General features: G+C 33.2%; 1 protein-coding gene across 3 annotated transcripts; it reads right to left on the minus strand.

Moving 5' to 3' along the window:
- Nucleotides 1–10189: 10189 nt before the first annotated feature.
- IBTK (inhibitor of Bruton tyrosine kinase) lies at nt 10190–105546 on the minus strand. 3 transcript variants are annotated; one of them, XM_051997322.1, is made up of 30 exons: nt 103049–105545; nt 87912–88616; nt 83222–83318; nt 82038–82162; nt 79011–79121; nt 77653–77823; nt 76478–76595; nt 76199–76379; nt 71306–71429; nt 65521–65698; nt 60004–60178; nt 56504–57109; nt 54423–54509; nt 52235–52317; nt 52110–52147; nt 51232–51328; nt 47179–47280; nt 42405–42522; nt 40853–40913; nt 40136–40257; nt 38750–38862; nt 38488–38547; nt 37793–37941; nt 35184–35350; nt 31628–31720; nt 30382–30537; nt 20089–20238; nt 12996–13067; nt 11986–12118; nt 10190–11536 (listed from the first exon to the last, which is right to left on the minus strand). In XM_051997322.1, exons 2-30 carry the CDS (start codon nt 88233–88235, stop codon nt 11405–11407), a joined length of 4143 nt encoding a protein of 1380 aa, XP_051853282.1. In that variant the 5' UTR covers nt 88236–88616; nt 103049–105545; the 3' UTR covers nt 10190–11404. The 3 variants fall into 3 exon arrangements, with proteins under 3 accessions (XP_051853282.1, XP_051853281.1, XP_051853283.1); XM_051997321.1 differs by lacking the exon at nt 35184–35350 and adding an exon at nt 36462–36628; XM_051997323.1 differs by lacking the exons at nt 12996–13067; nt 35184–35350 and adding an exon at nt 36462–36628 and having other exon boundaries at nt 103049–105546.
- Between the last annotated feature and the right edge of the window lie 38633 nt (nt 105547–144179).

Raw genomic sequence — 144179 nt, forward strand, 5'->3', positions numbered from 1 at the left:
AAAACAGCATTTAGCAGTGCTGAATTTCAAACTATATTATGAAAGCAGCAATTATCTGGTACTAAGAAGCAGTGGTGGATTAGTGCAATATATTAGGTACATAATACACAGTAGCAAATCCAGAGAATTGAAATTTGAAGTAAGAAATCATCATTGACAAAAATTTCTGGAAAAACTGGAAAGGTGTTTGGCAGAAACTAAGCTTGGATGAACATCTTGCACTATATACAAAGATGAGGTCAAAATGGACAAACTATTTAGACTTAAAAGGTGATTTCATAAGCAAATTGAGAAGCATGGAAAATTATATCAAAGAAGAATTTGTTACCAACAAGAGATAAAGAGTATCACAAAATGTTTAATGCATTATTTTGATTATATTTAATTTAAAAGATTTTGCACAAAATTGTGAGGGATGTAGAAGACCCTTACCCAAAATGACTACTCAGAGATCATTCAGTAAAAAAGCAGAAAAGTTGTATATTGAAAACCTCTGGAGGATGAGCCGTCCCATCACGAGATCAGAAAGAGAAAGCTTGTGGTAGGAGGGCTAAAGAAGTAGTAAAGATACATAGCTTTTATTCAAGAGATTACATCACAAGTGAGAGCATTGAGAAGGGGAGGGGGAGGCATCTAATTGGTTGTTGCTATTCGGAGAGATTGGAATGGAAGGTTTCAGACTTCCGGCCAAGATGGCGGAGAGGAAATACACTTCTGTGTAATCTCCGTGTTTTTCTCTCACTATTCATTTCATTTCATGCCTCTGAATTAATGCTCGACTGAAAAAAAACCATACAATTACTTACCAAGAGAAACCATCCTTGAGACTCGTCAAGAAAGGTCTGTTTTTGCGCGAGGGCGGGGACGGTATTTGGAAGCAGTCTGCGGGCAGCAGCGGCAACCAAAGCACAGATAGCAGCTCAGAACCGGGTGGAGCGGAGAGGTGGTAGGACGCGATCGCAGCCGTCTCTGCGGTGAGAGCTTTGCTATAGGAGCAAGTCAGCAGCCCAGCAGAGAAGCTAAAAACACCGGGGGTGAAGAATACAATCCCGGACAGCTGGAGTTTCTCGGGTCCTGGCCACCCCTCCCCCACAGTGTCTTAACCCGCTCGGATCTCAGAGCGCTCGGATCTCAGTGCGCAGGCGCCATAGCACAGTAGGACCTGTGCCTCACAAATACCCTGCCCCTCCCCCAAAGAAAGCAGCCTCCATTCAAGGGGTTTTTTTTTTCCTTCTGTTTCTTTGATAGTTTGTCTTTGATAAATAGACAGAATGAGCAAGAAACTGAAAAAGAATTTAACCCTGGACAGCTTTTATACAGATAAAGAGCAGACTCCAAACCCTGAGGAGACTAAAAACAAACAGTCCCCAGGTGAATCCCCGAAGGAAGAGACCTTATGTCCCTCAGCACAGATGAATCTCATGGAGGAAATTAAAAAGGCTCTCACAAGGGAGCTAGAAGAAAAATGGGAAAAGGAGAGGGAGGCTCTGAAAAAGGAGAGGGAGGCTTGGCAAAAGAGCCTGGAGAAGTCAGTTAAAGAGAGAGTGGATAAAGAAACCAAATCCTTGAAAAATAGGATTAGTGAACTGGAAACAGAAAACAGCTCTCTAAAAAACAAAATTGGCGAAATGGAAAAAAATTCCACAGAACAAAAGAACTCAATTGGACAATTAGAAAAAGATCTTAAAAAAGTGAGTGAAGAAAATACCTCACTGAAAATCAGGGTCGAACAATTGGAATTGAATGACTCGAGGAGACAAGAAGAATCAGTCAAGCAAATCCAAAAAAATCAAACAATGGAAAAGGATGTGAAATACCTTCTGGGGAAGACAACAGACCTGGAAAACAGATCCAGGAGAGACAACCTGAGAATCATCGGACTTCCAGAAAAGTATGATGAAAAAAAAAGCCTGAACACTATCTTCCAGGAAATTATCAAAGAGAACTGCCCAGAAGTCATAGAAACAGAAGGTAAAATAGACATTGAAAGAATTCATCGATCCCCTACTGAAAGGGATCCTAAAATCAAAACACCAAGGAATATAGTGGCCAAATGCCAGAACCCTCAGGCAAAGGAAAAAATACTGCAAGCGGCTAGAAAAACCCAATTCAAGTATCAAGGAGCCACAATAAGGATCACCCAGGATCTGGCAGCATCCACATTAAAGGATCGAAGGGCCTGGAATATGATATTCCGAAAGGCTAAGGAACTTGGTATGCAACCAAAAATAACTTACCCAGCGAGAATGAGCATCTTTTTCCAGGGAAGAAGATGGACATTCAACGAAATAAGCGAATTTCATCTATTTCTGATGAAAAAGCCAGAACTTAACAAAAAATTTGATCTACAAGCACAGAACTCAAGAGAAATCTAAAAAGGTAAAGATTAATCTTGGGAACTATATTTCGGCTGTAAAGATGTATAAAGAATACATGTATACCTTGTTCTAGAAACTAGTTGTGGAAAGGACATTGTACTAGAAAAAAGGGAAAGTGGGGGTACTACATTTCATGAAGAGGCAAAGAAAACCTAGTAAATCTGAGAGAAAGAATGGAGAGGAATGAAAATAGTGAGTATTTTACTGCTTTCAGAATTGGCAGTAAGAGAAGAATTTTAGACATATTCATTCTATGGTGAAACTTCTCCCACCTCATTGAAAAGTGAGAAGGGAGAAGTGAAAAAGGAAGGAATAAGCTAAGTGGAAGGGAATACGGTAACTGGGAGGGAAAGGGGTAAGTTGGGGGGGGGAACTCTAAGGGGGGGGAGGGATACTGAAAAAGGGAGGGCTGTGAGAAGCAAGGGGAGCTCACAAGCTTAATACTGGGAAGGGGGGTAAGGGAGGGGGTAAGGGAGTAAGAAGGGAGAAAAGCATAAACCGGGGTTAACAAGATGGCAAGTAATACAGAATTGGTCATTTTAACCATAAATGTGAACGGGGTAAACTCCTCTATAAAGAGGAAGCGGTTAGCAGAATGGATTAAAAGCCAGAATCCTACAATATGTTGTATACAGGAAACACACCTGAAGCGGGGTGATACATGCAGGTTAAAGGTAAAAGGTTGGAGCAAAATCTACTATGCTTCAGGTGAAGCCAAAAAAGCAGGGGTAGCCATCCTGATCTCAGATCAAGCTAAAGCAAAAATTGATCTAATCAAAAGAGATAAGGAAGGGCACTATATCTTGCTAAAGGGTAGAATGAATAATGAAGAAGTATCTATATTAAATATATATGCACCAAGTAGTGTAGCATCTAAATTCCTAAAAGAGAAATTAAGAGAGCTGCAAGAAGAAATAGACAGTAAAACTTTAATAGTGGGAGATCTCAACCTTGCACTCTCAGAATTAGATAAATCAAACCACAAAATAAATAAGAAAGAAGTCAAAGAGATAAATAGAATACTAGAAAAATTAGATATGATAGATCTCTGGAGAAAATGTAATGGGGACAGAAAGGAGTACACCTTCTTTTCAGCAGTTCATGGAACTTATACAAAAATTGATCATATATTAGGACATAAAAACCTCAAACTCAAATGCAGTAAGGCAGAAATAGTGAATGCATCCTTTTCAGACCATGATGCATTGAAAATTACATTCAATAAAAAGCCACAGGAAAGTAGACCAAAAAATAATTGGAAACTAAATAATCTCATACTAAAGAATGATTGGGTGAAACAGCAAATTATAGACATAATTAATAACTTCATCCAAGAAAATGATAATAATGAGACATCATACCAAAATGTATGGGATGCAGCCAAAGCGGTAATAAGGGGAAATCTCATATCTCTAGAGGCCTATTTGTATAAAATAGAGAAAGAGAAGGTCAATGAATTGGGCTTGCAACTAAAAATGCTAGAAAAGGAACAAATTAAAAACCCCCAATCAAACACTAAACTTGAAATTCAAAAAATAAAAGGAGAGATCAATAAAATTGAAAGTAAAAAAACTATTGAATTGATTAATAAAACTAAGAGTTGGTTCTATGAAAAAACCAACAAAATAGACAAACCCTTAGTAAATCTGATTAAAAAAAGGAAAGAGGAAAATCAAATTGTTAGTCTTAAAAATGAAAAGGGAGAACTCACCACTAACGAAGAGGAAATTAGAGCAATAATTAGGAGTTACTTTGCCCAACTTTACGCCAATAAATTCGACAACTTAAATGAAATAGAAGAATACCTCCAAAAATATAGCTTACCTAAACTAACAGAGGAAGAAGTAAATATCCTAAACACTCCTATCTCAGAAAAAGAAATAGAACAAACTATCAATCAACTCCCTAAGAAAAAAACCCCAGGACCAGATGGATTTACATCTGAATTCTATCAAACATTTAAAGATCAATTAACTCCAATGCTAAATAAACTATTTGAAGAAGTAGGGATTGAAGGAGTCCTACCAAACTCCTTTTATGACACAGATATGGTACTGATACCTAAACCAGGTAGGCTGAAAACAGAGAAAGAAAATTATAGACCAATCTCCCTAATGAATATTGATGCTAAAATCTTAAATAAAATATTAGCAAAAAGATTACAGAAAATCATCCCCAGGATAATACACTATGACCAAGTAGGATTTATACCAGGAATGCAGGGCTGGTTCAATATTAGGAAAACTATTAACATAATTGACTATATCAACAACCAACCAAACAAAAACCATATGATCATTTCAATAGATGCAGAAAAAGCATTTGATAAAATCCAACAGCCATTCCTAATAAAAACACTTGAGAGCATAGGAATAAAAGGACTTTTCCTTAAAATAGTTAGGAGCATATATTTTAAACCTTCAGTAAGCATCATATGCAATGGGGAAAAACTGGAACCTTTCCCGGTAAGATCTGGAGTGAAGCAAGGTTGCCCACTATCACCATTATTATTCAATATTGTATTAGAAACACTGGCCTCTGCAATAAGAGTCGAGAAAGAGATTAAAGGAATTAGAGTAGGCAATGAGGAAACCAAACTATCACTCTTTGCAGATGATATGATGGTATACCTAGAAAACCCCAGAGATTCTACTAAAAAGCTATTAGAAATAATTCATAATTTTAGCAAAGTAGCAGGATACAAAATAAATCCCCATAAATCCTCAGCATTCTTATACACCACCAACAAAATCCAAGAGCAAGAGATACAAAGAGAAATTCCATTCAAAATAACTGTTGATAGCATAAAATATTTGGGAATCTACCTACCAAAGGAAAGTCAGGAATTATATGAGCAAAATTACAAAAAAGTTTTCACACAAATAAAGTCAGACTTAAATAATTGGAAAAATATTAAGTGCTCTTGGATAGGCCGAGCAAATATAATAAAGATGACAATACTCCCTAAACTAATCTATTTATTTAGTGCTATACCAATCAGACTTCCAAGAAAATATTTTAATGATTTAGAAAAAATAACAACAAAATTCATATGGAACAATAAAAAGTCGAGAATCTCAAGGGAATTAATGAAAAAAAAATCAAATGAAGGTGGTCTAGCTGTACCTGATCTAAAATTATATTATAAAGCAGCAGTCACCAAAACCATCTGGTATTGGCTTAGAAATAGATTAGTTGATCAGTGGAAAAGGTTAGGTTCACAAGACAGAATAGTCAACTATAGCAATCTAGTGTTTGACAAACCCAAAGATTCTAAATTTTGGGATAAGATTTCATTATTTGATAAAAACTGCTGGGATAACTGGAAATTAGTATGGCAGAAATTAGGCAAGGACCCACACTTAACACCACATACCAAGATAAGATCTAAATGGGTCCATGACCTAGGCATAAAGAACGAGACTATAAATAAATTAGAGGAACATAGGATAGTTTATCTCTCAGACCTGTGGAGGAGAAAGAAATTTGTGACCAAAGATGAACTAGAGACCATTACCAATCACAAAATAGAAAATTTTGATTATATCAAATTAAAAAGCCTTTGTACAAACAGAACGAATGCAAACAAGATTAGTAGGGAAGTAACTAACTGGGAAAACATCTTTACAATTAAAGGTTCTGATAAAGGCCTCATTTCCAAAATATATAGAGAACTGACTCAAATTTATAAAAAATCAAGCCATTCTCCAATTGATAAATGGTCAAAGGATATGAACAGACAATTTTCAGATGAAGAAATTGAAACTATTACCACTCACATGAAAGAGTGTTCCAAATCACTATTGATCAGAGAAATGCAAATTAAGACAACTCTGAGATATCACTACACTCCTGTCAGATTGGCTAAGATGACAGGAAAAAACAATGATGAATGTTGGAGGGGATGCGGGAAAACGGGGACATTGATGCATTGTTGGTGGAGTTGTGAACGAATCCAGCCATTCTGGAGAGCGATCTGGAATTATGCCCAAAAAGTTATCAAACTGTGCATACCCTTTGATCCAACAGTGTTTCTATTGGGCTTATACCCCAAAGAGATACTAAAAAAGGGAAGGGGACCTGTATGTGCCAAAATGTTTGTAGCAGCCCTGTTTGTAGTGGCTAGAAACTGGAAAATGAATGGATGCCCATCAATTGGAGAATGGCTGGGTAAATTGTGGTATATGAATGTTATGGAATATTATTGCTCTGTAAGGAATGACCAGCAGGATGAATACAGAGAGGCTTGGAGAGACCTACATGGACTGATGCTAAGTGAGATGAGCAGAACAAGGAGATCATTATACACTTCGACAACGATATTGTATGAAGATGTATTCTGATGGAAGTGGATTTCTCTGACAAAGAGACTTAACTGAGTTTCATTGGAGAAATGATGGACAGAAACAGCTACACCCAAAGAAGGAATACTGGGAAATGAATGTGAACTATTTGCATTTTTGATTTTCTTCCCGAGTTATTTTTACCTTCTGAATCCAATTCTCCCTGTGCAACAAGAGAACTGTTTGGTTCTGCAAATATGTATTGTATCTAGGATATACTGCAACATGTTTAGCATATATAGGACTGCTTGCCATCCTGGGGGGGGGGAGGAGGGAGGGAGGGGAAAAAACGAAACATAAGTGATTGCAAGGGATAATGTCGTGTAGAAATTATCCTGGCATGGATTCTGTCAATGCGAAGTTATTATTAAATAAAATAAAATTTATTATTAAAAAAAAAAAAAAAAAAAAAAAAAAAAAAAAAAAAAAAAAGGAATGGAAGGTTTCTGTTTCCCTGAAATCTCCTGATTTCTAGGAAACAGAAAATAAGGCCTTCAGGCTTAATCAAGCACATAGTTGTCCAGCTAATAGACTAATATCGATAAATGTCAAATATTGATAAATCTCATCAGCTCAGGTTAAGTAAATATGTTTATAGCTGGTTTGTTATATATGTTATATGTTATAGCCAAGGCTCAAGTAAATATGAGCCTGCACATATTATACAGGTCTTAGGGGAAACACAGAAATAATGAAAATAAAATACAGAAAAAGAATTCATACATTCCTGTAAGTTCTTCACATTATCTCTCCCTATTCTATACAAAACCAATGCAATCAAGATTAGAAGTAAAAGCAGGAAATTGAGGGAGAGGGAAATTTTATAGCAAATTTCTTTGAAAAAGGCCTTATTTATTAAATATATAATGAATTGAATGCAATGTATTAAAATGAGTCATTCCCCAGTTGATAAACGGTCAAAGGATATGAAGTTTTCTGATAAAAAATGATCTCTAGAGTGATATAAAATACTCTTAAATTATTATTGACAGAAGAAATGCAAATTAAAACACCTAATACTATCATATTTATCAGATCATCATTTGACAGAAAAGGAAAATGACAAATGTTGAAGGCAATGTGCAAAAATTAAGACAATGTTGCATTGCTGGTGAAATTGTGAATTGGTCCAACCATTCTGGAGAACAATTTGGTATGCCCAAACAGCAATAAAACTGTATATATTTTTTGATCCATGAATATCCTTATTAGGTCTTTATCCCAAAAAGATCAAAGGAAAAGTACCTATAAGTATAAAAATATGAATAACAGCTTTTTTTTTTTTAATACTGGCAAAGAGGTGGAAATTGAAGGGATACCTCTCAATAGGAAAATGGCTGAACAGATTGTGTTATATGATTGTGATGGGATTTTGTTGTTAATAATTTTTCAGGTGTCTCTGAATCCTCTTGGCCTCCTTTGGGACTTTATTAACAAGACAGTAGAGTAGTTTTCCATTTCTTTCTCTAGCTCATTTTAAAGATGAGGAAATTGGGGCAAATTTGGTAAGAGACTTGCCTAAGGTAACATAGCTAATAGTCTGAGTCCAGATTTGAACTCTTGAAGGGCCCAAGATTCGAATTTAATGCAGGTCTGGCACTCTCTACCTTGTGCCACCTACCGGCTCTTGTGATGAAATACTCTTGTGGTTTTTTTTTCCTTTTAAGTATCTTTTCTATTTGTTTATCCCTTCTGCTCTAAATTCTTAATAGAATCCCTTTCCTTCAAGGTCTCTATAGGCCTACTTACTCAACTATCTCCCAGAAATCTCCATTCGTCAGTTCTTTAATTGGGTTGCATACGTTCTACTGTTTTCCATAGGTTTTGGGGTATTCTCAGTAAAGTTTCTACCACCTTGGGATTCCTTGATATGAGAGTATTATAGGCCAGGCAAAGCTACCCATCTGAGGCACAAAGTGGTTCTACCCTTTATTTTCCTTCTCCATAGGTGGATGGGCAGAATTAAGGTCTGTTGTTTATTGCAAAACAATGCTGGGGGTAAAGGTATGAGTGGTATATGCAAGCAAAGATTGTAGCAATTGGAAAAGAGCTGAGTGGGTCTCAGATCCCAAGCTAATGAATAAGGTTATGTTCCTTGACAGATCAGGATGGTCGGTTTCTCTCCCAGCTTTACTCCTGACTCTGGAGTCCTTCACTATACCAAAGCAGCCTTTTCATCCTGGAAGAATCCTCTATCCCTGAAGGGGATCCCTTTGTTCTGACTAATGAATTCATCTCTGGAATTTCCATTTGGGTGAATGCCCAAGTTAGTCATTTTTAGTCTTTCAGAACTTTCCTAGGTCCACCCCTGATTCATGTCTTCACCTGTTTCTCAAACATTCCCCCTGCCTTTAAATTTCTCTTTTAGGTAGTATCTTCCTCTATTTGAATATAATCTCCCTGAAGGAAGAAAAAGTCTTGAATCTTTGATCTATGATTTATCACAGAACCTGGTATGTGGCAAATACTTCATAAAATATCTATCAATCTATTGCCACTGTAGAGACTTCCTTAATCAATGCAATCTTTCCACAATTTATAATCTTAGATAATTTTCTGAATCACTGATTGGCCCAGAGATTTAAGGTCTTAAAAATCGGCTTGTGTCATAGCTGGGACTCAAACTTAGGTCTTCCAGACTCCACTGCTGGCTTCCTATCTACTGTACTATACTGCTTCTCATAAACTGTATTAATTTCTATTCCAAGATGAATAAGGACTCTTAACAAGATAGAGGATATAAAATTTTGTTAAACTCATTTCATCTCCTTTAGCTGGAAGGAAATTCTGCATTTTACAACACAAGTGGCAACTAGGTTTGACATACAACATGCTTTTCAAAGCTCATATTATTCTCTACAAGATGAACTAGTTTTAACATTCTTCTCACTACAACCCCCAAATCTCCCATTTTACATAAAGAAAATCTCCCATTTTACAATACCTCTGTTGGTGCTTTCTGCTATGGGGAAGTGCTGCTTTAACTTAACCCTGTCCTCCTATATCTGCTCATCTGCCAAAAACTTATGAAGTTTTGTAATAGAAATGTTGACAATCTCTTTCACACTGGCACATATGGCAACCCCAAATCTCCAACCTTTTCACACAGGAAAGAAGCAATAATTTGTTTATCTACTTCTATACTTAAGCTGCTTACTTCCTTTTATCTGTGTGTTCATGTTAACTCATCAAGCTTTCACGGACTCCTGATTCTACCACATAATGAACAAATGTGTGTTCACACTAAAATATATTCAAACTTTTTAGGTTTCAAATATATATTTTACTAGGATAAATTCCACTGAGAGGAAATAGAATTTATTTTATCCTTTATAATTTATCTCTAAACATAGAAAATGATAGTTTAAATAGGTAATTAACTGTAAAACTATCTTATCATTCGTAATACATTGTGGATTATAAAATTTCCCAGAGAACAAACTTAATAAAAAATACTCATCACATTGGTGTGAATCAAGATTTAACTTTTTATTGAACTTCTGCTTTACATATTTGCTGTGTATTCTGTGTTTTTGAGGGTAGATTTTTTTTTTTTTTTTGGTTTTGGTATAGCAGAACATGAAATCATTAGTGAGTTGCAGCCACATTTCTTTCCAAAACAAGTTAATTCCATCAAAGTGTGTTATTTAGTCCATTCTTCCACATATGTGTAAGACTTTTGTATTTTTTCCTTTTTACTCCACCCAGAATCTCAACTAAGATGGCAAAACTTTTAAAATTAAATCTATTCAAATGCAGACAAAGAAACCTGTCTAATGTAAGGCTAATGCCTTTTTTTTTTTTTTAATATAAATTTGTTCAGATGAACCAGGCACAGAAATAGTTTGTATGCACAATACTGCAAAGCCATTTATCAATCCTCTTCCAAACTAGTCATTTTATACATTCATAATTCAAACATTCATTCTGGAAATTTTCAGCACACAGAGAAACTGATTTCTTTCAATTAGTCTTCAAAAAGATCTAAAAGTTAGCGGGCCTCTCAACTGCAATGCGGAACTGTAATTATTTTAACTTCAACTATACGATATTATTTTTCCTTCTTCCTTTCCTCTATATTCAAAGGCTGAGATCATATTGAAGAATAAACTACTTCAGTGGAATCTAGAACACTCTCAACTACACAGAAAACGAGTGCTATGATGAAGCATTAGTATCTAAAACCTCAGATTCATTACTTAATATATCCCTTTAGGTGTCTATCATCAAACTATCATCAATAGTAAATTGAGAAAGCAATAGTTAGGGTCCCTGTTTCAATCATATCAATTTTGTTGTAACCATAAGCATACCAAGAAACATTTGGCAAATTTTTCTAAACTATTAACCACAAATTCTCAAATTATCTTTTTTAATCTGTCACTTTTTATATTTTCATCACTTATCCTTCTCCTTACTTGCATATTTAACTTAAAGTAAATAATTCTACTTAAACTTAATGTGGTTAAATGTTTATCATACCTTTTTTTTTTTAATTACTAAAAACACAATTCTGAAATCTCCTTTTGATTATACATTATACTTAAAATCACTGCTATGGACAAATGAAATTCTTCTTTTATTCCAGAATGAGCTGTTGATGTTATGAAAATTCTTTCCCTCAGCCTATTTTCCACTATAAAGATTAAGAATATGAAATAGACATATCTAATCTGTAGTAGATTAGTAACCATGCTTGTTCCACATAGGTACAGCAATAGGTCCCTGAGGTGCCCTTTCAACAATGACAAACTCATCAGGATTGCCATATGCCTCATAGTGGATCAACAAGTCTTGTATTGCACGTTCCTCAACCTAAAGAGGGGAAAAAAGGAGAAAAAAATTAAATTCTTAAGTTAAAAATTGTAGAGATCGAGTAGAAAGAGCTATTGCCAATTCTGTAATGATCATTCTTTTAAACAATGGAATCAGAATAAAGAAAAAATTTTAAGGGTATAGACTTTTTGAAGACAGGCTATATCTAGTTTCTTTTCTATACATTTCCTTGCATATAATAACCATTTGGTGAATTAAGTTGAAAGTATTTTCATTAGAGAAAAAGAAAAAACTTATTATTTAAAGTTTCTAAGTGATATATATATATCTCAAATGTCCTTCCATTAATATTAATATTAGGGGATACAGTTTTGTTTTTAATGTGTTTTTAACACTTTAATTTGGCATTCAAATCTGAGGGATTGCTTCTACCTACAAAATAATAATTTCCTGAAGAATTAATGGAAAGCTTTGATTTGTTCCATTACCTGGATCAGGGCCAATGGTTTTTCTCGAATTCTGTTAAGAGCTGCCTCTTGCTGCAGCTCTTCCTCCACAATAGCTGCAAAAGTAACAGGAGCATTCACAGGAGGGGCAGTCAGTGATGAAGACAGCCAAGGACTGCAAGAGAAAAACTGTTGTGAATTTTCATTTACCATATCAAAATATGTTCTTCGGGGACAGGCAACTTCATCCAAGTCTTAGAGTCAGAGATCTAACTGTAAGTCTTCTATCTGACATATATTGGTTGTGTGACCCTGGAGTATTCACTTCACCACATAGTACCTTTGAGCATTCTAAGACTATTTGCTACCAAAAACGTATTAGTAAATTTAAACTGGAAGAGGGAGCTCCATATCCAGCATTCCCCAATACCAATGAAATTACTGGTCATAATGTTACTACAAACTACTACTAATAATAATAGTAATGATAATAAATACAATAGCAGCTAACATTTATATCTAAAGTTTTATAGAGCTGGGCCGAAGTCCATTTAATAAGTTCAAATCTGGCCTCAGACACTTATGAGTTGTATGATCCTGGGCAAGTCACTTAAACCTGTTTACTTCAGTTTCTTATTTGTAAGATAAGTTGAAGAAGGAAATGACAAATTACTCCAGTATCTTTTCCAATAAAATTCCAAATGCAGTCATAAAGACTTAGACACAACTGAAAAACAATTGAACCAATCCAATCTTTAACCTCATGTAATATACTGCTCTTTACCAGTGTTTTATTAATACTAATACTTTTAAATATTTTCACAAAATAAACAAGCTGGAAAAAAAATTTTAACTGCTTCAAAAGTGATGAGGTAGGAGACAGGAAAGACTAAGGGGCAATTATCATTCTACTCATGAATAAAGAGGAATGGATTATAAGGCTATCAACCAGGAAAGAAAACTTGGAGAATATTAAATCATAATTTGTCCTTGCTATGGTTAGTTAGCATCATAAGTTTGGAGGATCTAAGAAACAGTTAACTCAACCTTACTTGGAACTCTCTATCAGAGGCAAATCTGAAGTATGGTCACCTTCGGGTCCTGAGTTATTTCGTGTTGAATATCTACAAAACAAATACCAAAAGCAGTAATAAAATATATATATATGGGTCCTGAGTTATTTCGTGTTGAATATCTACAAAACAAATACCAAAAGCAGTAATAAAATATATATATATATGTAGATATATATATATATATATATATATCAGAAATTCTAAGTCAATGAGAAAGGGAACAAATCACTAAAATAACCTCCAGAAAATCAAACATTTATAAAATCAGAAGATTATATAATGCCACCCTCTCATTTTATAAAGAAACTAAGGCCCCAAAATTCATATGAAATGACATGTCTAATATATATAAATAAAGTTAGTGGTGGCAGAGCTTTGACAACTATCAGTGAAATGTGCTTTATATTATACAACTTTGCCTTCTCATTGAAATTTGATTGAGAAAGACAACAAAAGAAAACATACTTTCTTATTACCTTTATATGTAAAGATATCACTGAAGGTTCTACAAAAAAACAATTATTAAATTCTTAAAGCACTGAAAGAAATTGATAATCATAATTTTTTTTGCTAGTACTTCTTATATGCATAGTAATGTGATACATTTTCTATTTTGTTGTCTCATCGTGTCATGAAGATGACACTAAATTCTTAGCTTCATAGATAACAGTCCTGGAAGAGACTCTGGAGGTCATTTGGTCCAACTCCTTCATTTTGCAGATGAGAAAATTAAGATGCCAAAAGGTTAGATAACTTGTTTATGGCCACATAGGGAGTAAGTGATAGAGAGTCTTGTCTCCCAATGTAATGTTTTTTTTTTTTAATTGCAGCAAACTGCTTCCAAGATAATAACCAAAGAAAGGAAAGAAATGGCAGATCTTTTAATAATGATAATGATGCTAATAAAATTAATGGAGAGTATTTATATAGCACTTTAAGGTTTGCAAAGCTCTTTACATAAATTATTTCATTTCATCCTCAAAATGATCTTGCGAAGTAGGAGTTATCTTCCTTTTGCAGAGGAAACTGAACCAGATAATGTTTAAGTTACATGCTCAAGGATATAATTACTAAATGTCTGGGACTGGATTTGAGTCTTCGCAACTTTAAGTCCAGTCCTCCATTCACTGTGGTTTTGTTCATGTTTCTTAAGTTCTCCATATAGTATGGTTCTGATAGTATTCAATTTCCTATATATTATTGTTGTTTAGTTGAGTCCAATTCTTTCTGATCCCATTTGGTATTTTCTTGTCAAAGATACTAGGATGTGTTTGTAGTGGCTAGAAACTGGAAAATGAATGGATGCCCATCAATTAGAGAATGGCTAGGTAAATTGTGGTATATGAATGTGATGGAATATTATTGTTCTGTAAGAAATGACCAGCAGGATGAATACAGAGAGGACTGGCGAGACTTACATGAACTGATGCTAAGTGAAATGAGCAGAACCAGGAGATCATTATACACTTCGACAACGATATTGTATGACGACATATTTTGATGGAAGTGGATTTCTTTGACAAAGAGACCTGAGTTTCAATTGATAAATGACAGACAAAAGCAGCTACACCCAAAGAAAGAACACTGGGAAACGAATGTGAACTATCTGCATTTTTGTTTTTCTTCCCGGGTTATTTATACCTTCTGAATCCAATTCTCCCTATGCAACAAGAGAACTGTTCGGTTCTGCAAACATATATTGTATCTAGGATATACTGCAACATATCTAACATATAAAGGACTGCTTGCCGTCTAGGGGAGGGGGTGGAGGGAGGGAGGGAAAAAAAAAAAATCGGAACAGAAACGAGTGTCAATATAAAGTAATTATTAAATAAAAATTAAATTAAAAAAAAAAGATACTAGGATGATTTGCCGCTGTATAGATGGGGAAACTGAGGCAAACAGAGTTAAGTGACTTGCCCAGGCTCACATAAGTGGTAAGTGTCTGAAGCCAGATTTTAAGTCAAGAAGATAAGTCTTTCTAAGTCCAGGCCTGGTACCCTATTGACTGTACCACCTAGTTGAACCATTCAATATAGCTTGGTCTAAATTAGGATAGCCCCCCTAATACTATTTACTTTTTAGGCATGCTCTGGCTTGTCCATGTCCCTAGTGAGATACAGTGAATCAAAATTATTCCATTCTCCAGAAATGATATGACCAATGGAAAGGTATAAGGGATTGCAACTTCCCTTGCTCTCAATACTATATTTCTATTAATGTAGTATATATACACATATGCATGTAGCTAGATCACATTCTGGACCTAGTGAACAGTCAACTAAAACTTGAAGTCATTTTTTGTTTTTAAAATAAAATACTGTTGGGTCACTTTCCCACCATATTGGCAACTATTGCCACTGGTGATCAGTTAATCTGCTAAAATGGTCTGTCACTCTCTAAGGGATACCAGAATGTTACCAAACCAATTATAATTACCAAAAAAGGCAATACAAACAATTACAAATTAACCAATAGAATGTGTACTACTGCGAAAGCCATTTGGTTAATTGACATACTTTCAACAACATATGGAAGAGATGAACAACAAGGAAATCACAAATAATTTTCTAAGACACAAACCTATCATAAGCTATAAAGTATTTTTAATAATCTAAAATTTATTCATGAATATTAAAGGTTCTCAATCTACAATTACATAAATTTTCAAATGCACTTTCAACCAAAACTCAAGTAACAATAAATATTATTCTTCCACTAAACTTCTATGTCGCCTTACAGAAATGCCCCAGTGTTCTTAAAGGCTAATACAAGTGGAATATAAGCTCTACTTTATAGGAACAAGTCCTATTAAATCAAAAGGACAAGTCTTGAAGAATTTTTTTTCCAACTATGGAAACTTTGGAAATTGTCCATTCCTGCACAGTTTGAAATCAACATTTATTAAATCTTGAATTTTTTTAAAAAGTTGAAGTAATTTATTATTACTTTATTATTATTATAATTGAAGTATTTATTAATCATTACATTTAGAGAAGCTAATGCTAACAAAAACAGTTTTCACAAACACTGATAATCAATCTCCTTAAAGTTCTAGTCTTTTAAAAATAAAAGTAAAAAAAAAAAGTTAATAGTCAAAATTTTAAAGTATATAACCTGCTTTTTCTTCAAATTGATTCACACTATAATAAAACTTGTGGCCCAGATTTTTAGGAATGATTAACTATACACAAACAAATTATAAGTGGAATAATCAAATAATTTTTTCCCCCTTTTCCTCATTAGTGGTTTCCATCGCTAATTAGAAATTCAAAAACTATTTTTCCCAAAAGACTAAAAAGAAATGTCAAGAGAAGGGAGGAAAAGCCCACTTAAATTAACAATTAGTTTGAGGCAGACATGTACAACTGTTTTTACTAAAAGTTTAAGCTTGACTCCACATATTATATTTATTAAAAAATTAAGATCCATACCACATCTACCAAGTAATATAAATGTCAGATAGAAAAATTTGTGCAAAAGAGAATGCTGAAGTTTTAAAATATTTATCTACTAAAAATTTGTAAGAATAAATGAAAGTTGCAGATTCCTCTATAAGAACACTATGATATTCTTAAAACTATTTACTAGTATTGAAAAATCATGTTTTCTACAATAAGATCAGAAATTCAGGTCATTTGTGGAATTTCCTGATTTTTTTTTTCTAAAATGGAAAAAAAAAAAGAATTATTATTATTTATTATGTTACCTCATCTCCAACTAATAATCCACTATTTCCCTACTTAAACCTTTTATATTTCAGCTTGAATGATTTACTCATTGTCAACCAAATATGCTATAAACATATAAACAGATTTATCCATGCTTTTGCTTTTTTGCTGACCTGGAATACTTTCCAGTCTCTTTTCCATTTCTCGAAGTCCTTCCCTTTCTTTTTAGGTCAAATGAACTAATTACCTACAAACTACTCATCTGGCAGCACTTATCACATGATCTTTGTGCTGTCTTTTGTACTACTGTCATATAATGTAAGATCTGTAATCATTTTTTTAATTTATGTTTTTAAGTATTATATTGATACCTAACTTGTTAAATTTGTTTTCCTTGGGCAGCTAGGTGGCGCAGTGGATAGAGCACCAGCCCTGAAATCAGGAGGACCTGAGTTCAAATCTGGTCTCAGACACTGTCTAGCTGTGTGACCCTGGGCAAGTCACTTAACCCCAATTGCCTAAAATAAATAAATAAATTTGTTTTCCTTCCCTAAATAGACAAAGTGCTTTTAGAGCAGGGATCCCTGATTATACTTTTTGGTATCCTTTAAAAGGTTCTGGCACAATATTCTACATAGGGCAATTCTTCAAAAAATAAAATTCTTCAATAAATCAGTTTTCTATTTCACAAATTAAGGTTATGATGCTAAATTTTAATTAGACCCATTTATGCCAATATGTTGTATCTCAGTCACATCTGACTCTTCATGATTCAATATGGAGTTTTCTTGGCAGAGATATTTGAGTTATTTATCACTTCCTTCTCCAGCTCATTTTATAGATGAGAAAACTGAGGCAAAGTGAATTAAATGACTTGCCTAGGGTCATACAACTAGTGTCAAAGGCCAGATGTGAACTTAGAAAAAAGAGTCTTCCTAACTCTAATCCTGGCACTCTTATCTATCCTCAATCACCTCCCTGCCACTTATGTCACTATATTTGACAAGATAAAATAAAACAAAATAACTCAACCTGTATGTTCCTCCTACTACTCCTGCATCTGTGTATACCATGTAATTTATTTAAAACAGCTCAATTATTGAATATCCAATAGATATATAATATTGTATTAGGTTTACTACAATAGCACAGAGTACAAACTTATTTTCTAATAACACAGAATACAAATGTATTTTCTAAAGTTAAAAAAGCTATCAAATAAGTATTCACATAAAAGTAACAATAATTAATAGTCTTAATGCTATAGTATACTCTAGTAATGAATTTTAGAAGTATTTTGTTCCAATACCATTTAAACTAAAATTCTTAGATGTAATGCTATTTATTCAATTAAGAAAACTTCCAATGATAGTACTTAAAACTATATAATAGTTAAATCAAAGTAAAATATAAATAGTAATTTATATACATTAAAATCTGTTCTGAGAAATCCAAGTATTCACTATATTTTTTTAAAAACATAAGAAAACTTATTTCTTATAGCAGCAGTATAATTCTAACATTTTTAATGCTTTTTAGCATTAAACAATTTTCCTTGCACTGGAGGGGCACAAGACTATTCAGTTTTCAAATGCAACATGATGGATGTAAAAAAACTTGTGGTAAAGCATGAGGAAGGATGGGAGAGGTGAGGAGATCCAAAAGAAATTAACCCATAATATTGAAAATCTTAAAGAATTAAAGGGTTTTTTTTTATTTTGTTTTGTTTTTTTGACTAAAGGAGAGGGAAACTAGGAGCACTTTTCACAGAGTAGTCATGTATTTATTCATTTGATTGTACTATGACAACTAAATAGTTATTTTATTCATTTATAACTCTAAGAGTTCTCCATTTAAAAAAAATCTCATATGTAAGAAAGTAATCTGTGAAATTTATATTACAGAGGAAGAAAAATTTTGCTTCCCGAGAAATCTTTTAAAAAGTAAAATCGAATTCTGGTGGTATGAGTGAAGTCCTTCTTGATGCAGGAGACAGCAGACAAGACTTCAAATCCCACCTTTGACATCTATCTAATCTTCAAATCACTTGACTTCTTTGGGCCTCAATTTTCTCATTTATAAAGATCTAGTTGGACTCTAAGGTCAAATGAGCACTAATTCACTAATTATGACTTAAGATATTTTAGTGAATCCTATCAGCAATCAGGCACTAGGGATACAAAGACAAAAATGAAACAGTCTCTATCTCTCAAAGGCAATGAAGAGACAACATCCACAACATATACACAGAAGTATATACAAAATAAATTCAAATAAATTGTTTTAAAGGAAATCTGGAATTTCTAAGGATAAGGATGAAATTCCTTCGAAGCACTGCAGACACCTTCATGAAAGCCCTTATGTGCATAGTGAATAAATATGTCCATCTCATGATGTTGAGAAACTTTTTTTAAACAGCAACTTGAACTTAATAAAATGTGGGCATTTATTAGATTCTAGATCTAGGGACCTTAGAGTCCAAGTAGACCTTTTTTTTTTTTTTTGCTTAAATAATTGGGGGTGACTTGCCCAGGATCACACAGCCAGGAAGTGTTAAGTGTCTGAGACCAGATTTGAACTCGGGTCCTCCTGACTTCAGAACTGGTACTCTATCCACTGTACCACTTAGCTAACCCCTAAGTAGAGCTTAATAAATGAGAAAACTGAGGCTCAGAGAAGTCATGTGATTTGATTAAGGTTATATAGATGTCAGAGATGGGAAATGATGTCTGGATAAGAAAAAGCAAGATCAGTTTAATTGAAAAACAAGGTAAGTAAGAGGGAGTGATGCACAACAAGGCTGAAAAGGTCATGTTAGACCCACATTTTAAATGTCAAATGGAGGAGTTTGCATTTTGTTTGTTAGATAACCAATAAAACTAAGTTTTGTTGTAATCAGGCAGGTGTGTTCTGACTAATCACTTCTCTAAGATTTCATTTTCTCATCTGTAAAATGAATAGGTTGGAAGAGATGTTGCCTAAAGTCCTTTCTTCTAGTTTGAAATATTATAAATATGATTAACAATGGCTTACTAAAATATCTTTCATTTATTATCAATCTTACTTACATGTCAGAACAAAGCTGTGTTCTATTGTATTCTAATATGGAAAAACTTTTCTAACAAGACTATATATATTTGACTATAGTAAATTATCCCTTTGCACGTGAAACTTCATCCATGAAATATCAGGAAATGAAATTCAACAGTGAGAATGAAGTGAAGAAAGAAAACACTCAAGGACTGATAAAATTTTCTTAAAAATGAACATGAAAATGGCTCCTCTTCCTCCTAAATATGACATTTTCAAAACACAAAGACATGAAAGCTCTTGAAAACATTGCAGAACACAGGCAAATAGAATTCTGGAATGAAAATTATAAATCATTATTCTATTACCTTACAGATTTTAAAGCTTGAGAATCTTCAATTCTTTTAAAGCAAACTTTTTTGACATGATTTGTTGGAGTGTGATTTGTAACAGATTTTTTTTCTTCCAGTAAAAGATCCCGGAATGACTTGGATGAAGCAGAATTGAGAGAAGATGTCCTACGAGAGAAGGCATATCAACACGCTGAGTTATTTTTTTTAAACTACTTCAATTAAAACACAGAAGAATATGTTTCAACAATATGTAGAATGTGAAAATTCATAATGGTAATGTTTACCTTTCATAGTTATGTGCTTTTAAAAAGTGTTTCAGTGATCACCCCCTCCCCGCCCAAGGCAATTAAGGTTAAGTGACTTGCCCAGAGTCACACAGAAGGGTTAAATGTCTAAGATCAGATGTGAACTCAGGTCCTTTTGACTTCAGGGCTGGTGCTCTATCCACTGTGCCATCTAGCTGTCCGTGATTCAGTGATTTTTGTATTAAATGATGAATTCAAAGGAATATCATAACTTCTAAAAAGTCAGCTGGCAAGTCAATAAGTATTAAACATCTACTATATTCTAGGTATTGTGCTAAGCACTGGGGTCACAAAGAAATGGAAAAAAAAATTCAGATATCATCTTTAGGGATAGAAAAAGATTAGGAGACTAAATGTAAAGAAACTTTAAAGCAATGGGAAAATCTCCAGCAACACTGGATTCAAAATTCCAGTACAATTCTGTGTTTGGAAGAAGGAGAAAAAAAGGTTTTTATGACTAAAGACAGGAACAAATGGTTTAAGCAAAAAGAACCTAAGAATAAAGCAGATGTATTTTGATAAATTAATTTACCACAGTGAAGATATGAAGATACATGTGTATGTGTGTATATATATATATATATATATATACACACACATATATATAGACACATATATATGTATATATGTATATATAACATATAATATAAAATATATACACACACACACACATGAGTATATTAATATATTATAAACAAATACACATATCCTATATCTCCTTTCATTATTTCCTTTGATTCCCCTGGGTTTTTTTGTTTCTCAAAATATATATTTATTAACAAATTTCTATAAAGTACCCATTGGTATATCATTAAAATTGTAAATTGAGTTTGGTAGTATAATCTTCCAAAGTTTTTAAAGCAACAGTATTCCATGGTGAAGATATGATAATGAGCATAATTTAAGAGTCTGGGTGCTGACCCCTACATAGATTGCTGACTAAGTGATGTTTACAATGATGACTTTAAGTCATCAAGAGTCAATTTATATTCAGTATGAAGAAATCAGCTATATATACCTTAGAAAATGTTTATCAGAAACAATTATAATTTAGAAAACTCTATTAAAAAAAACTCTACTATATTAAAAAATTCTACTATAAAAAAAAAGAATTCCACATAGCCAGTTTTATTGTAGCTGCCAGCATTTATCAAATAACAACAAAAAAAATCAGCTTTTATTTATCTAATGAGTATTTTATTTTGTCAACAAGTTTTTGAAAAATTTTGAATTCACAAACACACAGTATTTAAACAAAAAAAGCTTATTCTACCCAAAAAGAAAGTGACCGTATATTTATAAGAAAATCTGAAGTAATGGAACAAACTATTTACAACCAATTTATCCTCTCATTCCCCCAGACCTAAATTATGGAAGTTCTGTACTGTTCTGAATATATGTTGGGTTGATTTTTTATTAGTATCCACCTTCTCTACTCCTTATATTTGTTAACACCACCTATCTTATTGTTCTTACTGAAAAAACCCTTGCAACAAAGGATGTTCCTAAAATCACAGTGCAGTTTTCTGTAAGCTTAAAGAGACAGTAAGAGTTTAGGGACATTTCATATAGTCAAAAATACAAATGCAAAATTATTCTATTTTACTGATTTCCGCTTTTTTTTTTAAACTAGAATTTTTCTCTAGAAAACAGAATAAAAAGTTAACTAAATAAAGGACATCAATGTTAACCACATAAATCATCAAAATGTGAAATCCATATTCTGAAGAAATCAGCCAGTGTGGATTAAAGGTAAACTCATAAATTACTTGGAGAACCTGGCATAAGATGTTCTCTGTAGTACCAATTCCTCTTTGATTAGTTTTATGATAAGTGAAAGTGAGGCATGAATTTTCACTTAATTACAACAATCACCAAACCACAGTCCCACCTAAGAGACAATATAAAAGATGTAAAGGTAAGAAAAATAGTAAAAAGTATATCTATGGTTGTCTTGACTACATTATCTTAATTTAAGTCCAAACAATTAATAAATAAAGTCTTTTTAAAAATATATGGGATTTTAGGTCTTTGAAGGAAAAATAAACAGTTCCATAACAAGTAGTAGTAAGTAGGTTTTCCTAAATATAGAGAATAAAACCGAGGAAAATTCATTGTTTAAACAATGAAAAACTGATTTGTCTGAAAGGCTTAAAATTAAATTTGTCAACTGATACAAAACTGTATTTAGTTCTTTAAGATATTCATCATTTCAAATCTTTCTTTTGTAATCTGGGACAGACTGATCAATAGCTCTAAAGCTAAGAATTTAGATAATAGCTCACAGTTTTCAAAATCTTTAAGGTATATATTACATATATTATCTAACTTGATTCTCAAAACAACTCTGGTAGGTAGGCAGTATTATTGGTATTATTTATAGATAAGACATGAAGTATTTTGAAGAGCCTATATAGATGACATTTTTTGAGTAGCATGTAAGGGAGGGAAGAGGATATTTAGTGATTGTTTAAGACTGATAAGACATTGTTTAAGTGAAAGCAAAATGATTAATGAAAAAGAGAATGCTGTACCTGAAATAAAATGGAGGATGACATGCAGTTTGTAAAAACTTCTCTATCACACTTTTAAAATCTTTTTTTCTACTATCAAAAAAAAAAAAAATAATAAGCCAACAAACCTTACAAAATTATTTCTCACCTGAGATATCTAAAATCTGTTCTGGCTTTTTATTAATGAGTTGAAGGGTATAAGAGCATATAGGAGACTAAGTAGGCAACCAGATATCCTAGCTTTGGAGGTAGGGGGAGTTCTTAGCTCTCAAAAAAAAAAAAACAAAAAAAAAAAAAAAAAAAAAAAAAAAAAAAAAACGGAAGGGTGGCCAAAAAGCCAAGTCTGACTTGATCACAGACAGAAGCATGTGTACCAATTCTGGCAATCACCTAGGTCGGACCTTCAAAATTATAGGTACGTAGGACCATATATTTCCAATTTGTTCCTTTAAATACTATAGTGCTAATTCTTGCTACTGTTTCAACTACCTTTTTCTTTGCTATTAAAAACAAGGAAGCAACTGCTAACCAGTCTGTGAATCAGGAAATTTTATTTTTGAACATGTAAGTCTTCCTCTGTCTTTCTTTTTCTACTGTGAAATATGGGTATTTTAGTTAATAATGTGAAATTATTATTTGTCTTAAAGCCTCTGTATTAAAAACAAACTAAAAACTCCAAAGAAAATGTAGAACATCATTCCAATGAACATGTTGGGGGCAAAAGGATCAATGAAAAGTTCATCTGATACAAATTTTATCTGCTTTCAAAGAACCTAGCTTTATTTTTTTTGTTATCCTTAGATCTTTAACAGACAAAAAACAAACAAACAAACAAACAAACAAAAACAAAAAACTGGAGGTTTCTTTTGGCAGAAAAAACTAAGTATGGCATAAACTATACTGTGTCTTTCGTTAACCAGAAATAAGTGCCAGTAGTTTCCACCCTTTTGGCAGATATCAATGCCAGTAAAGCTGCTGAATTTCCAAGACAAGTATCTCATTTCCATGAAATACAAAAACTTCATAGTTGTGTGCATAAAAACATTCTATAGCCAAATTTCTTCTAAACAATATTTTGGGGACTTGTGCTCAATGATCATATTGCGCTTTATACCAAACTACTCTGAGCAATCTCAATTGTATAAGAGCACACAATACATGTTTGCTAATACTCACAAAATGCCTCAAACCTCACTAGTAGTCTACAAAGGATTATCTATAAATTATCTTAGTCTTCCTATTTTAGGTACTTCTTCCCTCAACTTGCCTAAGGTATCTTCCTAAAAGGACAGGTCTAATAACTATAATATCTTCTTAATTCAATACATTACCTCTGGGATTAAATATCCTATGTGACTTTTTAAAGCCCTTCAATAACCTGGTCCTCTCCTATTTTTCAGACTTCTCGTGTTTAATTGCTCAGTATGCACTCTGCAATCCAGTAACACTGATAGCACTGCTCTTCACACAAGACACTCCATCTACTAATGTTCCTTATGTCTAAAATTCTTTCTCTCCTCACTTCCTTGATCTTTCACATCTCAGCTAGAAAATCCCACTTTCTTTAAGTTGCTCCTGATCTCTCTTCTTCTGAGATATCTCCAATTTATCATGTATGTAGTGGTGTGTGTGTGTGTGTGTGTGCACACACGTGCTCCTGTGCATACATGTCTTTTATTTGTGTATTTATTTACATGCTGTTTTCTCCATTAGATTGTAAACTCTTTGAAAGCAAGGTTTGTTCTGGTCTTTCTTTGTAATCCTAGCACTTGTTGGCACAGTGGCTGATACAGGAGCTTAGTAATTACTATTGTCTTGACTTAAGAAATAAGTGTTGAATTAGTTCAATTTTTCTTTAATTAATCTTGAAAGCATTTTCACTGATATTTTATTTTCCTAACTTTGGGGCTATTTTCCATCTTAGCAGCCAAAGGAACTTTATGGAAGAACATTTATAAGCATCTGTATCCACATAAAAATTAAAAAGAATTCTATTGCCCAGCAAAAGTGGCAATGGAATTTTCATTTCATTTACAGAAATAAAAAAAAAAAAAAAAAGACAAATTCCACAATGAGAGATAAAATGGAAGAACATTTTGAAAGAAAACAGTTTTTCTCTTTTGAAAAAAGGTATTAAATCTTAAGTATCAACTTGTAAGAAAAGTTTACTGCTCCTAGTGCTACTCTATTAGATTAAAAATGAGAGGGGAAGATTTCCAGGGATGGAGCCAAGATGGTGGAGTAAATCAGGAAGCTGTTTAAGCTCTCCCTCTTTTCCTTAAAAACCACATGAATGAAACCAAGCCTCTGAACAGAGTCTGATAAAATGAAACCACTTTCACTACCTCAAAGACAGATTAAAAGGACTTAAAAGGTGAGTTTCACTGGAGTGAAACAGTATTTAATCCAGGTCAGATAAACTCTGGGAAAGCCTGTGAGAGGGTCTTAATCATAGCAAATCAGCAACTAAGACCCTCAGTCCTAGGTCTTACACAAGGGGACAGTTTGCAGTCCCTGCTCAGAAGGCAAACTCTGGGAAACCAGGCTGTTACCTGAACAGAGCAGGCAAAGCTACCCCTGCAAACCTAAAGGACCCCTGTGCTCAAAGCCAAGGCTCAGAGCTGCACACAAAGCTTGAGACAGCACCCCCTCTCCATAAGCTCAACCATAAAAGTAAAAAAAAAAAGAGGAAATACCCAAAGAAAAGGAAAGAAAGTGAGCAAAAAACAGGAAAGAACCTTGACCATAGCTACTATGGTAACAGGGCAGACAAATCAGATACGGACAGAATGTTAACAGAAAAAATCTCAAAGTATGATATGAATTGGTCTGAAGCCCCAAGAGGCTTCTCAGAAATGCTCATAAAAGACTTCAAAAGGAAACTAAAACAGAAGAAAAAAATTAGACTGGAGAGATATGAGTGAAAGAGCCAACAATCTGAAAAAGGAAGGAAAAAAATTGTCTGAAGAAAACTACTCCTAAAATAGTTAAATAAACCAAATGGAAAAAAAGACATACAACAGATAACTGAAGAAAATCACACATTAAAAACTAGACCAGAGCAAATAGAAGTTAATGATTTTGTGGGACAGCGAGAATCAGTCAAACAAACTGAAAAGAATGGAAAAATGGAAGAAAATGTAAAATATCTCACTGGAAAAACAGCCAACTGGGAAAACAGATCCAGAAGAGACAATTTAAAAATTATTGGTCTAAAAACAGCCAATAATTTTAATAATCTAGTGTTTGACAAACCCAAAGACTCCAGTTTTTGGGATAAGAATGCATTATTTGACAAAAATTGCTGGGAAAATTGGAAATTAGTATGGCAGAAACTAGGCATTGCCCCACACTTAACACTGTACACCAAGATAAGGTCAAAATGGGTTCATGACCTAGGCATAAAGAATGAAATTATAAATAAATTGGAAGAGCATAGGATAGTTTACCTCTCAGACCTGTGGAAGAAGAAGGAATTTATGACCAAAGAAGAACTAGAGATCACTATTGACCACAAAATAGAAAATTTTGATTATATCAAATTGAAAAGTTTTTGTACAAACAAAACTAATGCAGACAAGATTAGAAGGTAAACAATAAACTGGGAAAACATTTTTACAGTCAAAGATTCTGATAAAGGCCTCATTTCCAAAATATATAGAGAATTGACTCTAATTTATAAGAAATCAATCCATTCTCCAATTGATAAATGGTCAAAGGATATGAACAGACAATTCTCAGACGAAGAAATTAAAACTATTATAGCCATATGAAAATATGCTCCAAATCATTATTAATCAGAGAAATGCAAATGAAGACAACTTTGAGATACCACTACATACCTGTCAGATTGGCTAGAATGACAGGGAAAGATAATGCGGAATGTTGGAGGGGATGTGGGAAAACAGGGACATTGTTGGTGGAATTGTGAACACATCCAGTCATTCTGGAGAACAATTTGGAACTATGCTCAAAAAGTTATCAAAGTGTGCATACCCTTTGATCCAGCAGTGTTTCTATTGGGCTTATACTCCAAAGAGATACTAAAGAAGGGAAAGGGACCTGTATGTGCTAAAATGTTTGTGGCAGCCCTGTTTGTAATGGCTAGAAACTGGAAAATGAATGGATGCCCATCAATTGGAGAATGGTTGAGTAAATTGTGGTATATGAACGTTATGGAATATTATTGTTCTCTAAGGAATGACTAGCAGGACGAATACAGAGAGGCTTGGAGAGACTTACATGAACTGATGCTAAGTGAAATGAGCAGAACTAGGAGATCATTATATACCTCAACAACGATACTGTATGAGGATGTATTCTGATGGAAGTGGATCTCTTCAACAAAGAGATCTAATTCAATTTCAATTGATCAAGGATGGACAGAAGCAGCTACATCCAAAGAAAGAACACTGGGAAATGAATATAAACTGTTTGCATTTTTGTTTTTCTTCCCAGGTTATTTTTACTTTCTGAAACCAATTCTTCCTGTGCAACAAGATAATTAATTGTTCGGTTCTACACACATATATTGTATCTAGGATACACTGTAACTTATTTAACATATATAGGATTGCTTGCCATCTGGGGGAAGGAGTGGAGGGAGGGAGGGGAAAAATCAGAACAGAATTGAGTGCAAGGGATAATGTTGTAAAAAATTACCCTGGCATGGGTTCTGTCAATAAAAAGTTATTTAAAAAAAAAATTTATTGGTCTAAGCCATGATCAAAAAAAGACTACATAGCAGTGTACATAAGACATCAATAGGGAAAACTGCCCCAATATTCTGGAAACAGAGAAGGAAATACTCATTGAAAGAATCCATTGATCATTTCTACAAATAGATCCCACAAGGAAAACCCTAAGGATCATTGTTGTAAAACTTCAAAACTTATTCTCCAGGAAAAAATACTGCAAGCTACCAAATAAAAACAATTCAAATAAGAGCAATAGTCAGGATTACCCAGGATCTGGCAGCTTCAACAATACAGGATAGGAGGGCCTGGAATACCATATTCTGGAAGGTAAAGGACCAGGGGTCACAACTAAGAACTAACTACCCAGTAAAATTCAGCATCATCTTTCAGGGAAGGAGATGGAGCTTCAATGAAGTAAGAGTACTAAAACAGAACTAAACAGAAAAATTAATCTATAAACACAAGATTCAAGAGAAGCATAGAAAGGTAAACAGGGGGAAAATATATGTTATTTAGAGGTTAAAATGTTTACATCTCTAGACAGGAAAACAAATGTGTAATTTTTGAGAACTGTATCTGTCACTGGGGCAGACAGAGGGGGGCATCATACGGATTGAAGACATGGTTGTGAATGTTCCCTGATGTCATAACATCAAAGAAAAATGCATGAAGGGGTAGAAAAAGAGGAAAGGGAAGGTATAAGGGGAGAATTACTTCACATGAAGAGGTGCAAAAGACCTATTACAATCTAGGGAAAGAAGGGTGGGGGATGAGCATTGTCTGAAGCTTGACCTCATCAGTTTTGGCTCTAAGAGGGAATAAACTTAATCAGTTAGGTCTAGAAATTTTATCTAACCATATAAAGAAGGAGGAGGAAAAAGGAAAAAAAAAAAAAAAAGGAGGAACAGGATAGAAAGAAAAGTAGAAACACTAGGAGAAAAGGTAAGAAAAGGGAGGAGGGATAATAAAAGGTAAGATCAGTGGTTCTCGAACTTTTGTTCTCAGTATCTTGTTAAAAACTATCGAGGATCTGTTCAAAAAGTTTTTGTTCACATGGGTTATATTTATAGCTATTTACTATATTAGAAATAAAAAATAATTTTGAATTTGTAGACCCTCTGAAAGGGTTCAGAGACCCCAGCAATTCTTTGGACTACACTTTGAAGACCACTGGATAAGACAGTGGGTGAAGTAAGTTTTTAAAAATCACTATTAAGAGAAGGGAGAAGGGTGACAGGAGATAAAGTAGTAAATGGGGTGAGTAAAAAAAAAAAAAAACACATGACTAAGGATTAGGTGGAAAAGGAGAACAAAAGTATATATAGGGCAGAAAATAGGATGGAGGGAAATACAGAACTAGTAATCATAACTGTGAATGGGAATGGGAATGGGATGAATTATCCCATAAAATGGAAGCAAACAGCAGAGTAGATTAAAAAACAGAATTACAGAATTGTACAATATATTTTTTACAAGAACCACATTTGACAAAGAGAGACTTACAGAGTAAAGGTAAAAGGCTGGAATAGAACGGAGTCTGTATCCCAAGGAAATATTGAGGGAAAAGGACCCAAATGTGCAAAAATGTTTATAGCAGCATGGGTTCTGTCAATAAAAAGTTATTAAATTTTTAAAAAACCCCAAATACATGAGAAATAATTATTAATAACCAACATCTTAGCGGAGATTCAGAACTCCCCCATTCTTCCAAAATCCAGATTTTAAGTCAAGTTTTTGCAAGGAACTTAATGGGAGTATTTTAATCATTTTATTTGCAAAATCCAATCATGTTAACCAATTAGACTTAACTGCTGTTTGACAGACCACCTATTTTGAAGAATACATGAACTGTGAGACCTCTAACATGACTTTCTTTGGTATAAGAGAGATGGCCAAATGACCATCTTTTTATTAATAACCTGATGTCCTTATTAATATGATAATGAAATGATTAAATTATCTAGCAATTATGTCTCTTGATTCCTTTTAAACTTCTTAGACAAAAACACAGTAGTATATTAAATTTATACATCCTTCTGAATCTGATAAAACTACTAACATTAAGGTAATTCAATCCCATTGTTGGATGTTAATGCAACTTGCCCCAAACCACTTTTTTAGTTTATTATAAATTATTCCTTTTCGGAAACCCTTTAGTTCAATCTAACTGGGCTTTTTGCTATGCTTCACCCATGACATATCATCTCCCATATCTGAAACTTTTTACAGGCTGTCCCCCATTCCAGATCTGGAATGCCTCTTCTTCTCCAACTCTTAGAATCTCTCATTTTTTTCAAAGGCTAGCTCAAATAATTGCTTGAGGGCCTTCTTAATCCTTTCAGTCAGTTACAGTTCCCTTCATCTCTATTACTCTAAAATCTATTTGATTTATGCTTAAAATATGTGCATGCTGTCTCTTCCTTTGGAATAAAGGAACTGTTTCTTTTTGTCTTAATTTCCCTAGTGCCAAGCACAATGGTTACTACACAGTAGGTTCTTACTAAGTGTTTACTAATCGGAGTCCAGCTCCTATCTTAAAACTAGTAGTTTTCAAATCTCTTTTGGCAAAATTTTAAAAAATAAACATAAAATTACTAATCTTCTTTATTTATTTTTTGAAAATATCAAATATAGAGGATGAATTTCAATCGGAGTGAACACATTAACAAATGAAACAACTAAAGTATATAACTTTAAAAAATACTATTTATATAAATGGAATGAAAAAACTACCTTGGAAAAAGATACATAGACATGTTTATTTTAATGAAAATGTAATGTTCTTTTACATACCAGGCATTTCCTGGTTTTGTGGCTTTTGCAGATATAGAAGGAGTGGTCATGACTGTAGTTTCCACACTATTCATTCCTGGGTTGTTCTCCTTGGCAGCCATGGCAATCAGTTTTCTTTGCTTTTGAGAAAGTTTAATCCCATGAGAAGTGGTTTTGCTACAAATTAAATCAAACACCATGAAAAAAATGTTATTTCTGATATTTAAAAGAGACTGGCCACGATCACTATTATTCTAATCTACTTGGGCAATATTTTACTGATACAAAATTAAAATGTTGAAAATATAAATATTTCATAGGATTAAAAATAACTATAGAGGATCTTTATTATTAATGCTTCTATACCTTTAAATATGAAAGTGATTTGCAATTCACAAATCAATGAATCTTTCATATCTCTAAACAAATCAAAATGCCATTTTAAAGTAAAAGCATGTTATATTTATTAGAAAACTATTACCTTAACTCTCTTATGACATATGAAAACAGCTATCGGTAAGTCATTTTATTTATGCAACAAATTAAAATGAACTATAAAATACAGATCAGGAAAAGGAAAATTAGTTTTTTTGTTTCTCACTAACTTTTTTCCTTCAAGCAGAACTGTATTTTGATATAAATCATTTAAAATTTCATTTTCTACACTCTCAAGCATATTAAAGAAAATGACTTGTTAGTGAACCAAATGACTAATAAAAAAGGCTAAATATCATAGAATAACTAGATGTAGATTAATATCATGACCACATTAAAAAAAAAAACTCTGATTTTCTTTAAGAGACAGCTTTAAAAAGTGAATAAAGTTCTGGGCTTACACAGTCAGGAAAGTCTGGTTTTAAATTCTGCCTGACCCATGCTTAATGAAACCAGAAAAGTCACTTGACCTCTTTGGGCTTCAGCAAAGAATTTATCATTTAAGTCACAGATCTGCCCTAATTAATAAGTTTCCATATCTTACATGAATGAAATAAGAGATCACATATAATTGAATTACAGTTAAATGAGACATGAAAACTATCTAGTCCAATTCTTTTTTTGTGCTTTGGCACAATAGTGATTAATCAATGATATTAAACATTTCATAATACCATTTTCTCCTTACAGAATAAAAGATTTTAAAAATTCAAAATACCTCTACTTATAAAATATATATAAATTATAAAAATTTATTTATCACTAAGTAAATGTAAAACATTGTCTTTACCATGACATTTTTTTCCCTTTCTTACATTGTTTCCCAACTGACCTTGAATTTGTCTTTGGTGTAGTTCCACACTTTTGCATATTTTCTTCAATTTCCATGATAGTTCTAAGATCCATGGCAGGAGGGCTGACCGGGCTGAATGATATGAAAAAGGTTACCTTTCAAGACATTCATTTTCACTTACATTCCAGTTTCTAACCTTCACAGAAATTGTCTAAATCATATATAAGATTGGTAATCAGATATATAATTTATGTCTACTTCCTCAATTATGGGAAACCTCAAATAGAATGTTTCAGATAAAAACCTTTCTTTATATATGTATATATAAATAACACAAGAAAAATACTTTTCAAAGTCATTACCATGTTAAATGACATAATTAAAATGTAACTCTTATTTTTTAAATAGTAGTTAAGGAAAGGAAAGATTGCTAAGTTTTCTTGGTCAAATGGCATGCCACACAGGAATTCACATTAAATTTTTATTGGTTAAGATAAAAGAGAACCTTGAAGAACATTTCTTTTCTTTTTCATTTAAAGTTTTAATAAGCAGAAATTATTCGTATTAATGCAAAACTGAACTCTTAAAAAAAGAAATTAGAATATTCTCTCAATGGTAGTCAAAATGTTAAAGAGGGGTTGCTAGATAATAGAAAACTACTTGAATTCTTCAGAATTTGGGACCTAACAGAAAATCCCATAAATATATATGTGCACATCCCATATATATATATAGAGAAAGAGAGACAGAAACAGAGACAGATTTCTAGCATTGTAACTTAAAAATGTAATGTTTAAGTTTTTTTTTTAATTTAGCTTTCCCTCTTATTTAAAAAAAAAAAGCCTAATTGTTGGTATCAACTAATAGTCCTATAAGAACCATACAAAAGCTACATGTATCAGGAGAGCAGTGTGACATAGGAGAAAGTGTCCTAGACTTAGAATGAGAAGAACTGGGTTCAAATCTGAACAACTGGATCCAAAACTCCAAGTATATCATACAGAAAAATTCATTTAACTTCTTTGTGCCTATTTCCTCATCTGCAAAATGGGGATAATAATACTTGTAGTACCTAACATACAAAATTGGAAGGAATCTACTTTGTAAACTTTCAAATATTTCATAAATGTAAGTAAGGAGGAATGATTATTATTTCTCTTTAGAAAAACATCTACATTTAATTCCAATAAATATTTATTTCACAGATAAGAAATATTGTTATCTAGGACACAGAGAATTTCAAGGTTTGAATCCTTGAAACAGAAAGAATTCCTGTCTCAATCTTGCTTGGCTTAGAAATTTGAAGACAAACTATTACGAAGATTTTCTTAAATTCTGGCATTAAATTGTTTCTGGAATTAAAATGTTTCTAAATATTGTCCATATAGTGTGCATAACCTATTAATTTCTCAAAACTATAAAAGTATTTTAAGAGTTACTCAACAGCCTAACTTTGTGCTTATACCAAAGCTCCTTTATTCTGTCATTATGTTCTTTTTTTCACAAATACGGCTGAAATCACAATTATTTTACAAGGACACCACAGAAAAAATGTGCAATCAGATTCTCAAAAGCTTCATTAATTTGGTGAATAAGGACAAGTAGGCTTTACAAATACTACAAAATCTGATAGAGAAACATTTTTAATCTTTAGACCCCAACTTCTAATTCCAAAATTAAAATGAAATAATCAAAACCCATATATAAATGATGATGCCAAATTCCAATTTATTTGAATAAACTAATCACTTAATAAAGTGACAATTTTTATTGATTTTTGTAAGATTTCAAAACATATTTCTGCATTACTTTTCATTTTTAAAGATTTAATTTTTATTAATATTATATTACCTGTGTGTGCTTCAAAGACAATAATATTCATATGCTATATACAGACACTATAACAAATGTATGATTATTATTATTAGAGCAAGAATCCTTAACCTGGAATTAGTGAATTTAATATTTTTAGAACTATATTCTAATATGCTTGGTTCCCTTTGCAAACCTATGTATTTTATGCATTTAAAAACATAATTTTGAGAAGGGGAAAGTAGGGCTTACAAAAAACTATCAAAGGTTTCCAAGACACAAAAAAAGTTCAAAAACTATTTAGAAAACTATGAATGAAAATACAAAAGCTACTTTTTTTTTGTTTTATGTAACTGTAACAAAACATTACTGTGCTATAAGAAATGACAAGCATGATGAAAACAGAGAATCCCAGAAATACTCAACAGAACTTAGTAAAAGGAAAAATGAAAAGAAAGAACAATTACAACAACAAAATCAAAATACATTTTAAAAATTATAAAGAAAAAGCTTTGTCCCAAAGAAAATATATGAGAAGTGTAAAAGTGAGGGTCTATAGGTATGAACATTGAATACACTGCTAAATTTTTAAATGTATTGACTAGTTTTGTATATTTTTTCTTTTTCTATTTTTCATTTTTCTTTCAAAATTTTTTTTTGCTATAATGGTTTCTCTCTGGGAAGAAAAATTCTCATGGAAAAAATCAAAATGATGTAAAAATAAAATCAACAAAATAATACAAGCTTGTATGTGTATTCATGTAGGTCTATTTCTTTATATATGATGGGTAAAGTACACAAATTGTAAGTGGAGATAACACAAAATCTAACAATGCACTTAGTGATTTAAGGTATATTGTGAAGGCTGTTCCTCTGTGCCCTCTCTAAACTTTCCTTCTTTAGGAGGAATTATGGCTACATTCTAAAGACTGATGATGACAGCTAATCTGGGAAATAGTACACTTAGAAAAGGGGAGAATAAAAGAAAAAAAGAAAAGAAAAAGAGGAAAAAAATAATTAAAGAAGAATTTTAAGTACTGCCAACAGGCAAATGGCCAATAGTACCTAAAGGTGAATTCAAAGATAAAAAGGATTTATATAAAGTTGTCTTAGTCTAAGGGCTAGGAAGACAGACTTTACTAAGTGCATAAAGAAGGCAAAAAACACTTATAAAGTGGAACATTAAGGACTAATAACTGAATGATAGTGAGAGAGAGGTAGTAGGGTACCTGTAAGAATCACAGGAATGAAAGAAAGGAAAATGTGTTAAAAATTACATCATTAAGCAAATGTTTAAAACCATAAGTTAATGCACAAGGACCATTCTATAATTCTTTATCAGGATTTAACCTACATAGGTGAATTCACAGTTTCATTATATGTTATAAATAGATTAAGTGAAATACATATATATGAAAGCTTGTATAATACACACCTATATGCATGTGTCTATATTACACACACACATACACACACACACACACACACACACACAGCCTGTGTGTTTATAAAATGTATTTGGATGTTAAGCTGAACTCACTCACTAGCATTATATAGTGTCAATAAATACCAAAAGATACTTAACTACTTTCACTCTGTGGCTGGACCTCCACAGTACATAATGAAGTCATAATGTGAAAAAGTCTCAGAGATAACCATACAAATCTATTCCAGAGACTTATGTACATAAGGGAATAAACAATCTTAGAGACTGACAACGCTAGAAAAATTCCTATTAACTTGCAGCTGCCAAATAATTAAACACATATCAAAAGCATCCTACCTGAAAGAACTGGCAACCCAATTAGAAGAGCTTGCACAGTTGATTTGATTACTGGGAATAGACTGTGGAACAGACATTTTAAGTGCTGGTAATTCTTCATATGGTTTTACATATTCACTAGCATGCACAGGGTATGCACCATTAACATAGGTTTTAATTTTCATCACCTAAATTAAAAAAAAAAAATTAACAAGTAAAATCTCTTTAAAATGTTCATCATATCTTCTAGAAAATAGTTAATTTAACCTGTTTAAGACATTCAACTATATCTCAAATCTAGTTAGCACATTATTTCTCAACATTATTCCATACCGATAGGTATGCTTGCATGTAAAATTCCTTTCAATCTAAGCACTAAATATGAAACTGATTATATGAAGACTATTAAGATAAATTCTGGAAACACGCATAGAACTAAATATGGATGATTTTAGCATTAAGAGAATACAAACTGCTATGTGTAAATTTGCTAATAATATTTACTTATTAAGAATCTATTATATAACACTCATACTCCAACATAATCCTATATACCTGCACATCAAATTCGCTGACTTTGAAGGAATTTTAATTTATATGACAATCTTATGATGCTTTCAACTGCTTCCCTGCCACACCCTGAGGCAATTGTGATTAAGTGACTTGCCAAGGGTCACAAAGTTAGGACATGTCTGAGGCCAGATTTGACCTCAGGTACTCCTGACTTTAAGACTGGTGCTCTATCACTGTACCACCTAGCTGCTCCTCAACTTGCTTATTAAAGCTCAGAAGTATTCCTACCTCTGTAGGAGATTCAAGACCATTCCAGAAATGAATCATGGAGACAATTATAATCCAGAGCTACCCTACATAGGTGAATTCACAGTTTCATTATATGTTATAAATAGATTAAGTGAAATACATATATATGAAAGCTTGTATAATACACACCTATATGCATGTGTCTATATTACACACACACATACACACACACACACACACACACACACAGCCTGTGTGTTTATAAAATGTATTTGGATGTTAAGCTGAACTCACTCACTAGCATTATATAGTGTCAATAAATACCAAAAGATACTTAACTGCTTTCACTCTGTGGCTGGACCTGCACGGTACATAATGAAGTCATAATGTGAAAAAGTCTCAGAGATAACCATACAAATCTATTCCAGAGACTTATGTACATAAGGGAATAAACAATCTTAGAGACTGACAACACTAGAAAAATTCCTATTAACTTGCACCTGCCAAATAATTAAACACATATCAAAAGCATCCTACCTGAAAGAACTGGCAACCCAATTAGAAGAGCTTGCACAGTTGATTTGATTACTGGGAATAGACTGTGGAACAGACATTTTAAGTGCTGGTAATTCTTCATATGGTTTTACATATTCACTAGCATGCACAGGGTATGCACCATTAACATAGGTTTTAATTTTCATCACCTAAATTAAAAAAAAAATTAACAAGTAAAATCTCTTTAAAATGTTCATCATATCTTCTAGAAAATAGTTAATTTAACCTGTTTAAGACATTCAACTATATCTCAAATCTAGTTAGCACATTATTTCTCAACATTATTCCATACCGATAGGTATGCTTGCATGTAAAATTCCTTTCAATCTAAGCACTAAATATGAAACTGATTATATGAAGACTATTAAGATAAATTCTGGAAACACGCATAGAACTAAATATGGATGATTTTAGCATTAAGAGAATACAAACTGCTATGTGTAAATTTGCTAATAATATTTACTTATTAAGAATCTATTATATAACACTCATACTCCAACATAATCCTATATACCTGCACATCAAATTCGCTGACTTTGAAGGAATTTTAATTTATATGACAATCTTATGATGCTTTCAACTGCTTCCCTGCCACACCCTGAGGCAATTGTGATTAAGTGACTTGCCAAGGGTCACAAAGTTAGGACATGTCTGAGGCCAGATTTGACCTCAGGTACTCCTGACTTTAAGACTGGTGCTCTATCACTGTACCACCTAGCTGCTCCTCAACTTGCTTATTAAAGCTCAGAAGTATTCCTACCTCTGTAGGAGATTCAAGACCATTCCAGAAATGAATCATGGAGACAATTATAATCCAGAGCTACCCTAAGAGCTCAGTTTTGTGCCCAAAGTCTCTTTGTGTTGAATTTTGCTTCTATATCCTTATTTTTGTAACAAATGTGCCACTTGGAAAAATGTCTAAATCTGGTTAATTTTTCTTAAAGTAAAATGTTAACTGAGTTATGAATTATTTTTTCTTCCAAAACAGTTTAAAAAATTGCTAGTTACTTAGTATAAAAATTTAAATCAATGTTTTATTTTGAAATATGGAGTGAATTTTATATAGTAGATGACATAGCCTAAAAACAATTAATTGAAAACAATGTAAAAAGAGTAATCGTTTAAAAGTTTAAGGAAAATACTGTATACATAAAAACATATAAACCATTCTTTCTATCAGTTACAATTGTAGTTAAGAGTTGGTTTTAAAACTATTAGGATAACGAATAACTAAAAGACAGCTAAGTTCACTTTATAGCAATATAATACAAAACCAAAAGAATCTCCAAATCTATAGACAATTAAAAACAAACCTCAATCTTATCTGGATGAATTCCTGTTGTGAAATCAGGAGACTGCAAGTCTCTAGGACTACCTATTCCAGCATAGCTACCTTCAGAGTCTGATGTCAGTAATTCTGGAAGAGATTCTGCAGAGTTGGTTTTATCCAATTTTACCAAGCCTGTGGTATAAAATTTAAAAACACATTTTTAAAAAGGTAAAAATGCATAAAATTATGTTACAAATAAAGAATTTAAATGGGAATTTCTATTTGACACACAATTAACAATCTTTAACCCAAATGAGTTATAATAAAATTCATACACTTCCCTGAATTTTAGTGATACATGAAATTTAGACCCCAGGACTTGAAATGCCTTGCTTTGAAATCATATAAGAAAAATCAACTTTTTTAAATCAGTTACTATTTTCCTTAGAAACATCTTATTTTATGTAACTTTCTTGCTGGTTCAGAAAAAATGTTATGACAATATTCAGGGAAGTTTATCTATCATTGAGTTGACATGGGCAGAATTACTCTCGAATACTGTCTACAAAGTCACTGAGGGGTTATGATAGAGTTAGGAGAAGGAATATTAACAATTACAAAATCACAGATATGTAAAATATTAAAGAAGCAAAACTTAATATTATTACACTAAATAATACACTCATCACATTGATAGGGAATAATGAAATCTTCTATCTACAATAGCTTAAGACTCACCCATGGCATCCTTAAAAGCATCACTGCTATAATTTGAACCATGTTGCAACATCTCTGCTCCTATATGTCCAAAAATCACATAATAAAAGCATTATCATTTTTAAATCTATTGAATTTTTAAAATAATTTTTTCAACAATTTTGAAAGTTGCTCTACAGAAAAGGCACTACATTTTATTAAAAACATTTTATTCCACAATAATTATCAGAATTTAAAAGGAATGTGGTTTAAAAAAAAAAAAAAAAAAAGATTTGGCACTCACCTGTGGAAGGTGAGCTCTGAATAATGTCTGAAAGGTTATAACCCCCAGAGCTGTCTGAACGTTTTCGTGGCTTCTTTTTGGCTTTTGTCTTGGCCTTTTTGAAGAAAGCTTCTCTATGAAAAAAACAAGCATCAAATGTCTTCTAAATTAAGAAATCTAGAGTAGGCATGATCATTATGATTCCAAAGATAATCTTTTACAAAGATAATGTATTTAATTTAGGCAAATGCGAAATATACACAATTTAGGCCAAAAAATTTAGCTAAATGAGAAATGCACATATGATTCTGGGCTAATTATTTTGTATTATAGTTACCGTATTTGCAAAATTACAAAAATAATAGACATTTAGTACAAACCTGAGAAAATACATATAAAAACTTTTAGCAAAACTAAAAACACAACACAGATGCAAGATGTATTCCCGCACTTTTATATGGAAAGTTAAATAATGCTATTTAGAATAACTGTATCATGAATACAACAAATAATTAATCATTAATCCTTCAATGCAAGATTAGACAGTAATGCCATCTCTGGTCCAACCCTAATAAAAAAGGGCAAAGATATTGATAGGCTATTTTTTATTTGTTACAAAATGACATGACATGAAAAGGTGAAAAAATAATTGGTTAAAAAATAGAGGAAAACATGAAAAGACAAACTGATGTAAAACAAAGCAAAACGGGGGGCTGGGAAAGAAACATATATACTACAAAAAAAGAAATGAAAAGTACATCAAGGCAACTGCTGGAAGACCAATAACCATAAAACTGGAATGAAGCAACTGATCGTTAGAAATATATACCGTAGAAATCTGTACTAGAAGGAATACAAAGGGAAAAGTCTAAAAAAAATGGACAAAACCAAAAACAACCTCTTCGTAATCCCCAAAAGATACCTGAAAAAAACATCAGCAACTATTTTTTCTCATATCTATTTTCTAATATTTATGCATTGAAAATATCCTAGAAAATAGGCTTTCACAAATTATTCTCTATGTCAGTTTCTATATCAGACTACATATTTACATTAACACAAAGAAATACAGAAAATAGAAAATACTGCAGTTAATTTACTAAGTATTGATTTTTAAAAGTTGATTCTAATTGTTAAATATAAAGTGAAGCATAAAATCATATGTATAATTCATCTAATAGTTAAACAAGCTTTTATTTAGCACAAACTATATGCCAGCGCTAAGTCTCAGACATACAAAGGTAGGCAAAAATGCAAAAACAGCCATACCCTTATGGAGCTCATATGATAATGGGAGAGAACACTTACAAATAAATAGGAACATGTATGACAGATCTAGAAAACAGATCACAAAAGAAATCAAGTTCTATAGAAGGAAAAAAAAAAAGCAAAAATAATAAAACTCACTGGTAATTGTGTTCCATGTTCATTTCTCCTTTCAAAAAAACATCAGCATCTTCTGCCTCCAAGTAGCTGATATCTGGACCATCTTGATATGGTGTTATTACCCTTCTATCCATTGCTGGTATCTGTAGCATAACAGAAATATTACAGAACTCTTTTAAGAAGATCGTTTATCTTTCTAGAGACTGATCTTTAAGTCTTATCAAATTATACTTATTTATTATATGAACTGAAATTAATAGGGAAATTCTGGAATGACACAGTCTGTTTTTAATCATAATTTAACTAATCGTGCTATAAATTCGTAGACCTAACATTTTAAGATAAAAGAATGAAACTTCAACTTTCCTGATATATTTATTCTCTAGTCTGTGTAAAATAATGTTTTTAGCTAATGCTTAGGATTTAATCGAATCTTAATCTTTTCACTTGATTTTTATAACAAAAGACTCTGAAATTTTTGAAGTCCACTCATTTAAAAATCAGAGTACAATTTATTTTTAATTCTTTAATATTATGTCTTTACTATTTCTTTAGATATAGTCAGATGAGGACCTAGTGGGAGGGTACTGTCAATGAAAAATCCTTTACTTCTTCATATAAAAATGTCCTAAGTATGGGGATTATTTAGAAAAATAATCCATTTGAAAACTCACTGATAAGTTTGTTTTAGTTATTGATATTTTTGCTCATCTTCATTACAACATAAACCTTACTTACCATTTTTCTGTAGAATACAGAAAGATCCTTCAAAACATCATCACTTAAAACATCGAGTGTCCTAGAAAATAAAATGGACAATTTATCTTAGGACTCATTTAATATGACATCCTTCTGGTCATGCCAAAAAAAAAAAAAAAATCTAAGGAATTTATTCTTATGGAGGCAATGATCCTGAATCAAAAATAAGATAGCTCATACTGCATAGTTGAAAACTACTTTATCTGCTGTAATTGATTTGAAAGTTAAGAACTAGAAAGTTATCAAATATGACTTTAATATAATCATATACTTTAATGTCATTTTTAAAATTCATTCACATCTAGGTGAAACTCAATATGATAATGAAATATTAAAGAAACAGAGGCTAAATATTAAAGAAATAAACAGAACCATATGACTACACAGAACCAGGAACAAAAATTCTGCCTATTCTTTTTTTTTTTTCTGATGCCACTTTACACAAGTACAGTTATGGTGCCTCTCAGTTTTTACCTCCCAGTTGAAGTTAATTGATCAGTATTCTATAAAATGGAACCAATACATCTGAGGATCCAGTGCTATTGTCATGAACTCATGCAAAATTTCATTTAAAAATTAATAATAAAACATAGAGGGGGACCAGTTTAAAGATAATTATCATAAAGATAAAATATCAATAATAATTATAACTATATTTTAAAATGCAATGCAGAGAAATGCTATTCAACATGGTAATGATTATAAAATTTAAGTGCCTAAACAAGTAAAGCATAAGAATGCATGTGTACATGCGCAAACACACACACACATCAAACTCTAGGATATTTGGATTAAAATATCATAGGTAACACAGGTAAAAATTGGGATGGATTCAAGGAATGGCTTTGATACCAAGGGATCATTGACTACAAATTTAGAAAAGTTACTTAATTTCTCTCAATTTTGTTATTTATAAAATTAGGATGATGGGGAAAAAAGTCATCCCAAAATTCCATAGTCACTCCTTTCCTTCCACCTCCCCCTTAACACACAAATACTGCTGGGTTCCACCTGATATTAACTTCCATTTACACTGTATATATCTCACGTGTATAGTTTTTTGAATTTTGTCTCCTCTATTGCATTTTGAAAGACAGAGTTTGTGTCTTCCCTTATAATACTCAGCTTTTAACACAGTCCCTAGCACATATTAAGCTCTCAATAAATTTTTGTTGATGTTGATTTTCTCAGTGTTATCTCATGAAGAATATATGTTGTAAATGATTTTTCTAATCTGTACCAGTAGAAGTGTCCATTCCAGAAATCCCACATGCTAATGAAATCAAATTTAGACTCAAGGGGGAAAAAAAAAAAGGCTAACTGCAACTTGTACTATAAACTTTATCAGGTGGTTGTGATGCTCTAGTATGATAAATCATATGAAAAGCCTTTCTATAGCATCTTAAACATCAATTATTATTGTTACTTTTAACGCCCAATTTAACTGTCAATTTTTTAAATTTCTCTATTAATATTTTTGTCATTTTATAAAATATTTATGTGACAAATTACAGAATTCATTTAAACCCACCTTGCTTCAAGTAAAGCTGCCATATTTAGTCCTATAAACTGTAAACAAGACAATTTCAACTGTTCAGCATTATACATTGCTGCAAACTCCAATGTCATAGCAGCATTCTTTAGAGTAACTGCAAAGGAAGATAGTTATTAAAATTAGATAAACTGTCATTTCAGAGAACAAAATGTATTTAATTCAAAGGATTTCAGATGCTGAGTTCTGAATTATTAAGAAATAGGTCAAGTTTCTTTTCAAAGACAATAAGTAGTTTTCACCTAAATTTGCCACAGATTCAAAAAAACATATAAACTAAGATATTTAATTATAAGGGGAAAATGAATAAATAAGAAAACTATTATAAGATAAGAAAAATAATCAGAACATTAACAAGACATTTCAAGGAAAGTACAGAAAAATTTTGAAAATATTTTTGCTACCTAATATATCAGGATAATTTTAAGCTTCAATTAGAAAACTTTAATTTTCTACCCTTTGATCCAGCAGTGTTTCTATTGGGCTTATATCCCAAAGAAATACTAAAGAAGGGAAAGGGACCTGTATGTGCCAAAATGTTTGTGGCAGCCCTGTTTGTAGTGGCTAGAAACTGGAAATTGAATGGATGCCCATCAGTTGGAGAATGGCTGGGTAAACTGTGGTATATGAATGTTATGAAATATTATTGTTCTGTAAGGAATGACTAGCAGGATGAATACAGAGAGGCTTGGAGAGACTTACATGAACTGATGCTAAGTGAAATGAGCAGAACCAGGAGATCATTATACACTTCGACAACGATATTGTATGAGGATGTATTCTGATGGAAGTGGATTTGTTTGACAAAGAGACCTAACTCAGTTTCAATTGATAAATGATAGACAGAAGCAGCTACACCCAAAGAAAGAACACTGGGAAACGAATGTGAACTATTTGCATTTTTGCTTTTCTTCCTGGGTTATTTTTACCTTCTGAATCCAATTTTCCCTGTGCAACAAGAGAACTGTTCAGTTCTGCAAACATATTGTATCTAGGATATACTGCAACATATCTAACATATATAGGACTGCTTGCCATCTAGGGGAGGGGGTGAAGGGAAGGAGGGGAAAAATTGGAACAGAAGCGAGTGCAAGGGATAATGTTGTAAAAAAAATTACCCTGGCAGGGATTCTGTCAATATAAAGTTATTATAAAATAAAATAAAATATTTTTTTTTAAATTAAAAAAAAAAGAAAACTTTAATTTTCACATAAATGTTAATAGTAATGTTGCTTAATGTCAGATACATGGTTTCCTAAAATCCGCCAAAACATTTCTAAGTAAAAAAAAATTAAAGGAATCATTCTGCATTTAAAGGTATGATGTTTTTAACAAATAGTTTTAAATGAATTAATTTCATAAGATCACATGAAAATTAGTCTTAAACTAATAAGGTCTATTCCTACTCACAATAAGGATGAATATTAAAACAAAAGCATTCCTCTTTCCTCTCCACAATTAGTCAATGAATGGATCATGGGTCTCAATAGAGAAAAAGATTCAATGGAGAAGGATAATCTTGGAAATCTTTAAATTGGCTACATTCACAATCTAGTTCTAACAGTTTTTAATATAGTTCAAAGCTGAATTATGCTTAAGAGGCAACATATGTAACCTCAAAGGGAATGCAGACTTAAGAGTATTACTACAAATTTAAAGTATTATCTATTTCTCCGACTTGACCTCATTCTCCCCATTTCACCCAAAGTAATCTTACAATTGTTTTTTCTGTTGTTGTTCTACACACAAAAACACGCGTGTGCGCGCGCACACACATACACACACACACACACTTTTTAGGTAAGAAGAATAATAGTGTCTTACAACTAGAAAACAGCATAATTAGCTGCATAAAACAGCTTTATATGGAATAGTAAGTCAACAAATGGGAAGTATACTTAAATATTTGTAACTTTTTTTTCAAACTTATTTTAATAAGAAACAAGAGTCTTCTGCTGTAAGCAGTTCATGATAGGAAAATACATTGGATCTGTGATGACTTTTTAGCAAGGTATGTACATTGTATTAGGATAAAGCTTATTTTTTACATTATTGTATATTTTGTTAATAAACTTAATACACATACACACACACACACATATAAATAAATATTTGACTGTTGTCCTAGAAAAGATTTTTTTTTTTTGTTACCAGCTATTTTCCTTAAGGATCTTTCCATGGAATCACTGATTATGGTCATACCAATTCATAGAATTTGAAAAAATGTTGCTAGGGTATCTTGACCCAATCTTTTTAAATAATAAATATGACTAGAACTATCCCAGTAGCCAATTCTATAATGTAATATAGTATATGTGTAAAATTTATACATCATATGTATATATACACAAAAATGCATATGCATAAACATAAAAATACATAATCATATTTCATGGGTTTATTTTAAATTTAGAATTGGAAAGGTCGTTGGAAGTAATCTAGTTGAATGCTTTCTTTTACTGGATGAAGTAACTGAAGTCCTGCCACACAGTAAGCATTTGATAAAAGGTTATCAATTGTTACTTCCTCAAGTTCATAAAAGAGTCAACATGCTAAGCAAAATGTAGTAGTTCTTCATGTAAGGACAAAATCAACATTTGGTACAATTCTGAACAGACCAATCAATAATTCCCTCAAATTCAGACCACAGCAGGTCCAGGTTTCAATTACGAAAAACCTTTTTGTCAAATATTTGATAAACTTCTGAAATTCAAGTTATATAGAAAATAAATATAAAGAGGATCAGATGGCATTTTCTCAATAGATAAATGATCAAAAGATGTGAATAAAGGTCTCAAAAAATTGGAACTAACAATTAGATGAAATATTGTTTCAAATCATTAAGAGAACTACAAATTTTAAGTTTCAAAAACTATTAAGATAAAAAACAGAAATAGTCAATGCTGAATTAGCTGTATAATAAAATACTTTCCACATTCTGTAAACTGTCCTAACCATTTTAAAAAATTATTTTAATGTAAGTAAATCTGAGAGTTTATAAACATAACATAAGTAAATTATAGAGATTAAAAATTTGCTGGAAGCTAATACATTCTGTGTCTTAAAATATAAACTCCTAGAGGATAGAGACTACACAGATACACACACACATCCATATGCAATTAACTATTTAAATTTTTTCTCAATTTTAAATTCTGGCTAAATGACTTTAATTATAAATATATATTATGAAAATTTCAATAATATATTCATCTAAATCCAATAGTATATAATGGATAATATAGCACGATAATTTTAAATTTTACAATTGGAAGAACTTAAATTACCTCTTTGTGTGTGTGTGTGTGTGTGTCTGTGTGTGTGTGTGTCTGTGTGTGTGTGTGTGTGTGTCTGTATGTGCACATTCATACATGCTCATGTATACTCTTGTAAGCTTATGGATTTACTAGAATTTAATAACATGACCATGAAAATAATGAGATTCCATTTCTACAAGACAATGAAACAATTGTTATTTTCTAAATATATCAGTTAAAAACTATGTTTAGTTTCAAAAAATGACCTAAAAATAAAGCAAAAAATTAAAAATAAAATATTTATACCCTTTAGACATATATCCCAGGGAAAGTGAAGACAGAAAGTTCCTATAAATGCTAAAATAGTCAAGCAGCATTTTTTGTGATAACAACTATCAACAGTATGTGGAAGGAGAGAGAGGATACTAATTAAGAAATCCTTTAAAAAAATTTTGTTTTTATTTTCTAATTAGGAAATCCTTAAATAAATTGTGGCACACTGATATAAACAAAACATTTAATGCCTACTACATAAATGGAAAGAATCAAACTAGACACTGTATTATTATCATAGCCAAGCATGTACCTTTCTCCTTTTGTTTAAGATGGAGGACTATGAAGAAGCAGTGTTAAATATGCTCTCAGATATTATATATATAGATCCTTTCATTTTATTAATGGGTTTTATTTGTTTTGTTTTAATCTGTTATATAAGGAAAGATTCATCAAGTAGGAGATATGGAGGTATATTAGACTGATTTAAAAGCAAAAGGAAACAATAAAACAAAAAAGAAATTCATACATGGATTCAGATACAACATTTTTAAAAAGATGATATAGAAGATACAAAGTTTTAGCTTATCAGCTTTCAAATATGTCAAAAGGCATTGTCTGGAAATATACAGAGAGGTTTTTCTAACATTGGAAAGCATAAAATTGACTTGCTAAAGAAATCAGTTTTGATGCTTGCCAGAGATATTGAAATTAATATAGTCAGCCTATATAAAAAAGTATTGGATTGAAGACTCAGTCATGAAGACTCCACAAAAAGGGAATAAAGCTGAAGTATCCCATTTCAGTTTACTGAAAATAATTGCTGTTGTTTTTTTGTGTTGTTTTTTCAGTTGTGTTCTACTCTTTGCAATGTCATGGGGGTCCGTGTCCTTGTGGTTTTCTTAGCAAAAATACTAGAATGCTTTGCCATTTCCTTCTCCAGCTTATCTGCACTCTTTGATAGAGAAATAGGCATCTGCTCTGCTACTTATAATCTGTGTTCCCTAATGAGAGCTACACTAAGGGATAAAGTGGCTCTTCTAGGGTCAAAAGTCAATATAAGTCAAAGAGAGAATTCTAACCCAGGTTTCCTGACTCTAAAAGAAAGCTTTCTTATTCACTACTTCACAATTTTGCAGTGGGGATTATCTCACTAGAAGTTAAAAAATAGCCTAAACCAACTTGAAAACTTATTAATAGTACTGTTAGGGAAAAATACTCACGTTTTTCTGTTATTGCCACTTCACAGATTTCTTTCAATCGAATTATTAGTAGTTGATCAGCCACAACAAGAACATTACAAACAAATTCCACACTTTGAGAGTCTAAATATTAAATAAAAAATATTGGTATTATTAAAATAACATTTTATTTTCTTGATTTTTAGAAAGGAGACAGCAAATTGAAAAACTAAATATTAAGTCACTAAATACAGAAAATTAGTATATGTTATTCTGAGAGGGAAAAAAATTCTAAAAGTTGTTGTGGCATATAAAACAATAATAACATCTGTTTTTAAGTTTTAAAGTAAGGGTCATCTTACTCTGGGTTGATTAATGACTGCTGAAAGTATACTAAAATACCTTGATATGTAAAAATAATGCCCAAGGAAATCTAATTCTAGCTAATACCAGTAGTCTAGCTACTGAGATGCTGAATTAGTTTCCCATAGACCCAATCTAGTTATGTCAAACAATCTCTCATACCAGTAAACATAATAAGGTTTATATAAGCACAAAGTTGTTAAAAAAAACTTTTATTATTATTATTTTTTTATTATTCCAGGACCACAGGAGACACTCTAGTATACAATTCTTACAATGCACTTTTTTATTTTCTGCATTGGGAAATATACTTGTGCCATTCATATATATAATACTCTTTATACATTCTTCTCAATGGATGATAGTAATAAATACAAAACAATAATATCCAACATCCAAGAATCACCTCTGATATAAATTATATAAATATTTTATAACAAACCTTCTTATTTAAATTCGCTTAAGCTAAAATTAATATTAGTTCATATTTTCTGAGTATATAACATTTATTTTAAGGTGGGGATGGTGAGAGGATGAAAAAAAAGGTAATTTGAGAATATGTAATATAACAAAAAGTAAGTTAGATTAAGACTAAAAATTTGAAGAGGCTAATATATTCTGTTTTAGAATATAAACTACAGGACAAAAACTATGCATTGACACTCCATTTGCAATTAATTACTTAAATGCTTTCTAAAAATGAAGTTCTGGCTGAATGACTTTAAGTAGAAATATATATTATGAAAATTTTATTTAAATGATATTTATTTTCATTTAAATCCAATAGTATGTGTTTAATGTATCATACCAGTCTTTAGCAACAATTTTAAATTTTAAAGCATATTTGAGGGGTAGCTAGATGGAGCAGTAGGTAGAGCACTAGCCTTTAATTCAGGAGGACCTGAGTTCAAATTTGACCTCAGATATTTAACTCTCCTTAGCTGTGTGACCCTAGGCAAGTCACTTAACAACCCATTGCCTTAGCCAAAAAAAAAAAAAAAAAAAAAAAAAAGCTATACCTGAAGGATTTATAATTTACCTGAAAAAGAAAGGAGTATGAGAATGAATGAGTGTATGCATGGTTGTATGTGTGTGTGTTCATATACACTCATTTTTATTTTATTTTTGTTTTGTTTTTTGTTGAGGCAATTGTGGTTAAGTGACTTGCCCAGGGTCACACAGCAAGGAAGTGTTAAGTATCTGAGACCACATTTGAATTCAGGTCCTCCTGACTTCAGGGCTGGTACTCTATCCACTGTGCCACCTAGTTGCCCTTCATATATATTCCTGTAAGTTTAAGGGTTTACTAGACTATAGAGAGACGACTGTAAAGTAATGAGACCCTATTTCTAGAAGATACACTAGAAAACTTCCCTGATGATTTCCTAAACACATAAAGAAAAAATTAATCTATAATGATATTCTGTTTTCAGGAAATTACTGCTATAAAATAAAAATTCAATCGTGTTTTTGTGCAGACATCATTAGCTGCTCTCAATCTTTTAACAAAAGCAGAAAAAAATGTTATTTACACCAAGAAAGTTACTCATTAAAACCTAGGTACAAGATTAACTTAATGAAGTTATTGCTCTTAAATGAAATAATCACCAAGTATTAGAATTAGCATTAATATTTCACCTTTTTTATAAGTTAGAGATCTCAGAGGACATCTAGTTTAAAAAAAAAAAAAAAAAACTCCCATTTTACAAATGAGGAAAATGTGCTTGGAGAAATTTTTTAGTAGTTTTGAGTGGAAGAAAAAGAACACACATTTAAAACAGTTATGTGTATAATCCATTTGGAAATTATCATAAGATCATAGATTTCAATTTGGATAGAAATGAGGTGATCTAGTTCATCTACTTTATTCTGCAGATGAGGAAAGCCCTGTGAAGTTAAGTAACTAGTACCAAGTGGCAAAGCAAGCCAAGAAAAAACTTGCTTGAAAAGGGTCATTTCCACTTAAAATAGATGTCAAACACAATTTTATAGTACTTAGCTTGAACAGAAGCCTTAGAACTAAAGGAATTGAGGAGATGGAGACAACTGTGGGAATTGTGTGAATCATACTGACTCCACTTTATGATTCAATTTTGGATTTAACTTTGGTTCCCTTTTTACTCAATTAATGATCTAATCCAACTTCTGTCTTGTGAAAATACTTTATTCAAATATGAGAACTGAAAGAACCTAATCTTGCATATCTGGAAAGCTGAATCACCTCTATCTGGTGTTTAGAAATCTAGGTTATGCTGACCAGAAACCCAATCAGATCCAAAGATTTAACACAAGCAATCCATTATACATCTCAAGCAACCCACATGTTTTAATCTGAAAATTAGCCCCATATTAATCAATCAGTTATTGTTTCCATGTTTTTTTTGATTATTTACAGAGACTTGAGGGAGAGTGGAACACTTTTTTTTTCTGAATTCAGGGAATTGCCACCTTATTGCTTTCTATCTCCCAACTTTCATTCAATTAAATTTTTTTTAATTTAATATTGTATTGTTTCCTTTTGATTCTTTTTAATGTCTGTCTTCACTCTGTATTCAAGGTCCAGTGCCAAAGCTGAGGAAAGCAGCTGGTCCTGAATTGTTGGGCAACCACTATGCAGTATTGCCAAGAATTATAAGATACAATAATGATTTTAAGGATCTTTTAGTCTACAACTCAAAAAGGAGCATACAATTATTTCTGAAGCAACAAATTCTGAAGCTCAAGCCCTTGGTTCCTCAGTCATTTCATCTTTGATTCTCTACAACAAAATCACTTAAGACACTAATCTTACTCCTTCCCTCTTATAGGGCTAACTAAAATAATCTTGACCTCATACACTCAAGAGACAATTTGGTATTCTGTGAACTCTTCAAGAATTCCTTCTGGGATACAACCTTAAGAATGATTAACATATGACAATTATTGAAGAAACCCTTAAAAAATATGCACTTGAATTCTACCAAGGAGCCATAATTTCTACAAGTTTGCCTTTTCATATCTTAAGCAGATTTTAAATCTCTAGAAAAAAAGTTTTTTTTCATTTTGTTACATTTTGCAATCCTCTGAGGCAACAAACATACAATTAAGAGTCATATAAATGGTCACAGTGCATTTCTAAATTCTAGCTCAGTCCTTGGTCCTTGTTTTTATAATGCCAAGGTAGATTTTCAGATGCACATAAGTAGGAAGTCAAGAAATAAATCAACTATCTCAGAGAAATAGGCGAGGTAAGAACTGAATTATTTTAGGAATTCTCTGATGGAATCACCATGCCTTCACATCATGTAGCTCCAACTCCTCATCCCTTTTTCTCTCTTCTCTCCCTCTTTTAGCTTCCTTTTGTGTTTTGTCTTCCTCTATTAGATTGTTAAGTTCTTTGAGAACAAGGACTACATTTTCTTTTTTGATCATGACATCCCCAGTGCTTAGCATAGTGCTGGACAAATAGTCACTCTTAATAAGTGTTTAATGACTATTGAGGTATTAGTTATTACATTTTCCTTAGCTGCTCAGATATATAAAATTCATATTGTTCTGAAAAATACCAAAATTTTCTGTCATAATGACCAATAGTATTCCTGTATCTTCATTGTTAAAACAGTTGAAATACTTAACTGAAAGTTTATTTCATTTTAATTCAGCTGGAAATTACATGAATACTAATGTCAGTAAATTGTTAACAATAATGCCAAACTATATAAAATATCACAAAACTCTCTATTTTGTTAATACCTTTTATTGCAGGGGCTTCATCAGTATAAAGGTAATCCAAGATAACTTGTAGTACATCAGAATGTATTGACATTTCCAGAGCAGCACAACTAGAAGCCTAAATAAAGTTTAATTATATATTTTGCATATGTATATGCACACATATACACAATACATATTATGTTGTGACCTGATTTAAAGCATAAATATGACAAACTTTCTCAAACAGAATCAGATTTAACACATAACACTATAGAAATTATTTCTAAACATATTCAAAACTACCAATGAATAGGAAAAGATTTCTATAAATCAGCATTCATCATAAAAAAAAGGAAATATACTATCCACAAACAAAATGGTATTGACAGAGTTGAGTGTATGCAAACAATAAACATATTTTAATTGTATTTGTTTTTCTACCAATTTTAAGTTTTAAAAGTTACTATTTTTCATATACTTATTTTGTTAGTGAAATTCAACAGTAATTTATATTAAATGAATAAAGACATGCAAAAGTGAAAGAATGAGTGATATATCTGAGAAATATTTCAAAAGCCAGTGTGTCAAGTATTTTAATTAGGTCACACACAGCCCATATAACTTACAAAATGTTTAAAACTCAATCCTTAAACAAAGGAAAAAAAAAAAAAACAACACGTTTTCTATGAGATTAACAAGTAAACCAAGCTATGAATTAGTGGATTAGAATACAATATAACATGCTTGCTATAAGGAATTGGATTACTAAAGATGAGTTTAATGTGATTAAGTTTAATTTCACATTTCATTATTCTGTTTATACAGAATCACAGACATAGGTGTACACATAAAATAATTTCTAGCTATGATTAAAGAATGAATATGAACATGGCATATATTTCTACTTAAAAACATACCTCAATCCATGAGCTACTCAACATGCTGTGAAAATATTCTGGGAAAGAAAAATAAAAATAAATTAACTTAATAAGGAAAGTAAGAGTATTCAAGTAATAAACAAATTATGAAATTGTATACATACCAAGCCTAGCACAAAGTACACATCTGTGACAGGGGAATTCTTTCCCATCCATTGATTTCATGGTCACATCATAAAGAAATGAACTGTAAAACAAAATACATATCTGAAGCAAATGGCAATTTTTTTGCTTGGAAAAAAAATATTATTTGTTCACAGTAAAAGGTTTAATCTTTACAAGTTTGAAAAACAGCATTTATTAAGCATTAACAATGTGCCAAGCAGTTTAGCCATCAAATAGAATATGTGAAAAGTAAGCACAAAAAAATATTTGGAGCAGCTTTTTTTTTTTTTTTAATAATAGCAAAATACTAACAACTAAAATGGTGTCCATCACTTGGGAATAATTAGACAAATCATGGTATATTAACATAATGGAACACTGGTGTTTATTAAGAAACAATAAAAGAGATAGTTTGAGAGGTATCTGCAGAGATTTGCATTAAATAAAACAATGAAATGGCATAAATAAGCAGAACATCTACAATAATAAATATCTCGTAATCAGTGGGTTCCTTCAATGCTATCTTACCCTCTGGTTCTAGGATAACAAGGCAGTTTTCATTGACAATTTTTTGAAAGATGATGTCCAGGTCCTCCTTTAGATTAATTTTCAGGTAGTCCAATGATTGTGATATTTGTCTCTCTGGAATCTATTTTCCAGATCAGTTTTCCAATGAGTATTTTACATTTTCTTTTCTTTTTTTTCCCAAGCTTTTTAAATTTGTTTGATTAATTCTTAATGCCTCACAGAGTTATTAGCTTCCACTTGCCCAATTCTTAATTTGGTGGGGAAGAGAAGTTTGTTTTTTTTTTTTTTTTCCCCTTCAATTATTACTTTTAAGGAGTTGTTTCCTTGAGTTACCTTTTCTACTTCTTTTTCCATTTGGCTAGTTGTATTTTTGGGGGAATTATTTTCCTTAGGATTTTTGTATCTCTTCTTCTATTTGGCTAATTCTACTTTTTAAGCAGTCGGATTTTCTTTGTTTTCCCTGATCTATTGGAAGTTTTCATTACTATTCGTATTGCTCATAATTCTCATATAACACTATCATTTCTTTTCCCATTTTTCTCCTACTTATATATCACTTTTCATTTTTCTTTGGAGTTTTGCCTAGAAATTTCCCCACTGTTGTTTTTTCCTAAGTTTGTGTCCTGATCTTCCCTGATACCATTAATAATGTCCTGTGGTCAAATTATTCTGGAGAGGTTTTTTTTTTGTCTTTTTTGGCATTTTTCCTTGCTTTTAAGCTTAAGCTCTGCTCCCAGGGCGAAAAGAGCACTGTCTCAGACTTCTTGTGTCAGAGACTATTGGCCCTCACAATGTGCTGCACTGGTGTTGCCCTGAGGCCCAGAAGACAGCCTTATGTCTGGGGCTGCACTAAGGATTGAGGTGGGGATGACTGATGCTGCTGGAGGCCATAAGGGTCTGGCAGCTTACCCAGAGCTGAGCCAAGATCCTAGTCCTTGTATCTGGCATGTTTTGAGGTCAGCTGGATATTTCTGCATTTTCCCAGGGCTACATTGAAACATTGGAATACACGAATAGCCTCTGGCTATCTTGAAGCAAGCAGAGGTCTGGACACCAGAGGTTGTCCATTTGCCCAAGGCTGTACTGAAGTGTATGGTGGTTCTTAGAGCTAGAACCAGTCTGTTCCCTGGGTATGCTGAGGTATGTGAAAGAGTTCTGTTGTTGGCTTTTTCCTGGTATTGGTTCCACTACCTTGGGGCTCAGGACCTTCCATTGGCTTGCTAAGGTAGAACTCACTGCTGGTTTGCTGGGATGCTTTCTGTTCTGAGTAAGACAGACCTTTTCTGATGATTTTCCAAGTTTCTTGGGCTAACATTATTTCACCCTGTCTTTTTGATGGTTCTGATGCTCCACAACTTGTTTTGGGGTACTATCTTATGGTTCTCTGGAGGTGAATAGGAGAGGGTTACAACTCACTACTTACTCCAAGAATTCCATACACCAAAGTGAAGTTTTTCTAATGTCTCAGTCTTAGTATATAGTTTCCTGTATTGTATTATTTGCTACACACTCCCTTATAGCTCCAAGAAAGGTAAGTAGTAACAGGTAGAAGGATGGAACAGGCAAGGCACCCTAAAGTGGTCTAAGTGCATTTCCTATTTGGAATAACAAAATCAAGCACAGGAGGGAGGGAAAAAAACCCTCAATTTTCTAACTTACCATTGTTTCTGATTTAGTTTTGGTTTGTTTCCAGTTTCTGCTGTAACAACACTTATTTTTTCATTTTCAAATCTGACTCCATTCAGTCTATAAAATAAACAAAAATTCCCACTTAGTATAAACATTCCATCCTACCACCTAAAAAATTTCTAGGTAACATCTATTTCCAAACATTAGAAAAAAGATAAGATATAAATTGTGTCAAAAAAAGTTTAAGAAGTATTTTGCTTTAAGGGTTTGCATAATACAACCTAACTTTTAAGTCTCAGCTTGACACTTAGGAACACAGGATCTTAGGAAAATATTTAGTTTTTAAACCCTACAAGAGTCTAAGGAGGAAAAAAAAAAAATCATTAAAAAAAAAAAAAACAACTTTTCCCATCGATTCCAAATTTGTAGATTTTTTTGCTCAACAGATTTCTACCTAAATTCAACACTATTGCAAAATTTAGTTAAGTAACATATGATCAGTAAAATGAAATATATCACTGTAAGAATAGATTCCAGACACGAAGAACAACAGAGCTATGGTAAAAATATAAGAGCTAAATTTTTTTTGTTTTTTTGCTGAGGCAATTGGGGTTAAATGACTTGTCCAGGGTCACACAGCCAGGAAGTATTAAGTGGTCTGAGGCCAGATTTGAACTCAGGTGCTCCAGACTTCAGGGCTGATGTCTATCCACTGCATCACCTAATTGTCATAGGGCTAAATGTTTAGTAAAAAAAAAAATACTTAGCATTGCTTCTCTTTCAATAAATAATTCATAACTTCTGATTACTATTGATGATTAACAAATACAATTTCAAAATGTTTCCAATCATAAGAATGACATAAAATAGGAATTAGAAGAATAAGATCCTGGGCCTGGTATTCCCATTAGCAAGTTGCAGAGCATGGTTAAGCTAATCTCTCAGGAATTTAAGTTCTTCATCTATAACAAGGTTGGCCTGGATGATCTGTTGGCTCGAGGTTGCAGATACCAGCATCAATTGCAGGCTCTAGGTTAAATGTTGACTTGTCTCTGTTATTCTCTCATACTCTGAAGTTTATCAAACAGCACACAACAGATTATTTCAAGCTAGTGCCTCTTTTATAATCTTTAATGTCATCCATCAGCACTCAAAGGATAGTGTCAGAAGTGATGTCAAGACTTTGCCAGTCTCAGTCTTTCAACAGCAGCAACTAAAGTCTCTGAAAACTCTCCCTTGGTTTGATTTAGATTAAAAAAAGTTTTAGTTTTAAGAATTTCATTTGCTGTACAGTATTTATAGAATTGTAGATTTCATGTGTTATGAAAAGAGGTCTGTCTGAAATCAATTTTTTAAAATTAAGATAAAAAGTCACAGAATTTTACAGATTAGCCAAAAAGTGCTTTGCATGCTAGCAATTTTGTTTTTTATGTTACATTTCATGAGTTATTTCCTAGTTACTGTGTTAGAGAAAGTACATATTATCAGAATTAATGTTTTGTTATAAAAGTTTTGTGTAGAAAAGTCTATTTTCAACAAAGTGAAAGATTAGTTTTTGGTGGCTACAAGAAATTAGTGACCTCTTTTCCCCTAAGTTCAATATTTCAATTTTCATTTTTTTACTTATATCAGTTTCTAGGAATATTATGCCTTGAAGAAGTAGAGGACTAACTATATTTATAAGGCATATATGATAACTTAAAAAAAAAGATTAAAATAAGCATTTCATTTATATGCAAAAAAAACAGAATTTACTAAGATGTTAATTATAAAAAACTCAATTTCAGAAACAACCTCAGAACACAACCAAGTTTCATGATCATAGAAAGGTCCAAGAAAAATCAAACTCCCTTATCCACCTGCTCCTCCTTTAGTGATGCATAACTATCACAAATCTATTTATAAAATATCAAAGAAATAAGACCTGGAAGGATAGAGAAAAAGCATATAAATACTCTTGTTATGGGATTTTTTTTAAAACACCTATAATAACTAGAAAATTAAGTATGTTCTCTCAAAAGAAAAACAAAATGGAAGAATAAGAGCAGGGAAGAAAGGAAAAGGTGGGGAAAAAATGAGAAAGAATTAGAAATATCAAAATGTTACCATACCTACTACTCAAACTGTTGACATCAAATTTCTTTGCAATATTTTGCAACATCTTTACAGGATTCACATCTTCACCCACACTTTTACCCTTTTTAGAAGGCTTCATTTTATTTTTTTGTCTTTCATTGACTGTGTGGGTTTGATTACTTCGGTAAACTTCCAGTGCTGACTTCTGATTAATATCTTCATGGAAACTCATTTTATCAAAATTGGAAATTAGAGTATCTTGATATTCATCTGATTTTTCCTTAATTACCATCCTTGGTTTATAGCCATGAGTTAAAAAATCACAAGTGTCTGTGTAGATATATTGTAGAAGGTAAGCAAACAAATCAGGGTGAACCTTCTCTATAACAAAAAGATCACACCCTACAGCATCTTCATCTTTGCGGTAAACATCTGGACAATCAACAGAAATACCATCAGAAGTGAATAATTTCCTGAAAAATTCTGATCGCATAGCCAAAATGTATTTGTGCACAGGAAAAGTTTTATTGCCAACTTGAAATGTCACATCATGGGTATTGTCCATCTCATCTGTTTCTTCCAACAGCGTGCCAAAATCTTCCGCAAAAGATGATGAGGACACAGTTGGAATTTCATAAAGGCTAATAACAAAAAAGAGCAATCATTTTAAGAGTATGATCAACAAAATTCCAGCACTTTTCATAGTGGAAAATTTGTTAATTGTATTAAATCCAGGGAACTTCTAACTCATCATTTCCTAGAATACTATGATCCACAGTTTTGACCACTATACCATTCATTTTTTTTCTGTATTTTAAAATGTTCTATGTTTTGGGGGAGGGGAATTGTCCTCAACATTTTTCTTTCAAATTGTGAAGGCACAATTATGAAATTCTTTGAAACAATATTGACTATTACAACAGATAATTCTAAAAATAACTTTTTGAAATGCTCTAAATCACTAATGATTCAAAAAATGCAAATTAAGACAACTCTAAGGTACCACTTCACACCTCTGAGATTGGCTAAGATGACAGGAAAATATGTTAATGTTGGAGGGAATGTGGGAAAACTGGGACAGTGATACATTGCTGATGGAGTTGTGAATTGATCCAATCATTCTGGAGGGCAACATGGAACTATGTCCAAAGGGCTATCAAACTGTGCATACCCTTTTAACCAGAAGTATCTCTATTAGTTTTGTATTCCAAAGAGATCATAAAAAAGGGAAAAGTACTCACACATGCAAAAATGTTTGCAGCAGCCCTTTTTTGTAGTGGCAAGGAACTGGAAAATGAGTGGATGCCCATCAGTTGGAGAATGGCTGAATGAGTTACGGTATATGAAGGTAATGGAATATTATTGTTCCATAAGAAATAATGAGCAGGCTGATTTCAGAAAAGCCTGGAAAGACCTATGTGAACTGATGCTAAGGGAAGTGAGCAGAACCAGGAGAACATTGTTCACAGTAACAAGAAGATTATGTGATGATCAACTGTGATTGACTTGGCTTTTCTCAACAATACGGTGATTCAAGGCAATTCCAGTAGAAGGGACAGAAAATGCCATCCACATCCAGAGAGATAACTGTGGAAACTAAATGTGGAAACAAATTTTTGGTTCTTGCTTGCTTGCTTTTTTTTTCTCATTTTTTTCCCCTTTTGATCTGATTTTTCTTGTGCAACATGATAAATATAAAAATATGTTTAGAAAAATTGTACATGTTTAAGCTTTATTGGATTACTTGCTGTCTAGGAGAGGGGAGTGGGGGAAAAAATTTGAAACACAAGGTTTTGCAAGGGTGAATGTTGAAAACTATTTCTGAATGTATTTTGAAAAATAAAAAGCTATTATCATTTTTAAAAATAGATAAAATAAAAATCAGGGAAAAAATAAACTTTTGAAAGAATGTTTGACATGTTCGCCCCAGGGAAAAGCAAAATAAAAATAATAAAATTACAGTTTTTATCCAGTGTCTTCATTGGTCTAGGATTCTCCCAATAGAAAATTCACTCTACCAATACAGAGTAACAACTGTTCTGCAGCTTATAATCTCACTTGGGCAGTTTATAATTTCACTAGGGCATTGAGAGATTAAATGAGTTGAACTAGCAAAAGCTAGTATGTTAAGATATTCCAGGTACAAGACTGGTTTTCTATTCCTATGGTCAAAACTAGGAAACTAGTTAAAATATATATTTATAAAAAAGTAATAAAGCATAAGACAAAATAATACACCTATCACATAACCTATATATTCTCTCAGATTTTTAAATATTTTTATAAAGGTACCAAAAAAAAAAACAATTCCTTACTTCAAAGGCATTCCTAGGATATGGAGGATTGAGATTTCCTAATCCAAGCTACTAGAAGCATTAATCAATAACTTACGAAAGCAGCACACACATGAACACACACACACACACACACACACACACACACACACACACACACACACACATATATATATATATACACACACACCCACATACACATATCTGCTGTAGACATATTTACACATATACATGTACAGAAACACAAAATCAGTTTGCCACCATAATACCACAGCACTGCTTGATCAAAATCCCAACCTAATTTATCCTTCACTATAAGTAGAAAGACACCATTTTCTGACCTCTTTTTCCATTCAAGATTTCCAGTGATGTTCATTTTGACTTTACATTTTCTACATAAAAATGATGAGAGTGCATGGGATACAGAAAGACAGTGTGAAACACTTTCCTAGGAATAACAAACTGCCTTTTAAGCACTGAAATCTCACTATCTGGAAAATTGAAGTGCCAGAAATATTTTACAAACTTTACAAGATAGTTATGCTCAGATTTCTGAATCCAAACATGCTGTAATTTTATAAAAAGAACAGTGGATAGGAGAAGCCAGAACTTTTCTTCAGGGTGATGTGACACTGACCAAGTGACTTATCCTCCCTGAATCTGTTTCCTCATTTCTACAATGAGGATATTAACTAACTTTCTACTTCATAGTGTTGTCTCAAGGGAATCATAGAACTTCAAGCTGAAAGGATAGTTCAAGGGCACTTATGGCAGACGTTTCCATTTTATAGATAGTGGATGCCAGGGATGTTAAGTAACTTATCAAGGTCATGGTGCTAGTAAGGAGCAGATTGAGGATTCAAACTCATCCTCCAAATCCAATGAGAGAGGGCATAAAGTACTTAGTAAACCAAAGAATGCTAAAGAATTATAAGTTTAAAGTACCAGAGGCCTATACTCACATAAAGTCTACCACAATATTTTTAAAATACCGTTCTCATAGATTGCAAGCTTATCCCAGAATTGTTATCTGCTGTTTAATAGTCAGCAAAATCCTTCAATGAGTGTTCTTTCTTTATTTTTATGGCCAATTAAATTCTGTTTTCTCTATAACCTCTATAGTACAAAGTTATTCAGGAAACTCAATTTGAATGAGAAAATCATCTATAAAGAAGGAAAATACCATTCTTCTTTCCATAAAGAAAATAAAAGAGAAATAAAACTTTAAATATCCCCTCTACCTTGTCTTAGGGTCTGATTGCAAAACTGCAAAGTTACTTCCACTTGGATCCGTGCTGATACTGACAGCTCTGTGGACAAAAGTAAGTTTCGTAAGCCGAATTCTCTCATACACACTACTTGTGTCATAGACACAAGATCCATCTGATGAAGAATTATGGAGGTTTGATATAACTTCTGTTAAAAACAAAAACAACAAATTTAAATATCCACTGATTAATGATTCAATAAAAATAATAAGCAGAAGAGAAAAAACACTAAAAGAAAAAAAAGCAGAGCTATCTGGTAACCACATCTGTACAATACATATAAAGCATCTTGCAGACTTTTATTTTTGTCTACCTAATATCTAACATGATCACAAGTACATAGGAGATGTCAAAGAAAGGTGTGGTGAAGTGAACTAAACATGACACTGCAAAGATCTGTGACTTCATTCCTGTGGGTACTCTAATCAAACAAAAAGCATTTATTAAACACCTCCTAGTGCAAGATCTTGTGAGGATACAAAGGCAAACTAAATAGTCCTGGACCTCATATGGAGTTTACATTCTTTGGGTAAATTAAGGTGTGTGTGTGTGTGTGTGTGTGTGTGTGTATGTAAATACAAAGTAGACAATAGTTGATCAATTTAGGGAAATAGCTCTGGTAACTGAAGGAATCTGGAAATGCTTCACAACAAATACAATGCTTGAAAGTAAGGTTTGGAGGAAACTAGAAATCCTAAGTAATCAGAAAATGTTATTCCAGGCATGAGGAGTAGCCAATGCAAAGGCTTAAAAAAAGAGAGAGAGAATTGAATTCTATGCAGAGAGATAGTTAAAAAGCCACTCTCACTGGAATGCTGACTGTGTGAAAGAAAACAATGTCAGCTTATGACAGAGTTTTTATCTGTTCAGAAAAAAATAAATCATGGCAATTTCCTGAGGAAGTGATATGTCAAGCTTTTCTTTTAGAAAAAAATCACTTTGTCATCTACAGAGCGAAGAAAGACCTGAGGCAAGAAAATCATTTTGGAGACTGTTCTACTAGACAAAAGGTGATAAAGACCTGAACTACAGTGGAAGTTATAGATAGATAAAAGAGGACAGAGATTGTTATGGAGTTAGAAATAACAAAATTTGGTAACTGATTGGATATGTAGGGCAACCACCAATGTGGTAAACCAAGAAAGAGATCACATTCTCTCCAAGTCTTAGTGTATTCCATTCATTAGTTGCTATGGTGCAAAACATTACTAGCATGGTAGCCAACCTTTGTCAGATATGCCTCTTGATGCTTAGATAGGTTTTAGATAACAGACACAGTCCAGTCCATTGTAAAATACATAATGATATATTTCAAGTCTAAAAGAATGTGCTAGATTTTGTATATCACTAGTATATTTTTACATTTTATTTTAAAATTTTAAAAATATATACACATTTAGTTCAACCTCAGAACATCTCCATTCCAGAGAGTTAAATGAAAATGATATATTTTTCCTCTGCTTTTTTTTATATTAAATTTTATGTTTTCCCTAACCAATAAGTTATTACTATCTATCTCTCTTTCACTCCTTCCCCCCACTGGAAACAAAAAAGAAAAAGAAAACCCCTGAAACCAATATACATATAGTAAAGCATTCTCATATTGGCCACATGTCTTAAAATACATGTCTCATTCTGTTATCTAGTCCATCACCAATCAGAAGGTGGGCAGAATTCTAAATTAATGGTCCTCTGGAATCATGGTTGATAGTTGCACTGATCAGTTCTTAAGTCTTTCAAAATTGTTCAGTTTCAAGTGAAATATAAGCCATTGTCCACCCTTCTCCTTCCTTGACTGTATTTCTACTTGTACTTCCAGCCTGTGTGAAATAATGTCTCTTCTTACCCCATTTCTCCCCTTTTTTTACCTAGTACATGATTTCCCATTGCCTTGTCTTTCCTCTAAGACCATGAAAACACAAAAATCATTCCCAGGCCCTCCACTTTATTTAACTTCCTCCTAATACCCCTGCTTATATCACTGTTCTTAAAAAAAAGTTTATATTCTCCCCCCTCTCTAGAATGCAAACACTTCATTTTTATAGTCTTTTGTTTTCTAACCAATCTCTTGTATTTACCTTTTTTATGTTTTTCTTTATTCCTGTGTTTTGTAGCTCAAAATTTCTATTCAGATCCAGTTTTTTCATCAGGAATGCTTGATGATCCTCTATTTCATTAAAAATCCACTTTTCCCCCTGTAGAATTATCTGAGTTTTGCTGGGTAAACTATTGTGTCTTTTGTCTTTCGGAATATTGTATTCCATGCTCTCCACTCCTTTAAAATAGAAGCTGCTAAATCTTCTATAGCTTTTATGTAATTGTAATTCTTCAGTATTTGAATTCTTTCATTTCTGGCTGCTTGCAGTATTCTTTTTTCCTTTAACTTGAAAGCTTTAACTTAGAGCTATAACATTCCTGGAAATCTTCATTTTGGGGTTTCTTTCAGAAAGTGACCAATGGATTTTTTTTTTTTCTATTTTCACTTTGTTCTTTGGTTCTCAGAAATCTGGACAGTTTTCTTTCATGATTTCTTGAACTATGATAACCAGGTTTTTTTTTTTTCATCATAACTTTAAGTTGATCCAATAATTCTTAAATTCTCTCTCTTTGAATATTCCAGATCAGTTGTTTTTTGATACATTTCCTTCCATTTTTTAAACTTTTTGCTTTATTATTTCTTGTAGTTCTATGGAATAATTTTCAGAAAGATAATTACTTGGATTTGGTCTCGTATCTCTAGTGCTAAGCTGTTAATTCCAAGTCTTGCTCAATAGTTCCCCTTTCTTTTCCAATTCTTTCCTCTACCTCTCATTTCATTTAAAATAAGATTTTAAATTCATTTTTCAATTCCTACACATTTCTTCAAAGAATTCTAACTGATCTTTTGATAAAGCTGTGTTTTGCTTCAAGGATTTGCTTGTAGGTGTTCTGGAGTTCTCTTTTGATTTTGTGTCCTGACTAACCCTGGCCTCACAATAATTGTTAATCTTTTTTTGTTGTTGTTGTTTAATTACTTTTTCAAGCAATCTGCTTTGAGCAATCCAGTATTGCAGGCTGGAATGAAAGCATCTAGAAGATCCTTCTTTACTGCTAACAAAGACTGGGGGCATAATATGCACTGGTTGATACTTGAGGTTCTGAGACCATGTTCTAGACCCCAGGTGCTGTGTTGGACAAGGAGTTGAGTATAAAATCAGAAGAAAAGCTCTGGGCATCCTACACTGTCCAACTATATCAAGACTCTCGAATAATGAGTCCATTATGCCAGGGATCTTATTCCATAGTTCCTGACTTGTTTTCCATGTATATAAGTCAAATTTATGGTCTTGGGCTATGAAGATGATGCTTTGAAGCTTTTTGTTTGATTTTCCACTCATTGGTGTTCTCAGATCATTTCTGGAGTAGGTGTGGAAGAGCTTCACTGTCCTACTTTCTCTTACTTCACCATCTTGGCTGTAACCACTAGCATAATCTTTAGAGAAACCAAAGTCACTTCCATGCCATATTAAAATATCAAATCAAGATTTTAGTAGAATACAAAATAATAATAATGGGAATATATATATATGTATATGTGTGTGTGTGTATTATGTGTTATATGTATACATATACATATACATACATACACATACATACACACACACACACACACACACACACATATACATATATATGGCATTTGATGGGTGAACTATGCCTTATCATAAACTGCAGAATGCTACAGATAATTCCAAATAACTTATCAAAACATAATTCATGTTTAGTTTTGAATCCTAAGCAATGACCCATTTACCTTCATCTATTTTATTTTCTTTTAAAGATTACCAGAGAAAATGTGGTGATTACAAAAATTTCTTAATCTTCTCTAATGCTATTACTTAGGACTTTTCCTCACCACCTCTCTCTCTCACTGTGCCCATTTGTCCCTGTTTCCGACTCTAAAACTACTTTTTCCATCTTGAATCAGTAACAGCATTTCCTTTATTCTCTCTGTTGTTCCCCTCAACCCCAGTAGTAGCCCCAGCTACATTTTATTTCATCTTCTGAGCCCCCACTTAAGAGACTCCACAAGACAAATTAAATGTCCTAAATAATCTACTAAACTCAGAAATTAGCCTTCCTAAAGTTTTTTGTATACAGCTATCCACAATTTAATCCTTATTTGTGATGGTTCTGTTTAGAATTTTGTTAATTCCTACAATTATGATCTGAATAAAGTCAAGTGAAAATGTTAAAAGTGCAGTATGTGATATTTCTTAAAGCAGTCCAGGGAAAATGAAATAATTTCCAAGATTTATAGATAACTGATGAGGAAATGTGCCAGAATAACAAGTATTTCTTCTCATGGGAAGGCCTAACCATACTACCCCTTTCCATATAAATTGACAGCCTAGTCCATTCCTTACCACTACTACCTCTCCCCAGTGACACGGATGACAGATTTTTTTTTTTGTTAGAACCCTTTCTCGAAATTTCAGAAGCCAGCAATAGTAACTTGGTACTAGCAGAGTCCCTGCTATCACTGCTAGACAAAGCTACAGTAAGAATAAATCCTTTATTCCACTGGAAAAGAAGGAAGGTGTATTATCTGACATGCTCAATGCATTTTCCCCAAAAAACATTATACACAAGGTAGTTGGCTACTATATTTTAGGTCATTATCTGTTAATGAAGTTTTGGGCAAGCCAATATGGGAATATAAATTTTCATTGCTTCCAAGGGAAAATGAAATCCAAATACCAATTTAAAAACCGTAACTCATTTTCTCATTTTCTTAAATATGAAGTGTATGTTGCATGACTTTTACTAGGGTGTTGATAAACTGAAATTTATATTTTGAAAATAATCTTAAAAGTAGTTCATATCTCCTAATATACACATATTAACTGATAAGACAAAAATGTAAAGCTAACACATCACCCTATAAAGTTTTTAATATGTAGTCAATTAAAAATATTCTACAGAAAATTGATAAAGGTGTTAATTTACAAATAGTAACTGCAAATGGACCAAATTATAAAGTAATTTATATTTTCAATTATATTCACTAGATTTTCCCCCCAAAAAAATAAGCAAACAAAACCCCTCTTTTTCCATAATAAATTTAGCATTAATAAAAAAGTTATACACAATTGTTTAAGTTTTTTTAAAAAAACCTTCTATTCTTCAAACATGAGCTGATCTTAAAGTGCACCATGAGAATAGAAGGCACTCTGGAACAGAATTCTGATATATAGAATTTAATAATGTTCAAATAACTCTTCTTTTGACTTTTCTTCTAAGCAGAGAACAATATAGCAAAAAATTACAACTTCCTGAGCTGCTGTTCATTACAACAAGCAAATAAATTGCTTGAAAACATTAAGATCCACTGGATATACACAAAGTAAGAAAATGAACAATTTTGCTAAAAAGGTAAGGGAAGAAAGTAAGACCACTTGTAAAACAAGACATATTTTTATGTAAAACAGACTCTACAAATACACTGACCTTTTCTTTCAGTATTCTTTTTTCCTTCTTCAAGCCATTTCCCTGTAAATCCTTCACCATCTTGGGTAACAAACAGTATTTCATTCCTATTTAAAGCAATATCTGACATGAAGACCTGGCGACCATAAGCCCATCGACACTGTTTCATATAGCTGCTAACTGATTTCCAGCAAAACACCTAGAATAAAACCAAAATTCAATTGGAAAACAAATACATCTGATCAATCAAAATCTAAATTTTATGGGAATTAAAGAAATCTTTTAAAACTTTAACTTCCAGAATACTCAAATTTTCCTTTTATCATAAAAGAATATAAAAAAGCAAAAAAGGAAGGGGGGGAAGGAAAAATGAAAGGAGAGAGGGAGTGAAGGATGAGAAAAGTCTTCTGAGAGTCATCTAATAATCATCCATCTCAGCTCTTGCATCCATAAGTGAGATGGCAAGAAGACTTTTTATAATAAAGGCAGGCTGACAAGTCAGACCATAGCCAACCAGCAGAAGTAAGGAAATGTGCTTTCAGACTAGGACAAAGTCTTTTTTTTTTTTTCTATGATACCTCTGGGTAGAGATCATAGTGCTCTATTTGAGACAATTATCAGGGTATTAGCAATGCCCAAAATTCTTCTTACCTCAGCAAGCAAATGATTTTGAGCCAGAGTATAAAATAGGGAAAGAAGGCAAGGCTCTCATTCTATTTTATCCTTCATACTAACCATCATTAGGAATACTTATTAACAGCAACAACAGAGCAAGACAATAAATTGATTTAAGAGAAGCAGAAACAAGTGGACAATGGATACAATGACTATAATAAGCTAACTAATAAACTTTGTGTACCTGCTATGTTCAAGCTCTTCTAGATATGGGAGATAATACAAATACAATAAAAGAAATAATCTCTGTCCTGAAGGAGTTGACATTTACAATACAACAATGTACCTATATAAATATATTCAAGGTAATCTATACGTAGAGAAAAGTACTGGGAGCTGGGTGGAGTGGTCAGAAAATTATTCAGATGGCTCTTGACCTGAGTTTTGAAGGAAACTAAGGATTCTGAAAATATGAAATATATTACAGGGTTAGAGGACAGGCTGGGTAAAAGCACAAGAACACTATGAAAGGGCAGTCAAACTTCCCAATCTTGGTCCCAGAGAATAAACAATGAAACACATTCATTTCCCTGCTCTTAGTACAGTGGTGAGTGAAACAATGGTAGTAGAATGTTGCATGCACAATCTGGCATATTTTATCAGTTGTTTTTGCTTAACTGTTTTTCTTCAGAAAAGGAAGAGTTTTATGGAGATGTATAGGATAGATTGACAATGCCTATGACATAACACAACTCAAATCAGAAACACTTCATTTAAAAAGCAAATGAAAAAGAGGAGGAGGAAATAGGACTAATTTTTTGTCTTTTTTTAATATGACAAATGAGATAAGAATCTTCCTCTAATAATACTACATTTATTCTGGAATTGCCTTTATACTTTCTTTTAAATCCCACCCTTCAGATAACAATATTTTATCATAGGAAGAAAACAAGTTAGCTGGAATAGTACAAAGCAACCAAAATGTATTTTTTTTCCTCTTTTATAAGGCTGATATTTAATATAAAAGTATATATAATTCAGGATTCTTAAAACTGAATTCATAAACTTGACTTACTAAAAATATTTTGATAATTATTTCAATATAATTGGTTTTCTTTGTAATCCTCTTTATTTTATCTATTTATAAATAGTATTCTGAGAAGGGGTTCAAGGGGTTCACTAGACTATTAAATGGGACCGTGTCACAAAATAAAGTTAAGAACTCTTGTTATAATTAGGCAAAATCTTTTTTGTAAATATCCATGAATAATAGTAAACCACATGCCAAAAGGAAGGGAGAGAAAAAGTTTTTTAAAAAGTAAGTATGTAGAGATAATAGGAACTGTACTCTCTATCCCAATCAGTTTCTAAAACACAATCTTGTAGAGATCTCAAGAGTAACAATCAATTCATTTGTGCCAGTGGAAGAGAGGGAAGGGAAAATGATTAAATCTATATTAAAAGAAACACTTATACAAAGAGTACTAATTGGAGAAAATCCTCCCCTAAAAATATGAAAAATACAAGTTAAAGAAATAGGGTACACTGAATATAAAAAGGGATAAGAGTGCCACCTACTGTCCAAAGTAGATACTTTAAATCAGCTTTAAAAACTGCAATTAAAATGGCATCTACAATTAAACCTGTTCTTTCAAATATGCCATCATTTATGATTAACTTAAATGCGTGAAATAAAGCTAATCTTTCTAATACTTTTGCTTTTCTCAAAACATTATTACAATTTCTAGGTAAAGAGGGAATTTTAGACCAAATTATTAGGAAATAATCTTTGAAATGCAATCAGTGACACATTAATGTATACATGACATCACCCTTGGCTAAAGCTCCAGATAACTCAAGGAACTGTATATCAAATTCTGAAAATGAATGGTAGGAAAAAAAGGCTTTATTGCCTAATTTTATTCCCATACCAAAAGCCATTATAGAAAAAACTAACATAACCTTAATAGACAAAAGAGCCAATTAAAAAAAAAAAAAAACCAGCTTTTATACAAAATATCTAGGTGGACCAATGGGACCCAAGTTTAAAATTTATATCAGATATTTAATAGCTGTGTGAATTGGACAAATCATTTAATTTCTGTTCTCCTGCCTTCTCCTCTATAAAAATGGGGATACTAAGAATACCTACCTCCCAGAGCTATTGTGAGGATTAAGTAAGATAATAATAGCATACAACACAGTGTCTGGCACAAAATAAGTGTTATCAGGAGATCATTATATACCTCAACAACGATACTGTATGAGAATGTATTCTGATGGAAGTGGATTTCTTCGACAAAGAGATCTAACTCAGTTTCAATTGATCAAGGATGGACAGAAGCAGCTACACCCAAAGAAAGAACACTGGGATATGAATGTAAATTGCTTGCATTTTTATTTTTCTTCCCAAGTTATTTTTACTTTCTGAATCCTGTGCAACAAGAGAACTGTTCAGTTCTGCACACATATATCGTATCTAGGATACACTGTGACATATTTAATTTGTATAGGACTGCTTGCCATCTGGGGGAGGGGGTGAAGGGAGAGAGGGGAAAAGTTAGAACAGAAGTGAGTGCAAGGGATAATGTTGTAAAAAAAAATTACCCAGGCATGGGCTCTGTCAATAAAAAGTTATAATAAAAAAATAAAAAATAAATAAGTGTTATCTAAATGTTAGTACATCTGAGTTAAGGAAATCTACAAGGGTTGAACATTCTTCTGAGCTAAAATGAGGAACTTGGAGCTCTATTAAAGAAACAAAATACACACCCTTTCTCCTGTACATTACAACAAGGAAGAGACAAAGATTAGTTTATCTGCTGATAGGTCAGGTATTTATTTAGACATTTTCTCTAGATCTTTTGGCAATTTCAGCTTTTCTCTTAACTGATAATACAAGTTACTTAACGTTTATGGATCGACATTGTACCATGTAATAAGAAAACATTTGAAACTCAGGTCCTAGGATCCAATAGATGGCATTTTATTGTTGGTTTACCTTAGAGACCTATCTACACCTAGAATGAAAGCCCATAAAAAGAACAAAGATGGGAATCAGTGTAAAGAACATGAGCAATTTTAAGTTATGTTCTACAACTTAATTTATATTCCATAGTGTATTATATATTATATATTATTATATAATTAATCAGATGATCAATAAACATTTGCTAATTATTTCATTCTTTTCAAGTTATACTCTAAATGAATATAGTCCAAATATAATTCCAAAGCCAAGTGTAAAAAACTAGTTTACTATTTTAGCCTATTTTTCTTCCTTCTTCTTATTGCTGGAAATAACTTAAAATCTCCATCTGAAAGTATTTTGTACTTGAAACTATTTTGAACATCTTAAAATATTTGAACATAAAACTAAAGAGAAAAAAAAAGTTGAGTATATGCCAGTAGATGGAGCTATAAGGTTAGCCTTCAACTTCTAAAACTCCAGACTGAAAATAGGTAACAATTCCAAAACATACTTTAGTTCCATTACTGGAGGGAAAAAAAGGCTGTATGAAATTACAGAACAAATCATTCTCCAGTAACTGTAGCTTTCTTAGTATCATCTGTGTCAGATATATACATGTACATATAGTTGGGGGTGGGGGGGAAGGGGTCTGAAGAAGGGAAGAGGAGGAGCAAGGAAGGGAAAGAGGGGAGGAGAGGGAGAGAGGGAGAAGGAGAGGGAGAGAAGGAGAAAGGGAGAGAGGGAAAGAGGGAGAGAGGGAGAGGGAGAGACAGGGAGAGAGAACCTATTATATATTTATCAATGTCATTCCCTGTAATGGTTTATGAACATTTTAGCCCAGAGCAGAAAAGTCAATATTCTAGATATTTAAAAGAAAATATTCGAGGTATTTTTCCTTCTTTCTTTGTACCAAGTATAAGAGACTAATTTGAATTCTACACACAAGTGGAAGCACAGTATAATGAACAGAGATGATTTTAAGATCCTTCTTCTGACATATAACAGATGATGCTAGGCATGTCATTTAACCATTGCTCTAGGTCAAAGAAGTTAAGCACACCTCAAGTGTGCCTGAGATAAAAATGTAACTGGGAAGTATTTAACAAAATAAAACACACACTGCATTACATTTTAAAACTAAGCCAATCAGTAGCTTTCAAGGATCTGTACATATATCTCTATTTGAGATTAGCATCACTGCTTTACATAACTTTAAAATGTAAGTCTAAGAGATCTGGTAGAGAAGGTACTAATCCAAATTCATAGTTTCTTCATTTGGAGGTTCTTTCAGTCAATAAACTCACAAGTCTAGTCCTATACCAATTTTCTATAATAGAAAATAGGTATAGGACTAGACCTGTGAGTCTAGTATAATATGTTTATACCTCTATATGCATGTATGTGTTTGTGTGCACATACTGCTCTAGTAGATCTCAACAAGCTGGTCAGCACTGAGTAAAAATCTATCAAAGACCTACATGAAAAGTTAGCCACCAAGTGATGAATTTGTTAGACTAGTGCACCTCATGAAGTCCTTCTATTAAGTTATAACCAACATTAGTGGAAGAAATACCCAAGTCTATGAATTCAAGAAAGTTGTGAAGTACTGAAATAGTATTTACTAAATCTAAAATAAAAAGAAAGAAGGAAAAAAGTCATTGCACCATAAACATAGAGCTAGAAAGGTAGAGAAAGGCTGATGAGATTCATTCAAATTTATAATGGCAGAAAATAATAACCAAGATTCAAACCCAGGTGCTTTACTGCAATAAACTGCCTTCGAATTTTTATGGTTTGTTGGTGATGGCAATAGTGGTGGTCTTTTCCCAGAGCTACAAATTTATAACTTTTGCATTTAAAAAAAGTATGTTAAATGCTATTTCACATTTATGAAATTCATTCTGACTAATGTAGAGCTTCAATATGGTTTTCAAGGAATCACATTCAAAATGCCTACAATTACTTCCATTCTATAAAACAGCAAAGAGGCTATTTTAAATTAGGATTTAATAGAACATTACTATCTGAGTAATATAATAGTATTAGTAAGTGTTTATTTAGATGTAATCATAGTTCCCTTCAAATATCTCCTAATTATGCAATATTAAATTCCAAAATAATTTAGAGAAACAAAATTTTAAAAAATACACACACACATCCCTAGATATCTTTATTTATTCTTATATATATTTAGTTATAAAAGAAACTAAAGATACTTACTCTCCCAGCTTGATCCAGTGCAAGAATGCAAATTTTTTGACCCCCATTTTCTTTCAGATGCTGAGGATCAACTTTGTATTCCATATGTCCCCCAGTCACAAGAACCTTTTTCAAGTTGAGTTGCCTAAGTGGAGAGAAAATAACAAGTTAGCATTCCCCCCAAAAAGAAAATGCTTAATTTCAAAGAACTGTCTAGCTCCACTGAGGTAAAATGACAAAAAAACTGTGAATTTTGTCTTAGTTAGATACCAGCGTCTCCCTTCTCCTTCCCCTGTGCATCTATCCACCTTGCCTGCTTCTTCAACAAGTAGCAAATATTTTCTTATTCTCTTTCCCTAATCCTCTACTAAAAACTTAATTCTCCAAAAATTATTTACATTTCAACAAAGAAAAAACCAAATTAATAAAACTATGAAGTACTTTATGTTCTAATATCATTCCACAAATAAGGAGATATTTTTGAATAGCTAGAACCATTCTGATGTCTTTTTTATCACATGCACTTCTTTGTAAGATTAGTTTTGAAAATGTCTCTATACTTCTATGCTTTTCCAATTACACCGTACTTAATAACTTGAGCAATTTTGACCATAGCTTTTAGGTTAAAAAGACATAAAATCATCGTCTAATATACTAAACTAGCTTGCTTTGCATAAATTGCTTTCTTTGTTAATTAATTTTAACTTCATAACAAGGTGATCTTCTATATTAAAGATCTAGATACAATCTGTATTTAAGAAGCAAGGAAAATAAGGATATCCCTATAAGTAAGTAGTCAACTACACAATATGATTTGAAGGATAAAGAACAGATTCTTTATCCCAAAATATCTCTCCATCTGTTACAGTGCCTGAAATCCAACAATTAATGACCCATTTCTTGCAGCCTCAAAAACATTCTTATACAAATATCCTGTAGAGGTATTTGACCAAATCTCTATGATTACATAAAGCAAGTTATTGGGCATCTTGGAAGAGGAGGTCAGAAGGTGGCAAAAACCATCTTTTACTTACTTCGCAATTTTATTGCCATTTTTGAACATATGATACCATACGATACACCACACATACACACACACACACACATATATTAAAAGCATAGAATAATGGATATAGGGATAGACTGAGAGCCTAGAATACCCAAAAATCCTATCTTCAACATATATTAGGTATATATTAATAGAAAAATCACCTACCTTATCAGAAACTCAGGCAACTCTCTCAGCTTTATAAGTAATGAAAAAGTTGCCAACTTCACCAGAAGGTATCTATACAAAGTGCCTTATCATGGTGAAATCAAAGACCCAGACCAAAAGAAAACCAAAAAACCTTCCTTAGTCTATTATATATTTTATATCCATAAAGAATTCTGGAAATATAACTAACTAATAAGCCTACATATCTGAAGACAGTAAAATTGGTAAGGAAGACCCAAAGGGTAGATATCAGAAATCTACCCTTAGAGTTTATGGTAGGCATATGGAGGAAAAGTAGAATAATTTCTGACACAAGTATTGCAACTTTGCCACAGTCTCTCCTCTATTAGATCTAAATTTTCTTTAATGAGAGGAAGAAAAAAAAACAGAATGGTATAAAGGGATTTCTGAGCTTCAGAATATCAAAAGTACTAAGGAGCTGTATGTTTAGGTACTCAAAGTTTGGAAGTTATGTGCTTGCTCTTCGTGTCAGATGTTTTCTGGTTGTGCTTATTCCATCTCATATTATGAAGTTTTGAGGCTGGCACCTAGTGTGAGCTTCTTTGAGCTCCAAAGAATTCATTCATCACATCAGTCACCTATAGAAAGGATCCTGAGTCTCAGGAAACAATAACCTTGTTCCAAAGAGCACTCAAATCTATCACAGAGATAAAGTTTCAGTAGGGAAAACATGGAGAGATACAGGCTAGAAAGCAGTACAATTATATGTATTCTGAACTCAATGACACAAGAGCAGTAATGAATGATTTGATATTCATTTGGAATATATTCAGTGTGGTTACTCAGGGCTCTCTACTTGGTTTACCCTAGGCTATTTAATATTTTTACAATGATTTCTTTTAATGATAACATGTATAGCAAAAATATGCTAAGAGACATAGCTAATACATAAAATAATAGGATTTAAATTTTGTTAAATGGGATAAAATACTGGGTCAAATCTAGTGAAGTAGAATTTAAAAGGAACAAATGTGAAGTTTTATACTTAGGTTCAAAAAATTCAACTTTACAAGTAAAATCTGGAAGTAAGACAATAATTCATGAAAAAGATTGGGGAAGAGGGATGTTAACAGACTATAAACTTAATATAAAGCAATAACATGATATGGCAGCCAAAAAGATTCAATAAAATCTTAGGACATTACTTCTAGGAAAGAAGATAAGAATTTCTCTGTACTCTGCCTGGGTCAAATCACATCTGAAGTATTGTATTTACATTGTGCACCAATGTAGGAAGATAAAGGTAAGTTAGAGAGTGTCCAAAGAAGAATAATTAAGATAAAAGGATTTAAGCTCATCCTCCATGAGAATCTGATAAAAGAACTGGGTAAAGATGAAAGAACATGGACATGACTTAAGGAAGACATAACACTTGCCAAGTTTTGTATTTGAAGGACTTTTAACATAGAAATGGGATGAAACTTGCTCTGCTTTCACTCAGAAGTTAGAAACAGAGCAAAGGTTTGGAAGTTGCATACTTTTGTTGTGCACCAAGTGTCTTTCATATGTGCCACATTGCCTCTTATTGAGTTCATCAGTTATGAGTTCAGCCTCATCAGGAAACTGGAATACAAGCTATTTACTAACCCTAATATCTTAGCAGAACTGTCCCTTCATTCCAAACTCTAAAGTACCTATAGTAACTGGCAAAAGATGCTCACCTCACTACCAAGCATCAATTCCATTTTTAGCCAACAGGACTGTTTTAGGGGGTTAGGGGTGGGGCTAGAGAAGCATAGTGATCAATCGATTCTTTTTTCCCATTCCCCACCTTCTATTGAAAACAAATTCCTGGCTCCTGTATTTCTCATCTCAATGATTCAGAGTTGAAATCTGATGAGGTAAAATTTTTTCATAGTCATAACTTTTGCCAATACTCTCATCTCTGTCTATCTCAGCTATAGAGCGCTACTCTCCACATTCCTCTCTACCATCCCATTCTATTAGGTCCTCCTGAAGTTCTACTCTAATGTTGATAAACTTTTCTTTATTCTAAGTTTTCACTTCCCTTTATATGCTTGGCATTTTCTCGTGCTAAGAAAAATCAGGTTGAAGGGTATGCCTGTAAATCACTGTACTAGGATCTAATTACACAAAGACAAAAATCAAACAGCTCTTATCCTCAATGTACTCTCATACTGCATGTTCCTTCTCTCCTGACCCCTCTCACTGAGTCACAACATCCTCATTCCCACTCCAGATTGTATCTCTGCAAGGGGCACTCAGCTACATTTGTAGTTCACTCCACCTATCTGAATAGGGATCCATTCCACGTACACTGTTCATTCCCACTTGCTTCTCCAGCAATGGAAACATTATTAGTTTCAAAACTCCAAACAAATCTAAGTAATCTGGCACCTAATGTGAGCTTCTTCAAGCAATTTTCTAAGAACTCGTTCATTATATTGGTCACCTATGTAAGGGATCCTGAGACGCAGCAAGCAATAGCCTTACTCCAAAAAGCATTCAAATCTATCACAAAATCTACAAATAATCTAAGTTAATGAAAGACAGAAACATACTATTTAGGCATGAATTTTGGGGGTGAAACAAAGTAATCATATACATTAATTATGTTGGATCATAATATAAAACTAAAAGAGACCTTAGAGTCCATCTAGCACAATGCTCCCATTTTACAGATGAGGAAATTGAAACCCAAGGAGGTTAAATAACTTGCCCAAAGTTACACAGTAAATAAGTATTTGATTTAGATTGTGAATACAGATCCTCTGACTTGAAAACTGCTGTTCTTGTTTGCTGCTGACAAGCCAAAAAACAGCATTGTTCTACCATAAAAAATTAAGAATAACATAGAAATGCCTAAAACAACAATGTAACATTGCACAAGCTTCAGCCAAAAATGAGAGTATCAAAAGCAAAGAGTACCCCACTGATAACTTTTACCTTCTTATTTTTAAAACTCCCATTGTTCAATCAAACCCCTAAAAATGACAAAGACCAACAGTTGGACATCTCACCTTTCCACTATTCATCACCTAAGACAAACAAAACTCAGAAATAACCACAGGCCACATACAAGAAGTAGCTATGACTGGGTTAGCAGGTTCTAAACAGCTAGAAACAAGTTAAAGAATTAAAGAAACAAAAGTTAAAGAGTGAGGATAGAGCAGGCTTAGTAACAGAAAAGAATGGAATTTGTAAAAAAAAAAAAAAAAGCCACTTGAAGGAAAAAGTGTTTGGAGTCAAGAGATAAATTAGACTAGAATTTGATGCTGAAGGGGGGAGGGGAAGAAATCAGAATTAGGGAAACAAGACTTAAATATGGCACTCTAGAAAATGAGACATTATTAATAACTACATACTGCTTTGATAGGTGGAAATAGGTGGCAAGAGGGTCACATGTTTGAGGCAAATACTGCCAAAATACAAGTAACTGATAACCTGGCTTCAGATAAACCACCTAACTATTCTGGAAGAACTTTAAAAAGAGGAGATTGAGTTAAAATGATCTCTACTATTCTTAAATTCTATATATCGATGAATATCATTAATACTATACATAAATGGAAAAAATTATTTACCACCTATACCCAACGAAGCAATCTACACATGCATCACATATATGTATATGTATGCCTATGTTTTAATACAAATTCCTAAAGCCATAGAGACAAATTAAATCAAAAACTATTCTTTAACAGGTAAATACATACTTTGAAGCCATCTTCTTGCACTGATAATCTGCAAGTAAATAAATATCTCCTTTCTTTGTAACACACACTGTGGCACCATCACTTGCAGCAACCAAGGATACAATAACATCTTTATGATGCAGAGCTGAGACTTGTCGGGGAGCCGTTACACACTTTTCTCCATTGGGATCTAGCAAATATCCTAGAAAGGATTGAATAAATTAGTTAAATTATAAAATATTATTTTTGAAGATTTTAAAATTATTTAAATTTCATGTCTTATTAATAAAGGTCTCTCACCTAGTTGTCCACCATTTAGTCCCATAGTGTAAACAGCTTCTTTAGTCCATAGCACTGTATGGAACCTGCCTGCAGCCACTCCAATAATTGTTCTTCCTTTCAGATTTTTTGCCTGAATCTATACATAAAAATAAATGATATCTGTGGCAAGTATATGTTCATTGTTATCCAGCATTTAAGGGTGGATAAAATGATTCAAATATGGAGTTCTATGGTTAATTCATTTAAAAAGTGGTTGAACGGAAAATTAAGGCTCACTTAACCAATCTGTAACAAGAAAAAAATGACATCCTTATCTCAAAATTTGATTCCCTTCAATAAGTCTAAAATTTAACATTTATCAGTTTATTTAAGCAATCAGCATGAAAAAAAAAATAATGCACTTATCTAGAAACTTGTCTCCCTGTAATAAGTCAGAACATTTATCTCATTTTAGTCATCTGCAAACTTATAAATTTTTATTTTATTCAACATATCTACAACAATAAAGATTGTATAATTATACAGTATCTACCACAAAATGGTCAACTGTCCTGTCTCCTGAGTTTCTTTTCTAAGTAGATCTAGAAAGCATTTGATCACTAATAGATTCTATTTACTGATCTATTTGCTACAAATAATAATACCAATGACATCTATCTAGTATTTTAAAAGTCAAAAGTGCTTTACGTTTATAATCTCACTTGAACCTTTATAATCCATAATACAACATACATTTATTAAGCACCTATAATGTTCCAGATACTATACGAAGTGCTGGATATCAAATAAGGAAAAAAACTAGTCTCTGCTCTAAAGGGAATTCTCTCTTTCACATAAGTGAATGCTCATGGCCATGTGCAGCACACCTCACAAAATCATCTTACAGATAAAGAAACTGAAACTCAGCAAAATTAAGTGATTTACCCATGGTTTTTAACCCACATCTTCCTGACTTTGAATAGAGCAGTGTAGTAAGACAGCCACTGTCTTGATTTAAAAAATAAAAACAAAGTGACATGTAGCACTAATTTTGAAATAAAAAAACAAGAAAAGACCAACATACAAATTTGATATGTAATATATGATTATAAATGTTTATATGTCTAAATGATATATTGTAAAGAAAATAAGCTACTATCCTATTATCTTTGATTACTTTAGTAAGTGTGGTTGAAAATTAAAGAGAATTTTACCTGTCTCGGAACACTGCACCTAGCTGGTGGAGGACTAATACCCAATTGATGAAAAGTATTTAGACCGAAAGTATATACACTTCCTTCCTCAGTTAAAACAATAGTATGATCCTTAGCAGCTGCCACTTGGGAGCAGTTATGACCAATTAGTCCTTCTACCAGTCTAGGGACCTAAAATACAAAGGATTATTAAATTTATTATCACACATTTATTCTAAGGAAAAAACGAAATAACTCTAGGTGCTACAGTTCAAAAGAAAATCCATGAATTGGTTATTTCTCCACAAAGTAAATGCTCCCTTTTCCTCAAGGAAGATGTCAGTTTATAAAAGAATGGGTTTCTTTAGAACAAAACTGCCAGCTACTTAAATGAAATAATACAACCAATATTTACTACTTATTTAGTTTGAATCTAGTATTTTCTGTTTTAGTTATTTTACAACTGTTTTAGTTATTTAACAACAAAGGGAGATCTCTGCCCAAAATGTTCAGTGTTGTATGAAAATAACAGTACATCCCATAACTCTATTTATGTGTCTTTTCAAGCACAGTCACCAGTCAGAGCTCAAAAAGTACTGACATACTATTGACCCTGAACAAACAGGGTTTGTTCACACAAAACCTTGACTGAAGAAAACATAAGTAGAGGTACTATAAACCCTGTACCCTGGAAATTAAAATTTCCAATTAATCAACCCTATAAAACTGAACAAATGATGTATTAAAATTGCTTAAACAATGTAAACTATGGATAGTCTCTTTTTATGTTAGCTTTCTTTCCACTTCATCACATCTTTTATAATGGCAAATATGCCAAATGAAAAGCTTTTTCAGATGACTTTTAAAGAGAAAAGGTTTTTTAAAAAACAAAAAAAAACAAAAAAATAGATTTTATGTGAATCCTATAACTTAGCCTCACTGACATGAAATTAGGTATCAAAAGAAAATTTGAGTTTTATAAGAAAACCATGCCCTAAATTCTTAAACCACAAACTTTTAACAAAGAAATTTAATATAAAATAAAACCATATGTAACTGGAATATTTGGGATTAATATAATCTTTTAACTGTGAATTAAACCAAAACTTATTTTTATTTCAAATTCTTGCTGATCATTTGATGAGTAATAAGTACATGAATGATAATATACATAATTTTCTTTGATGAAAAAGATTTGAATGCATGATCTTAGACTGCAGTTAATTTGTTTTAGTGTATTTCTCACATTATTTATATATGCTATAGCATTTTTTTAAACAAGATAACCCAAGTGAAAATATACTGAAAATTAAAATTCCAGTTAATCAAAACTTTATAAAAGTAAATAAATTATGTGTTAAAATTGCTTTTCAAAATACCAGGCATGTTTGTTCATCTCCATGGCCTAAGCGTCCTCCTTGACCATGACCACAAGTGTAAACTTGCCCTTTCTGAGACAGAAAAACTGAATGAAAGGTACAAAGTACCACCTAGGAGGAAAAAAAGAATTTTATTAAAAATCATACACACACACACACACACACACAAAATATACTTCCTAGTTATAATTACATTTAAATTTAAAAATATTAAAGAAAAGATAAGGAACTAGATACGACCTTACAAAAGAGACCAAGTGAAGGGAATTTAAAATCCTCAATCAACAAAGTTTTATTAAGCAGTGACTTACTATATGCTAAGCACTGGACATACAAAAAAAAAAAAAGTAGATAGTACCTCCCCCAAGAAACTTAATATAATTTCTATAAGGGAAAACAATTCACATACATATAAATAAATACAGAAGCTAGGGGGATTCATGAAAAACTTCCAGTACGAAGTGACACAAGCTAAGCTTTGAAAGGAGCTAAGGGATTCTAAATAAAGCACAAGTAAGCAAGGAGCATATTCCAGGCTTTGGGAACTATCTATTCAAAGATACAGTGCTTAGCATATACTATGAGCTTATTAACAAATGATTTTTCATTCCTTCATACATATATGAGATAAGCTACAGTACAAGAAAAACAAATAAAAGTTAAGAAGTATAATATATAATCAGTTTTGAAAAGCAGACTGAAAACAGACAGTGAAAAGCTTAAAAGAAGTCCATTAAGAAGAGTTACTGCCTACTGGCAATAAAAGGACATTGGTATTTTTTCAACAGAGGAATAACACTATCAGGTTATTCTTTAGAAATATAATATTGGCAGCTATAACCAATAAACTATGATTCTAGTGAAGGAAAAGACTTAAGCCACAGAGAGGTCAATAAGGAAGTAATTGCAGTAGTTTAAGTGAACATAATATCTACATTAAGATGGTGGCCATGCAAAAGGAAGGAAAGGGACATATTTAAGAAATGGTACTGATAAATGATTAGATGTGGTAGGTGAAAGAAAATCAGCCATTGAAGGGCATGAAGATGAACTATATTATCTGACTACTCAGGAACCAAACATTTCCTAAGATTAAAACAGCACTGAAAAGCTAGACAATGAAGAATTATGTGAGCTGTCTATAATTCTCAGATCAAAAGTTTACACCCATAAATGGCCTGTTCTCTTACCAAAATAAACTAGGCTAGTCTTTAAACAAAATACTTAGAATCTATCTATATAACAAACATTTGTGTATTTATCATCTTGTAAAAAACAAATGATGACATGGCTAGACAAAGAGAAAGATACAGTCTAACAAAAGTTCTAGATATATGTCTTCAGGAGGAAAAGAATAATAATCCCTATGCAATTTGAAAAACTATATATGCAAAAAATTAACAATAGAAGTACCTTTCTTTTGTTCTTTGTATTGCTGCTGCTTTAAGTTTTGAAAAGGGTAATTTTATTTTTTATTTCTCCCCAACCCAGTTGAAAAATTCCATTGTTTTCTGGCTAACCAAGAATTCCAATTCACTCCAACAATTCCATTCTCAAAACATTTTCAACTGATCCGTTCATCTGCAGTTATTATCCCATATTTCTCCTCCCTTTAGTGACTAAATTCCTTAAGAGAATGATTTACTATCTGTCTCCAATTTCTTTCCTCTCACTTTCTTTTTAACCCTCTACAATCTGGTTTTTTTGACATTATTATTCAAACCAAAACTGCTCTATCTAAAGTTATCAGTATCTCTTAGTTGCAAAATCTTATAGCCTTTTTCTCAATTATCATCCTTCTGGATATCTCTGCAGACTTTGTCAATTATTATTTCTTTTTGATATTCTCTTCTCTCTAGGATTCCATGATACTACTCTACTGAGTTCTTTTCCTCCGATTGTTCCTTCTCATTCTTCTTTTCTAACTCTTCATCCAAACAACCCTAAAGAGGGTGTTTCCCAGGTTTCTAGGCAAAGACCTCTTCTCCCTCTATACAATATCATTTGGTGATCTTATCAGCTTATATGCATTCAATTGTCGTCTCTATGCTGATGATTCTCAAATTTACTTAGCTAGTCCTAATTCCTTCTAAAACTCCAAATTTCCATTTCCAATAGTCCATTAGACATCATCTCAAACTGGATGTCTCATAGACAATTTCAACTCAAAACTGAACTCATTTCTTTTCCCCTGGAATTCTCCCCTCTCCTACACATACCTTTTACAAGGGTACTGCCATCAACCATAACCCAGGTTCAGAACTAAGTGTATTCTGGATTCCCCATTCTTTCTCATTGCCCATATTCAATCTGGATTTTTTTTTTTTTACAAGTCTCTAATATACCTCCTCTCCCCTGACACAGCCCCCTAGTACAGGTCTAAGCCTATCACCACATTTCTGCGCTACTGTACTACCTTTTAATTGGTCTCCCTGACTCAAAATTCTCCCCATTCCAGTTTATCTTCCAGTTAGCTATTGAAAGCAGTCTTTCTAAAGTACAAATCTAACCATGTTATCTTCCCTTTTCCTTTTCCCCTCAATAAACTCCAGTGGCTCCCTATCATGTTCTAGAATCAAATATAAAATAATCTGCTTAACATTCAGTCCTTCATAACCTAGCACTCTCCTTACCTTCTCAGTTTTCTTTCTTCTTATTCACCTCCAAATACTCTATAAGCCAGGGACAGGGGCCTCCTTGCTATTTCTCAAACACCACATTCTATTTTCCAACTGAGAATTTTCCCTGTCTTCCATGCCTAGAACTCTATTCTTTCTCATCGCCACCTCTTGCTTTCCTTCAAGGACCAGCTAATGCAATAGCTTCAAAGCCTCAATAATTAGTCTAAATAAAAAGAAATATAATCAAGTTCATGCTAGAAAAGAATATATTATTATAGGACTAATTTTGTCACGAAAACATATTTCTTAGCTGTTAAACATTAATTTAAATAAAATCCTAAATTATCAGACAGACAGCTATTGTTATTTAGGATTCTAAAAGTATTAAATGTTATAATATAAATACCTGCTTGATATAAATTCCAGTTCTGGAGAAGAGATCTACCAGTTCAGGATGATGCTTACTATTTTGGCTTCCATGACCCAAAGTAAAATTTATGTTATTTCCCCAAGTATAGACATCTGTAGGATCTAAGATGAAAATAAATATTCATTTTATTTTTCTTTTTTTAAATAAAAGCTCACTTTTGTTAGCATTGATATTTATAAGCATGTTTAACTTTACTAAATTAAATATGTATAACAAAATTAAAAATTGAGAATACAATCATGTTTATAACAAAGCTTTCAAGTTACTTGAATTTTGAGACTATTAAGATAATCCCTGATAGTTTTCCAAACAGAAAAACCTTAAATCAGTCAATGTGGAATTCAATACTGGTTACTAAGGGAAATCCTCACTTTCAATAGGGTTGGTTGATTGGTTTTTGGTAAATGATATAAAACATTAGGATTAATATTACATCTAGGTTTTTGATACAAATTGTTAGTTTCAATTTGAAGGGTTAACCAAATCTTATAATACAATTATGTCTATTTTTTTATATCAGTTTCAATTGTAGGGATTAAAGTTTGCATCATAGATGGTATGGTAGTAGTACCTATAATAAAAAAAAAATACTTTAGCTACTGAAGTAACTATAACTCAGTGCTTGAAGAAGTGGGGAATGGAGCATCCTTGTTTTCATTCATTTTTAGGCAGCTTTCATTCAATTCCTTCTCTGTTTATCAAATGAAAAGCACTTTACTTTGCCCCTCAATCATTTTCAAAGCAAGAAAAAAAAATTAGACTGGTATTATGTCAAATTAGTAGGTGGAGCCATGTTCATTCTTTCTCTACCTTCTTCCCTTTATGCTAAACTATTTATTGAATACACATTAAATTGTCACTTTTTCCTCCAAGACTAGATCTCATTTTCTTAATCCTCCCCGTTCCCCTCTCTCTTCTTTTCCCCTTTGCCCTCTACCCCCTTCCCCCCTCCCCGATTAAATTTATGTCTAAAAGGTAGCAAAGGCAGAATGGAACAATTTAAATACACATTTTCTTGAGCATATTGCTAGGATTCCCCAATAATATACTTGTATGGATCTCAATTTCCTCATCTAAAAAATGAAAGAGTCAACTAAATAACTCTTCCAGCTCTAAATCTATAAAACTATGAAAAATGTGTGTTCATAAAAATATCTTACCAGTATTCTTGAATACTACATGGGCTGGTCTGTCCTTCATTACAAGATCCAAAGCTGATAAACCTTCTTTATCCTGAATATACAAACTAACACCATGCTAAAGGGAGCAAAAATCTTATATCAGAAGTTTGCCTATAATTCAGTATTTTATTCCTTACATAATAAAGAAAGCAGAAAAGCAATCTTGTCCATAAAATACAGATTAAAATAAAGTGATTCTTTACTTTATAGATTTAAGTAACATTCATAACACCTAAGAAAAATTAAAATAACCACTATTAGTTCTATTAAATTGAATACTAATTTTATTCAGTATCTACTATGTGCAAGAGACTGGCTCATACAACAAAAAAAATCTTGGTAGCCCATGATCTCAATGATTAAGATTCAATTAAAGTTATTCCAAATTTAATACATTTTTGACAAGCAAAAAAAAAAAACCTAAATTCAAGAAATTTTTATATAAGATATAGCAGTTCAAAATATATGTATAAAACTGGGCATAATATGCAACAATCTTATCTGGATCATAGTCAAAAAACCAAGAAGTAAGCAAAAAAGGATTCTGACCAGTCAGAACAGATGTGATAAAGTTTATTCCCTAAAATATTTGCACTTTACTCAAGGAAAAGTCCATCAAGCCCTTACATCAGGAGGCTTCAAGAAGCTTCAGGGACTTGATGCTAAAACATCAAGGAGCTCTGATTTCCTCAGTGAGTACTCTCACCACAAATGCACTTTTTAAAAATTAGAAGATTCTTTAAGAGTTGATGAATCTGTAACTTAATTACCAACAATCAACCGAGGGCAGAGTTAACTCATGAGTTGGCTAAGCTATTCCTTTCCAATAGACATATACTATATCAATAGGTCTGACTGGATTTTTTTTTTAGCATGATAGGAGCTGCCAGAATTTCTTTTCAGAAAGTCCAATGTTCAAGACACTGAAGTAATCTCCATGATACAATGAGGCAGAAAAGTAAGATTTTAGTGAAGGTAATTAGTAGCTCTTTATTCTTAATACACAGATCTAAAAAGGATAAAAGGTTGCCTAATTTTTTAAATTACCAAAAATAAGAATTAGTAAATCAGGATATTGTGGGGGAAAACTGTTCTAGGAAAGCAAGCAGAAAATGAGAAACTACAGGAGACACTGAAGATATAAAAAAGATAATTAAAAAAAATCAAACACAAGAATTCAGAAAGTACAGCAATATAGTTAACTAGTTTAGGTACAAAAAAGTTCTTTGCATCCCAATAAGATCCAGAGTATAACTGTAATACAAGACAGTAAAATAATCAGTGTTAATGATAGCAACCCTCAGTCTTCAATGTGAAGAGTGGTTATGCACAATACCTCCACTATGAAAATAAGAAATAAGATGGACACATTTTCATTTATGCTCCTTCAGACCTAACAATTATACTGAAAAATGTACATGTATGAGGCCATTCCAATGATCTTGTGATGAAGAGAACCATTTGCACCCAGGGAGAGACTGTGGGAACTAAGGGTAGATCACAACATAGTATTTTCACTTTTTTGTTGTGGTTGGCTTGCTCAACTTTGCTATTAGAGAGAGAAAGAGAGAGAGACAGAGAGAGAGAGAGAGAGAGAGAGAGAGAGAGAGAGAGAGAGAGAAAGAGAGACTGTGTGTGTGTGTGTGTGTGTGTGTGTGTCAAGCAATGGATAGACAAACTCAAAAAAAAAAAAAAAAAAAAAGGAATAAGGGCACAAGAAGAAAAAAAAAAAAAGGAAAAAATTTTGTGGAGTAAAAGAAAAATCCAAAGAGCAACTCTTAAGACAGTGATGTAAAATTCAAATATAAATAAATTTCTGAGAGCCACATATTGACCTAGAAAACCACATATTAACATTATCCATACTGCATTATATTTGTATTTATTTGATTATTCATTGAGGGAGGAGGGGAAAGAACCAAGCCAAATGGGGTTAAGTGATTTGCCCAGGGTCAGCTAATAAATCATGTGTCAGCTAGTAAATCATGTGTCAGTGACTTACATTTGAACTCAGATCCTCCTGATTCCAAAGCCAGTGTTCTATACACTGGGCCACCCAGCTGCCCTCCCCATCCCCCATTACATTTTGATCTGGGAAAGCTTCACTGTAACTTTATGAGCCTAAGTCTTGAGTTTGACACCCTACTATAAAAAAAAATTTGAAGAATGCCATGGAAATAGGATTGGGGAAGGCTTTCAGAGAGAGCTTCATGAATAATGGTCATATTATTTCCTTTAAGAAAAAGAATTTCTATAGCAAGAATAATAAGGTTGTGCATTCCCGGCATGGGTAGTAGTTTATATTTATAAATAGCAAAGTTGGCAAAATAACTGAGGAACACCTAAAGTCTATTTTAGCTGAAAACTAAAGACTTCATAAAAGAATTAATATAAAATAAGATTAAGAGGCAGCTAGTGGCACAGTGGATAGAGCACCAGTCCTGAAGTCAGGAGGACCTGAGTTCCAATCTGGTCTCAGATACTTAACACTTCCCAGCTATGTGACCCTAGACAAGTCACTTAACTCCAATCGACCCAGCAAATAAATAAATAAGGTTAAAAAGAAGAACCTCAAATGCCCCATAAAGAAGTTAGTACTTCTTACAATAGGGACAATATAACAGGGAGTCTGTACTCCTGGTAAGAGGAAATCACTGCAGGTTTTTGACATGGGTCTGGGAGGGCAAGCAACAAGCAAAGGTAAGCCTAGTAAAAGATTACAACAGATGAGATGTGATAAAGGTTTAAATCAGTGCCATGCCAATTTAAGCAGAGAAGAGGATGCTTGGTCATCCTGGAGGATTTGGTCATGTGGAAGAAAAAATGACAAAACTTGGCAACACAAACCTGAAAAGTGAGAGAAGTTACCTTGGAAGAACTGAAGGAAAAGGACTGAAGCAATCAGGATTGGAAAAAGGATAGAAAGAGTATAATAAGAATTTTAGATCTAAGGTGAATTTCTTTAAAAAGAAAGAATTTTGACAACAAAATATAACAGATGGTTAGATTCAAAGAAAAGTCAAAAATGACTCAGATTTTTGAGGCTCAGTGGCAAGGATAGTGATAAACAGAATTAGGAAAGGTGGGAAGAGGGGCAGTTTTATGAGGCTGTGGAGAGTGTAGGAGTAAAGATGAGTTTTCTTTTAGATATGTTAAGTGATGAGACAACCAAGTGGAAATATCCTACAGATCATCTAATGTTCAGTCATCTTTTTCTATAATATTTCTTCAAATAATCATACAAAAAATTTCTTAAGTTGTAAATTTCAATAAAATAATTTCAAGTTTAAAAAGAATTTAAGTTATTATTGTGTATTATACATATGTGTATGTGTGTATATATACATATTTTTATATATTTATAAACACACATATACAATAATCATATGGGCAAGTCTCTCATTTAAAACCCTTTGTTCTGAAAGTTGGTTTGTAAAAAAAAAAAAAAAGTACAGGAAGACGACAATTTTTCAATAAAGAACATTTTGTATTTTTGTTTTTTTTAACTTTAATAATGGAATCATTATCATTAATTGCCTAGAAACTTTAGCTTTTTTAAGAAGAGGAATGGAAAAATTTTTATTATATTGACAAAGATATTGTGATGGCAATTCAAATTCCACCAGGACCAACTTTTGGCTGAAACTGTCACCTGAAGAAAGATCTGTTGAAACCAGAGTAAGAAATTTCTCTGTATTTTTATCACTTTGCACAAAATAAGCATTCCCTGAAAACCAACTTGGAACTGATAGTCTAAGAATTTCTCAACACCTAATTATGGTTAAATATTTCTTATTTTAAAACCGGTCAAGCCTAAACTTAAGTCCATTCTAGTATTCTTTAAACCAATTAAAATATATATTTTTTAATTTGAGAGGCAACTTTTACTGATATCATAGCTACATTTTCAAGCCATATTAGTAGTATTATAGTCTCTAACCATTTAATTTTTATATGGAAAATTTACCCTCAAATATCTCAAATACTATCAACTACCTACCCATCAACTCACATAAGTGAATTCATGTATTCATTTCTTACCCCCTAGTTCTCTACCAGAAAACTCTCCAAATAGGAAAAAAATCCAGCAGTAGGCATATATCTCAACATGGAAGCAAAATAATTAACCTTAGTTTTTTCCCTTCTTGGAAGAGAATTCTCCTTTTCATGGTTTGGAGAATCTAAACCACCAAATTAAGAAAATGTCATTATTTATAAAATTTCATGATTATAAGAATGCTAATACTTACCTCATAGAGTTGTTAAACTTTTTCTTTTTTTTTTTAACTTTGGGGTGCTATAAAAATGTAAATTTTCAAGATCTATGAATTTTTGCTAACAACTTAGTGTTCATTGTTAAATGGCAGAATTTTATTTCTGAACATTTCCACTGCTTAATTGTTAAATACAATTAAACATTGGTTTTAAAACTTAAGAGTTATCCTAATTTCAATTATCTTTTAGAAATATTTATCAACAATTGATAAAAAATATGATCTAGTTAAATACATATATATGCAATATTTTATAATTGTTTTTGTTTATGTAACCAATGATTTATAAATAAAACCACTTAAAATATTAGTACTTTAATGGGAATGTAATTATCAAGATATGTAAATGCACAAGCATTTTTAAAAATAATTCTAATATAAATTAGAGCACTAACCTTCAAAAGTGACCAAACACAATCAATATGTCCATAAAAAATACTTCTATGCAATGCTGTCCATCCCGACTCCTTGTCTTTCACCAAAAGATCTACTCCTTTTGTTTCTGCAAGCCAATCCAGCACTCCTTTCTTTCCACATGATGAAACAAGATGAAGAACATTCCTTCCAAAGGCATCCTTGATAGTTGCAGCATTGTAACAGTAAGTAGAGAGAAAGGCCTTAATTTGGCCTTCATTTCCCCTTGTTACTACAGAAAGGATATCTAAAGCATGCTTCAGGGATCGACATTTTAAAGTACAGTCAGGCATTGAAGAACTCATCCTACTCTTTTTCACACTGTTTAAAACTAGCTTTATTTTGTGTGTGTGTGTTTTTTTTAATTGAAAAATGAGAGCCAAAGCAGCAATATGCTTTTTAGGCTGCACTATGCTGGGGATAGATGGTATTCCTAGAATTCAAATTCATTTCCCCAGAACAATAATACAAAACTATGAATCTTTGTGCAATTTATTTTGGCACTTAAAAAAAATTTAAGTACAAATATCTATAAAGTTTATATCAAATGCATGTTATCAAAATAAAAAAACTCTCCAATGTTCATAAATTATTCCAGGAGTCAAGCACCAAGAATGAGTGGGGAGGGGAAATCCCCCTCCACACTGCCTAAAATCCTTTCAAATATCCATAATTGCGAGGGAGACCTGTAAGAGAATAAGAAAATGCTATTACATTTATTATACTATCAATAAAAGAAGTATTGTTAAGCATAATAAAATTATCAGCCTCAAGTTAATAGTTTCAAAGAAAAGTATAGAATTATTTTCTTTAATGTACTTCCAGGAAACAGATATCACAGTATTTGTGAAATCATTTCCTATACTCATTTAAAAAAGAACTAAAATATTCTAGATCTAATTTTCATTTCCCCCAAACAGTTAAAAATGAGAAAATCACTTAAGAATTTCTCCATTTCAAACACTAAAATATACACACGGAAAATAGTGAACCAGGCAGTATACTAGGCATCAGAATTTCTATAATCAAGCATATGACCTTAGGCAAGTCACCTGTCCTTTTGGGAATTTCAGTTTCCTAATCTTCAAATAACAGAATTGGACAAGGACTCATAAGATTTATTAGAGTTTTTCTCTTCCTTTAGAATACAACTCAGGTAACATCTTTTCTATGAAGTCTTTGCTTATTTCCCCTAATAGTTGTGATAATTATATATTATTGTAATATTTGACATATCAAAATGTCCTCCCTTCCACAGTATCTTGTATTTATCTACATTTATTAACTTATTGTATATTTATGTATTTGTGTATATATTATACAGACACACACAGATGTCTGCTATATCTTTACATTTATACATATCACCACATACATATACACATGCTTTTTCCATTAAAAGATAAATTCATTATAAGTAGAAATCATTTCATTTTTTTATGAAACATGTGGTTTTATTTTTTTCCCAATCTTTCAAGATTTTTATTTAAAATTTTGAATTCTAAATTCTACCCCTTTGTAACGACTGTGCTAGCATCCAAACACCCCAGAATCAGGCAGAGTCAGGATAAGCAAAAGTCCTCAGTCTTTATTCTTGATTTAGACGCAGGATTGAACAGGATGGAAACAGAATCTCCCCAACTTCCTTCTCCCTCGTCTACCGCCAAGAGTGTGACCCTTGCTCCTCTTACTCCACCCCTCAGTCCCTCCTACAATTCTCTATACACCAATCATTGAGCTAGTACGGATAGTGAAAGGACCATTTTCCAAGCATATGCCCATAGAGTATTGTCCAATCAGTAGTTAGCCTTAAGCGCTCAGTAGTCCCCACCTCAGTGCATCAACCCAATAGTTTCAGCCCTCTATACCCCTTTTCCTTTCCTTCCCCTCTTTCCATCCAAGATGATAAGCAATCAAATATAGGTCAACACATGTGCAATTCCATAAAACACTGCCACTTAGTCATTTTGTATAAGACAATTCAAAAGAAAAAAAAAAAAACGAAAAAAAGGTGAAAAATATTGTCCTTCAGTCTGTATTCAATCAATATCAATTCCTTCTCTAAAGGTGGATAATATGCATCATCATTAGTCTTGGATCACTGCATCGCTGAAAATAGCTGTCATTCACAATTCATCTAACAATACTGCTGTACAATGTACAAAACAGTGTACAATGTTCTCCTGGCTCTGCTTACATCACTTTGCACCAATTCATGTAAGAATTTCCAGGTTTTTCTGAGCCCATTCTGTTTATCATCTCTTAGAGCACATTCATATAGCACAACAATTTACAATTTGAAACTATCACAAAAAGCGCTGCTATATATTTTTGTTCAAATTAGTCCTTTTATCTTTTTTTGGGGGGGGAAGGAGGGGCACAGAGGCAGAGGTAAGGGTGGGAGATGTCTTTGGGATACAGATCCAACAGTGGAATTTATGGATTAAAGGGTATTAAGTTTTATGGTCCTTTGGGCAGAGTTCCAAATTGATCTCCAGAAAATTGGATCAATTCACAATTCCACAACAGTGCATTGGTGTCCCAGTTTTCCCACATCCCCTCCAACATTTAACATTTTCCCTATTTTGTCATATTAGTTACTCTGATAGATATAAAGTGGTAGCTCAATTATTTTAATTTGCATTTCTCTGATCACTAGTGATTTAGAGCATTTGTTTTTATATGATAGCTTTATTTGTATGAAAACTGTCTATTCATATTCTTTGACCATTTATCAAGTAGGGAATGACTTGCATTTGCTCTCTTAATTTGCTTATGGTATTACCCTTAATGTGTAAAATTAATGTATATTTTGACTATCTTGGTTTAGGGTATCAGATGTTGGTATAACCCTAATTTCTGCCATGTTGAAGTACAAGGGAATTGTACTTAAGCTATACAAAGTCACCAGTCTTGCTTTCTCCTCCAGAACTTTTAGGGTCCAGTGGTAAGATATTGATCAGAACAACTGGGGATGGCTCTTGGCAGGGTAGTTGATTCTTGGCTATAATCCTAACTCCTCCTGCCTTCCAGTTTATCAATATTCCAAACCCTCAGGGTTCTATAATGTGGAAGCTATCAATTCCTGCCAAACTCTGATTGTAGGGTATTTGAATTGAGTCTTTTTGGCTGCTTGCAGTACTTTTTTCTTAATCTATGAGCTCTGAAATTTGGCTATGATGTTCCCAGGAGTTTTCATTTGGGATCCCTTTCACGCAGCTATCAGCAGATACTTTCAATTTCTATTCTGTCTTATGCTTTTAATAGAAAAATGTCTTTCAAGAAATTACCAAAACTAAAGGTTATCCAGGTTTTTTTGTATTTTTTTTGGTCACAGCTTTTAGTTCAATAATTCCTATATTATCTCTTCTTGTCAATTCTTTTTCAAATGAGAAATTTCACGTTTCCTTTCATTCTTTGTTTTGTTTTTACTTTTTTTTATTTTGTTCTCTTATCTTGATGTGTCATTGTTTTTAGTTTCCACTTACCAATTCTAATTTTTAAGAAACTGTTTTCTTCAGTAGTTTTTATACTCCTTTTCAATTTGGCCTATTTTTTAGGGGAGTTATTTTCCTCAGGAAATTTTTGTATATCTTTTCCCATGCTTTGGCTCTTTGTTCATGATTCTCTTGCATTACTCTCATTTCTTTTCTCAATTCTTCAATTTCTCTAATTTGCTTTTTAAAATCTTTTTAAAGCCTTTCTAGGAATTCTTTTTTGGTTTTGAGCCCAAATAATATTTTTTTTCTTTGAGGTTTCACATGTAATCTTTCAGATGCTGTTGTCCTCTTCTAAATTTATGCCTTTATCCTCCCTATCAGCACAGTAACTTTCTATACTTAAGTTGTTTTTTGTTTGTTTTTGCTCATTTTTCTGCCTTTTTTTTTTTTTAAACTTCTATGTTTATGTGAGAATTGAGCTCTGATTCTGTACTATACAAAGCTTTTGGTGCTCAGGGTTTTACTGCTGGCTTTCATTGAGGTTTCAGGATCTAGTTGCTTACTTTCTCTGGAAAGGCGGCTTTCTTTTCTGCTTATACTAGAGTGGGAGTCTCCCTGTTGGCATCCCCTGGGTGTAGACCTTAGTTGCCAGCCTGCTCAAAAGGTGGGGCCTTGTGGCTGGGTTGCTATAGTAACAATCTTTATGGGAGCTGACCCTAGAGGAGGGATCTTGTTGCTGGTTGAGCCCAAGGGGTGGAGCCCTGCTACCCAGTTACTATGAAAACAGGGTCTCTTTGCTGGCTAGCTGAGGAGCAATTTTGATACTATGCAGCCAGAGATGTGAGGCTCTATTGCTAGGTTGCTATGTAAACACAGGGTCTCTCGGTTGGTAGGTCCCAGACAGGGGCTTTATTATTGGTTAGCAATGGTGTCAAGGCTTAGCTGATGGCTTGTACTTGAGGTGGGGTCACCTGAATAGTAAAGACTGCTCCCTTACCTATGGAGTTTTTGGTTTACAGGAAGGTGAGGTGTTACTGGTGGATTGCCCCAAGCTTGAAGCCTTGCTGCAGACTCCCTACTCCAAGGCCATAGAAACAGCAGTGTAGCAGCAGCTAGCTACTATTGCTCTTTGAACCTCACATCCTAGAGAGCCAGACCTACCTCCTCCCCTCTCCCCCTGCTCATGCACTAGCATGCTTCCCTTCTGAATAAATTCTGTGGCAGTTTTCCAGTTGTTTGGAGGGGAATTTGGGAGGTTTCAGAAGAGTTTCTTTCTCACTCATTTTAACAATGGAAGCCCCATTTCATTCTTTGAATTTGGCAAACCATAGATGCTTGATAAATACTTGCTAATTGATATGTTAGAAAGTCTCTGACTCCATAACTATAATTCCTGAAATTTGTATTTCTAATACTATAGGTATAACACATTAGTAAAGATTCAGCTCAACTTTATTGCCTGGATACTGACATACTTTTCCCACTGAAATCAAACTTTAAATTTAGAATGAGTCAAAAAAAAAAAAAAAAAGTTGCAGTGTTTTACACTTTTAACACCAGCACTTTTTTTTTAAGTGCTAGTGCTTAGAAAACAAATATGGTTTATTTCATTTTAGCTAAATTGTAAAATGTTCCTAGTCAATTTTTTTGTAATTTAAATGTGTTAAAAAAAAAATCTAACAAAATTGCTAAAAAAAAATGGCAAATAAAATAAAATATAAAAATATTATATATAAAATATAAAATGGCATTATAATTATATTAAAAACCAACAGGGCACATTTTCTTATTGCATTAATACATCTCAACATAAAACACTCATAAGGTAATAAAAAAATTAAATTGAAATACCATATAAGAGGATCAGAGAGGCATTAATACTTTTATATTAGTTCCAAACTATTATATTGGTTCCAAACTAAAGTTTAGAATTGTGTTTCCGTGTCAATATTTTAATAAATTGATTTTCTCAGTCCAAAATTCTTTCTGATCTTGGACAATTGATGCCATTGACTATTATCTTCTAAAAAGACATTCTTTTCTGTTTTTTTCTGACTACTCTGCTGGTTAATCAATCCCAAACAGTAGGTATTCCTCCTCAAGATACTATCATAGGCTCTCTGCTCTTCTTTCTCCACATACACTGCTCAGAAAGTCTTAGCTTCCATAGATTTAACTATCATATCTGAAATCTATATATCCAGTTCTGGTATTTCTCCTGTGCTTCAGTCCTACATTACCAACATCCTATTATACATTTCAAAACATGTCCAAGAGTCACCTTAAATTCAACTTGTCCAACAGTGAACTCATAATTTTTCTCCTGCAACTCTCCTCTCTTCTAAACAATCCTTATTTTCTGTTATTATCACTATAGCATTATCCTTAACTCCTTACCCTACTACATATATTAATCAATAAGCAGTAACTAAACTACTTCATGCCAGTCACTGCATTTGAAATCAGCTGCTCCTGTTCAATCTCTGCTCTCCAGGCATCCAACTATCTTACTATTCAGGCCTTTATTATCTCTTATTTACATTATTGGAATAGCTCCAATTTACTATCCCTCCCTTGTAGTGTTCTCTTCTTTTCTATAGTATGTTCTCTGCCTTAGTTTCAGTTCAGATCAATAATCACCTCAAATGTAGCCAGCTGTTAAAAGTTTAAATCCTTTATTGTCCCCTTCAAAATAGCCCGGTTAGTTCTTAGAGACCTATCTCTCTGCTTGGTTCCAAGAGCTCTTATTGCTTGTCCTTTGTCTCTTCCAGCTTCGACTCTTTTCAACTCCGACTCCTGGCTTCTCAATCTCTTCAACTGACTCCTGACTGAGCTCAGCTCCTTTTATGCTATTTTAGAGGTGTAAACTCAAAGGTTGAGACTCCTCCTCTGAGAGAGTGGGATTGTGGGAGGTGTAAACTTGTGAATCTCATACTGAATCCTGAAATCTCCCAAACTTGTGAACTAATGTGTGAGCTACTGTGTGAACTCTCAAAGGTGTAAACATATGCATTGTTTCTATCAATACCATTGAGTTAACACTTTGCAAGGATTCTAAGCCATCCTATGTATTGCTGCCAAAATATTTTTCCTAAAAAATCTGATTTAATCATGTGACTACCCTACTCAGATCAACTTCAGTGGCATCCAACTGCCTCTAGGATCATATCTAAACTTTAGTTTTTAAAACCTTACACAACTTAGCTTCGACTCACTTTTCCAGCCTCAATAAGCATTTCTTGTACTCCCAAACTCAGCAATTGAATCAAGACAGTTCAAATCCAGCTTCATATACTTAATAGCTGTATGACCCTGGACAAGTCACCTAATTTCTGTTTTAGTTTCAACTGGAAAAAGTGGATAACAGCGCCTAAATCCCATGATTGTTGAGAATCAAGTGAAATAATTAAGTTTTTAATAAATGGTTGTTCCTTTTACTCCCTCCTCTCTTCTTCACACATGCCACTATCTCTCATCTCCCTGTTTTAGCACTTGCTGTCCAACATACTTGAAATATAGTTCCTTTCTTTTCTCAAAGATGCAGCTTAATGCTATATGTTATATATAAACTATCTTTTACATATCTTTTCTGATTCTTTCAACTACTAGTACTTTTACTTCCAAACTACCTTGTATTTAACTACTCTGTATAGTATTTTACATTCACTACATATTTTTATATGTATCTGTAGTCTCCCTCTGCTTGCTGGCAGAGATTAACTCATTCTTGTACTTTATAACCAAAGTGCCTAACACAGAGCCTGCTACATAAAAGATACTTCATACCTACTGAATCATTGAAAACTCATATTAATTTACAACTTTAGGCAAAAGCTAATTTTTAAAACTTCAATCTTAAATTTGTGGCTTTGTCCATTTTTAAAATAATAATATATAAGGAGAGCCAGAACTAAAGGACTCTACTACTTGCTACTGTTGTCACCTTAGGAAAATAATTTCTCTGGACCTTGACTAGATTATCTCTAGGATCTCTTATAATTCTAAATTCTATTATCCTACGACCATAATTTTTTTTTAATCTAAACTTAATAGCCTTCACTCTCTGCACTATTACTATTACTAATTATTATTGGGTCAGAATAACCCAATTTCTGAGTTCTATGGTTAAGAAGCTCTTATATCTGGACTAAGTTACTTAACCAAGGATGATTCTAGGCCAGGTATATTTCACAAATAAAATACAGATCTCTTAAGTAAAATTTCAAAACAAACAAATTTTGCAAACATCTATCTTTCCAAAGTAAATAAAAAACTAAACTACTAATTTGATTTTACCTGGGTTGGGGGAGAGGGAGGAGAACCTCCAAAATGATAAAATGTTCATTTAATTTGTTTTACTGTATAAAAAAAATTTTTTTTCTCTAAAATATTTTACTACAGACTTGTAAACTGATAAAAATGTTTGGCAATAATGCCCAAATATGATCTAATCACTAAAAAGCTGATTTATTAAATTAAATTAATCCAAAGTAATAAAAATCCTTGGTTTTTTTCAAGCAAAGATCTTCTAGCACAGGGGTTGGGAATATCTGACCTACAAGCCCCACAATGCCTATGAATTTATTTACATAATAAATCACAAGTTGAAGAGCTGAAAGCTAGATAGAACAACTTTCTATTACTTGAATTTTGTAAGTTGATAATTTTGTATGGCCCACAACTGATGGTAATAAATATCTAAATGGCTCTTAGCATTAAAAAAAAAAAATCCCCCTCCTCACTCTAGCCCCTTCTTCCTTGAACTTTGTGCTCTTGTCAGTAGAAAAAGCACAGTACAATACAAACTACACTGAGCAGTGAGTCAGAGAAACAGGCTTTAAGTCATGACTGCAGCTTACTATCAATGTGACCTTGGGCCAGTCACTTATACCATCTAGCCCAGCTTCCCCATCCATAAAATGAGCTTAAGACTATAACAGAAAATCTCTAAATTAAATTCCCAAGTATTGTTTATATAAAGAGGGACAAAGGTAAATATAAGAAATACAAACTATATATAAAACAACTATAAAGTAATTTCAGAGAGGGAAAACACTAAAAGAAGATTGGGGGATAAGAAGTAGTTGTTTCAAGGACTCAGGAAGGGGGTAGCAGTTGAGCAGCAACTTCAAGAGGACACTAGGGCTTCCAAAAGGCAGAAATGAGAAGAGCTAGAGGGACTTGTACAAAGAGATAGAGAATACTAACTTGGTCAGTTTGATAAAAATAAAGAATGCATGACAGGGAATGATATAAAATTACTTAGCCTGGAGTTCTCAAAATTTTTGTATCATGGACCCCGTTGGCACTCTGGTAAAGGCAATGAATCATTTCCAAAAATATTTTTTTTAATGCATAAAATATTTTAGATTAGAATGGGGGAAAAAAAAGTGAAAATACATAATTTGTTTCCATCCAAATTCACAGACATCCTGAAATCTATCCATGGAACCCTTAGGAGTCAACAGATCACAGGTTAAGAACCGATGGCCCAGAAGAATAGGATGAAACAATATTCTAAAGTCTTTTAAATGCTGAAATGGATTTTAAACTTTTTCCTAGAACTGGAAATCACTCAAGTTCTAAGTAGAGGAGTATCCTGGATAGATCTGGGCTCTAAGAATGTCAATAACCCTCTCTTGACTCTCCTCTCACCTATCTGATTTTTCCTTTTCAGTCTCCTTTAACTGGCTTATCATCCACATAACTTCCAACTTCATATCATTCCAAGGTTGTCCTTTTCTTTTCCTACATGAGTGTTTCCTAATTTCCTGGTGGGACAATGAAGCATATGGACCACTTGCTAGAATAATGTTTTCAAATGCATAAAATAAACTACATCAGATTACAAAACAAAATATTCTCAAATATAGATAAGAAAATATTTTTTAAAATTTATGTATTCTAGATTAAGAATTCTTGTTCTACAATGAATCTGAATGCCTGCTCATTTCCCATGGATTTAGTTATCTCTACAAAGTTGAATCACAGATTTCACAGATACACAGATTAAAGTCCTATTTCCCTAAGTTTCAGTCCCACATTGCAAATAGCTTTTTGGACATCTGGAATTGGACCTATCTAAAACTCAGAAGTCCAAACTGAACTCCTCTTTCTCCATTAACCGACTGCCCTTCCAAATTTCCGTATTTATGTCAAAGGCATCACCATTCTTTCACCTATCTCAAGGTCAATAATTTACTCATTGTCTCCTCATTCCTTCACCCTATCCAGTTGCCCAATCAGTTGCCAAATCTTTACATCTCTATCTTCGTAACATTTCTTAGAAACATCTTTTTTGGCAGCCACCACATTAGTTAAAGCTTTCATCACTTCTGGCCTGAATTATTGTAATAGTCTCCCAATTGATCTCCATATTTTAAGTCAGCAGACTCCAATCCATTCTCCTCACAGTTGCCTATAAACACAGAGGTGATTCTTTTTACTCAAACTACTGTCTCTCTATTGACTCTCAGATAAAATATAAATTTTCCTGTTTTACCTTTTGAACCCTGTACAATCTGGTCCCTTCTACTTTTCTGATCTTTTTACAAAATCCATGATCTAGCAATATTGGCCTATTTGCTACTCTTTACTTGCACTATCCCAAATTTCATGCCCTTTTCCTGGCTGTGGCCCTCCATGCAATCTCTCAATATATCTGATTCTTATTTCAACATGCAGCTCAAATATTGCCATCTACATAAAGCCTTTCCTTCAAGAGCCAGAACCTTCCCTCATGAGCCACCTTTTATTATTTTGCTTTGTATTTATGCTTTTTATATTCCAAGTCTCTATATTTATGACTATTTGACTCCTCTAACATAAGTTCCTCAAGAACAAGGATTGTTTTATTATTTCTATTTGTATCTGACCATTTCTAATATCCTCTCTGGCTCATAACAGGCAGTTAAAAATACTTGTTGATTGAAAGGAAGTATGGGGATAAATGTGAGAGATATTCTAGAGGTAGTGGACACAAACTAAAAGAACAGCAAAACTGAAGGGAATCTAGTGCCCCCAAAACAGACATAAGTTCTCAATCGTGAACAAGTTATTTTCAGATTATTCCTGAATAGGGTTTTCAACTTTGCCTGTAAGTTCTTTTATCTTTAAAGAAAAAAAAACATTTTTTTTTTAGCCTACAACTTCTATGTAACTATTATCCTATTTGTCTCCTTCCTTCTATAACTAAGTATCTGAACTGGTCCACATTTACCTGAATGATCCCTAGTATAGATTCTACCTATATACTCACTGAAACTACATTCTAGTACAGATGTCAAGTTGCATTGGCCAGCAAAGTTCCTGAGTGGTCCTGGAAGAAGATCTTGGTCTGATTCCATATAATTAGGAAACATTTAACCATATGAATAAAAATACAACATGGCCAACAGTAATTTATGGTTTTCTAAATCAATATATCTTCAGGGATTCCCTATTTGAATTTGACAACACTATTCTAAAAAGTTTAACAAGTAACCTCTTATTTGCTAAATAAGAACTTTTTTTTTTAGTTTTCCTTCTCTGCAATTTCTCTGAAGCAACTAACTGCCACTGTTCACTACCCTACCCTGGTTAATATAATTTAACAAAAGTAAAGGATTAAAAAACTGCTGATCCCTGCATAATATTCTTTTCCTTATGATATCCTGGTTCTCCCATTTTTGATCCATCCTTTTCTCTATTTGATAGTTCTTGTTCCATAACCCAAATCTGTAGCCTTCAAGGCTGGCTCACTGGCCTTCTAAAGTAGTCTCTACACTCTTTCCTACACTCATAAGGCAAATAAATCTTTGTCTTTAGCCATGTTCTCTACTTTAAACTACAATGTGATTTCTTAAACTGCCTGGACATTTCCCCTTGTTAGTCTCATTTAGTAAACCTAAAAATGTCTAAGAGTAGCCTTGTCAATAGGATTATTTCTCAGCCCCTACACCAGTCAGTACTTTAGAACTAAGTTTTGTACCAAGTTCAATTAATTATTTCTTCCCAATGTTTTTCAAATTGTATCTGTTTCTATCTTTCTATTCCCACAGAAAGTACCCTTCATTGCCTAAATCGATACCATTTTAAGAGACTCTTGTTTTCTGTCTCCAGTGTCTTCCCAATACAATTTATTAAGCATATCAAGGCCAGATTAAACTACCTGAGTTCCTTAAAACAATGATTGGCTCTATCATTCCTCTCCTTTAAAACTTAAAAATGAAAGCCCAGACTCCTTACTATGATCTCTAAGGCACTATATAATGTTCTCAACTTGCTTTTCCAATCCAGTATCCTAACAGATACATAAGAGAAGTTTTCACTCTGTCCATACAGTTACTAACAGTCCCTGAAATGTTTTCCACTGTTTGACTTCCAAGTCTTTATTTATCCCATGTTACCTGCCTGTAGTGCTTTCCTCACTCCTCTCACCTAATTAATTTGCATCCATATTCCAAAGTCTAACTCAAGTATCATCTCCTTTATAAATTTTTCCCACAGTAATTTCTCCCTCTTCTGAAATTTCATCTTAGTACTACACACACACACACACACACACACACATGAATATATAATACTTATATATTGCCTTATGGCCTAAGTAAATTTAATCAAGGTAGACTAAGATACAGACTCCAAGCAATTAACAGTGACATGTTTAGCTGTTAACAAATTTAAGTCAGACTAGCAAACTCAACAAAGCCAGCTAGAGAAGAAAAAGATCCTTTTTATTAACAAAGAAGGGGTCTTGGTAGAGCATTAAAAACGGGGGGGGGGATCACAATTGATAAATTGTAAGTTTGGGCAAGAACATTACAAATGACTATACAGAAAAGATGGGCTGACATTTAGGTGAGGCTAATCTCTGCCTAACAAAGAATGCTAATTGTTTTAGCGAACCCATCTTTACATTGTAGTCTTTACTAAGAAATACACAAGTAAAAGACTAAGATTCTCTTTGGAAGAGATAAAAAACTCCAGAAACTACCCAGAGACAGGAAAAGATTTATCTTTCGAAGATGGTAATTTTGTGGGGCTAAAAAGATATCTATGAACTATCCCAGGGATACCAGCATGAAAGATAACTTTTCCATCAAACTTTAACTGAATTCTTGAACTAACTCGAGAACAGAAATGTGGTTTGAGTAATCATACAAAACGGGGCAGTAATACAGAATAGGATTAATTACAGAATAGAATCAATTATAAAATGATACAGAATTAATGTCTTCAATTATATTAGCATCTCTTTATGTGCTTGTCTTTTTTCTCCAACCAGATCCTAAATTCCCTAGGGTCTTGTTGGGAATGCCATGACACACAAGTGAATTGGATTTAAGTGAGAAATGGCTGTGCAAGGTCCCCTTTCTCACTTTCTCCTCCAGAGCCACCTGGGTCCAGTGACTAGGTATAAATGAGAATGACTGAACATGACCCTGGATGAAAAGGAAAGGCTTGGCTCTTTTTGACTGAGGTCACACCCATTCAGTGATTAAGGGTAGGCAGCAATTGATGCAAAGAACTTTCTCCTAATCCAAAAAAAACTAAATGAATAAATGAATCTGGGAGAAGACATTCTGGTCTTTCCAAAAGGTCTGCCCAAAGCAGAAAAGATGGCTGTTTCCATTCAATCTGAGTTAATCAGGACCCAAAACATGACTAAATGGGGCTTGGTCTAAGACCTACTGGTGGCCAATTATAATCAGATTGGTTTTGGTTTAAGACCTGGTCCTTAAGAAAAAAATCTAACCAGTAAAGCCCAAGATATCTTGGAAGGATTCATATGGTTTTCCCCCTAACAGTCTCAAAGACCATATACATATCAGGTACTAAATAATTGCCAAATGATTACCAAAATGTTTCACAAATCCAAACTGTTATATAGATTTGTACCAGAGGCAACATGGAGAAAAGCTTTGGATTTAGAATCAGAGGATTTACACTCTCAACTTATTAACACTACCTTCAGTGACCTCAAACAAGTCATTTAACCTTTTAGGGCCTCAATCTTTTCATCTGTAAATGAAAAGGATTACATAAATTATGTATTCGAGTCCCTTCAAACGCTGAATCTATGATCCTCATCTATAAAATTAGTTAATTTAGATAATCCCTAAGGAGCTTTTCAGTTTTAAAATTCTATGATTCTTAAAAGAAATACTTAAGTGACTAGCCAGAATCAAAAGCAATCTTTTTTATAACACTAAAATTGTTTTTCACATAAGGTTACGGTTAGGGTTATTATAATCCTTTATTATAATTTTTCTAAAAGCTGTTATTTTTCTCTCTATTATTTTATCAAAAGCTTCACTGAATCACAAACAGCAAATGTATTCCAAACCTCTATTAGTACAATGTTGTTGTTGCTCAGTAATATTCTACTTTTGTGAACACATTTGTGGTTTTCTTGGCAAAAATACTAGAAGGGTTTGCCATTTCCTTCTCCAGTTCATTTTACAGATGAAGAAACTGGGGCAAACAAAGTTAAATGAGTTCCCTAGGGTCACGAGGCTAGTGTTCAGGACTGGGTTCGAGCTCACATCTTCCTGATAGCAGATCTGCTGTGCTATATACACGGTGCCACATAGCTGCCCTAAAATTTGCATTTTTTTTTTTTTTACTTTTAAGGGAAACTTTATTGTATATGGCAAATATTTTCTCCCATATAAAAAGAAATAAAATTTGACATTTATTCAAATTATTTTCAAAACAGAATACTGAATTATTTTCTAACCCTACCTGCTCTGTACACAAAAGCTTCTTACACTTTTCAAAATGTTTATTTCAACAACCATATGAAATGGGACAAATACACAAGAGCAGCAATTTCAACCAACACTTCTTCCAAACTGTTTGCCGATTGTGCTGATTCTCTGCTCTTTTATGGAATGTGGTGCAAAACTCAAAGTAGATAAGTTTCAAAAAAGTTGACAATTAATTTTTTTAAGTTACTTTAAAATCAGAATAAAGTAAAAATTTTTAACATTTGGGGATTCAACAACAACAAAAAAGTACTTGGGTATTTGGATTTGCACTCCACTCCACAGTAAGGCAGAAACAAAAAACAGGATACGGAACGTATTCCAAGGTGTGAATGCATATATTTCTTTTCTGCCGCCACTCAAAAATTTTTGTGAAAATATTAATTTATGGATTTTAAAAATGAGACCTAAATCGTTCTTCAACCTCTGCTAGAGGGTGTGAGAGACGGGGAAAGAGAAAAAGGTTTGTCCTGCTGCCAAAGTACTAAGGAACTTTAAAATTAGATTGGTTTGAAAATAAGTTCCCGTTTCCGCATTTCATCTACTCAACTTAAGCACAAGGAGACTTTTCTCCAATCGTGGTTACTTACAAAAACCACGGTTTGGATCTCTGGGGCCACAGGAGCCCCAGAACAAGTAAGGGATAGGGGGTGGAAGAGGGGTAGGTGGCCCAAACCAAAGGTCAGGGACTCAAGACACGACATCCACGAAGGCAGGTGGTGCCACCACCAATTAACCAACTGACCATTCATCTGCAGAGGGCCTTAACCCAAGCCACCCCTCGCCCGGTCTTCAAATCAACACCCTCGGGCGGGGCCTAACACTGTCGAACATACACACTCATACACACACACAGCTCGGCCGGGTGGGGCAACATGGACCCCCCTCCGGGGCTCGGGCTCGCCTCCCCGCCCCCTGACCGCCCCTCACCAGTCGCTAGATAAAACAGCGCCGGCGGTCTCCACGGGGTCTGCACTCGGCGGACTGGGCACTCATCCTCAGTGACAACAGCAGGGGAACCCGAGAAGCGCCAGCAGAGTTAATTCCCACTGCCCTGTTCGGAGGCTCCGGTGGTGGCCAACTGCGATGACCCTCAAAGAGCAGCCAAAACTAAGGAGGCGCCAGACCAGAGGAGAGAGGGAGTCGGTGTAAAGGGGGTGGGACCCACCCTGAAACAAAACGGGCGCCGATTGGCTGAAGCTCACAGATGCCTCTTGGGGATTGGCTAAGCTACGGCCAAGGTTCCCCGGGCCGCGGCCCTTTCCTTTACCCCGCTCTTCCTCCACGTCCACCTCTTGTCCCTCCCCCATAGGATTCCCAGCTGCCCTTGATTGATTCTGATCCTGACCCGGGTCCCACCGGTGGGAAGGACTTAAAGGAACTATGTATAAGCAAGTCGGAGCGGAAAGGGCCTTTGAGAGACCAGGTTCAGGGCCAAGAGCCTGGTGAGATTGTGTCCCAGACCAAGCTGCCCTGCTTCTCTGACCCAGCCCCCGGGGTTGGCCGCCTCCCCTCCACCACTAGTGGAGCGGCAGGTGTGATCTCTGGAAACTGAATCCAGCCTGGAACAGGAGGGACAGGCGCCCACGTGGCGAGGGATTTGCTTCTTCCTCCCTCCCCGGGGGCTGTCGCGCCACCTTTCCCCTCCTGCCAGATTGCGCACGGGTCATCCAAGGGCCAGGGGCATCATCTTCCTGTACTGTCACCATGCCCATCCCGGAACACTGGAATGCCACCCGCCTAAGCCATGTGTCTTTTCTTGGTTTGACCTGTCAGGAGAAGTGACCGCCTCCTCGGAGGCGGGTTTTGGACGCGGACCTTCCGAGCCCAGTCAATTGCCACGTTTGGACAGGCTGCTGTGCCTCATTAGAGCTGAGATCTGGAGATGGAAGGGATATCAGAGGCCATACGGTCTAACGCCTGTTTTTACAGATGAAGAAACTAGCTGAGGGAGGTTATTAGATAATTTTGTGGTGTTGTTGTTGTTGTTGTTGTTGTTGTTTAAGTAGCTTTTTATTATTCCAAATACTTCCAAAGATACTTTTCAACATTCACCTTGCATATTTTTTCCCGTCTCCTCCCCTCTTGCCTCCCCTAGACAGTAAGCAGTCCAATGTAGGTTGGCAATTCTTCTAAAGATAATTCCATAAGAATCTGTTAAGTCATACAGAAAAGGTCAGAGGTGGGATTTGAACCAAAGTCTTCCAATTTAAGCGTCCAAAGGTGTCATTCAAGATGTTTCTGTTTTACTACCATTTAATGTTGAGGATTTAAGAAGGAGGGAAAATGACAAAGAATATTAGTTTCCACATCTAGAGATAATGGTTTCCACTTACCTTTCTGGACTTAAATTGCCTTACCTATAAAATATGAGGCTTGGGATAGTTTTGGTCACTTTTTTCTAAGCCCTTTACAATCTGACTTCCAATTTTATCAACTCATTCAGTAAAAACTGCTTTCTCCAAAATTACCAATGATCTCTTACTTGCCAAGTCTAATAATGGCCTTTTTTCAGTCCTCATCTTTTTTGATCTCTAGTACACTATTGATCACCTTCTGAGTGCCCTTTCCTCTGTTTTTGTTTCTGGTGTTTTTTTTTTTGTTTGTTTGTTTGTTTTTTGTTTTTTGTTTTTTTTTAACAATAACATTGCTCTCTCTCCTAATTCAACTCCTACTATAAATATTCCCCTGGAATGTTCTAGCTCTCCTTATCTCTCTTGGTAATCTCATTAACTCCCATGAGTTAAATTATCATATCTATATAAATGACTTTGAGATCTATATATTGAGCCCTAGTTTTTCTTCTGAGCACTGGTCCTAAATTACAAACTGCCTTTTGGATATCTCAAACTCAAATCCAAAACAGAAATCATTATCTTTCCCCCAAAATTCTCATCTCTTTCAAACTTTCCTATTACTATCAAGGAACCAGGATCACAAAGTTGAAGTCATCCTCAACCCCTCAACTCACAATCACCCCACATATCCAATCTGCAGTCAAGGTTTGTCATTTCTACCTTAATATTTCTCATATATGACTATTCACACAGCTATCATCACTTCTGGCATGAACTTTTGCAATAGCCTACACAAAGAGAGAATTCCAGATAGAAGACATAATATAAGCGCTCTGCCTTATGGTGTCTTTCTCCTTACCCCTCCTCCATGCCACATGGTATCTCCTCGAACTTCACTGGCCTTCTCAACCCCACTTCTCCTCTTTACAATTAACTAATTCTTTTAGGGTGCTAAATCCCTTTCAGAATTTAGCCTGCCACCTAAGGGCATTCTCAATCACATGGGATGCTTTCCACTAAGTAATTGTGAGTTCCACTGAGGAACTTCTTTCATATACACTCTTCTATTCTATTTCATATTTATCATTCCTGGTATCTATTGTATTCCTTCATTTTGTCTGAAACCTCTTTCCTAAATAAATTAACTTTTTGCTAAAAAAAAAAAAATGGCCATTGTGAATTCTTCACATGACTGAACCTCAATTTTTAATGCCTACCATCATCTGGTGACTACATCACCCACATCATTCATATCATTTTGGTGCTTGAACTAAATCAATCTAACTGCTAGTAATCATCTCCTTAGAAACTCTCCTTGCCATCAGTTGGCTAGACTATCAGACCACTCAAATCCATGTGGTTATCTCCAAACTTCCACATGTCCATATGGAGATTGCTGCTCAGTTATCTACTTAGAAAAGAAAACTAAAATGGATAAGAAGAAGACTAAGTCATAGTGCAAGCTTGTCAGCAGGTACCACTATTTCTAGCTGCTATGCTTTAAATTTATCCCAGGATATGAAAGGACCAGGTCATTCTCTCTCCTTGACTGAAAATCTGTTACATGATTCTACTTGGACTGTTGAGGAAGAAGGAAAAGTCAGAAGGTGACTTTTTTTTTACCTGAACCAGTACTTTGTCTATTTTGTGCCTTGTTGGGGTGCCATCTATTTTGTGCCAGACATTGTGCTGAATAATCAGGATAGAAATACAAATAAAAAGAAAGACAATCCCTATCCTCAAGAAGCTATCATTCTAACCGGAAGACAACACACAACAGGAAGCTGAAAATATGAGGAGTGCAAAAGATATCTCATAGAGGATCATAATTAAGATCAAAGAAGTCCACAAATAGTGTTTTGAAACTCATAGATCTACCCTCAGATCAGGGGGCAGTGGGTACTGATAAAATGTGAATACCAAAGTTGTTTTGATTTTTCAATATGTTGAAATTTCTTAATGATGAGTTTATTAGACCATGATGATATCATGGAGAAATTCAAAGCAAGTTAACCTAATGGGAAATGAAGAGAGGACTGCCTTTAGCTCTCTCCTTAAATGGAAGTTTTGATGTTCATGGCTCTACCTTCAGAAAGTGACAAACCTTTTTCAGCACTGAGATATCAAAGGTTCAAAAACAGCCAGGAAATTCATCTTCTCCCCAGTTCCTAAATCCTGGGCCAATCAGAACCAGGAAGTACAACCTTGAGCATACTCCATGGGATGGCACTGCTTATGTCATCATTATCATCATCATCAATAACATTTATTTAGAGCTTTAAGATTTCCAAAGAGATTAACAAAAATAGTTCTCATTTGATAGCAAATTAAATATATAATGCCTTGGAGGAAGTGACTGACAACTGGGGAAATCAGGGAATAGCATGAGCTTAGCCTTGAAGGAAACTAGGGATTTAAGAACAGAAAAAAGCATTGTACTTACTGGAATAGATTGTTCAAAGATAAAGTAAAATGTAGAATATTATCATACAATTAAGTATTGTATAAATAAGAAGTAAAATATAGACTACTATAAAATGTAGAATACTATTGTACTATAATGTAGAATACTATAATACTCTGGACTAGCTCCCTGGAGGGCCTCAGGATCAGCCAGAATCAGGATAAATCAAAGTCCTTTATCTTTAGTGGGAGAAGTGAAGGAGGCAGGCAAGCTGCCACAAGGTTTGCCAAAGACATATCCTGGATTCTGGAATCTCCAGCCTCTCTCCTCCTTGTCCTGCCACCAAGTGACTCTAACTTCTCTCCCCCAGCCTTCCAATCCTTGCCTACAATTATCTCACTACCAAAACATTCAGCAAGCACCAGTGGTGAAGAGAGCCATCATATCACCATCTCATCTACCGTGTTTCCCCGATAATAAGACACTGTCTTAATATTTTTTTGGACAGAAAAACACCAGAGGGCTTATTTTCAGGGGAGGGCTTATTTTAGTGAACATTGACAGCAATTTTAATAAACAGGTAAATGTGAACAAAAAAAAGTACCTTTATTCAATAATGATCATGTCATCTTCTTCAACAACATCGTCATAAGTGTCCATACCCTGAATTCCATCCTGGATGTCTTGCGCCTCTATTTCCTTCAGAAGAAGTGGACCCAATCTGTCATGTCCAGCAATATAGCTCTCTTTAAATGAACATGTCTTGTCCAGGTAATCTGCTCATAGTGCCTTGGAGACAGTTGTCAGTAATTTTATCCCATGACTTCTTCACCCAAGTCACGACTTTTTGCAGACAGGGCTTCACAAAGTTTCCACGCTGATTTCTTTCCATTCTATTTTCAATGTAGTCATTGACTTCCATGTGCAAATGGTCTTGAATGGCTTGTTCATTGCAATATCAAGGGTCTAGAGATAGGCAGTCATTCCTGCAGGAATCATTACTTGATCTATTCTTCTCTCTGCAAGGAAGTTCTTCATTTCTTTAGCGCAGTGAGTGCTGGCTGAGTTCTTCTTCTATCCTCCATCATGCCCCCTGAGTTCTTCTTTTATCCTCCATCATGCCCTCTCACTCCCCCTTACATACCGGGTTTCTATGTTGTCCTGCCTCAGCTCTCCTCCGCAGCACTGCTTTCAATGGCGCCAGCAAGCAAATCACTGGAGAAGAACAGGATGACGCGCTCACTGCTGCACCTCTGATTGCATGCAGCTCGGAGCGCGGGGTGTGTTTCACCCGGGGGAAGAGGGGGACGGTGCATACAGAGGGTACTGTAATGTAGCGTGTAGCGCAGGGGATCACCTTCACTACAGTAGCAATCTCAATAGGGCTTATTTTCGGGGGAGGGCTTATTTTAGAGGAATCTTACACAGTAAGGGAAGAGCTTATTTTCAGGATAGGTCTTATTATCGGGGAAACACGGTAAATATGTACATAGAGCTATTATCTCACATCAAATAGGTAATTAACCTTAGGTGCTCTCTTGAATGATTCAAGCACACCTTTTTCAGAGTTTCAGCTCTCTTTATACAGGGAATTGCAAATAAATATAGGGTAATATTGTTCAGCCTAGAATGATAGACTGGAGTTGAATTGTAAAAAAATGTCAAGGGGCAAAGGAAGTTGTATTTTATCTCCAAGGCATGGCAATGGGAAGTCATCAAAGGTTCTTTAGTAATAGTTACATGGTCATACCTGAACTCTAGAAATATCCATTGTGCTGATGGAGAGGTTGTGCTAGGGAACATAGCAACAAGAGTGCTAGGGAACAAAATAAGGGTCTGCATTAATCTTGTGACCCTTCATCATGTACCTTGCACACAATGCTCCATTTGCGTAAGCACAAGTCTGTGCAAAAACAAGTCTTGTGCTACCTGACCCTTGTGGTCTGTGGATCTCAGTCAGCTCACTCTTGGGAATGGATGTTGAGGCCTCAGGTGTATGTTCTGTCTGGCTGACTACATGTCCAGAGCACATCCTGTAGACACATCAGGACAGGCATCGAGGATGCACTAAATCGAGATCGTCCCCACTGTCTCAGGAGTTGGGCTCCTGGATACACAAGCTATACACATACTTGTTGCTGGGGCACGTTGGCAAGGCAGATGAAAGGGGTATAAGTACAGGATAGCGGAGGGAGAGAAAGGAAGGAGAGACAAGATGATGTAACCAAGCAATAAAGTTTTTCTAACTACATTAGTAGTATCTGACTACTCTGTCGTATCCAGAGACGTCCAAAGGTCAGAGAGGCGATGATAACTGTAGGTAAGTGCTCAGACTCCATCTGTGTCAGCAGGCCTGCACCAGCTGGGGGACCCCAATAAGGATGGATTGAAAAAGAGCACTCATTAGCTCCAGGAAGCCTAGGAGGATATTACAATACTTCAGTCGAAGAGATGCTGATTATCTTACCTTGGGTAGTTGTGGTATAGCTAGAGAAAAGACAGATGTGATAGTTGTTAATAACGCAAGTATTATAGAAACTGTCTGGATATGGATGTGAGGAGTAAACATGTACAATAAAATTTCCTCCAATTTGAAAATAATTGTCTGGATTAATTGAAATTTTTAAACAAAATTATTCATCAATAATGTCATTTTTCATTTTTAAGAAAACTACTAAGGACCTATCATTCATACATAGGACATATACTTTGAATTATTAAAATAGTCATTTCAGAAAACTTTTTATGGGGTAATAAGGATGTTTGTATTAAAGTGTCTATATGGAGGTTGCTATTCAGTCACCTATTGGAAAAGAAGGTAACACAACAAGAAACTGAAAAGATGGAGAAGGCAGAGTACAGAAGGTACCCAGTGCAGGAGCATGATGAAGTCCAAAGAAGTCCACAAGTGATGTAGGTAGAGGGAAAGTAGGAGTGAGATTTTAGAGCTCAGGAATCAGAAAGACATGCAAGTACCAAGGATGATTTGATTTTGCAGATTAACTAGTGGGAAGAAAAATATCTGTGATTAGAGATATCTATACAGAACCTCTACCTGGTAATTGCAGGTGGAATAATGGTTTCTTTATACATACATATACATATACATATACATGATATGATGATATACATACACACACACACACACACACACACTTCTGTGTGTGTGTGTGTGTGTGTGTGTGTGTGTGTACTGGCACACTGAGAAAAGTGCACTTTCAAATATAGTCACATTTCAACTAAAGAACAATTTATTGAGATTCTATGTTATAATGGCCTGAATTAAGCACTGTGAGGCATATTAAAAAGCCTAAGAATAGAGACGATTGCTGATTTGTTTCAAAAAATATAGAGAGGAGAATTATGGGAAGATAGCAGAATAGGTTAAAAAAAAAAAAATTTCCAAGCCCTCTAGATTTCCCCACAAACAAAACAAAATTGTGCCTCAGAGTGAACATGGTCCTATGAAAAACAAATAAGATTTGGGACAGAACAGGAGTCCTCTTAGGACAACTAGAAAAGACCAGAGCAAAGGCCCCAGGATAGAGGATTAACCAGTGTGCAGTATTAACATTTCCAGGCTAGCTCTGCTGAAACCCCAAGCAGGGAGCTCCATGCTAGCTGGCTTCAGAGACAGCCTCAACCACAGGAACTTTCACCTCCTGAATAGGATAAGGAAGGGATGCATAGCAGGGGAGCCAAATAAAACATAGAGGTTACAGAGAAGAAAAAGTTGAATTTTATTCATCTGGAAGATATTGCTGACTTTTAAGAGAATAATTCTAGTAGAGTAATTGAATTGTAGAGTGAATTGAAGAGTAAACAGGTAAAGAATATACATTTTTTAAACATTTAGCCATGGGTGGTCTCTGAGATCTAAATAAGGTTTTATAGGGAGGTTAAGTAATAGCAAGGCAAGTTAACAAGTAAAAAATGAAGTAGAGCTAACAGGAATAGGAAATAAGAGATATACATAAACATAATAATAATTATCAAGAATAGAATTTATTAGAGAAAAAAGTAGAGGTAGTAAAGATTGATCTTAGACAAAGTCAAACTAAAAAAAGATTCAATCAAGAGAGAAATTTATATGTCAGCTATATTACTATTATTTTAGATGCATGTGTATGTATTTATTGTGTATGCATATATGTATGTATATATGTGTGTACATGTGTGTATGTGTGTGTTTTTATATGCATGCATAAACATAGACATGCTTAACTATAGCCTGCTTGGGACAATTAAGGGGGGAAGAAAGGGGAGAAAAAAAGAATAAAATAAAAAATACATAGTAGAGAACAAAAGAAAACTTACAAGGAAGCAAAGAAAAGATGTACAGTCATAAATACAAAGTCTATTATTACATATGCTTTCTTGAAATTTTATTGTTATATATTTTGAATCCTCCCTGATGTTCTGCTGGCACATGACAAATTTTTTTTGTTTGTCTTTGTTTTGTTTTGTTTTTCTATCTTCCTTTTTCTATTTTTTTTTCTTGTTTTACATTTAAGTTTTAAATAAATAAGTGCATAAAAGAGGGAAGGGGGATAGAAAATCCACTTTCAAACCAAAAATTAATAATCTAAGGTTAAAAAATATAACCTTGCTTAATACCAATATTTTGGGAATGAGTGGGAGGAAAAAGAAGAGCCAGCAAGAGAGAAGGAAAATGATGGGAAAGGTAGGTAGGAGAACATAAGAAATGCTGTGTCTTGTCATGGAAACCAAGAAAATTTTATCAAGGTTGAAAATGCCAAATGAATCATAGAGGTTAAAGAGAAGAAGGAAAAAAAATTGAATTCTAGTATATGGAAGATATTGCTGACTTTTGACAGAATAATTCTAGTAGAATAACAGGAATGGAGACAATACTGCAATGAATTAAAGAGTAAACTGGTAGAGAATACACATTTTTGAAACATTTAGCCATGGGTAGACTCTGAGATCTAAATCCATAATTCTATGAAAAGATTAAAATGTCAGAGAAATATGTGTATGAATGTATGTTTAAGGATAAGAAGGAAGACCTAAACATATTTTTAGATATAAGAGAAGACACCCTTTCAAAGACAGAGGCAATCACTGATGGAACAAGTGAACTAGAGATGAGACCAAAGACCCTATTCCTCAATAATACGACAGAAAGACAGCAATTAGGTTATCCCAGTATCTTTCAACAGAGAGCTTCCAATCCCCCAATCCTCAACTCATCTTTGAGAATTAATTTTCAAATCAACAAATCATCTATAAGGAAAATATAATTCACTGTCCAGTCCAAGAGAAATCCATATTGTTTAATTTAATTCCACAAAATATATTTAAATACTATATGAAGCACACTATGATGGACTATAGGGATTCAGATTTGGAAAAGGATATTAAATCCTTCTCTCAAGGAGATTACAATCTAATAGATGTTGAGACCTATACCTACATAAAATTAATGCAAGTAAAAACAAGTACATACTTTCAATTCATCAAAATCTATTATTTCATTAGTGTTGATACGATTTAAACTCCTGTATAACTTAACCAATGATATTTATAAGTTACTATTAGTTTAAAAAAAAAAAGAATCACCTTCTAACCAACTTGGTGATGAGCCACTGAACTTATTTAGACTGGTTATCAGATAAAAATCATACAATCTGTTACTGGACTCTAAGCTATTCAGAGATTAAGTACATAGGAGAGGACAAAAAGAAAATTCAAGAATGAGGCACAGGACAGGAAGGACCTAATGAAGAAAATTTGACTAAATGGTCCATCTTTTGAAAGAGGAGATGGATTTCAACAGTCAAGGAGAGATCTGGAGAAAGTTGGTATGAGAAATACACAAATATACAGAGGTAGGAGAACACAAGATGAAATCTTAGATGCAGAGAACAATGTCTAACTGTTCCATAGTAGGGCAAAGAAATAAACCAAATTCACAAAGCAATTTCTGGGGTGGAATGTGGAAATTGAGAATTAGTTGTGATTTTTATTCTGGTACAAATGCATACTTTTTACGGAGTTGTTAAAATAATACATATTTTAAAAGATGTATGCAGCTTTCAAGGACATATCAGTAGAAGAAAATGTATTAATAGTCTGTTTCAAAAACAATTTGAATAAATGCAGAACACATAAAATGAAATGGCTATAAATTAAGTTGTAAAAAGATTGTATCAAAGCAAGATTTGCCTTAATATAGTGTTTTCATTATATATTTGTTGCATGGATTAAACTAAATATTCATAGATTGAAATTTGGAAAGGAATATGTAGAGTATAGTGTGTGGAACTGTTGTTTGGCTCATATAGGTTAAGAATGTCCACGTGAATCTGTCTAGATAAAGCTTATAGGGAGGCAAGAATATATTTTTCTAGCATGTCTTCCTTCTACCCTTCTCTAACAGATGCTTTGATTACTGCTAAAAAGGGAAGAAAGAAGTTGAGGTCAGGAGTTAGCTACTCTGCTTTCCTCAGAGAGAGGGGACACTGGATTAGAATTGTATCTGTTCCCTTAAATATTGTTAGTCTAGAGGAATTAATTTTTAAGTTCAGTCTATACTTCTGATCACTAGTTCTTAATGGGAAAAGAAGAGCCTAAACTATTTATTCAAGAATTTATTTTTACTGCTGGGATAATTGGAAATTAGTATGGCAGAAATTAGGCATGGACCTACACTTAACACCATATACCAAGATAAGATCAAAATGGGTCCATGACCTAGGCATAAAGAACGAGATTATAAATAAATTAGAGGAACATAGGATAGTTTATCTCTCAGACTTGTGGAGGAGAAAGAAATTTGTGACCAAAGAAGAACTAGAGATCATTATTGATCACAAAATAGAAAATTTTGATTACATCAAATTAAAAAGCCTTTGTACAAATAAAACTAATGCAAACAAGATTAGAAGGGAAGCAACAAACTGGGAAAACATCTTCACAGTTAAAGGTTCTGATAAAGGCCTCATTTCCAAAATATATAGAGAACTGACTCAAATTTAGAAGAAATCAAGCCATTCTCCAATTGATAAATGGTCAAAGGATATGAACAGACAATTTTCAGAGGATGAAATTGAAACTATTACCACTCATATGAAAGAGTGTTCCAAATCATTATTGATCAGAGAAATGCAAATTAAGACAACTCTGAGATACCACTACACACCTGTCAGATTGGCTAAGATGACAGGAATGTTGGAGGGGATGCAGGAAAACTGGGACACTAATGCATTGTTGGTGGAACTGTGAACGAATCCAACCATTCTGGAGAGCAATCTGGAATTATGCCCAAAAAGTTATCAAATTGTGCATACCCTTTGATCCACCAGTGTTTCTATTGGGCTGATATCCCAAAGAAATACTAAAGAAGGGAAAGGGACCTGTATGTGCCAAAACGTTTATGGCAGCCCTGTTTGTAGTGGCTAGAAACTGGAAAATGAATGGATGCCCATCAATTGGAGAATGGCTGGGTAAATTGTGGTATATGAATGTTATGGAATATTATTGTTCTGTAAGAAATGACCAGCAGGATGAATACAGAGAGGACTGGCGAGACTTACATGAACTGATGCTAAGTGAGATGAGCAGAACTAGGAGATCATTATACACTTCGACAACAATATTGTATGAGGACATATTTTGATGGAAGTGGATTTCTTTGACAAAGAGACCTAACTGAGTTTCAATTGATAAATGACGGACAAAAGCAGCTACACCCAAAGAAAGAACACTGGGAAACGAATGTGAACTATCTGCATTTTTGTTTTTCTTCCCGGGTTGTTTATACCTTCTGAATCCAATTCTCCCTGTGCAACAAGAGAACTGTTCGGTTCTGCAAACATATATTATATCTAGGATATACTGCAACATATCTAACATATATAGGACTGCTTGCCATCTAGGGAAGGGAGTGGAGGGAGGGAGGGGAAAAATCGGAACAGAAACGAGTGCAAGGGATAATGTTGTAAAAAAAATTACTCTGGCATGGATTCTGTCAATATAAAATTATTATTAAATAAAAATTAAAAAAAAAAAGAATTTATTTTTTTCTCACCAAATACCAGTTCTACAATGCACACACAGCAAATAAACCTATTTATTCAAGTCATTAGCAAAACAAATCAGAAAAAGCATATAAATATATGAGACCATATATCAGATAATACATAGAGTGAATAAAGTCTTCCTTTGGGACCAAGATAACTCAGCTAAACCAAAGGAATCTCAGAGATGGTCTCGCTCTTTCCTCAAAAGGGGAAATTCTCGAAGTCTTTAGTGAAAAAAATGGGAATAGGGTCATGATAAAGACTGCTTTTTCCTCTACATTTCAGCTTCTTTCCTAGTTTTTCTCCTCATTAGTGATCCAAAGAGAGGTTCAAATGTGCATCTACTCCCTTGAAGCTGAAAGATCAAAGACCGGGATCTGTTTTCTTTTCTGTTCTTATCTATTCTATTGACTCTTATGCAGGTATAGGGCATTCGATAACCAGTCTCCATCACTGAAAAGAGAATCTCATATAATAAGCCCTTTGAATCAAATATTACAAATAGCAATCATCTTTGTAAGAAGAGTTTGGCAATTAAATAGTTTGGTAATTAAAGCCTCCACCCTAACAACCACTCAGATAGAGGCTGTCATATCTTCGGTCTCACCAATAAAACTATTCCACATCTCAAATCTCCACTCTAATTACAATTCTTTGACTTCTTTCATTGTTTTTCACTTCCTAAATGTATTCTTTGTCATCACCACAATGGCAAGCCGTCAATCACTCCTTGTTCTCTGATTCTATAGTATCTTTTGTTGCCTTGATTTTTTTGCATTCAGTATTGACCTAATAGTTAAATAGCTCAATAAAGTACTACTACCTAATTTTGAATACTTTCCCCCTCTCTCTCACTATATAGTCTTTCCATCTTTAACTTTGGATAACAGACATCCTCTATTCTGATCCCTAAATCACTAATTCTAAGACAATGTTGACTGTACTATACATTCATGTTATCTAAACTCAACTGGAACTTACGAATTTCATGATCATTCTTTTTTTTAATTTGTTTCATTTCTTTTTTTTTTTTAATCTTTGTCTTTTCATTGTACTTCCCAAAGTGGCCCTTCTAAATCTTGTCTTTGTTCTCAAACTCCCAATATCATTGTTATCTCTTTAGTAGAAGACTTTATTTTTGTAAATATATGTATGTGTACATATTTATGTAACCATATATTTTTACTTTCATTTTAACTTTTTTTTTCAATGAACAAGCTTTATATCCCCTTTCCATAAAAAAGTAAAAAATCCAAGTAAAAAAATATGCATGGCCAAATAAAAATAGTTCTCACATTGATCATGTCCAAAAATGTCTCTTTCTGTATGATTAGCCCATCACTTCTCATTCAGGAGGTGGATATCATTCTTCATTATCAGTTTTTTAGAATCATGATTGATCATTACATTGATCAGAATTCTTTAAGAACATAGCAGCTTTGATCCACTCCATTTCTGACATAGGCTGGTTTGCTCCATCTTCAGTTTGGTGGGTCCTTCTATTCCCAGGAGCTCACCAAACCAGTGTCAGTCTTAGTGCAGATATTCAATCAACTTAGTCCACTGACTCTCAGAATTCACAAGCTAAAAAGACCTGCAGGCTTCATGCTCTCCAGTAACATGAATTGGGCACGCACCACCATGCCCAGCAGAAACTGCATGAAACTTTGAAAAACAATCTTGCTTGTTCCCTGACCTTGATAGGAATATATGCAAGGAAATTTGGAGAAATTCAGATGCTGGACAGTGTTTTAAATAACACACAAAAAAATTTAACTTTGATTTAATTTGAGATGAGATCAAACTTATTCCATGTAAGTTCAGCATCCTTCAAGGATATTCTAAGTCTTAAGTTATGTAATTGGGTTTTTTCCCTGGAATTTTGATGGGTCTCTACAAAGGTAAATTTAAGATGATAATAATAAAACTGCTGGGGGGGGGAAGGGGGAGTCAGAAAAGCCTTTTGTAAGACATAGCATTGGAAATGAGCTTTAAAAAAGCAAAGATAAAGACAGGGTACATTTCAAGCATGGAGATATAAAAGCACAAAGATGGGAGATAGAATGTCCTGTACAATGAACAGCACATAGACCAATTTGGCTGGAACAAAGAGGGCATTAAGGGGAGAAAGGTAAACTGGAATCAGAATATGAAGGGCTAGGAAAGTTTGTATTTTTATCCTAGAAGCAATAGGGAACCACTGAACCTTCTTGGGCAGGAGAATGCCGTGGATCATTTAAAGGATGGATTGTAGAAGGAGTTGAGATAGGGAGACCACTTAGGAGATTATTATTTGTGTGTGTGTGTGCATATATATTGTCATAATAGTATAGATCCAAAAATTATTTTATAGAGCTAGAAAAAATAATAACAAAAATTCATTTAGTAGAACAAAATGTTAAGAATATTAAGGGAACAAAGAATATATATATATATATATATATATATATATATATATATATATATATATGTTGGAAAAATTCAATAATACCACTGTTAGGTCTATTTCCTAAAATGACCAGGAAAAATGGAAAAGATTCTGAATATTCTAAATTCTAAATATGTGTAGCATTTCTCTTTGTGGTAGCAAAGAACTAGAAATTTCAGGAATGCCCATCAATCAGCAGTTTGCTGAAAAAATTGTGGTATATGTTCATGATAGAATATTGCTGTACTATAAGAAATGATGAGCTCAATGATTTTAGAAAAGCATGGAGGGGTCTCTACACAATAATGAAGTAGTTTTGCTCACAAAAATGAGCAGAACCAAGAGAACATTGTATACGTTAGCAGCAGTATTGTTTTGAGAACATCTTTGAGCAACCAAGTCTTTCTATTATAAATATCCAAATTAACTTCAAAGATCCTATGAAAGAAAATATTGTTTGAATCTAAAAAGAAATAATGCTACGGTATAGGAAATGATGAACAGGTTGATTTAGAAAAATATGGAAAGACTTGGACTTTTGAAAGAAGATGCCATCCATCTTCAGAAAAATAAGCATAGTACAGTCTTACATACATATTTATATTATATATAAATTTTATATATATATATATATATATATACATATATATATATATATATATATAAACATACATATATTTATGTACATGTATCCATGCTTAATTGTAGACTTCTTTAAGCTAGGGGCAGTGGAGAAGGGAGGGGGGAAAATAAGGTAAAGAGCACACAATAGAAAATAAAAGAAAACTAACAAGGAAGCAAAGAAAAGCTGGGCTGCTTTGAGAATATGTACAAAATTTATTATATATTGTTTTATAATTATTTATTGTAATTATTATTATAAATAATAACTTATGCCGCCTCCCCATTGCTGTTCTATCCCTCTCTGCTCCTCTTTTTTGCCTCTTTTTGTAGGTTGTCTTCCCTTTGTATTGTAAGGTTCTTAAATATAAAGAGTGTTTTTATTTATGTATCCGCTGTGATTCACATGGTGATTGGTACATTTTAGTTTCTTAAAAATGTTTATTGAATTGGATTGGATTCACACTTGGCTTATCCTTTTGATTACAGTAATAGCACAAACCAAGTAACTCACAATAGGTTTCCACAGAAGCATTTTAGGGTTTATTGAATTTTTCAGCATGGCACTGCAGATTAAGGGCATAAATGGCAAGTTGTCGATGACAATGTTAGAGAGTATTGCTGTTTACCTACAGCATGGGAATTGGTCAAACATTAAAACCATAAATCTCTGAGAGAGAACTGTACTTTGGCACGGCATCCATATAGACAGAACATCAAGACCAGATCCTGATTGTCATTTTATCCCACATCACCAGCCATCTCAGACTTCTCCAAACTGTGGGGTTTTTTCCTCCTGACATAAGATTCTTACTCTTAATTCTAGCTAGACATACTAGGTCTTTTGAGTTGCATACAATTTTCTGAGAGATATAGTTCCCAAAGAAAATGTGAGGCATACATATATACTTCACTTGTGGTTGCTGCTATTACAGCGATATATAACCAAAAAGAAAAAAAAAGAAAAAGAAAAAATACCATATGTTCTCTTTCTATTAACACTTTAATAAGATCTGAGAGGACTACAAAGAAACATGATAGCATCTCTGCCATCAAAGACCTTATAAACTAATTTTAATAGCAATTCATATTTTAGGCTTTAGGAATGAAGAGCTAGAAATAGTGTATTTACATTATTCTTTCACGAAGCTTGGTATTGAAGGAAAAAAATGCCTGCTCACCTCTGCCTTTTAGAATCCCTTCTTGTGGATGTTAAGTTATTCAGTTTTGTCTGATTCTTCATAACCTTATAAACCATAGCACACCAATATTATCCCTGGAGTTTTCTTGGAAAAGATAATGGAGTGAATTAAGGCAAATAGAGTTATATGACTTGCTCAGGATCAGACAGCTAATAAGTGTCTGAGAATGCATTTGAATTCAAGTCTTCTTGACTTCAGATCCAGCTTTGCACTAGTTGCTTCCCTTAGAACCCCTGGCTTGACTCAGAGATTAGCTGAAGTGCCACTGCCTCAAGAGACCTTTTCTAATCCCCTAGTTGTTAGTGCCCTTCTGCCCACCTCCCCCATCACTGTCTATTTATTTCCTATATATATGGCCCATGAGAGGCAGCATGGTAGTTTAGAAGTAGGTTTCATTCAGAGTTAAGAAGACCTGAGTTGAAGTCCTGCCATTAAAATATATTACCTGTGTGACCCTAAATAAATTGCTCAACCTCTCAGTGCTCAAGGAAATTTTAATTATAGAGAAGGTACCTATCTATCTTGATAGGAAAAAATGGTCACTACTATGAGCTCCTTATACCAATGAAATCACAAGTTTGCTTTCCAAAAAAAAAAAAATCTATCTATATTTGTATGTGTATATGCATATACTATGCTTATTTGCTTATCTGTGAATATATTATATTCCCAAAATATAACTAAGCTCCTTGATGTCAAAGATTGTCTCACTTTTGCATCTTTTCCAGAGCTCAATCTAGTGACTGATACAGAGTAGATTCTTCAATCAATCAATGAACGCTTTTTCAGCAACTATGGCCTATGTGCCAGGCACTGTGCTAAATTCTAGAGTTACAAAAAGAGATAAAACAAAAATAGAAGTGTCTCAATATCTAGTCCAGTGCCCATCTCATTAATATTGATGTAATATAATAATATTAGCATTTTAATACATTTTCTGCATTAAGTACTGATATGCTAAGGAAACTTTCCTTAGGGGAATAAGCAAATTTAAACTGCTTAATTTGTATTACTTATTTATTTTTTATTTTATAATAAATAAGTGATGGGGAAAAAAAAAGAGAGAGAGAGATAAAAGATAATCCCTGCCCTCAAGAAGCTTACAATCTAATGGAAGAGAAAATATGCAAAAAAAATATACAAACTAACAGAAAAGTCAATTGTCCTTGGAAAGGAGGGGAAAAAAGGAGCACATGAGAGAACTGAGTCTCTTAAGGGGAAGATGCAAAGAAAGTGGGCAGAAAACATAGAAAAGGAAGCTAAGGATAAGGATGACAAAGTCTACATAACAATTTATCCTTCCCCTCTAGTAATCAATGACATGATTATGAGACAGCTTCCATTCTGTTCACAGATACAATGTGTGCATAGCTAAATAGTTCAGATAGGGAAAAATTCTTTGCTGATAGCTGGAGGCCAAATTAGGCTTTTTAATGGTGAGTTGCTGGTACCTTATGGAGTTCCTCAGGTCATAGAAACAATTCATTCACAACATTTCTCCTAAGGCAAGGCCAGCCTTGCCTTTAACTTTATAGTCATCCATTTACCCAAATTCTCATTACTTGCTGTTTATGGCTGCTGAAAATTAAAATCCACGGGGAGTAGACATGCATTGTAGTTTTATTTGCTAATACAAGTCCCATATGACTCACAGCTTCCTTTCAGGGCCATCTTAAAGTTAGGTAAGACTTTTCTACTGTTCAACTTTTCCTCCCTTTTAATTTTGTCATTAATATAGAGGCATTGGATCAAAACATAATTGAATAAAAACTGTGTATAATTGTGAAATTCTAGGTCTATTTAGTGTATGAATAATTGATGTCAAGTATTTTCCCCCATGAATGCCAGATGCTTTAACATCTCTATGCAATTGTTTCTAGTTTTAACTATAGTACTTGAAGTGATTTCATGCTATTGTTAATACATCCAATCATTCAAAGAAATTTTTATCATATCATCCTAAATAAATATTAACTATTATGATTTCAAAATAATTTAAAGGCCCACCACTCAACAATAAGGGCTACCTTTCCAAAAATATTTAAAATATTTTATGTTTATGTTTTTCATGGAAACATTTCTAACCTACAAAAGTTCATAGTGTGAGACCCCTAATTGCACTTTTATGTGGAAGATAACAGCAAAATATTCTCTATATGATCTTAAAGGGCTTTTTTTTCCTCTTGCTCTTAAATGCTGAATCTTTTCTATCTCTGAGTTGATGAAGACCCTCAGGCTTTATGGCTCATTGCCCTTGCACACCATGTAGCACTTGTCATAGAAATTGTCAAGTATTCCTGGTCTTCCCAAATCTTTTCTCTACCCATTATCCGTAATCAAAACATACCCACTTTGGGGCTTATTTTCTAAAGACCCATTAGGTGACAGGCATCCTGATAAATCAATCCAACTAATACTATTATTAGGCATGTGACATATAGACACAGTAAATTCCTTAATGAAATATTAACTTTGATGGCAGAAATTATAGAGATTCATTTCAGTCACAAAAAGACATTGGGGGGATGCTTTTCTAGATAATGTTGAATCTTATCATATAGGCAGCCTTTGATGCCACATCTTGTCTTTAGCCAATTGAGTATAAGACTCTGAAATTCAAAATCATCAAATAACTTTTGAATTTTAAAATGGCAATAAATTGTAAAACTGAATGGAATCCATGCCTGTATCATTAAGACTTATTCAATGACTAAGAACATATACTCAAGTTTCAAATCAACTTAAGAATAATTAGGCAAATTAAGAGAGGCAGTGGTTAGAAGCAAAACAGGCTTTTGAAGAAGGACAGGATTAAAAAAAAGGCAAGAAGGAAATAGAAAAAATTTGAATGGAGGCAAACATATAGTAATCATAACTGTGACTGTTAATAGGATGAGCTAACCAAAAAAAATTTAATATGTTGTTTATAAGAGAAACACTTTAAACAGAAGAAACACATAGAGTTAAAATAAAGAGCTGAAATGGAATTTAATATGCTTCAACTGAAGTAAAATAAGGCAAGGACAGCAATTATCTTTGACAAAGGAAAAACCTATTTTAAAGAGATAATCAGAGAAAGCATATTATAAAAAGTATCATAATAATGAAAGAATATTTTTTAAAATTTACAAGTTTCTCTGATAAAGGCTTCATTTCTTAAATGTATAGGGAGTATGGAACTGAGTCATATTTTTTTTAAATGAGTCATTCTTTAATTGATAAATGGTCAAAAGATATAAACAGGTCATTTTCAGAAGAAGCAATTAAAGCAATCTATAGTCATATATGTGAAAAAATGCCTAAATCACTATTGATTAGAGAGATAGAAATTAAAACAACTCTGAACCATGTCACATCTTTTAAAAATTTCTGCTATTGGAGGGGTAGAGAGAATAAGTACACTAATAACCTACTGATGAACCTACTGATGATCAGTTTGAACTGATCCAAGCATTCTGGAGAACAGTTTGGAGTTATCCTCAAAGGGCTATAAAACTGTGCATACCATTTGACCCAACAATACTATTACTAGGTCTTATCCCAAAGAGATCAAAGGAAAAGGAAAAGGACCTATATGCACAAAAATATTTATATCAGCTCTTTTTGTGGTCACAAAGAATCTGAAATCATGGGGAGGCTTATCAATTGGGAAGTGCCTGAATATGTTATAATGTATGATTGTGGTGGAATACTATTGTGCTCCAAAAAATGACAGAAAAAAACATGGCAAGATTCACATGAATTGATACAGAGTGAAGTGAGAAAAAATGGGAGATCATTATGCACAGTGACAACAGTTTTATAATGATGATCAACTGTAAAAGACTTGGCTACTCTGATAAATGCAATGATACAAGAAAATACAAATGAATTCATGATGAAAAAATGCGATTTCCAAAGAATGAACTGATAAACTCTGAATTCAACTTTAAGTAAAATTTTCTTCTCTTTCTTATTTTTTTAAAAAAAATATGGCTAATATGGAAATGTGTTTTGCATTATTTCATATATAAAAACTGATACATTGCTTGCTTTCTCAATGGGAGAGGTGGAGAAGAAGGAAAAGAATTGAACTCAAAATTTTAAAAGAATGTTAAAAGTAATTGTTGTTTATTGGTCATTCATGTTCAACTCTTCATAATCCTATTTGGGATTTTCTTGGCAAAGATATTATTAGAATGGTTTAATCTTTTCCTTCTCTAGTTCATTTTACAGGTAAAGAAACTGAGGTAAACAGAGTTAAGTGACTTGCCCAGGGTTACACAGCTGTTAAGTGTCTGAGGCCAGATTTGAATTCAGGAGAAAGTCTTCCTGATTCCAGACCCAGAACCCTATCCACGATACCACCTAGCTGCCTAAGAAAATACATAAATAATGAATAAATTTCTTCTAAACATAATTAATTAAAATATTTTAAAGAAGAATAATTAGACAACAGAATTAAAGTTATATAAAAGAAACAGAATTTCAATTGCAGAAATTATACTTAAGTGAAAACATATTTTAATTCAATTCCTGGGAAGGAATCTCTATTTTATTCATAGTCTGCTAGAAGAGAAGCCCCACAACATGTTTACAAGCAACACCCTGCCAGACAGAAAGGGTCCTAAGTGGGGGAGGGGAAAGCCTACAAGAGAACTCTGAGAAAAAAATTTTTCCCACTTATTCAACCCAGAAAGTCACTAAAAACCATGGATAAAATATAAGGAAATCTATAGTACTAGTTCTGTTGTGCCAAAGTTCCCTTTTTAATGTCAAGACCCAGTTTCTCCAATTGTCCTATTTAGTTATTCTGCCTCAGGTTATAACCTTTCCCTCTTAACATTTGAGATAAAGGTTTTATATCTTTAGGTTATAGATATTCTTTCTTAATGTTTGACAAGATAAAGGTTTATGCATTTTAGATGTCATTAGAATATCAGTAACCTCCCTCCATTAGGTTATCCTCACCTAGGTACCTCCATTATGTCACTGTTCTTGTTATTCTGTAAAAAGCTTGCTGTATCCATACTGGGGGGCTAGACTCTTTGAGATGATAGTCTCGTCTAGCCCTGGGATCAAACATGGATCCATTCGTCCCAGTATTTCTCTCCATTTAATAAACTATAGAATTGGTCTCTAATCTCTTGTCTTGCTCAATTTCTTCGGCATTACAGTTCCACTAAGCGACATCTCTTTGACAACTTATTAATAAACAACAGTTCTTCATGTTTAGGGGATTCTTCAGAAGAAAGAAGGCTCACTTTTCCATGGGTAATATATAAAAGACCTTAGAAATTTTAAAAATAAGAATTCCCAATATCTGATTGATAATATTCAAACCTCACAGTCCTTTATAAAGTGTAATAGGTAGCATCTTTACCCCCAACAGATCCCATCCTTAAACAGGAACAAAGGGCTGTTGTAATGATTTTGGATTCCTTTTATCTAATCTGATTTTTTTTTAAAGCCAGTTTTCCATAGGTGTAAGGAGATTTGGGGGTGGGTTAGGGTTACTTGGGAGAGATTTAAGGTAATCCAAGAGACAACCATTTCAAATTCTTTCTCTCTTTCTCTTCCTAGCTCTCTTTCTCTGTCCCTCTGTCCCTCTCTCTTCCTCTATCTCTTTCTTCTTGTTGTTCTTCTCCTCCTCCCTTCTTCTTTCTTTTTTTTCATTATAGCTTTTTATTTACAAGTTATATGCATGGGTAATTTCTCTCTCTCTCTCTCTCTTTCTCTCTTTCTCTCTTTCTCTCTCTCCCCCCCTCCCTCTGTTGCTCTCTCCCTTTGTCCCTCTGTTCCTCTGTCCTCTCTCCCTGTCTCTCTTTCTGTCTCTGTCTCTCTATCGTCTGTCTGTCTGTCTGAATCTCTCTCTGTTTGTTTCTCTCCTTGTCTTCCGCTGTCCCTCTCTTCCCCTCCTTCTCTCTCTCTTCTTTCTGTCTCTCTGTCTGACTATCCGTTTCTCTATCTTCATCTCTCTATCTCTCTTTCCTTCTCTCCCTCTCTCCCTCTGTCCTTCTCTGCCCATCCTTCTCTCTCTCTGTGTGTCTCTCTTTCTCTTCCTTTGTCTTTCTGTCTCTGTCTTTCTCTGTCATTATCTGTCTTTTTCTCTCCCTTATCACTTTCTCATTTCTGTCTCTTTGGCTTTTTTCTCAACGTAATGCTTTGGCAGAAAGCTGTTCTGGAATTTAGACATATTTTGCAATCTCTTCTCTAGCTTGGCATTTTGGACACATCAATCTACCTTTTCAGACCATGGTTTCTTTAAAAGAAGGGGTTGAATTGTTGTGCCAAAGTTCCCTTTTGATATCCGACCTAGTTTCCCTAATTGTCCTATTTAGTTATTCTGCCTCAGGTTTCTCTTAATGTTTGATGAGATAAAGGTCTACCTCAGTTGCTCTGCCCCAAAACCCCATTCCCTCTTAAATGGTTGATGAGATAAAGGTTTTATATCTTTAGGTTATAGTCACTCCTTCTTAATGTTTGACAGGATAAAGGTTTATCCATTTTAGATGTCATTAGAATACCAGTAACCTCTCCAGTACCTCCCTCCATTGTGTCACACCAGGTACCTCCCCCATTATGTCATCGTTCTTGTTATCCTATAAAAAAGCTTGCTCTGTGATACTTAGGGCTGGACTCTTTGAGATGACAGTCTCATCCAGCCCTGGGACCAAACATGGATCCATTGGTCCCAGTATATATCTCCATTTAATAAACTATTGAATTGGTCTCTAATCTCTGTCTTGCTCAGTTTCTTTGGCACTACGGAGTTAGACATTTTCTAAGTATTCTTCCAACTCAAATACTCTGTAGGTTGATTATTCTAAATTTCACATGTGAGTTATAGTAATTCTAGAAATATAGCGGAGTAAAGGGGACAGCCATGTTTCTCTCTCTCTCTTTCTCTCTCTCTCTCTCTCTCTCTCTCTCTCTCTCTCTCTCTCTCTCTCTTTTTTTTTTTTTTGGATTCACCACTGGGGATTTGTTAAACATAACTTTTAAAGCACCAGATAAAAGAATCTTGGTGGCAGCCACATAGATTGGATTAATAGTCACAGAAATAAGGAGAGATGAGAGGAAAAGAGAGTAAACCAAGTGCATGAAAAAGGGTTTCTCCTTCTACATGCCTGAGAAAGCCACAGGCCTTGGCCTCCTAAACATGAAAGGAAGTTTAGTATTCAATTTGTTTATTATTTTAGCCATGTAGTATATACGATTAGTTTAAGATTATGTGTCTTGTGTTAGTTTACCAAATCAGATATTCATCAAGCCATTGTTCTGTATCATCTTCTAATTATGCAATTACCAAATAATTAAACTGGTAAATATTATCTACAGGAAATTATTTTAAATTAAATAATTACATGAGTGTAATAGCCTACTCAAACAAGTTCTGGCTCTGTTGTAGGCTCAGCCTCACTGGAGACAGCTGCAAGTAAAACATAGAACTCTGTTGTTGCCTGGGTTCTTCAATTAAAATTCATGCTGAGGAAGACTGTTACTTACAAAGAACACTGGTTATTAAACTGGGATTTAATTAGAGCAACTTTAATCAATACTGCTGCAAAGTAACCAGCTGAATACTAAAATCAATACTTTACTAATTATTAAATTATTGCATTTAATAAAGTGAGAGGATTTGATGAGATTATTTTTAAAACAAGAAGGATTCATAAATCCTAAAGCTCCCCTTCAGCACACTAAAATGGATCATTCACTGAATTTAAGAACTGAAATTTTGAGTCTGTTATAATTGATCATTTAAACAGCTATGTCTCATTCTTCAGTGGTCAAAGGATAACATCCAACAGCATGAAAAAAATTCATGCTGATCTTTTTAATGGGAAGTCAACAATTTTAAAAATGGTCCCAACAAAGCTTTTATTGGATATTGGGATCCATGAGGGTCACAATTTCACAAGAGGTTTTATCCCACCTCTGATCCGTTTCCCTCTCCAACTTATTTAGCCTTCAGAAGCCATCAGCTTTTTCCATCTTCAGTCAAGCTTGAAACAATCACAGAAGATGAAGTTAAATAGTTTCTGAGCAACAATATGAAGAGAGAAGTTTGATTTCTTTGAGATGTTCTTGTAGATAATGATAATATGCAAATACTATTTGAATCAGGGTGTTGGCAGGCATCTGGTAATGGCAGATCTTAAGGAGTTTCATTAAGCAGTGTCCAGAAAAGATGAGAAGAAAAGGCAAACATTTTTTCTATAAAATAAGGGACTCTCAACTAGGAGCTGCTAGTGCTGTGGCAAATTTACTGCAAAAATTAGCTTCATGAGTTAAAAGCAAGAGCTTCAGAGAATCTAAGCTTCCAGTTTAATCAAACTTGGGAGAGTCAGAGAATTGTTTCAGAAATCTGAAGATGTTGTATTATTTTTTCTTCCAGAGCCCATTTTAAACTATGTACATATGAATCAGATACTGGTTTCCTTTTTAAATTAAGAGTTCTAAACCTAAAGTCTATGGGTTTGTGGAATTATTTCAGGGGGCCCATGAACTTGGGTGGAAAGAATTGCATCTTTATTTTCATTATAATTGATTCCTTTGTAATCTTATGTATTTTATTCATGTAAAAGAATTATTCTGAGTTTCATCAGACTGCCAAAGGGTACCATGACCCCAAAATATTAATCACATATGTTCTAGAGGGAAAAGTTGAGAGACTGCCTCTTGATTTTACCTTTTGATTTTATCAAAGAAAATGAGTATTTATTGAAAGAAGGGATAAAGTCCTTTAAGAAAAGAAGAATTCCGAGAAGACAAAGAAAGTCCAGACTTATGTTGAGAGAATGGAAGAATGCAGCATTGAAAGTGAAGGTTAAAAAAAAAAGGAATCTTGAACCTTTAGAATTCGAATTGAAATTTTTATAGAGGACAGTAATGGATGCTATAAGGAAAAATGTATCTTCTTGTCCTCCATGACATAATAATAGGTATACACAAGTATCACTATTATTGGCCACTGGAAAAGGAGCCAAGTCTTGGTGGTTAAATATTCCATACTAGAGTGGTTCTGTATCTCACCTATAAAAGACAGCCTTTCAAGAACTTGTCAAGTCACTTTTGCTGATTTTTCTGAGGATAAATGATACCAGCAGAAGAAACACAGAAATTATTTCTAGGGATTATGAATTCTCAGGCAGGAAAATAAAGACTTTAGGGGAATAGATACTATTTTTGTCACTGCCAGTTGAAAACTTTAGAAGAAAAAGGAGGTTGTAAGCAGTGAACAACTATTTAATAAGATGGTATCAGATAACAGGATTTAGATTTTCAAACTAGGGATTAGGATACAGGAAATACAGATTCTAGGGCCTGGTCAAGATGGAATCTATTTAATGAAAGTCAAGAAAAAACATTTGCCTGGAGACTCACAGATTGGATCAAAAGGGTTTTAAACTGAAAATGAGGGGAAAGGGAGAACATTGACAAATAATACTATGATGATTATATAAAAATGGAAAAATTATAACAAACAGTGAGCTAAGATAGGGTAAAGATTCCAAGAAAAATTAAAAGGTACTTTAAAAGTGTCATAGTGGCCAAAATGTCATGTATCATTTGTTACAAAAGGGCTCTATCTTTGGAATGGGATGAGTTAAATCCTTAGAGATCCTTATGGCAAAAAAAAGGGAATGAGAAGATTTTTTTATACAATATGTATTTCCATTAAAATGTAAGCTATTTGAGAGCAGAGACTGTTTCTGAGTTTTTCCTTTTTTCCTCAGCTCATAGCATAGTACTCAGCACTTAAGAATCATTTAGTATATGCAGACTGATTAACTTGTTTGAAATGTGATCTGGGACTTCTTGGAGATTTTGAGCTCTTTGTCCCTTGAAAGTATCAGAATATCCCCAACATTTAAGAGGCCCAACATTCAACTGGCAATAAATACTGAATATATATATATATATATATATATATATTTAATTTAGAGGTCAATGAAACTGGCCTAAACTTCAAAATTTGAGAGACAGACCTCTACTAGAAAATTAATACTTGAAGAAATGTAATTGAAATTAAGATTTCTATATCTTTTACCCCTAAATACTCAAATAAATCTGTGACTACATCAAGTGTGGGTATTTCCTCCAACTGATGATGATCACAATTCCTTCTTGCCTCCCTTTTCCACAAGTTTTCTCATAGAAGTGTGACATAGGAGGGTCCACTAAGAGTGCTCGGAGACTTACTTTTCTTCTTATATTGAGAAGATACTAATGGCTATTCCTCAATTTTAAAAACTCACTAGCTGTTCTTAATTTTTAGTCATATATGGCTTTGTTATATCTTTCATTCTAGTTCTCTTAAGAAGTTTCAGCTGCTCTCTGGATGATGATCATTTTTTACTCTTTGAAGATTATAATATTGATGACAAAGCCATACACCACCACCAAAAGAATATATGTATTGAAATATGATTAGTAATAATAATAATAACTTGTTTTCATAGTGCTTGTAATCTTTCAAAACAATTTCACATTGATTATTTTCTTGGCAAAATTGTAACATTATAAGGAACTAGATTAGAATGAGGTGCTAAAATGAGAATTTAAGGACCAGCCTCACCTGCAAGTTAGTAAGCAGAATTACTGTATGAATTCAGTTATTACTTCTCAGAACTTATAGTACTAGAATCCTACAAAGAAACCATGAAGGCCATTGGAAACAGAAAACAGCTGGTAATCAGGGCTCAGGCTAAAAACCATCTCTTGGGAAATCTCATAATTAAAACAAATCAATGTTTTATGATTTCTTTAATTACTTTTTCTGGTCTTGTTGATTATGGGCCACCTATTAAAACTCTGGCTGTTAGCCAGATCCCTGCCTTCATAGTTCTAGTAGATAACTCTAGCTAATTTTAAATCATTCCTTTATAATTCAAAATACCAATTTATAAGAAATTTGGTTTAAAACATGATTACAGTTACACTAGTAACTGTGCAGATGTGTAGCACAATGAATAGAGTATTTAACCTGGAATCAGGAAGATCTGAGTTCAACTCTGGCTCAGACATGAACTGTATAATCCTGTTTACCTCAGTTTCCTCATTTGTAAAAATGAGTTGAAAAAGGAAATGGCACGCCACTTCAGTCAGTATCTCTGCCAAGAAAACTCCAAATGAAGTCACAAAGAGTTGAACATGACTGAAATTACTGAACAACAACAATAAAACACAATCCAGTTCATTTTGAGTATTAATATATCTTATTTGTCAACAGAGCTAGGAACTGAGAATGTTTTCTTTTACATTTTATTTTATTTTAAAGAAACAGGTGTGGGGAGAAGAAGAGGAAAATCTAAAGAAAATTAAAACATAATGCCAAGTCAGTAATCCCCCTACATTGAAGGAATTCATTTTTCATCTTTCTTAGCTCTCCACAGAGCTGATTCAAGCATAAAAGTCTTGCTGACATCAAAAGCAATTCTGGGCTCAGAAAAAAACTGCAGGGGTCAAAACAGAGTAAGAGTTAATTATTGGCTTTCAAAATTGGACCTCAGTAACATTTACATGGATAATGAATATTTCCTCTGTAAGCCCAGTTTTTAAAAGTTTTTGCCACTAGATGACACTATACAAACATTTATTTTCACTTTTCCAAAGTCTTGCCTAAAGAAATTATCCAAGAAGAAAAGCACTAAAAAGAGATCAATTTGGTACTTTTTGTTGTTGCTGTCACTCAGAAATGTGTCCTTCTCCTTAGATTAAAGGACTTAGATTCTGTTATAAATTGGGTTTGCTAGGGAGTTTTCTCTATATGAATTGTTTCAACATGAACCAAAATTATCTTATATTGTTAATATAGTTGTACAGACACAGGATCCAAAAGAAATAATCCAAAAATTGTTAACATTAGCTGTCTTATTTTATGCAACAGATTCAATAATAACAGTGAAGACTATGCTTGCAAGATGTCAATGGGAAATTAAGGGAATAAATGAATTTTTTAAATAGTTACCTTTTTATTTTCATTAAATCCTTTGGTGAATCAATAGATTACCATTTTAAGTGTTCTTTCAGCAATACTATAATTTATTCTGTTGTAATATTGTATGTTAAAAAGAGTGAAGACCCATGCTGGGCAAGCACAGAAGGAGATTGCATATGCAAATAACCAAGCAAGTCTTGTGCCTCAAGAGGAGGTTTTTATCTTAGGATGTTCCTGTTAAGTAACAGAAAAAATATTTGTTTGATTTCCAAATCAAAAAAAAAAAAAAAAAGTTTATGAGGAAAAAAAAGTAAAGAAAAAGGAAGAAAATGCATAGATAAAAAAAGATGAAAATTTTGAATGAATAGACAAATGATGGATGATTATCACTACAAATGGAATTGTTGTTTTTTTATTTTAAAGAAAAAATGGAAAAGATAGTGGGGGCAGGGAACAGGGAATGCAAAAATTTCAAGAATTAAAGTTAAGTGTATTTAAATTAAGGCTGTAGAGTACATCTGGTCTTATCCAGACCAAATGTAGTCTTTGTGATTGCTGTCCACAGAAGTAACCGGAGTCACCTGCTTCTTCCACCCAAGGAATCTTATTCTGATTTAAAGGACGTTCATAACTCCCCTTCTCCGGAGCAGTCAAATACCTTCCACAGAGCTCAGATGCCATATGTTCATTTCTTCTCCTGACTGACAAGCAGTCACTGAGAGAGAATTCTAAATAAGCCAGTTCTGGGTACAGAACAGCAGTCATCTCTAGCTGACAGTTCCATTACTCTAGAAAACGAGGAATACAGTAAGAGTAGGTGAAGAAGTTGCTTTGAATAAATTCTTTTTCTTTCCTTTAAAAATGTTTAATAATAACTAGAATTGAAAAGTTTGCAAAGAACTTTATATGTATTAACTCATTGGTTCCCAAAAAAATACTTTGTTAAGTGCAGTTATTATAACCATTTTGAAAATATTGAAACTAAGGCTGAGATGTATTTATTTATATTATAAATTATATAATCATAATTATATATTAATAAATATCTAAGGCATGATTTGAACTCAGGTCTATCTACTGCACCATTTTGCTGCCTAGTAATAATAATAATATTAATTACTTTGAGGCTCAAGGAACTAGAAATTGTACACACTCCCTCTCCCTGAGGACTAAATTTTATGTCTTCTAGCAATTGGATCAAGAGAATGATCTTTTTTTTTTTTTTTTTTTTTTCATTGATGTTCTTCTTATAAGCAGTTCTCCCTGCTACAAATCACCTTCACATATTGGACCCAGAACCTTTTTTACTTCTTAAGCTTCCAAATCTGGACTTTCAGAATGATTTACAGAAAGACTTGCTCAAGCAAAGGAAACACAAAATAGGAAAGATAATCAGGGACACATGCTAAAGTTTAGCTGAATCCATTTTTCACAAGGGAACAGCCAAAGGGTCGAAGGAAAGAGTATCCCTCATTCCATCCCCTCATGAGGAATTTAATTGATGACTTTTGTCACTTTTCTTCCTTTCTTCCTGTCACTACAATAGGCTATAAGGAAGGTTATTCGGTGTTCTCAGTTTTTGTTAGGTTATACTAAAAGGTTTAGGTGCTGGTTTACCATATTTCTAGAAGTAGCTGAGAAGTTCATTTTTTTCCTACGTACCCTAATGCAGTCACATGTGGGTTAGTCAAAAGTGGCAACTTACACATTTTCCATAGGCTGGCTCTTTTATTTTATGTCATATTTATGTAATAGTCATTTCTGGAGAGATCCACTCTACCATTACCACCACAATCAGCACCATGAACCCACCAGAATTGAATCTTTCTCTGCTTTTCTTTTTAATAGGATTAGTTATGCTTATTATCTTCTTAATATTGAGCTTTCCCCACATCTCTAGTATAAATGCAAATTGGATATACTATTTTGAATCAATTATTGTCTCATTGATAGGATTTTAGTTAGAATTTTTCAATCAATAGTTATGAATGATGTTAGTTCCCCTTCTATATGCTTTATTCTTCCCTGGGTTAAGTATTACGACTAATAAAAGTCTCATAAAAGAAATTTTGCAGGATGCTTTCTCAATTTTTGAAAATAATTTTTGTGGTATTGTTAATACTTGTTCTTTAGAAGTTTTGTAATTATGTTCTTATAATATCCATGTGAGTCTTGGCAGGTATATTTCTAGGCATTTTTTAATTGTCTTTAGTTGTTTTAAATAGAATTTCTCTTTTTATTTCTTCCTGCTGGGTTTTGTTATGCATACAAAAATGCTTATGTTTCTTATGGATATATTTTCTATCCTGTAATTTTTCTGAATTTGTTGATTATTAAGATCGGGTTTTTTTTTCACTTGAATTCCTAGTTTTCTAAGTAAAACGTTATAACATCCATAAAACTTATAGTTTTCTTTCCATATTGACTATACTTATTACTCCAATTAATTATTTTATTACTAATTTTAGTATTTCTAATCTAATATTTAATAGTAAGGTATAAGTTAGTATTTATAGTAATAAAGAATATTCTTATTTTGCCCTGAATCTTATTAGAAAGGCTTCTAACTTATCCTCCTTGTAGATATTATAATACTTGTTCTTTTCTTTGGATAGTTTCTATTTATTATTTTAAAGAAAGTTCCATTTATTTCTCTGTTTTTGTGTGTGTGTATGTGTGTGTGTGTGTAGGTATGTTTAAACAGGAATGATATTGTATTTGTCAGAAAGAATGATATTGTATTTGTCAAAAGATTTTTAGATATTTGTTGAAAAAAACATTTTTGTTGTTAATATGGTCATTTTTGCTTATAGTTTTCCTAATATTGAAGGAGCTCTGTATTTTTGACACAAATCTAACTAGTTACTAGTGTGAAATCTTTATGATATATTTCTGTAATCTTTTTTCTTAGTATTTTATTTAACATTTTTGCAATAAAATTTATGTGGAAAATTGGTCTATGATTTTCTTTTTCTGGTTTGACTCTGAATTAGATATTAAGATCACATTTATGTCACAGAAGGAATTTGGCAAGGATCCTTCTTTATCTATTTTTTCAAACAGTCTATATATATTGGAATATATTTTTCTCTAACTGTTTAGTCAGATTCACAGGTAAATCCATCTTCTCCTGGGCATTTTTTTCCTTAGGAATTCAGTTATAGTTCATTCATTTTTTTTTTCTAAAATAGCATCACTTAAATAATGTTTCCTGGGTGAATTATATTTTTGTAAATATCCAACATTTTATTTAAATTGTCAGTTTTATTGGCATTTAGTTTGGCAAAAGAGCTTCCAATAATTGTTTTTACTGATTGTGGATTCACCTTTAAAAAAATTTTTGATATTGGCAATTTGGATTTTGTGAAAATGTCATGCATAATTGAGAAATATATTTTAGTGTTTTCTATTGCTATTTAGCAATCTACAAAGGTCTATCTAACTTTTGTAAAATTCTACTCATCTCCTTAACTTCTTTCTTATTTATTTTATGATTAGATTTATCTGTCACAGAGAGGGATAATTTAAGGTTCCTCACTAATATAGCTATACTATTTCCCCTTATAATTCATTTAACTTTTGCTTTAATAAAACATGGAGTGTTTATGCACATATGTGTAAATATGTGGTTATGTACATGTTATATACATATATATATATACATATGTTTAGTATTCATATTACTTCTTTGACTATAATACCTTTTTTACCAAAATGCTGTTTTCCTTATTAACTGTTTTAAATAGATCTATTTTTGCTTTTGTTTTGCCTGAAATCATGATTGTTCTCTCTCCCTTTTTAAAATTTCAACTGAAGCATAATAGATTCTGTTCTAGTACTTTGTTGAAAACTATGTATCTTTCTGCTTCATGTGCGTTTCTTACAAGCAATGGATTGTTGTATTCTCCTTTCTAATCCATTTTGCTATGCTCTTTTATTTTATGAGTGAGCTCATCCCATTTATATTCACAGTTTGACTTCATTTTAGTAATTTCTGAACTTTAATTTTATGCATATTATTCTTTTGATTCTACCTATTTTGCTCTACATCACTTCACATAAATCTCACATTTTTCTGAATCCTTCATATTTATTATTTTTTGATATACATTTATATATTACAACTTAGTCAATCATTCCTCAATGGATTGACATTCTTTCCTCTCCATTTCACTACTATCAAAAAAATACTATTGTATTTTTAAACACCTGAAAGTACTTGTCCATGGGTTATGACAACTGGAATAATCTACCAGTTCCTTGGCCATTTAGCTACTCAGCCAATTTTATTCTTTCTTTTTATTTTAGCCTATAAATATTGACACCTATCTGAAAAAAATCACTCTGCTACTGAACCAGAATACATGTTTCTCAGCAGGAATCCCTTGGGCCAAAGAAAGCCTATTAATTTAAAAAAAAAGCAGAGTCATTAATAAGCAAACATTAATAGTAAAATTTGTTTTTTAAAAGGCCCACTAATTTTTTTTAATGACAATATGTAACATATTTCTCTGTAATTTATAATTTTAAAAGTTTTGGATATCATTTGCAATACTTCTTATTCATAACAGAGGTGGCTAAGTATTTCAGAGAATAAAATGTTGGGGCTGAACTCAGGAAGATCTGAGTTTAAATCTGTTCTCAAATACTTATCAGCTATGTGACCATGAACAAAGTCACTTAACCCTATTTACCTGAGTTTCCTCACATATAAAATAAACTAGAAAAGGAAATGGCAAATTATTCTAGTGTCTTTACCAAGAAAATCACAAATGGGTTATGAAGAGCTGGACACAATTAAAATAATTGAACAACAACAATAATACCAGAGGCACTTTTATTTTAGAAAAGTGGACTATTAGTCTAACATTATGAATGAAAAGTTTTGCTGAAAAGGACAACCTATTCTTGTGTCAAAAGTTAGTGAGAATGTTCTCTTAATAATGAAGAGAGAATCAACTGACAAACGCTGAATTTTACAAATTAGTGGGGTGTGTTATTTCCATAATAAAATGAATGAGTATTGTATCAGAAAGCATCCCTGCTTCATTTATTTTGATAAAAGTAGTTGTAATAAGTTAGTATTCTTGGTAAATGGGCTGTAGTCTATTTAAAATATAACCATTCAAAACATTATTAATGTGAATTCTCCCTGCACATCTCATAATTTTGCTGAGAAATGAGATGTGAACACTGAATACACATTGGGCATAAAGGCAGGAAGCAAGAACAGGAGACCACATTGAGTTATGGAACTTATGGGTAATAAAACACAGAAGCAGAGAAGTTCATATGTGAATAATAAAAAAGTAATGTTGAAATTTGAAGTTTATTAGCAATGATTCTTGATAGTAAATGTGTATCATGATAATTAAGCTTAAAAGTAAACTCAGGTCAATATGCAATTTGGATAGTTTAAAGGCTATACTATTAAAATACTAATATATTGTCTAATGTTTTTTTAATTTAGTATATTATACAAATTATACTTGTTTTCTGGAGACTTAATTGGATTTTTTGATTTAAGGAGAGGAGGGACTCTTACAGTAGAGTGGATAGAGAGTTGGTCTTAGAATCAGGAGAATTCAAGACACTTGGTACCCCTGTGACCCTGGGCAAATAACCTAATTTCTAAATGTCATGGATAGCTAACACTATAATTGCAGAGGAATTGCTAAAATTCTATCAGTGGAAGGAATTTCCACTTCTAAACACTTAGGAAATCACAGGGCCAGATTGGGGGAAAAAATAGTACCCAGGGCCAAACTGCCTTTACCTTATAGATTCTTATAGAATCAGAGATGAGATGATTAGAAATCTTGAAGACTATTGATATTTACACAGTGCCTGGCATTTAATATGCCTTTAATACATTCTTATGAAATTCAATTTAGTCCAACTCTCTCATTTTAGACATAAGCCTCAGACTCAGAGAGGAAAAAGTTGTCCAAGATCATACCACTAATAAGTAGCATAAGTGGTTTTCAAACCATGGTACTTTCATAATACCATGCAAAACTATTGAGCATTGTATGGTAAAAGAAGAAGTATGCGGTGTGATCGTATTTTTTTTCCATAGAACAATGGCTGCCTTGTTCCCCCCTGCTCAATTACAGCCCAGGACACTCAGATGAATAATTGATAGTCAGAGTTAGTAGTGTGAAAAATTATTCTACTATTGCCTAATTAAAATAATCATGATTGTTATAAACTGAACTAAGAAAGAACTTTGAAATAATATGTATATTTATAATACTTTAAGGTTTACAAAAGAAGTAAAACCATATTCATTTTATTGTATGCCATTCTAAATATAGTTTTAAAACATTTTGGATTATCTATTGTCTTTCATTAATTTTGATTCAGGAGTTTACTATATTGGAAAACTCTATTGGAAAACGCCCTTGGTTCAAGAATAAAGATTAATTCAGCTTCCTCCAAGTTTTTCATTTTACACTAAACATGTGCATAATATAGATATTCCATGTTCTAAGTTTTGCAGGTATGAGGACTTAATAATACTAGAAAATACATGTGTCCTTCTTTTGTTTATATTGAATCTGTCTGCATGAACTAGAAATGAAAAATAATTAACAGTCATTACATTATTCTGGTAAAAGCAATGCAATTTTCCCTCTGCCTGCTACAATGATGGCTGTGTGTTTATGTATTTGTTCTTCTTGTATATACACTTATCTTTATGGATAATATAGGCATTATGTGAGTAATGTAGTTCAATTATTAATTAATTATGAAGCAATGTCTGAAAATCTTACATTGTAATCTAACCTTTGGAATAGAAAATTTAGATTTGAATAGGGATTCTGGATTTGAAGTTGAAAGCATTTGCTCCCACAACCAAGTATTGCACGTATAAAAGGCTGTCAAAGAGGAAACTATATCTTTGGAATAACAGAATGTCTTCTTAACCTGTCCTCAACAAAAGTAAGTTTGGGAAGAACAATAAAAAGTCATTTGGATGAAACAGGTCTAAAAAACTGGTAAGAATTAAAATTGCTGACTGATTGAGAAAAGGGAGAGAGGAAAGTAAATTGAGATTTCCCATAGAAAAATATAAAAGGCCATTGAACTAAAATAGATAAAATGTTAGATGTTCATTTGGAAGAACATAATCTGACTTTATTTTACAAATATAGAAACAAAGGCAATCTATCAATTTTGTTTCAATGTCAGTGAAGCAAAAACTCAAGGTTTTTTCTTTTACTTGAATATTACTCTAAGATATATTAAATACTATATTTCCTTTCCTGAAATTTTATGTTTCTGTTATTGGATTGACTTTTTTTGAAATACTCTATATTACAAGCTTTTCATGCTTTGAAAGACTAAAATCTTTCCTTCGGCAGCAATTTAAGCTGCAATATAATCTTGGGTTATTGGCATTTAGGCTATGTGAATGTGGATGTCTTCAGGCCAATCATTTCAGATGAGTTTCATTAGTATCAATGTCAGGGTAAGTGTGAAGTTGATGTCTGCAGCTTTAAAACACTAACTTGGAAAAATGCAAAAACCTTTCAAAAGAGGAGGACCCAGCAAAAGGATGGAATGAGGAGAGGGAAAGGAATAGCAGGACTAATGAAAAGAAAGGTTTAGTCAAAAAAGCAATCATCTACAAAAAATTTGAGGAACATTGAAATTGTGACCCTTAACCAACTATACTTACAGGATTACAGAGCAAGAGTTGAAAGAAGCCATCTAGTCCAGTCTCATTATTTTATATAGCTTAGATTTTAATTTAGGTCATCTGGCTTCAGAAACAATTTTCTTCTCATTGTGCCTTCAAAGTTTCTCTTTACTCCCCTGTTTCCTCCTGCCCCTAATCACATTAGTAAATTTACTAATCTAAGTTGTTCTGGAAGTCTTTGAATCTTCTAGAAGTATCTTCAAGGTTGCAAGATTTTGGTTTGTGGGAAGAGAGAGGATTCAGACATTAAACTTGAGTTGAATTTATAAAATTTCCTTGAGTTCTTATACTTTCTTATGCTTTTTGTTGTTTTAAATTGTTGAGTTGGATGCATGCTATAAATTTCCCTGACATTCTCCTCCCCAATAAAATATAAGCTTCTTAAGTATTGGAAGTGTTTCATTTTTGTTTTAGTAAATTTACTTTTTATTTTACATGACCAAATTTGTTTCTGGAAGACCACTGAAAACTAGGTAATAGTTTGAAAGTTTATTTTTCTGAGACATGATGATCATTTATGAATTGAACTCTATCTAAAGAAACTTGTTTTCTTTAGGTGTCTCCATACTCCCTCCATTTTATATTACATTGTTATGTTATCTTTATAATACATTATGTTACATTAATATCATATCATGTAATACTCTATCATATTATAAAAAATATATCATCTTATTTCACAGTGTACTATGTTATTCCTTATCATATCATGCCATGTTATGATATATTAATTAGTACACATATTATACATCGATTAATATACATTTTTATCTTTGTTAGTAAACTAACTTTGTTAGCGAAAATAATATTTTTCCAAAACAAGTTTTAGACTCATCACCAAATATGTAGTAGACATTCACTTTAAAAAATTGTTAAGGCCCTTTCTCTCTATTTTAAATCTTTCCAAGTCTTGATCACTCTGTTTTTTTGCATTAGGTACAAATTAGGAATAAGACAAGGAAAAGAAATAGTTATGTGATGTTGGTAGCATATGACTAAAAAAAATTCTAATTACTGGGTTGATGTTAGAGAATCCATGGGAAACATGAAAACAATTGGGTGTCCAGAACTATAAAAGTAAGTTTAAAACACCTTAAAATACTTTGTGTTAAGTATAGAATCTAATATTTAGCAGCATATATAATATAGCCTTTGATAATGGCTGGCTGGTAAAAACTGTGAAGAAAGCATTTATTTTTAGTACTTCATCTCCTCTAAGCCCCATGGTCTTTATCCTGCCTTCTTGGCTATCTAGAGTATTCATCTTACTACCTTACCTGCCCTAGACAGAACTTAATGCTCTCAAATACCTCTCCCTCAGCAGCACAGCACATACCTTTCCTAGTCCCCACTCCTTAGAGTCCTGTTCTCATTTCAGAATAAACTAATCCATGCTAATGTGTGAACTAGCCTCATATATTATCCTCTTCCAATATTATAAAGCCTTAAACCAATTAAAGATGCATAGCATTAAGAATATACTCATGAAGGAATTAGGCCACTGGAAAAAAATGAGTTACTCTGATAAAGGTCTTATATTCAAAATATATAAAGAATTGATTCAAATTTATAAGTCTTAGAACCATTCCTCAGTATACAGATGGTCAAAAGATATGAAGACAGTTTTTAAAGGAAGAAAGCAATAATCATATGATAAAACATGTTCTAAATCACTAATAGAAAAATTCAAATCAAAGCAGATTTGATCAGATTGGCAAAAATGACAAAAGAGAAAAATAACAAATGGAAGCATTTTGGGAAAAATACATACACTAAACAGTATTGGTAGAAGAATCTGTGAGTTTGTTTGGTTATTGTAAAAAAAAACAATTTGGAACAGTTCAGAAAGTTAAACTGTGAAAGCCTTTTGACCCAGATAAATCATTATGGCTTATGCCCCAAAAGAGGTCAAAGAAAGAAGAAAAGAACCCATATGTATAAAATACTGTTTTTACTTCACTGGAAATGAAAGATTGGAAGATAAGAGGTTCTCTTTCTATTGAGTAGCATCTAAACAAATAATGGTATGTGAAGGTAATGGAATATTATTGGGTATTAATCCCAATTCCATTTCATCATGGACAATTTCAGAGAAAACTGGGAAGACTTTATGAAATGACATAGAGCAAAGTGAAAAAAACAAGGAGAATTATATATATAGTGACAACAATGTTATTGGAGAAAAATAACTTTGAAAGATTTTGAAATGAAAAACCTTAACTCCAAAAGTATGAAAATGAAACATACCACTCACTCCCTGCCAGAGATGATAAACTTAAAAAACTAAAAGATACATATATTTTTGGACATGATTAATGTGGAATTTCTTTTGCTAGACTGCACAACTGTATGGTGAAGATTTGGACTATTGTTTTTAAATTGGCTCAATGGGGAAAATGGATTAATAAAAATATTTTTAGTTGAAAAATAAAAATAATAAATTATTTTTTTAAAAGCTTTATAGTTAGAAGCTAATATTAAGCATTTCAGACACTGCAGTTAGAAGGAGGATAAATTTTTTATCAAGTTTCTTTTCCAACTGATCCTCATATTATATACATAGCTCAGGAATTATTTCATTTTTACCTTTGCATCCCAGTGACTGTCCCAGTACTTGATACTTAATAGAGCTTAATAAATGTTTATTGACTGATTGAAAGGTAGCTGCCTCGTTTGCATTCCATTTTGTTTAATTCAACAAACATCTATTAAGTGCAAAACACTGCTAGGTGCTGGATACACAGACAGGAAAAAAATCCCTGCCTTCAAGAGGCTTACATTTTATTAGGGAGATTCGACATGCATACAAGTAAATAAATACAAAGCATAGATTGTATGCCCTTCCTGCAAAATAAATCATACAGCTTTGGACACAGTAAATGAAGGAATTTATTTTGCTTGTATTTGTGGTGCTTGCTATGTATCTTTGCTACAAACCTTATTTTGTTTTATTTTGAGAGGCAACAAGATTAAAAGAGGTGGGAGAGAGAAAAAAATAAATATTAATGGAAAGTAAAAATAAAGTAATCAAAGTGATTTCAAGTGGGGAAATAGTACTACTAATAACCAGAGGATGAATCAAGAAAGGTTTTATGTAAGGGGTAGTATCTGAGCTGAAGAGAGTGGAGAGGTGATGATGGAGAGCAAATCAAATATGGAGAAAATGTTGTGCAAGAGCAATGGATAAAATGTGTTTGGGGAACAGTCTCAATAGAAGGTAGAGTGCATAAAGGGGAGTCCTGTGGAAAAAGATTGGAAAGGTAGGAAGGATCCAAAATATAAAGAACTTTAAAATTCTAGACTGAGGATTTTGAATTTTTTTCTTAGAGAAGACTTTTCAAGAAAGAGGTAACATAATCAGATTTGTGTTTTAATGATATTAATTTGGTAGCTAGTTAAAGGATTGATGGAAGTAGACATGGTATAGTATGGTTAGGAGACTGGATTTGGAATCACAAAGGCTCCAATTCTGCCTTAGTCACTGATATATGCAGCTCAACAATTCATTTATTCTCTATTTCTTATTCAATCAATAAACATATATTAAGCACCTATTGTATATACCAAGCACTAAGATAACCATATGTAAAATGAGGACATAATGATCTCTAGGAACTTTTGCCAGAATTAAATCTATGATTTTATAATGCTGTTCATCTTTCTTTTTGAATATCAACAATATTGTGGGATGCCTTGATGTTTATGAATTGGATTTAGATGAGACAGAGATGCACAAAGTTGTCAACCTCATTTTCTCTTTCAGTGTCCAATGGCAAGATAAAAGTCACGAAGACTGTCAATGTCCTGGGATGCAATGAATGACCTGGGTGTTTTCCTTGTCCCCAAGCTCCAAGCACTCTACACTTGCCTTCATGGTTAATGGAACAAATTGTTCTCATCTGACCATTCTGCCAGAGGAAATCTTAATATGCTTCATGTAAATATTCCCCTCATTTACTGATAGGTTTGAGACTCATCAGTTCAACCTTAAACCCATGACTTAATCCATCTACCAAAATAGTTTACTGAGATATGGCCACTATTCATGTTACAACTTCTTGTAACCACAGGTCAGAACTGGGTGATAGGTGGACAGCAAAGGTGGATGAGCAGCCCTAAAAAGGCCTCAGAAAATCCTCACACCGGAGGAGTTAGTCCTCCCTGAAGAACTCATATACCCCAGTCTTATGAAACTATAAGAAAGAAGAGAATGGGTGTAAGGAGATCACTTAGGAGACAATTGTAATTGTCCAGATAAAAGGTGCTGAAAATCTGAACTATGGTAGAGGTAGAGGAGGCTAGAGATATGAAAAATAGAATTGTGAAAGTAGAAATGACAAGATTTAGCTATTGTTGAATATACAGATTGAGATAGAAAATAATCAATGTTTCCAAAGCTTAGACATGAATCAAATAATAAGCATTTATTTTCTAATATTCAAAAAAAGAGATTTATATTAATATTCTTGCTTCCAAATCACTGAAATTTTCCTTTGTTTCTCTCCCTCTTCCAGAAAATCATTGTTTGTTTGTCTGTTTTAACAAAGAAGAAAATAGAAAAAGAAAAAGAGGGGAGAAAAAAGGGGAAAATTCAGGAACACTAATCAATATTTTAAGACAATATAGCATAATATGTAATCTTTCAAACCTGTTTTTTTTTTAATTTTTTATTTAATAATTACATTATATTGACACTCGTTTCTGTTCCGATTTTTTTTTCCCCTCCCTCCCTCCACCCCCTCCCCTAGATGGCAAGCAGTCCTTTATATGTTGGATATGTTGCAGTATATCCTAGATACAATATATGTTTGCAGAACCGAACAGTTCTCTTGTTGCGTAGGGAGAATTGGATTCAGAAGGTATAAATAATCCAGGAAGAAAAACAAAAATGCAGATAGTTTACATTCGTTTCCCAGTGTTCTTTCTTTGGGTGTAGCTGCTTTTGTCCGTCATTTATCAATTGAAACTCAGGTCTCTTTGTCAAAGAAATCCACTTCCATCAGAATATGTCCTCATACAATATCGTTGTCGAAGTGTATAATGATCTCCTGGTTCTGCTCATTTCACTTAGCATCAGTTCATGTAAGTCTCGCCAGTCCTCTCTGTATTCATCCTGCTGGTCATTTCTTACAGAACAATAATATTCCATAACATTCATATACCACAATTTACCCAGCCATTCTCCAATTGATGGGCATCCATTCATTTTCCAATTTCTAGCCACTACAAACAGGGCTGCTACAAACATTTTGGCACATACAGGTCCCTTTCCCTTCTTTAGTATTTCTTTGGGATATAAGCCCAATAGAAACACTGCTGGATCAAAGGGTATGCACAATTTGATAATTTTTTGGGCATAATTCCAGATTGCTCTCCAGAATGGTTGGATTCGTTCACAACTCCACCAACAATGCATTAGTGTCCCAGTTTTCC

This window comes from Antechinus flavipes, chromosome 4 (genome assembly GCF_016432865.1).
Source record: "Antechinus flavipes isolate AdamAnt ecotype Samford, QLD, Australia chromosome 4, AdamAnt_v2, whole genome shotgun sequence".
Classification (NCBI taxonomy): Eukaryota; Metazoa; Chordata; class Mammalia; order Dasyuromorphia; family Dasyuridae; genus Antechinus; species Antechinus flavipes.

What these genes read in the sequence shown, in the direction of transcription:
- IBTK (XM_051997322.1), bottom strand. Translation starts at nt 88,235, where the DNA reads ATGAGTTCTTCAATGCCTGACTGTACTTTAAAATGTCGATCCCTGAAG. An exon ending in TCAGAGCTCACCTTCCACAG is followed by an intron (nt 38,548 to 38,749) that starts GTGAGTGCCAAA and finishes TTGGACATATAG; the next exon opens with GAGCAGAGATGTTGCAACAT. An exon ending in ACACCAAAGACAAATTCAAG is followed by an intron (nt 30,538 to 31,627) that starts GTCAGTTGGGAA and finishes TTTAATTTGTAG; the next exon opens with CAAAACCACTTCTCATGGGA.